This window comes from Abrus precatorius, unplaced genomic scaffold, assembly GCF_003935025.1.
Source record: "Abrus precatorius isolate BTA unplaced genomic scaffold, Abrus_2018 Scaffold2, whole genome shotgun sequence".
Lineage (NCBI taxonomy): Eukaryota > Viridiplantae > Streptophyta > Magnoliopsida > Fabales > Fabaceae > Abrus > Abrus precatorius.
In genome coordinates, this window is record NW_020874362.1 from 35,963,735 (window position 1) to 36,087,643 (window position 123,909).

General features: G+C 31.7%; 10 protein-coding genes and 1 pseudogene across 21 annotated transcripts; 6 read left to right on the forward strand and 5 right to left on the reverse strand.

The window, feature by feature from the left end:
* Window positions 1-4,897: 4,897 nt before the first annotated feature.
* On the forward strand, window positions 4,898-7,753 carry LOC113860179 (metacaspase-1-like). The gene is made up of 6 exons (XM_027492855.1): window positions 4,898-5,001; window positions 5,050-5,438; window positions 5,828-6,158; window positions 6,278-6,395; window positions 7,028-7,210; window positions 7,694-7,753. Exons 1-6 carry the CDS (start codon window positions 4,898-4,900, stop codon window positions 7,751-7,753), a joined length of 1,185 nt encoding a protein of 394 aa, XP_027348656.1.
* A 6,748-nt stretch (window positions 7,754-14,501) lies between these two features.
* Window positions 14,502-16,468, forward strand: LOC113859948 (metacaspase-3). Its single transcript, XM_027492599.1, has 5 exons — window positions 14,502-14,952; window positions 15,317-15,647; window positions 15,725-15,842; window positions 16,074-16,271; window positions 16,409-16,468. Exons 1-5 carry the CDS (start codon window positions 14,502-14,504, stop codon window positions 16,466-16,468), a joined length of 1,158 nt encoding a protein of 385 aa, XP_027348400.1.
* A 1,739-nt stretch (window positions 16,469-18,207) lies between these two features.
* Window positions 18,208-21,205, reverse strand: LOC113858379 (spermidine coumaroyl-CoA acyltransferase-like). The gene has a single exon (XM_027491011.1). The coding sequence runs from the start codon at window positions 21,101-21,103 to the stop codon at window positions 19,736-19,738; it is 1,368 nt and encodes a 455-aa protein (XP_027346812.1). The 5' UTR covers window positions 21,104-21,205; the 3' UTR covers window positions 18,208-19,735.
* Window positions 21,206-23,971: 2,766 nt separating this feature from the next.
* LOC113857493 (probable protein phosphatase 2C 9) lies at window positions 23,972-31,879 on the reverse strand. Of its 6 annotated transcripts, none has more exons than XM_027489449.1 (6): window positions 31,344-31,767; window positions 31,041-31,149; window positions 28,830-29,069; window positions 28,214-28,490; window positions 25,084-25,238; window positions 23,980-24,573 (listed from the first exon to the last, which is right to left on the reverse strand). In XM_027489449.1, exons 2-6 carry the CDS (start codon window positions 31,074-31,076, stop codon window positions 24,433-24,435), a joined length of 849 nt encoding a protein of 282 aa, XP_027345250.1. In that variant the 5' UTR covers window positions 31,077-31,149; window positions 31,344-31,767; the 3' UTR covers window positions 23,980-24,432. The 6 variants fall into 6 exon arrangements, with proteins under 6 accessions (XP_027345255.1, XP_027345250.1, XP_027345256.1 ...); XM_027489453.1 differs by lacking the exon at window positions 31,344-31,767 and adding an exon at window positions 31,807-31,879 and having other exon boundaries at window positions 24,034-24,573; XM_027489450.1 differs by having other exon boundaries at window positions 24,034-24,573; window positions 31,587-31,767.
* A 6,082-nt stretch (window positions 31,880-37,961) lies between these two features.
* LOC113859949 lies at window positions 37,962-39,142 on the reverse strand (annotated as a pseudogene).
* A 7,942-nt stretch (window positions 39,143-47,084) lies between these two features.
* On the forward strand, window positions 47,085-51,142 carry LOC113860231 (tobamovirus multiplication protein 1-like). Its single transcript, XM_027492932.1, has 11 exons — window positions 47,085-47,367; window positions 47,797-47,887; window positions 47,973-48,025; window positions 48,529-48,621; window positions 48,720-48,791; window positions 48,912-48,984; window positions 49,180-49,225; window positions 49,297-49,360; window positions 49,510-49,563; window positions 49,648-49,725; window positions 50,982-51,142. The coding sequence occupies exons 1-11, from the start codon at window positions 47,203-47,205 to the stop codon at window positions 51,072-51,074; spliced, it is 882 nt and encodes a 293-aa protein (XP_027348733.1). The 5' UTR covers window positions 47,085-47,202; the 3' UTR covers window positions 51,075-51,142.
* A 1,562-nt stretch (window positions 51,143-52,704) lies between these two features.
* On the reverse strand, window positions 52,705-67,488 carry LOC113860229 (calmodulin-binding transcription activator 2). Of its 7 annotated transcripts, none has more exons than XM_027492930.1 (14): window positions 67,226-67,428; window positions 63,389-63,508; window positions 62,483-62,598; window positions 62,223-62,311; window positions 61,879-61,921; window positions 61,105-61,282; window positions 60,600-60,725; window positions 59,904-60,199; window positions 58,077-58,592; window positions 57,418-57,564; window positions 56,876-57,234; window positions 54,727-55,327; window positions 53,219-53,542; window positions 52,708-53,129 (listed from the first exon to the last, which is right to left on the reverse strand). In XM_027492930.1, exons 1-14 carry the CDS (start codon window positions 67,263-67,265, stop codon window positions 53,016-53,018), a joined length of 3,069 nt encoding a protein of 1,022 aa, XP_027348731.1. In that variant the 5' UTR covers window positions 67,266-67,428; the 3' UTR covers window positions 52,708-53,015. The 7 variants fall into 7 exon arrangements, with proteins under 7 accessions (XP_027348728.1, XP_027348727.1, XP_027348731.1 ...); XM_027492925.1 differs by adding an exon at window positions 63,934-64,061 and having other exon boundaries at window positions 52,716-53,132; window positions 56,876-57,564; window positions 67,226-67,377; XM_027492929.1 differs by having other exon boundaries at window positions 52,728-53,132.
* Window positions 67,489-75,246: 7,758 nt separating this feature from the next.
* Window positions 75,247-76,770, forward strand: LOC113860171 (alternative oxidase 3, mitochondrial-like). The gene is made up of 3 exons (XM_027492837.1): window positions 75,247-75,614; window positions 75,707-75,835; window positions 76,032-76,770. Exons 1-3 carry the CDS (start codon window positions 75,315-75,317, stop codon window positions 76,746-76,748), a joined length of 1,146 nt encoding a protein of 381 aa, XP_027348638.1. The 5' UTR covers window positions 75,247-75,314; the 3' UTR covers window positions 76,749-76,770.
* Window positions 76,771-77,378: 608 nt separating this feature from the next.
* Window positions 77,379-80,871, forward strand: LOC113857796 (ubiquinol oxidase 2, mitochondrial). The gene is made up of 4 exons (XM_027490001.1): window positions 77,379-78,039; window positions 78,312-78,440; window positions 78,805-79,293; window positions 80,038-80,871. The coding sequence occupies exons 1-4, from the start codon at window positions 77,707-77,709 to the stop codon at window positions 80,095-80,097; spliced, it is 1,011 nt and encodes a 336-aa protein (XP_027345802.1). The 5' UTR covers window positions 77,379-77,706; the 3' UTR covers window positions 80,098-80,871.
* A 3,818-nt stretch (window positions 80,872-84,689) lies between these two features.
* LOC113858996 (copper-transporting ATPase PAA1, chloroplastic) lies at window positions 84,690-106,876 on the forward strand. The gene is made up of 17 exons (XM_027491813.1): window positions 84,690-85,222; window positions 85,329-85,382; window positions 85,942-86,095; window positions 89,814-89,888; window positions 90,034-90,311; window positions 91,469-91,702; window positions 92,130-92,228; window positions 92,526-92,675; window positions 95,288-95,434; window positions 95,700-95,750; window positions 95,839-96,011; window positions 97,596-97,728; window positions 100,890-100,987; window positions 101,450-101,690; window positions 102,397-102,600; window positions 104,550-104,630; window positions 105,913-106,876. The coding sequence occupies exons 1-17, from the start codon at window positions 84,803-84,805 to the stop codon at window positions 106,147-106,149; spliced, it is 2,829 nt and encodes a 942-aa protein (XP_027347614.1). The 5' UTR covers window positions 84,690-84,802; the 3' UTR covers window positions 106,150-106,876.
* On the reverse strand, window positions 106,818-115,329 carry LOC113858998 (potassium transporter 7-like). Its single transcript, XM_027491814.1, has 10 exons — window positions 114,723-115,329; window positions 114,409-114,637; window positions 114,063-114,311; window positions 113,821-113,871; window positions 113,131-113,391; window positions 110,259-110,311; window positions 110,034-110,148; window positions 109,670-109,924; window positions 108,282-108,804; window positions 106,818-107,858 (listed from the first exon to the last, which is right to left on the reverse strand). The coding sequence occupies exons 1-10, from the start codon at window positions 114,993-114,995 to the stop codon at window positions 107,324-107,326; spliced, it is 2,544 nt and encodes an 847-aa protein (XP_027347615.1). The 5' UTR covers window positions 114,996-115,329; the 3' UTR covers window positions 106,818-107,323.
* Window positions 115,330-123,909: the final 8,580 nt, after the last annotated feature.

Consider the following 123,909-nt stretch of genomic DNA (forward strand, 5'->3'; position numbering starts at 1 on the left):
ATTTCTATTCCCTAACTTGAGCCAGTTAAACCTATAATGATGAAACCAATAGGTTTCTTCATGATTCATAATTACTTGATATTCCCTCTATAGGAAATTCATAAGATTTGAAAGGAAAGGATTATCACTATTTGCTAATTTACAAGAGATACCCCTAATTCTATTTAATATTCTCTTTTTCTTGTTAAAAATATTACTAAACACTTTTAAGTTCCAATCAGAGATGTTTTCTTGAAAAGAAGATATATTCTCAGTCCAAGTTCTAGAGGCAATCTAAGAATTCTTAACTTGATTAGGAAAATCACTATGTGTCAACCAAGGAGCCAGAAATTTAAAAGATTTATTAGTAGGAACATATCTGGTTCCATCTTTAATTCTTAACCATAACCGATGATGGTCATATTTAAGCAGAGGTAAATGAATAAGAGAGCTGTTAGGAAAAAAAAACCCTCCAGGAATCACTAACCACTACTCTATCAATTCTCTCCTTCAACTGTCCTTTATGCCAAGTAAAAAGGTTCCTTTTAAAACTGAAATCTTGTAAACCACAGGTATCAAGACAGTTAGCAAATTGTTGGATTAATTTCATATTAGCTAGTCTTCCCCCAACTTTCTCATTTTCATAAAGGATTGAATTAAAATCCCCAGCTACACACCAAGGTTTATCAATATTTATACTAAATTTCAGACAAAAGATTCCAATAATTAGCTCTCAGCCCTTCATGAGGGCTAGCATACAGGACAGACAAAATCTAATCCCAATTTTCCATACAAGCATTAAGGTGGAAAATATATTTATTTGTCTCTAAAACCTTAACTTTCACTCTACTAGTATTCTAGCAGCACCAACTACCCCCAGAGAACCCCACAGCATCCACTCTCACTTCCCTATATAGATTGATTTTTTTAATAACCCTATCAACTTTATCAGAGCTTATTCTAGGTTCAAAAATAACAATAAAATCAAGATTGTGAAGTTTAATAAGACCATTCATCATTCTGTGGAAGGTTTTACTCCCAGTCCCTCTACAATTCCAAAAAAGACAATTCATATAACTAGTAATTATTATTATTATTATTATTATTAGCATCTTTAAGATGTTGGTCTATACATACCTTTTCATAAGATACCACACTAGAATCAGTAGACTCCTGATATTTATTTTTTGAATTATCAAGCTCCATCAACAAAGGCTTATCAGGTGGTTTATCAGTAGGCTTGTGTTCTAAAAGCCCTTGATTCCTACCCAAAAAATCATAATTAAAGCCCACCAGATCTTGGATAGAATGCCCTAAATTTGGGTCATTATTTATTATATTCTGAAAGTGTTTCATTAGTAAAAGAGTGTCCTGCACTTCATGATTATTAAGATTTTTTAAATTTATTTGATCAGACTGAGAGATAACTACAGTATCCTGAGAGCAAGAATTTTCATTCTCACTACTCCCTTTGCCAATATTAAGAGCAAAACTATTTTTATTAGTTTTCTTAACAAAATCACCAACCTTGGGTCCATTAGAAAGTTTAGAGCTTGGCCTGTGATTCACAGTGTTCTTAGAGTAACTTGTACTCCTATGCATAGAGTCAGACATTTTAGTCATGGGCATGCCTAAGTTTTCATTCTGATTTAAATTATCAAGAATTTCAAATCTAGAACCTAGGTGACTCTCTTTTTTCTTAGCTTGATTCATAGAAGACCCATTAGAAAGGGAAGGATTTAATTTCTTCCTGAAAGATTTCTTTGCCAACATCCAGGGACTAAACTATTCCTTTGCTTTCTCAGATATGTTATCATTATCTTGTATTATCATATCATTACCAGTTTTAGGACTACTAATTATTTGACTATCAATTTCCCCTGTGTCACTAAGTTTATGGCGCTCTGTCTCTAAAAATGTTTTAGTAGAATTAAGATTTTCACTACATTGCTCTTGTCTATGTCCATACTTACCACAGTGGAAATAGATAAGGTGTAACTCTTCATACTCTACATGAAATTCTTGACCAAGAACCTTAAATGCTGGTATCAACTTTTTCCTTAAGTCTATCTCTATATAGATCCTAGCAAATTTTCCTCTGGCTACTAAAGAGGTGTGGGGATCAATCTTCAGCATTGATCCCAAACAATTCCCTACCTGCCATAAGAATTTGTTATTGTAAAGTTCAAGGGGAAGGTCAGGAATTCTTACCCAAATCGCAATCTTCTTAAAGTCATAATTTTTAGTTTTAAACAAGGTCGCCATCTCTGTACAAGCAGATAGTGATCCAAAATTAACCAAGGCCCTTCAAAAAGAGCGTGTTTGTAATCTTCTATATTTTCAAACTTAATGAGAAAAAAATCATTATTTAAATCAAGAATTTTCAGAGATCCATGTTTACCCTAAATATTACTTAATTTTTGGTTTAAAAAATTGAAACTAATTGATTTTCCTAACAGCTTAACAATAAGGGTAAATTTTCAATAAGCACACCAATCCTCGTAATCCGCTAGGGGTATTTTTAATTCAGGGCACAGATCTTGAATTTTATCGTTAGTTTCAGTATCATTCACAACATCTGAAGCAATATTCAAATTATCTAACACTGTTTTAATAATTTTGTCATCATTTAAAACTAGATCCAGCTCGTTTGACTCTAAGACCTTATCTTTATAAGATGAAAGTGCAGAATAATAGGGTATAGAAAGCACCTGGAGCGATTTTGGAGCCATAGCAACTACCTCTTCTTGCATGCATAAACTCGACGCTTCCAATGACACCCCTTCGTTTGTTTTGACTTTTTTGGTGCCGCCTGAGCCCTCTTCTCTAGAAATGAAAAATGTGATTCTTGGAGTGTTTCGTGAATCTAAAAATGTATTTAGTGAAACATTATTTTAATATATATATATATGATTCATGTTATAAATTTAGTTGTGAAATTTATCAAAGTAAGATAAAAATATTTATTTTAATAAATTATATTTAAAATAAATTAAAAAGTTTATAAAATTATAAGTTTTTTTTTGGTAAACTTTTTTAGACATATATAGAAAAATTGAAAATATATTTTAATAATTTGTCCCACTGGTGTCAGAACATGGCAACATTGATGATTACTTTATTTAATATTCGTTTCACGTTGATATGTCTCCAATCTGTCAAAAATAGTAGATCGATGTTCCACCTAGAAACGGGTTCATTAAACAGAAACCGTTAGATATAATGATGATTAAATCAATGGTGTCGATGAGTTATTAATTACCTCTGTCAATCGGTTAACTATATCTATTTTAAATTTTACAAAATAGTCAAAATATAACACTATAATTTACTCTCATGATTCAGAAATGGACTCGTAAATGGTACATGAGTTGAGTTATCACGTAATATCACTTAATTAACTTTGTAAAATAAACGCTTACAAAAATAAATAAATATTTTAAATAAATAAAATATCAAATTTTTTTACTAAAATTTCAACAATTTCTTTTCTACAATTTTAATACATATACATATATATATATATATATATATATATATATATATATATATATAAATACAGAAGCTGTTATAGTAATAAAAGGATTCTAAAAGAGAATTTTATTAGAATGAACCACAATTATCGTTAGCCTACAATTTAAATATCAAATCATATTTTAAAAATAAATAAATAAAGTGAGTTTGATGTAAATTAAATAAAAAATTTAAATTGAATGTAAAAATTTTTAAATTTACACTAACATAAAAAAATTTTACATTATATTTCATTAAGTGTAAGTTAAATAAAAGATTTAAACAGAGTGTAAAAGTTTTTATATCTCTACTAATATAAAAAAATCATTATAAATATATATCTTGTAATATAATAACATAATTATATCAGTTGGATCATTTGAATTCATCTTTACTCACTTTTGTGTGACCTTAATCCTTGAAAAAGACTAACTATTGATCACAATAATTTCCCTGGCTTCTTACTTATTTAATAATGATAGTCCATTATCAAGTGACATCAGATACCCATGAAGAATTTCCCTGGCTTCTTTAAAAGTTTGCAGAATTGCACACACCAAATTCTGGTGGTACTGGGTAAACGCAAAACGTGTGTTAATAAAAGATAAAATAATTTAGCTAGACAGCATTTTTAATGTTTGTATTAATTTGTAATCCGAAAGATTTCTCTATTTATACCCCGATGTATATAACTGAGCTTTCATACTCAATGATAGTGAAAGTGAAACGACTTTGTTGAGCTTTTAGTGTTCTTGAATCAAGTGAATCAAGCCAAGTTGGAATAAGCCAGACTGTTATAGAATATTTCTGGTGTGAAAAAAAGAGGAAAATTCACCCACTTTGAGCAACTTAATTAAGAAATAAAAGTTAAGAGCATCTGGTTCTTGCTGCTATCATTGTGAGAATAAGGATCAGAACCAAATATTTTCTTGGACGCAAATGAGATACGCCAGTCACAGCACATTTTCTGATTTTTGACACATTTTTCAGTTTCTCTCATTCTCTTTTTAAAAATTCACTGGCGTGGGGTTCTCCTTCGTTGGAGAATTGATTAACCTTAACAAAGACTTGTTAAAAGTAAGCATCTGGAATGGCATCCCCCCAATTTTCCATCATGGATTGGATTCTATATTTGTCTCTCTCTTTTTTAGAAATAAAAAAATAAAAAAAAATAACACGCTTTTTTGGGCCCCTCACTTTCTCATTATCAATTATGTAACATTACACAATTTTCAACCATTGGAAAAGATTACTTAATGTCAAGGTAAGTGCATGAAAGCTGAGAGCCTAGTCTGAATTTCCCTTGATGTTCATTTCTGTGTTTGTGTGTGTCTACGAGTCTGCATTATATATATCTTGATGCTTCCTGCATATTGGCCTGTAGGGAAAATTAGACTGCAAAACAATGGAAGATACATCTAAAAGAGGAAGGTACAAAAAAAGTGTTTTATCTTCCACAACCTCTTCTATGCATGGTTGCTATACTTGCAAAAAGATATGTGGCTCTCAGTCAAATGGGGTAGCAAAAGTTACCTTCAGAGATTGCAAAGAAGAGAGTCACAGTCTATTGCCCTCCAAAACAAACTCATGCTGCTGTTGTGTGTGCCTTAATGTTAGTAATTCAACTTTGGGACATGGGAGATCAAAGGAAGCCTGTGGAATATGTCGTCCAGTGAGGAAAATTGGAGCCAAATTGTTCAAACTTGGTCATGTGGACAGTTCCAACATAAAAGATAATTTGCTGAGTTGGTCATTAGATCCTCCAATGCCCTCTTCCTCAGCCTTGCCTAGAACTCGAAGACATAATAAACGTGCGGTTCTATGTGGAGTTTCTTACAGAAGATGGAAATTCAGGCTCAAGGGAACCATTAATGATATTAGTAACATGAGAGAACTGCTGATTAAGAATTTCAAATTCCCAAACGAGTGCATACGAGTCCTCACAGGTATCTCTTGAAAAGGAAATTTATAGTATTATAATTGATTATCTGTTTCTCGATCATTTGGATTTTTGGCTTATTATTTATTACTCATATATCTTGTGTGTCTGAATGCTTAATGAAATACAATTGAAAGCTCAAAAATACAGTAATTTGGTGGACCACTTGGACTAAAATATTTCTTAGACCTTTTTTACGTATGAAAATTCAGATAACTATTATGTTGAAAGCTTTGTTGATATGTATGCAATTATTATTGTTATCTTCATCATCATGATTGTACTACTTCAACTAAGCTGTTAAAAGTATCTCATATCTGCTTTCAGTAACATATTCAACTTCTCCAGGGTGCTACAAATTAATTAATCTCATTTCAAAACTAAAATGAATTGCAGAACAAGAGCAGAATGCTAATTTAATACCAACGAAACACAACATATTGGAGTCCCTAAGGTGGCTTGTGAAGGACTGTCAAGCAGGAGACTCGTTGGTCTTTTACTTCACTGGACACGGTTTGCAACAACCAGATTTCAAAGAAGATGAAATTGATGGGTTTGATGAGACACTTTGTCCTGTTGATTTTATGAAAGAAGGAATGATCATTGACAATGACATAAATTCTACCATTGTTTGGCCACTCAAGAAAGGTGTCACACTTCATGCTATTGTTGATGCTTGTCATAGTGGAACCATTCTTGATCTTTTGTATGTTTATAGACATGAAAGGTAAGTGCACTTTTATGGTTTTCCATGCTATTTGATTTTATATTTGTTTGCATTCCCACCTTATACCACATCCCCTAAAGGTCACAAACAATTTAAATTTGTCTATTGTATGCTTGCAGTGGCATGTGGGAGGATAACAAGCCCCCCTCAAAAGAACCTATCAGAAAACATACAAGTGGTGGATTGGCGATTAGTCTTAGTGCTTGTGAAGATAGTCAGACAGCCGCTGATAGCGCAGTAAGAATTTGGGTGTTTGTACTTGACAATGCAAGAAAAATTTTATTCCTTCTGCATTATATACTCCACTTTGTAATTTGTTTCAACGAAAATAAAAACATTGAGAGAAAAGACAACGTAAATAACAATGTATTTCTTTATTTGATTAAAAAAATGATTTTTAGAAACAAGTTTTAGTACTACTTTTAATTTTAGAAAACATTTTAATGCTGCTTTTTATTTTCTTTAATTAGAAAATGTCGCTTTATTTTTTAGTTTATTTCTTATTTTTAAATATTTATATATAAAGTAAAAATATAATTTATTATTATTTTAACTAGTTTTTTTTATACAACTCTTTGAAAATAAAAGTAGGATGATATTTTTATAATTAAAAGTGAAAACAAAACAATTCTTAAAACTAAAGCGACCCCTAAATTTTTCTCTCCCCTCACTTTTTAATCCAAACATTAGTGAATATTTTTTTCTCCCAATTTTACCAGTTTTAAACTAAAAGTTGGAAAAATTAAAAATCTATTACATAAGGAAAGATAACTGTAATAGAATAGGTATCAAAATTTGATGAGACTGCTATATAGTTCAACATATAGATACTTGTTTACCTCATGGTGGGTTTTGACCAACCGACGTAGGTTTTTGGTGGAAAGGGAATGAATGGTGTTCTGACTTATCTTTTCACAAAAACAGTCAGAGAATACCCTGAAATAACTTATGGGCGTCTCCTAGAAAAGTTGCATGACGACATTAAAAAGCTTAACCGAAGCAGATGCAATAACCGCATATTGCAGCATATCTTCAATCGTAAAATTGCACAGGTTGGATTCCATCATCATTTATTGTTACTATTTTTGCAAGTAACAACATCTTTGATAGTCTTTGAAGGTCAAGCTTGTATAAGTTTGAGTGAATTTGATTCTTTCAATGAATGAGAATCTCCTAGAAAAGTTCTCGTGCATGAACATGAATCAGCTCGGAACTATGAGAGTGAATAATTGCTGTGAACTGTTTAGATTGTTTAAAATTAGTATTTTCTTTTTTTTTTAATTTCTGAGAAAAGCCTATGTTTACCATTTCTTACCGCATGTATTTAGTCCCCAAAATTCAACTATTTGTGACTTGCGAGGAGTTAAATGTTACCTACACGAGGCTGCATATCAAACACATATCACTTAATTTTTTTTCTCATTAATTGTCAATGTGATTTATTATATCCCCTAATCCAATTATTTTTATACAACATCCTATATTAGCAGTTCGTGATATATAGTTTTCATGATCAAACTGAATACACATTGCAGGAACCTCTTTTATCGTCATCAGAGAAATTTGATGTTTCTACGACAAAATTCATATTGTGAGGAAGTAAGTTGGAAAAGAATACCGCGATGAGTAAATTGGTTGCAAGGAATTGCGTATCTCTGCCTAATATTTTTTCTGATGACTGGAATTAGACAGAACGGCACTTGTAAAATGTTTTTCATTAATCTGAATCAATTGATGTATTTGTATTTAATTTCAAGCGCAGCACCAATGATTGTGGTATTGCAGAATTACAGGATTTTGCTTTCAGTAATTGTGGCCACTACTGGTGATAATGAATGAACCGACACGAGAGATGATAATACTCATGTTCTAGGATGTGCATTTATGGGTTGATTGTGCATCACCCTTTCGAAAGACCTTCTTGTGAAGTGAGGCTTTCTTGGGCAGCTACGAGTTCCCACCTATGAACATAAATACTCGATAATAGCGTTGAAAATATATATCCTCGGCAATATTACTATTGTCTAAAAAGCCATCTTATTTTCAAAACTTATCTAATTATAGTATACGTGCGAATTATGATTAAAAAAGTCGTCATTAGCCTATGGACATAAAATATTAGACGTCAGAATAATTTCTGTTAATATATAATCTTTGTTAACAAAACCTAAACAAATTTTATGATGAAATTTGATTAATCAAATCAAATAGTGACTTTATCGCACACATTAAAAAATAGACTGCTCTTTACTTCGGCTTGGTTATCGATTCTCGTGCAATTCCTTGGTTTGTCTACACTGTCATTAATTTGAAATGAATACGTTGTGACCTAGAAGTAGAAACTGAAATCAAGGTAGGGTTTTTGAATTGGAATAACGGAGAAGAGCATTGCTCTTGAAAAATCCCCCGGGAATATATATCTAATGAAAATAGTTCTCGTTATATTGTTATACTTTCAGATTTAATATTTCTATAAGGCTAGCTCCATTTGGGTATATTTTATTTCCTAGAAATTGAGCACCCTCGTGAGCAAAGGAGTTGCAGCTCCTCACATGTATATGTAGGTTCCAACAAGTTTTTTGTACAGTTGAAGTACCGTTGATAGTTTTTAGTGTGGGTGAGATGAGTAAGATAGTTGAAATGTGTTAGTAGGAATAGTTGAAAATAGTAGTTGAAGAAGTTTTAGTAAAAGACTGAAGATATGGAGAATTGATGTCTTGATTATTTCTTCTTCATTGCATTTACAATGAGGTAGCATGCCTATTTATAGGCATCATCCATCATTTGGTTCAATATACTAGAGTTATCTAGAAACTTGAAGATTTACAATATTCTAGAACTTTCTCTAGAAGCATCTACATACTAGAAGATACAATTAGTTTTTCCTAGATTGTTCTTAGTATTTTTTCTAGACTATTCTAGAAATTTGTATCAATTTCTAATACTCCTCCTTGATGCAAATTTCTGTAACTCCAAGCTTCGTGCGTAGCTGTTCAAATTTTGGTCTTGGTAGTGCTTTAGTAAAAATGTCTGCAATTTGATCTTCAATTGTGCAATACTCGAGCTTGATTTCTTTAGTTCCTTCTACTTCCCTGATAAAGTGATATTTGATTGCTATGTGTTTTGTTCTACTATGATGCACTGGATTCTTTGTCATTGCTATAGCTGATTTGTTGTCGCGGTAGATTGTAGTAGGCTCATTTTATTTTTCTCCCATTTCTTCAAGTATTCTTCGTAACCATATTGCTTGACTTGTAGTCTCAGCAGCTGCTACATATTCTGCTTCTGCTGTTGATTGTGCAACTGTTGCTTGCTTCCTTGAAGCCCATGAGATTGTTCCTGATCTTAGTGAAAAGGCATAACCAGATGTGCTTTTCATGTCGTCGATCGATCCTGCCCAATCACTGTCAGTGTAGCCAAGTAGCTTTGAGTTGCTCATAGTTTGGTACCATATACCATACTCTTTTGTGCCTTGTAGATATCTTAGAATTCTTTTTGCTGTTCCAAAATGAATTTGGCTTGGACTTTGCATGAATCTTGAAAGAAGACTTACAGCATACATTATGTCTGGTCGTGTGACTGTGAGATATAGTAAGCTTCCAATCAAACTTCTGTAACGTGATGCATCAGCTTCTGGTGCTCCATCATTTTTCTTCAATTTCTCATTTGTCACCAATGGAGTGCTAACCGTCTTACATCCATTCATCTTAAATTTCTTGAGTAATGCTTCAATATATTTCTTTTGTGAGATAAATATTTCTTCTTTCTTTTGTTTTACCTCTACTCCGAGAAAGTAGTTCATCAAGCCAAGGTCTGTCATTTCGAAGGTCTTCATCATATCTTCTTTAAACTTAGCTATCATCTCCATATTGTTCTCTGTGCAGATAAGATCATCTACATATAAGGAGACAATGAGTATGTCATACTGACCTTGGATCTTGGTGTATAAGGTTGTCTCACTTTTGCTCCTCCTGAATCCTTAATCTGTAAAGTATTGATCGATTTTACTGTACCATGCTTGTGGAGCTTGCTTCAATCCATAGAGAGCTTTTTTCAGTCTTAGTACTTTGCCTTCATTACCTTTGCTGACGAAGCCTTGCGGTTGCTCCACATAAATCTCTTCTTGAAGAATGCCATTGAGAAAGGCAGATTTTACATCTAGTGGGTAAATGTTCCATCCTTTTTGTGCAGTAAGAGCAATTAAAGTTCTTATAGTATCCAGGCGAGCAACTTGAGCAAATTTCTCGTTGTAATCAACTCCAGGTTGTTATGAGTATCCTTTAGCTACCAGCCTTGCCTTGTACTTTTGTATGGTGCCATCGGGATTAAGCTTGGTCTTATAGACCCATTTTACCCCAATGATATCTTTATCTATGGGGCAATCTACTAGCTCCTATGTGTTATTTTTCTCAATCATTTTTATCTCTTCTTCCATTGCCTTGACCCATACTTCTTGTTTTGACGCTGCTTCAAAGCTCTCAGGTTCAGTTATGGCCATGTTACAGGTCTCGTATATATCTACCAAAGATCTAACTCGTTTTGGAGTAGACTCTGGTGAGGAATGTTGTTGTTGTGAAGGTGAAAAATTCTCACCTGAGACTTCTTCAATTTCTAGAGGTTGCTGAATTGGTATGGAAACATTTTTCTGAACCTTTTCATCTTTCCAATTCTAAGCAGCATTTTCATTAACTTCAACATCTCGACTAATGGTGAGCTTCTTGGTTTGCAAGTTGTAGACTCGATATCCTTTTAACTGTGTGCTATATCCCAAGAAGATACCTCGTACGGTTTTGTCTTCTAGTTTGTGTCTCTTCTCTTCTGAAATGTGTATGTAGCAAATTGATCCGAAAACCCTTAGATGTTTTGCTGATGGTTTTTGCCTACTCCAAGCTTCAATTGGAGTTTTATCTTGGACAGCCTTAGTTGGGCATCTGTTAAGTATGTAGACAGCAGTATAAACTGCTTCAGCCCAGAAAGTATTTGACAATTCTTTCTCCTTCAGCATGGATCTAGCCATCTCCATTACCGTGCGGTTTTTTTTTCTCAGTTACTCCATTTTGTTGTGGAGTATATGCGACAGTAAGTTGTCATTGAATGTCTTCATCCTCACAAAATTTATCAAACTCTTGAGATGTATACTCTTTGCCATGATCACTTCTTAATACTTTTATTTGTTTACCACTTTGCTTCTCGACAAGGGCCTTATACTTCTTAAATATTCTAAAGACTTCTGACTTTGCTTTGATGAAGTAGACCCAAGTCATTCTAGAAAAATCATCGATGAAAATGATAAAATACCTATTGTTATGAAGTGATGGTGTTCGCATTGGGCCACAAATATCTGTATGAATAAGCTCCAATAAGTCTTTTGCTCTCCACGCTTTTCCAGTAGAAAATGGCAGTCGATGTTGCTTGCCAAGGAGACATCCTTCACAGGCTTCATTATTTTCTTCAAGACATGGAAGATCCTTCATCATATTCTTTTGATGTAGAAGTTTTAAGGCATGGGTATTGAAGTGGCCAAATCTTCGATGCCAAAGTCGTAAAGTATCAACTTCTGTTTTCATGACAATATTAGCGCCTTGTTGCAAGCTTATTGGAAAACTTCGATTTCTTTTCTCCATCTTTACTTGGCTAATCTCTTGCTTTTTGCTGTCATATATCTTACATGTGTCCCCTTTGAAGTGAAGAGAATAACCTTCATCATTTGGCCAATACTCAAGAGATTTTCCTTGAGGTTGGGGACTAGTAAGACATCAGTAATAAGTTTCATACCTTTCTTTGTCTCCACCATAACAGTGCCTTTGCCTTTTGACTCAGCGATAGTACCGTTCCCCATTCGAACTTTCACTTTGATGGATTCGTCGATATCCTTGAAGATGTTTATATCTTTGGCCATGTGATTGCTGCAACCGCTATCCAAGTACCAATTTTCACTCGTTTCAGTACTGGGATCTTGGGTAGCATAGAAAAAATATGGTTCTCGATCATCCTCTTCAGCGAAATTTGCTTGATACTTGTTTTTGTTGCGACAATACTTTTCCACATGTTCAAATTTCTTACAGTGTCGACATTGTGGTTTTTCATGATACCAACATTTTTCTTCAGCATGATTTGTCCTTTTACAAATACCACGTGGAGGGTATTTATCTTGATTGTTTCTAGAGAAATTTCTAGAATTCTCTTTGTTTCTAGAAGTTTCTCCATTATTCTTTCTTGCTTCATTCCCTTTATTCTGAGACCGTAATTTGAGCTTTGATTGAAAGACATTTTCTATTGAGTCCTCATCATGCCTTTTCAACCTTTGCTCATAAGCTTCAAGGGACCCTACCAACTCTGTCACTGATAGAGTAGATAGGTCTTTTGTTTGCTCAATAGTAGTGACAATTGGATCATACTTACGGGGAACTGTGATCAGTAATTTCTCAACAACCTTTTTGTCAAGAATATTTTCCCCATAAGCTCTCATTTGGTTAACCATTTCTTTTATTTTGGAATAGTAATCCTTGACGGGTCTCAGACTCTTTCATTTTTAATAATTCAAATTCTCGCCGTAGAGTTTGGAGTTTTATAGCGCGTACCTTTTCACTTCCTTCAAACTCCTCCTGCAGCGTACTCCATGCTTCTTTGACTGTTGTAGCACCCATTATTCTTGGAAAAATTGCATCAGTCACAGCTTGTTGTAGAGTAAACAAGGCCTTTGAATCCTTTTGTTTATTCTCTTTCAATTCTTTTCTTTGAGCTGCAGTAAGGGATGATATGTCTGAGGGAGTAGTAAATCCTTCTTTCACAATATCCTACAAATCTTGGAACGTGAAATATGTTTTCATTTTTGTGCTCCAAAAATCATAATTTTCGCCATTAAAAATGGGGACGGAAAGAGATGATGGTTGAGTAGTGCTAGCCATGTGTTAGGAAATTTTTGGAAGTGGTTTATTTTAATTTTAAAATAGTATGGTAATATTTCTACGCCCAGTAGATGACCGAACGTAGCTTTGATGCCACTGATAGTTTTTAGTGTGGGTGAGATGAGTAAGATAGTTGAAATGTGTTAGTAGGAATAGTTGAAAATAGTAGTTGATGAAGTTTTAGTAAGAGACTCAAGAGATGGAGAATTGATGTCTTGATTATTTCTTCTTCATTGCATTTACAATGAGGTAGCATGCCTATTTATAGGCATCATCCACCATTTGGTTCAATATACTAGAGCTATCTAGAAACTTGAAAATTTACAATATTCTAGAACTTTCTCTAGAAGCATCTACATACTAGAAGATACAATTAATTTTTCCTAGATTGTTCTTAGTATTTTTTCTAGACTATTCTAGAAAATTGTATCAATTTCTAATAACCGTTTATACAATTAATCGTATTTTCTTTTCCAGTGCCTATAGGCCCATAAACACCTTTACAGCCAAGAATGTTCTTGATAGAATTCTTTGGTCCTGATTGAAATTACTATATAAGGCCCCAAATTGTATCGAATGTTCCTGTTTACGAGGATTCAGTTGGAAATAGGTAACCTTGTCTATCATTTTGGTTTCATTATGTACGAGAAGTAGATATGATGGAAAGATAGATATTTCAATCATTATGGTTTAGAGATATTGACAATCAAACTACAAAATCACCAGCTTAAATGTGATTTATATGGAGTTTGATAATCAATTTTATATATCTCAATGCCATAGTAATTGGAATCTCTTTGATATTCGTTTCTTATATAATTATAAAACCTGTGCCAAGGTTATGTCAAACAATTAAGGGAATAAAAAACTTTTGTTCCTTCCGAAGGAGTCACGTCCAAATCAATCCTTTATTACATATATCTTAAAATTTCAGATGAGCAAATATATTCTATCAAGAAAATTCACTACTCTTGGCTGTAAAGGAGGACCTCCTTATTTAAATCATGGGCTTCCCAGCACTGAAAACAAACACAACCATTGAAATTTCTTCCACTGTACAAAACTAGCAGGAATATGTTCGTATATATTCTTTTCTATGTACTTTCAAATTTTGCAACAAATTATATACGGCAGTAACTTGTGCATGTTAGAAAGCTAGATTTCATTGGTTCCTTAATATTCTTCACCCTATCAAAAATAATGTCCAACCGACAGAAAAACAAGCAAGTCAATATATTCACTCTCCACTAGAAAAAGTAATTAAATGGAATCCAATTCTGCATCTTACTCCCCAGATAGATAGCTGAAGCTGAATTTCATAGACACTTCTTAAGACTTTACCCTATTGTTTTTTGTGTGTTCATAATTTATAAAAAACTTTCATCCTTTCACAGGCCTTACCATTCTTCAATAGCTTCAAACAGAAAGGGAAACAATGGCAAGAAGACAAGAAAAATGTAATCACTGTGGAATAGTATTAGGGGTTCCACCAGAGGTCCATGTGTTTGAGTGTGCAGTGTGCCATGGCATCACCCATATTCGCCCCACAGGTCCATTGAGTCAAGCCTACAACTCCATTTATCACATTGCAGATCGTTTTAGAGGCTTCATAAATACTATAATGACAAGTTCAGTTAACACTTCTAGCAATCCGGGTTATTATGGTGCAACTCATTTTGGGTATCATCCTCAGCCTCAGTCACTAAGGCCATCATACCCCTTGATGCCTCCTCCTGCATATGGTTCAAAGCGGGCAGTGCTATGTGGAATATGCTACCACGGGAAGAGTTACAGACTTAAGGGCACCGTGAATGATGTAAAATGCATGAAATACTTTTTGATTAAGCAGTTTGGGTTTCCTAGTGACTCCATCCTTATGCTCACAGGTATTCTCATTTTATTAACCATGATATTTTTTCTTATGAGAAAAAATCCTTCACTATGATATTAACATTTCGAAACAAATATCTATAAATTTATTTGTGATATAATAAGAGCTAACAAATAATATATACAGGGTGGAGACGCGTAAAATAAAAAAATAAAATTAATGATATATTAATTACCGTCGATTTAAAATAAATTAAATTATAATGTACTTTAATTCAAATTATTGTTTAATACATTCTTATTTTGTTACTTTATATATTCTTTCGGGCTTTTAAAGAGTAGTGAAATCCAATAAAGAAAACATATAAAGGCCCATGTAATGTAAGATCTCATGTCTGAACACTTGGAACCTACGCACAGATGATAGGGAGGAAAGAAACCCACTGAGAATCCCAACAAAACATAACATTCAAATGGCCTTGAGGTGGCTGATTGAGGGTAGCAGGTCAGGGGACTCATTGGTGTTCCACTTCTCAGGACATGGCACACGAGAAATGAAAGTGGACGAGGTTGATGGGTTTGATGAAGCAATATGTCCTGTTGATTATGAACACCAGGGGAAAATACTTGGTGATGAGATTAACGCTGAAATTGTTAGGCCACTACCCCATGGTGCTAAACTTCATGCCATTATTGATGCATGTCATAGTGGGACTGTTCTTGATTTACAATTTGTGTGCAACATGAACAGGTCAGTTTAGGAATAATGCATGCTTTCTGAACATCTCTTGCGCCTACTCTTTTGGTGAATTGAATATGTTGTTTCAGGGAAGGGTATTACAGATGGGAGGATCATAAACTCCCTCGAGCTTATAATAATGTTACAAGAGGTCTAGCAATTTGTATTTCAGCTTGTGATGTTGATCAAATCTCCGTAGATACCTCTGTATGTAAATTTTTTTTTCATGATTTTGTTAATACTAATTATATTTTACTGGCGATTTTAAGTATTTAAAATAAAATATTTATCATAGTTTTATATTTTTAATAAAAATTAACTAAATTTAGTAGCTTAAATTTAATATTAAGAATTATGGTAAACATTTTGTTTTTTCTTAATTATAACTGTTTTGTTTTGAGTAAAGATTGACGAGTTTATGTGGGTTGGTTTGATAAGGCTTTAAGTGGCAAAGCAGTTACTGGTGCCTTGACTTATAGTTTCATACAAAGTGTGCAAAATGAACCTGAAGTGAGTTATGGTCGTTTGCTCAGCGTGATGCGTTCCACCATCCGTGGGACAAAAACAGGCATAGTTGTTCTAAATGGTCCAGTTGTTTCGCTGTTAAATAGACTTCTTGGTCTGGACATAAAACAGGTCTGCATTACTCTTTCTCTTTCACACTCACACATTAATATAAAATATCCAAACTCATAAGCTTCATATTGGATTTAGAGTACTAAATTACCCTAGAGTATGAAGTTGGTACTAAATGGTTGGATTTGGATTTGCAGGAGCCACAACTCTCGTCTTCGGAGATCTTTGACATTTATAGAAAACGGTTTGTTCTATGATATGGTAAATTCTTAGAAAAAAAATTGATTTTTGAACATGGGAAATGGCTACTTAACATGCAAATGTAACTCAGCTTTGTTTTTATACTTCTTCAAATTTGATCATCGCTGTCTATTTTAACCATTGAAATTCGGGCTACACATAACCATAGTCAATTTTCATCAATATATACGTTACGTTTGCATGCTGCATGCTTACGTTCAATGACAGTTAAAAACATTAACATTTAACAACGTCCTGTTGTTGGTAACTTTAGAAATGTTCCTAAAGAGCGTCATATTTAATTTCATAGATATTTGCGTCTTTCTAATTGAGATACAAATTAAAACCCCGAGAAGGTGCTGTGAGTATGAACATTTGACGTCGTTTGTAAAAGATCAAGAAAAAGTTCAATGTGCAAGTATTATTCTACTAAGAGATTAAGATATAGTAAAGGAAATGTTTCATTAATTTTAGTAAAATCTTCATTTTATATTTAGCTTTACGCACCAAAGAATATTGAGCTGCTCTTGGTTAAACAATTAACTGCGCGACGAATATAAGTGAGAGTTTATCTTCTTCTATGGTAGTCCGCCATTGGTGAAAAATATTTAAAAAGTGATAAAAAAAAAGATAAATTGCTTCAGTAACACGTTTTTGCTGCACTATTCTAAAATACATTAACATAAGGCAATTGATATCAATTAAAAAAAATAATTTTTTATTTTATGTTTATGTTATAAAATAGTAAAATAATCATTACGAGAATGTGAGAAAAAAAAATAACAAAACTCTTAAAAAATATATATTTAAAAAAGTTGGGAAAGACATTAAAAGTAGTAAAAGAAACATTTAATACTTATAATTTTTAGACACTTGTTTTCTTTAAACTAGTGTTTTTTTTTTCTTTTTTTGTTCCGTTCAGTGCTTTTTCTCTCTAGACTTACAATGCGTACGAACTTATATATACAACTTGTGAATGAAAAAATAAGCTATGATTACAAAGATTTCTATGTGAAGTATCTTAACATCAGTATCTCATTCTCTAATTTTCCAAGTAAAGTGTACTAATTCAAATAAAAATGAAATGAGGTAATCCTCCTTCCCATGTTCACAATTTTGATTCTATTTGTTATCCTCGTTACACTACTATAAGTCTAAAAGATTTTGTTTATTTCTTTTGCAATTGCAATCGTGATGAGGTAAATGTTGTAGGTTTTATATGTGTATGTGTAGTAGGGAAAGCTAAAATAGGAAGCCCAAAATATTTGATGACTAAATGCCCAATCAATAACAAAACTATTTCCATCGCTCTTGGCCCCCACTTTAGGACAGTACCCCAACGCATCTACATTTATTGAATTGATTCCCAATGACAACATTTTGTAGTTTTATTAATTAATACATATATAAAGAAAAGAATCAAATTTTATCAGGTTAAATTATATTCACTCTTATATGGTTAATAATTTAATATAAAAAATATCTATCAATATAATCATTGAATTATAATTCTATATTACTTAAATTATTTGTGTTAAATTTTATTAAAATTGGATATTTATAAGATTATTGTTATTAAATGATCTTTATTTTTATAAAATTTTAAAAAATATATTAAATTAATTTTGATATATGTAATTAAACTATTTAATTTAATAATTAATTTTATTATTAAAAAACTATTAAATGATATAAAAATGAAGGTAAGTAGAATTGATTTTGTTCATTAAACTCGACTCGGGCATGTTCCATGGATTGAGGTACTATTGCCATCTCAATTTATTTAATGTTGAATTGCAGTTGTTGGCAATGTACAATTTCACTTAAAAGACTCCAGTCAAGTTGTCCTAAGTACTATGCTCATATCAAACTTCTCAAACAACCCAAAATGATCACAATGTTGAAAATTCTTTTGTTAGTCGAGAAGCAGAAAAAGTAGAGGACAACTATGAAAGAATCACCAGCACCAGCTGCCATGTGTAATGTTTTTCTTGTGGCTTCTTGGCACTTGGAACACAGGGCATCATCACTAGGGGCGCTATTTCAGTGAAGATGATGATTCTTGCTGCATTTAAATTGTAGTATAACAGAACCATACCCAGGATACTCTTGAGGGCTAGTTTTAGACCTGCCATATTTTATATGAAGAACTGAATACATACTCATTATAGTTGGCACTGAAAGCAAAATGGATATGTTATGAAGGGTGATGCCATATCTTACATAGTAGATTGAATGTGTTCCATGCTGAGTTAATTGAACGTAAATCTCATTTGTTGTAACAAAAAGAATGTAAAATTATTTTAAATTTATTTGAAGGTAAATCAATCTCTATATTTTTTTATGCTTTCCAGATATTAATCAATAGAGCATAACAGTTAAGACTTATCCTTATATATTGATCTTGGTTGGATGTTTGTTCAACAGTAAATTCTAGAAATAGTTACTACTACAATGCAACACATTCACAATGAGATTACGTGCACTTTTTTAAAGCTAAAAATAATCCTCACCCTTAATTTAATTTAACCGTTACTTTAATAGACCAGTATTCTTATATGATGCATTTCCTGCATGGGAGCGTCTTATAAGGTAGAGTCAGTAAATTAAAAAGTAGTGTTTTTTACAAATTTAACTTTTCATGCAGGACTATAGTCGTAATCTCAACATATTGGTTACTCAATGCATGATACCACAGATTCACAGATACTCAAAATTTTATTCATTCAATTTTTCACTATACAATACATAATTCATGCTATGCTTTTTATATAGCTAAACTAAATGATTAAAATAATACATAAAATTATATAGCTTAATTCCTTAGTATTCATGATAAAAATTTAAGTTTGACAAGAAACTTAGCTATTCAAAATTCAATTTGAAATTAAAACACTTACTAATTAGTGCCATAATATTTGACCATCTCTTATCTCCTAAGATTTTTATGAATCTTCACATGTCAAGTTTTAGTGTCCAACTTGAATTTCTTAACTTTATAATTATTTGATAGGTAATGTTGAATTTTCATAAACTTGGTTTATTTTCTAACAATGCAGGTACAGCTCACCGTCAATAGCGGTTCATCACATATTCTTCTTCGCACTTTAAAGAAGGAGCTTTATTAACACATTTCCAGAACTATTAAGACTCGCAGGGAATTGAAAACAAAAGACACAACCAACAGATAATGCAATAACTCAAACATAATAAAAATGGAAAAGAACAGAAACATATAAATAATACATGTGCACTTAACTTGTCCGAGGTGGAAAAATCCTAGCCTAGGCATTTTCGATATGCCTAAGGTTGTCCATCTCCTGCTTGAATTTGGGCATGGCAAGACGAGGCAAGGATGTGTAAACCCTCGCTCCTCCATTCATTGAAGGATCCAAATTAGTTGGAGACAAGATGGAACACAAACCCAAAGCTCCATACATGTCACAAGGAACTGGCATGTTATTCACTGGCTTCTCCTTCCACCCAAAATCAACCTTTTCGAAGAAACCCAAATGTCTCCAATCTGTCACCACCGTTACAGCCCCACTCTCATAATCATGTTTCATCGATTTCGTTTCCATAGTATTGATCGAGTGTCTGATATAATCGTTGGTAAAAGCATTCCTTATGCTCTCTCTCACCAGCTTCACAACCTCTAACAGCGGTTTCTCATTTAGCTCCCTCACTGTTTGCACAACATATGACTGCACAAGGCTATTCCCATAATACCCCTCAGGCAAAGGATCAAGTAAGTGCGGTTTCACACTAACTACGATAATTAGCATAGTTTTCCTATCGTAGCTTAGTTTCAAGGCTCTTGCTCTTGCCCTCCAAATGTACGCAGTGAGGGACTCAAAAGTGGTAAACCCTTTCGCTGTCATCTTAGTAATTACTTCGCTGTTTATCTTCAAACTCGTCTTAAGTCTATTTATGCTGTCACCGTCTATCTTGGAGCATTCGTGTGAAAAATCCATGGTTGGCATAAACGGTGAAACGGCAATAGAGCCCTCGTCGCTTACTGGGCTTTGCATCGGTTCACTGGTTATTGTGCCTACTAGTCTCTCTCTTTCCCACACAGGTTTCAGAGAAGGCTCGGTTTTTCCACTTGCAAGTTCAGCCACGGCTCGTAAGAACTGAGCCATCCCACTCCCATCAACAATGGCATGTGAAGAACCAATAACAATTGCAAAACCCCCACATAGAAATTTCGTCATCATTAAAACCAAAGGGTATTGATTACCAAATTCATCGTGAGAAGGAAAATCAAGCGATAAGTTTTTTCCAATTTCAACATCATTGTCGTCTAGGTAATTAAGAGATGAGAGGTCGCAGTGACAAATAGCTTCTATGAATGGAACTCCATCGGAGGTGCAATGGACTCTGAGCTTTCCATCAGCGTGTCTTACTAGCTTTCCTGCAAAAGGGTAATAGTAAAACAGAGCCTTTGAGAGGGCCTCTTTGATCACACGTGCAGGTTCAAGTTTGGAACTGTGATTTATGGATCTATATAAATGGATGCTTTGGGTGAAGAAATTGGGGGAGAGAAAATTGTCGATGGTAGAGAGTGAAAGAATGGTGGTAGGAGTGGGTTTTGAAGGTTTGATGAATTTAACATCCTTTTCAATGGTGAGGTTTGCATTCTCGTATCCCATGGAAGAAACAGGGGATACAAATGCGAGTTTCTCTTACCCGCACAGAAGCAATAGAGAGGAGAGGAAGTGTTCTTTATCTCTTGCAATTCTTTTCAATTGACACGTTATTCCTTCTTCCTTCTTCCCAGCAAACCTACTTATAGGCAAATATGTGCGATATATATACACTACTATATCTTTTTCATGTTAGGTTGAAATTAAATATACATTATTTATTTATTGTCACTATATATATTTTGTGATGGGTGTTTTTAATATGCGTGCATATGATATTACATTTATATATGATGTCAATTTTTACAATACTTAACTAAATTATAAATTAGTTTATTTTATCTCATACTTTCTTAATTTATTTCTTTTTTATTATTATTAAACTCTTTCTATATTTTTTATATTACTCGATTCTTGTGCAATGTTACATTTTTACGTCACTTTATTTTTATAAGAAAATATCTCAGTAAAAAACTATATAAAGAGATTAAAAAAAATTATAAAACTATAAAAGGTAAATTGCAATTACTCTGAGTTTAGGTTTTTAATAGCATTGAAAGTTGAGTGAATTAGGACTCCCTAACTTTTGGGCCACTCATTGAATAATCAATGGTATTCTGTTGAGTTTTCTTCCTGCATGAATCATGATCAACATTATACAATAAAATAAAATAACGAACTTATGATAAAACATGGAGAGAAATTAGGTCTAATAGCGTGTGAAGAACAAAAACTGTGTAGTCTTTTCATTTCTTCCCAAGGACGGATCCACGTTCAATAATTAATCAATATCCCGCAAGAACTTTGACTTTTATTCATACTACGTGACTTGTACACTAAGTTAATCTTCTTTGTTTTTGTCGAAAGCTAATCTACATGGCCTTGCTACCATGAATTTATGGGGGTTGATTTTTCACCTCCTTTTTCTTTTTAGAGTGTAATAATCATTTTCTAAAATTTCTTGAATAAAAATCGTCTTCATCAGTGTTTATCTACTTGTAAACCCTAAACTTTTTTGAGAATAAGTAAATTAGGATTCTACACTTTAAAAATTCATTTTTAAAATTAGGTTTTCATACTTTTAAAAGTTAATTTATAAAATTATTAATATTTTTCATAAATAAGTTTCTAGATTAGGATTTTACACTTCTGAAAATAAGTTTTTTAAATTAATCATTTTAAATTTTATATTTTTACACTTCTTATAAATTAATTTTCAGAATTATTAATTACTTCTGAAAATAAGTTTATGAAATTAGGATTCTACATTTTCAAAAATAAGTTTATGAAACTCAATTAATTTTTAAATTTAAGTTTTCACACTTTCAGAAACTAATTTATAAAATCATTCACAATTTCTAAAAATAAGTTTATGTAATTAAGATTTTACACTTCAATTTTTTTTATATTTCTATAAATTGATTTATAAATTTATTAATTATTTTAAAATAAGTTTCCAAAATTAACAATTTTTACTTTCATATACATATTTCTATACAAGCTTCCATAATTTAATTTTTGGAAGCAAAATTTAGATATATTTTAAAACTTTAAATTTCACACTAAAATTAAAATTAAAAAAAAAACAAAACAAGATTTTTTTTATCATAAAAGATACTTTGAAAAAAAAATTATAAAAAAAAAACTAATAGGATGTGAAAGGAAGAAGGGGGGGGGGGGGGGTTGAAAAAACAACTCCTGAATTTATTCTAAGAAAATATGGGTAAAAGAAGAAAAGAAAGAGAATATGGGTCCAAATCTTAATCTTCTAATTATTCACTAAGTAGAGAAATCCTTGAAAAAAAAAAGACACTAATAGAGAAAACAATTCAAAAGACAGATCCTGAGCCTTGTGTGGTGGAACTTCCATGTGCCAGCATCGGTGTGTATGTTGTTGTAGTGTGTCACCACTCACCACTACCATTTTGCTCAACTCAACTAACACTTTTTTGTGAAATTAAAATTTTCTATTACGAATTCTTGTTCCATTTTTTTTTATTTTATATTTCCTCTATTTTCTCCCTTTTTTTTTTTTTCTGATTGTATGAATGGTATTTCATGTCTTCTTTGCCATTGATTTTCTTTTACTATTTTTAAGTGCTTTGAAATAAAATAAAACAAAAAGATTATAGGCTTTTACAATTTTTATTTGTTGATAAAAAAAAAGTCATTTTTTATCGTACAGATTAGAAAAAATTGCTGAGCTTGAGCTATTCCTTATTATTTTTTAATATATATTTTGTAATGCATAGATAAGAAAAAAAAATTAGTGTTTATGGACCCATTATATATATCATTTTTAAAAAAAAAATATTTTCATCCTTTTAAGCAAATTTTTTCTATGGTAACAAAAGAGTAAATTTTTTCTACATTATGTATTTATTTTTAATTGGATATTTTAAAATTTTAAAATATTCATAGTTTATTTTGTTTAATATAATAAAATTTTTATTATTAATAATTATAGAATTTACTCTTTTTTAAATTTATTAAATTTAAAAATAGTTATATAATACATTATTAATTATATATAAAGGTTAATAACAAAAGATATGATTTAAAATTATTTAAAACATTAATATTTGCAAAAACAATATAAATTATCAAATCTATACATCGTTAGCTTATATGGAGTGCAATTTAAATTACAATTTTGTTAACCCAATTCTTATGACTAATTTCAAATGTTCAAAAATAATAATTTTTATAAAATTTATAAATATACATAATTTTTTAAAAACATTGTTAATATTATTGCTTAAATTTGATTTTAAAGACTAAAGTTAACGCTTTCCTTAAAGTGATGATACCCAGTCTTTCCATTTGTAAATCAAAGAAATGATGCTCAAAAGGGAACGCTCATCAACCAGGTAGATTTAATTCAACCAGATTTCTATATCTTTAAAATATACCTCTTAAAAAAAGAGAGAGGGTGGAAAATGGTATACTCACATGAGTTGTAGCCAGAGACTAAGCAACTCAAGCTAAGGTATTTCATACACTAAGTTTAAAACAAATGCATAAATCACTTGTTCAATGTATAAACTGTGGCCATCTTCACACTGCTCCGACATAAGGCATATTACAAAGAAAAATTATGGTGTGAATCTACACAACGAAGAAATCAAGAAATACTAAATGGCACGACCTAAATTCAACAACTTAAATTTTATATTTTTTACATATGAAAGGAAGGCAAAACCTATTTTGTAGAAAATTCCAAATTGATAATGGATTTCATGAGTATGGAATGGCATCCCTAAAGGGGAAGTCTTGACATGTAGAAATATATATACCCTGAGCCTGAATGTAGAGAGTATTGTATGTTCCCTTTTTTACCCCTTGAAACGAACTACAATGCAGGAAATATCATCTTTACTGTCCCTGTTCAATGCCTCCGCAGCTAGTTGTTTGGCTGCCTTTTGTGGATTCTTTAACCTTCTTGCAACATCAACAGCCTCTTGATTTGCCATTACCTAGAATACATAGTTATATCAAAATGTAAGTACATCAAATAGTTATGGACACTTTAAGATATCAATAAATATCATTTTTATTATTATTATTATTAAAAACACACTCGGGTGTTTTAATAAATGCTTGTCATTTTTTGTTGATTAACCAATATCTTTTGGGCAGTGGTAAGCATTTATGAAAAATGTTTTTTCTTCAATCATTTAATGTTATCATTTTTGTTCTTAAACTTTTCAACTACTAACCCCGTTGAAAATGCTAATGGAGCATATAGGTGTGGCAATATGGCATCCTACACAAGCATAAGTGCACAATTCACAGTGCACTTGCCCATACAGAGTGGCACTAGCATTTGGAATAAGCTAGTTGGGACTTGGAATAAATTTTTTGAAATTATGAAATAAATTTATTTGTGGGACAAAAATAAAATCTAGAGTGAAGCTAAGGTATTAAAAGAGCATTTTTTTTTTCCTTAATGAAAAAATAGACAAAGAAAAAGAATAATAGAAAACCTTCCATAAACCGTCACTAGCAAGTATCAAAAGCTCAATATCTGGGGTAATATCAATGCACTGAATGTCAGGATCAGATCGCAAGTGTGTTTTGAGGTTTTTGTCTCCAAAGGCTCGAGAAACTGCTAGCTGACCATTCACTCTAGCAACATCTCCTGATATAACCCAAAAATGAAGAAATTATTGCAAAATAGAGAACATTCAAACAAGAAGGAATCACCGTATTTCTTTACATATATTAGGTTATGTGACCAATTGACTTTGGTGTAAAATTTGACTCACTTATGCCACTCAATAATTTTTTGTAGGATGTAATTTTGGTCCATCTAACCTTTGAATTATAACTATTTATTTTCATAATTATGTGTCAAATCTTGAAAATTAAACATTAATATGAATGTAATCATATGATTCTTATTTTAATATATTTCAAAAGTATACTAAATAATATGTTGATGATGAGCATTATTAATAAAGTATTAAATAATTTCACACTAATGTTAGATATAATTTGTGATTAGAACTTCCACTCAGTAGTGAATTTGTAATAAATTTATCCAAGGACAAGTTATTCATGTAAGATTTAGTTAGATATGCTGTTGAAATCTTAAACTGATATACTTTTTCTTAATCTCTAAATAAAAAAATTAAAACAATAAAGCATAGTGACACCAACTTTATTGTAATAGCAAACCATGATTAACGAGAAAATAGCCATTCTACAAATTGAACAGATGAGAAACCAGGACAGAATTAAATTATAGCCAAAATGTGTAGCATGCCCCCAGTGGTACCGTTTTAACACATTGGATAATGGCCATTAGGTCCATCACAAGCATGTTTGGAATACACGAGGAATCGATTCCAGCTGAATCAAATAATATCACTGCCACTCAACTAGATTTACAACTTGTTTTTCACCACTGATTTTGCCTGAAGAATTAATTTTGATTGGGCGAACGGATTACCAATGAAGCTCTTAAGAGACAATTCTAGACCACTTTGACAAATTTTGAGCACACCCTCGGCTAGGTGGCACTTCAGATGGTTATTCTAGAAATAAATGATTCCACAATAGTAAACTGGAGAAATGCACACAGAAACTTGTTCTTGCGGTCTGAAGAAGAAAGAGATTTTTTCAGAGGCAGCATAAAAAATGCTACCAGCAATATGCTCATTTATGCTAATTTTTTTGTGAAATAAACCCCAAGTTGGAAGGGTTTCATGTATTTGCAAAACAATGTCACCTGTCAACAGGCATGACTAGACAAGTATGAAACTACACAGCAGATTATTGTAAGTTAATCATATATATCATCTGGGAAACACTAGGTGCAAGATAAAATTGCTGTCTAGTGAGATGTGACCTGATGATTATTAGTTCTAGTCAAGAAACAGCCTCTCCACTAAAGCAATAAGGTTGCATGGACATCTAGTTCTGAAGCATTTTTTCATTAGAACACTTGTCGTGTACGTGCATTTCAATATTGTGATTGTGAACCACTAATTTGAAAGGACCATCAACAATACAAAATTAAAGGTGGAGAACTAATAATAACCATTTGGAATGGTTAATTGGTCCTTCCTGCTAATTTTAGATTATTAGCATTCCTTCCCGTTAATTCTTCCAACTGCATAACTATCCACCTTTCCATTAACTGGGAACTAAAATAACTTGACACCTAAATATGCCCCCTTCATTTTCTCTGCTTGAATGAAAGCCTTCACACCTTAGCACTATCTAGCTCAATCTTTAGGTAATTTCAACAATCCTCAAATGATGGCTTTTTCCAATCCACAAGAAAAACACTGATCTAAATGAAACTAAATTACAGTAGGCAGGCACCACACATGTCTTCTCCTTTTCACTCATCCCACTTACAGGCTGAATTCACTAAGTTTAGCAACAAATCAGATCTGACTGAAGGGATATAACTCAGAATGGATCAAATCAATGGAATATGTTCTTCTGAAAAATATTAAAATCAGGAACAACATCATTAAATAGACTAAGGACTTGGGAAAGCTTAAATACTTGGTATTGCCGTTACCTAATCAAGAGATGGTCATTGTTATTGATTTCATAACGGAAGTATACCTAAAATATACTTAAAGAAACTGATAATTGAATGGACTAAGCATTTTTCCATGAAAGGATTAGGCATAAGCATATAGAAATAAATCGTCATTTAGTCCAAGAAAACTTCTCTCCAAAGAAATCACACTGATGTTGTTGGCTTGAATGATTAACTAGCAGAGATATTGAAATAGTCTCTCAGAGGTCCTCAGTTTTGCTATATTTGTAAGATATATTGAAATAAACTCTTAGGTCCTCGTATATTTGTAACAAGCTCGGTGTATATGATTTGCATGTCCTAATTTGAGGGGACTGTTGGAAATGATAACAATAGTTATTCTTGCTTTGAAACATGAAAATTTTAGAAACAATGGTAACAATAAGATCTTAGAAAAACAGTCCAATTCTTCATTATTCTTTTCAATGAGTTGTATTTATTATTCCATGTATATAAATACCAGTATGCTGAGTAAATTACAGAAATCTATGTAGATTTAATTCTAAAATGTAGAGTTAACAACATAGCTTGCATTACTCCTAACCATCTGATGAGCAGCCTATTTTTTTAGCTATTGAATACAATTCAAACATCTTTTTAATTGGAATGGTGACACTATATCAAACAAGATGGATAATTGCTTTCATCGAAATTCAGGTTTCTTAGGGTATGTTAGGATGAACATAGCCAACACATTTTGGACACAAGGGGGATGACAAGAAACATTCTTTTATATCATAACGACTGCAACTTACTTCACTACTATAACCATTAAAACTTAACAACACAAAGGATGACCATTTAACTTTCATTAACTCATCCTTCACTTTTCTAATGAATATAAATAATGAATATAGCAGCATCAAAATCTTTCACATAAGTGCATACCATCTGTCTCTTGCACATGTAGTAATTTGAAAATGCAAATGAGACACATAATAGCACCGTACTATTCCCCAGCACAAAGATATGAATGGAATCTCATAGTATGAAAAGATAAATCAGCGTTGAACATCAAAAGCAACAACTTATAGAACTCAGGGTAAATGAAGAACCTGGCATGTTTGAGACAAAGCCACCTCTGTTCTCAATGCTGCCCCGTTCAGTATTGGGTTCATGATCAGTTGTCATCTGTACAGCCACCCCTCCTCTTGACACAACTGCCCGTGAATCTCCCACATTGGCTACCCATAATTTCTCATAATTTATGAGAATTGCAGTCACAGCAGTTGATCCTCCTCGCCCCAAATCAGGACTGTGGGAAAGAATTGCCTGATCTGTTGTTTCATAAGCTTTAGTAATGGACATGAATGTATCATCCCAAAAGTCATCCTGGATAATCAATCCCAATCATAAATAAAATTACAGTAAAAGGCATTATAAAGATTCAACATGTGAATTAAGCTAAATTAACCATTACCCATTCTTACGCAGATCATTTGCAAGGTCAAAAATCTTACCAATTGCTTCAAGACCTTAAACTAAAATGGATTGGTTGATTGTACTATATTGATTGCAAAAGGTATGGGAGGTTTAGAACAGGAGGAGATTTTTCATTCTATGTGCAATATAAAATAGAAAGGAAGAAAACCCTTTTTCCAGAGATATCAAATAAAATTAAGGTAATAAATAGCCAATATATAATATCTTTAGTTTGAGTCAACAACTCACTTCCTTCAAGATATTTGGAAAGAGATGCTTTTGTAAATAGGCTGGTACACTGTCTCCCAGGTGTCCATCATATATAGCAAAAAGTCCTAGCTCTTGCCCTTGGAACTGCACAAATTTTGCTACATGATAGTCCTCCATTGGGTGGTTTGCTTTTCCTTTAACCAGGCTAAAGCCATACTTGGCTGAGGAATGACTGCTCTTGCCTTTGCCAGAGTTACACGAAGAACGGCCTCCAACCACCTAAACAGAGAGAATTTAAAATGCAGTTAGAGAAGAGCTTGTTGTTATAATTTAACATATTTCAATAGTGTATATTAAAAGAAGAAAAACTTTACATCTATGATTACAAGAAGGGAATATAAGTTGGAATTAAAAGAAGAAAAACTTTACATCTATGATTACAAGAAGGGAATATAAGTTGGAAAATATCACTAAGTCATAATTAGAAATAAGTGGAGAAACATATTCCCTACTCAATGATCTTATATTCTCATCTAGTCATCTAGTTATGAGTCTCCAATTTAATCAATGCCAAAGAAACTGCAATAAACCCATCATTGGCATTCTACCAAACTATAGCCTATCAGCACAAATAACAAAATAAATGGCACCATATAGAGATAAAAGAGACATTACAGGAAAGTTGACCAAAACAGATCAGCGTCCAGCGATCAGCAAAAACAGATCATTCATGCTGTTAATCATCATTAACATGGATTATAAGTTATTATTTATCATAATAATATATCAATATATTAATTGGAGTTTCTTCTCTCCATTTGTTCCTTACAATTTCAAGTTGGCAAAATGAAATTAGAGTTTCTATGACCAAGTGGTCAAGAGTTTATTCCCCGCCACCCCTATTATTTTATAATACAACAACAAAAGTCTTTTCCCACTGGAAAAAGTCAGCTACATAAATCAAAAGATATCAATGTGTTCTAGTAAACACCAAGTTATCAGAAAGACCGTTAGAATGTAGTTTTTTTTAATGATTTCTCTTGGGAGTTTTCCTCGGTATTCTTCTACAATTATTACTAGGCTATCCTCCATATAATCAATTCTTCTTGCAAGGGCTTCAATTAGTCTAATTCGCACATGACCAAACCATGTCAGGCAAGATTATGTCATATTTTCTGAAATAGGTGCTACTGCTACTTTTTCTCTATAATATCTATTGCACAAGTTCAACCATCCACCACAAAATTCTCATATCTGTAATACTTTACCTGTGCTCTGGTTTTCACTTTACCACCCAACACTCCATACCATAAAACATCAATGGTCTTATAGCTATTTAGTCAAAATTTCCTTCAAGCATGATACGCACCTTTGATCACAAACAAGATGGGCATTTATCCACTTCATCCACTCTACCTAAATTCCAGGATTTACATCTCCTCCAATTTCTCCATCACTTTGTATGTTAAATAGAAGATACTTAAACCACATAGACTAAAGTATGGTATGTTTACCAATTTTCACATCCAAGCCAATGTCCTGCTGAATTTGCATTCCATTATACTCTTTCTTTTGCTTAGTTGAAAATCATGAGATTCCAAAGCTTCTCTCCACAACTTTTATTTCCTCCCTTGACTCTCCCACTAGGAGTATATAACATTCAAAAAGCATGTATTAGAATCACTATTCTCATTGATATACTTATTAGTACATCCAAAACCAAGGTAACAAAATTCAAGGCTCAAGATTGACCCTGTGGTGCAATTCTATTGTAGGAAAATCCTTCCAAGACCCCACTGTTCTTAGTAATTAAATGTTAGTATGAGATAAAGCATGTATTAGCATTGTCCACAGTTCAGGTCCAAAGCATTATTGCATGAAGGAGCATGTTTGAGATATAAAACCACTGTTAGACCTCTACATAAAAGCTTAAACTTATAGAACAGTTGGTCCTTGACAGCCATAATACACAAAAAAAATTTCATCAAGATTCAGAAAACAAAAAATTTGAGAAAATCTTGACTCCGAGTCAATTAACTAATACACCACCAGAACTTAAATCCCAACTTTCAAGTGAAGATAGTCATATGACATCATTATCAAACCAGGTCATACCTCCAAGGCCCTTCTAAATTTCATGGGAAGTATCCAAAACGCAAGGTATAGTATCTGGAAATTGATTAATCCAAAAACAAAAGGAGGGAAAAAAAAAGAGAAACAAACAAACTACAAAGGGGCAGAATTCCTTACCTGACTAACAGAGCTGAAACAACAAAGACTATCCATATAATCCAACCCCACCTCAACCTTTCTGTCTATCACTCAACATCTAATTCTTCTGCCAATCTTCTAAACACAACTGCAACAAAAAACTCAAAGTCAGAGAAAAGTCCAAAACTTCCCAAAGAAAATCCAAGTGTGAATTAGAAGAAAAAACTGTCGATCACTGAAACAAGCAATTCAATCATCCCGAATAACAACCCAAAAAAACAAAATAGAAGAGGGGAAATTCACAACACCCTTGTAAAACTGGTAATCCAAAAACTCACTTACCGATCAAAAAATCCCAACTTTTCCCAAAAAAAACGAAAGGGAAGATCTGCAAAGGAACTGGGTCGTTCTAATTCTTGGAGGATGAAGAGAGAGGGAATTGACAGAGCATGGAGTTGAAAACAGAAAATATAGTATACCAAATGAAAAAGAAAAATAGAATTAATTTGTATTGATACAATAGGGAGGAATAAGGGATGGTTGAAAGAGTAGATAACCGTCTGGTTTTGTTGAGAAAGTCTTAAGTGAGGAATGGAATGGAGGCCAAAAGGCATAGGTTGCCCTTATTGACTTTTGCAGTTTGTGTTTTATTGCTGACACTGTTTGTTTGATTATTACAGCTGTTTTTGTTTTGAGGATTCACTTCACAATTCACATAGTTCCTTCATATAAACCCAACAACAACAACAACATCGCTATTTGTATATTTGTATTTGCATTGGTTGATTTGAGTTGAATTTCTCACCCAGGCCGTGGCGAGAGACCAACTGTGGGCTCCACTCAGGTCGGCCAAATTTTCCACCTTCAAAACACTCTCTTCCTCCGCAACTAATTATTTTATATCACCTCGTATTAGTAATAGATTCTTGATAATCTCAATTCTTAAATATATTTAAATAAATAATTTTTATAAAAAATATACAGTTAGTATATTAAAATAAAAAAATATAATAAATACTTTTTTTTAAAATTGAAGTTAAATAAATTTATTATTAATTAATATAATTTTTATATTAGTAAAAAAATTAAGCGCAAGATACTTCATGAGAGTTTCTGTACCATTTAAAAATTAAATTTTGTTAATTCTATGTTGAATTAAAAAATTAATTAATCAATAATATATGTGATAATTTATTTTTAATATTTATTTTTAAAATAAAAGAAAAGATTAATTATAAAATTATATATTAATCTATCTAAAATTTAATATATATATATATATACATATATTTATTTATATTAAACTTAAACATTAATTTTTTTAATATACAAAGTTATTAACCATAATAACTCTTTTTCGCTCAAAATTATTATTATGATTAATTATAAAATTTATTTACATTTGATCAACATTATGTTTTTAATATAATCATATCATATTATTTAATAATATGAAATAATTTTGATTGTGTAGTTTTAAAATTACTTTTTACTGTTATTTTTAATCATAAAATTTTCAATTCTTTTATTTTATTTTCAAATATTTAGACATAAAACATAATATATATATATATATATATATAAACTTACATTTAAAAACCGTATAATAAAAAAATTATGTGATAATTTTAAAATTTATAAATTTTAATATATCAATAATATTAAATATTATAATTTTTAATAAAAATATTACTTTTTTTCCCACACGTCCTAAAGCATATATTTAAAACACATACAGCAACCTTAGCGTTGATTTTCAATGTTTAAAAATAGTAAAGTTTTATTTAAAAATATTTATTATATTAAATATATATAAATATATGATAAATTTGCACTTTATTTAATAAAAACTATTATCTTTAAATGTCAGAAATTAATTTTAAAAATTAATATACACAAAATCAAAACAAATATACTGAAATATTAATTAAAAGAGATTTAATTTTACTTTCTATACTTCAATTTATGTGTAATTTTAATCATTTTAATTTAATTATTTACATATAATTTTTTTAGTTTTTTAATTTTTAAAATTAAGTCTTTCATATTAAAATTTTATCAAATAACTAATAAAAATATAATAATTGTATAATGTATTATTGATTTAATAAGTCTTGTGACTTTTTAAAACAAAAAAATTAAAAATTTGGTATAACTTTATTTATTATTTTAGATTTTTCCTCTAAACTTGTTTTTAATCAATTCAGTCTTCAAATTTTTATTTTTATCAAAAGTTTGCTTCTTCTTTTTTTCATGAACATTGAGGGGTTTCTCTACACTGTATCATGACTAGCATATAAAAATTTAGATGTTTTATAGGTTAAAATAAGAGATTAATTAGTCACTGTTTTTATCAAACTCTAATTTTGAACACTAATTTTCTTTTTTATTTTGTCTTGAATGATTATTGAAATTAATGTTAAGCTTTGAATAATATATCAATTTTTTTCGTTATTTCATTGGCTAAAATAAAAAATCTAATTGAGTTGTACTTCGAGACCTAGTTTAATTCAATCATGAAATTTCTATATTTTGTCAATAATTGATCAAATTTCTTGAAAAACTTTTACTCGCTATTTAATTTTTAACATTAATCCTAAAAATTTGTTGCATCCCGTGGACTGTAGGCAGAATTAGATGAGTCTAATGACTCAATTTAAAATTCTTTTTTTTTTTTGCCAGATTTTATAATGTTATAACAAAATGATTAACTTGAGATGAAAATAAAATTGAATGGCTTACTTTAGATAAAAATAAAAGTTAGATAATAAAATTAAATAAAAAATTTTAAAATGATTTTTTTAAAAAAATTAAAAGATCAAATCACTAATTTTATCTTAAAAATATCATATAACTTTTATATTTCTACCCTTCACTATTCATTGTAAGATTTAATGGTTAAAATTTATTTTGACATTCTTGTGTAAAAAGAGCATTCTCATTTAATATGTTCAAGGGGTGAGAAAGAACAAACTTCAACCATTAAATCTTATCATAAATAATTAAGATTAAAATATAAAAATAGATTTTAAATATTTCATGGTTTAAAGTCAATTTTTATTCTGGTACGAAAAGACACTGTCAAGTATTTATATCATTAAAAATTTGATTTCACTAATTTTTTTTTTACTTTTAGAAAATGAAATTTGCATAGGTCGTAAATATATTATTTAGAGTATGAAAAAAAATTATTTTTAAAAATTAGTAATTATTTGAATTTTATTTATTTAAATTTTTAAAATTAAAAATGATATGTTTTCAATATTTAATAATATAGTAAAAAATGATATTTAAATTATATATAAAGATAAAAATAAAAAATATAGGTAACATAATTAAAAATAATACATTTCTAAGAAGAGTAATGTTGAATTCTCCTGTTATAGCCTATAAATCTTCCTTCTTACATAAAATGACAAATATTTTCTAAAATAAAATAACAATTAAAAATAATTAATATATTTAAAGGATACGTGTCATTCTTTGAGTGAGAGAATTTTTTGAAGATAAAAATTAATCAAAATTTAGAAAAACACATGTCATTATTTTGTAGATAAGAGAACTTATAGGTGGAGAATTTAGAATATATTTCTTTTCCTTTTTAAATTTTTTTTTCTTTTTTTAAAATAAAAGATAATACAAATTTATATTATATTATATTTTTTTTTAAATTATTTTTAAAAAGAGAAAAAAAAACATTTTCTTCTAAGAATTGAAACATTTGAGCTTAGGTTGAATAAAATTATCAATAAATATTTATAAGAATACAAAATTAAGTAATAGAATGGATTTTTAAAAAAAATAACTTATATTTTTTATTTAATATTTTAAAAATTAATAAAATAATTAATTTTAAAATTTAAAAAATTATATATTTTTTATATTTTTCTCTTATTAAAATCCAAAGAGGACATATTAATACACTTGAAAATATGAGTTTTGTCTTGCCTGATAGAAAAGATTGGATCTGGTCAAGGCCAGCTGCAGGGTAGATGGCGCATCTTTGAAGTCTAAACATAGAAGCCGACAAGTCTGCATTTGACGAAACATAAATGTCAAGTCTCATGAATTTTTATTTTGGGATTTTTATCACCAATGATGTTATCTTTACATGAAATTTCTTATTATTTTTTATCTTAGTATCCAGTTATTATATTAGACTAAGAAAACTCATCTCATCTCAAGGATTATAATCAAATGATCAAAGTCTTATGGCTAAGGCAGAGTAAATTATAATCAAAACTGTGTATCACCTGCGTCTAAATCTAGTTAACATTAACATTAAGTATATAATCAATTTTTTATTGTCATTCTCCACTTCATATATACCAACACCGTTACAACTTATTTTGTTCCATATTTAATTTTAAATGCATTTCGATTGTAAAGGTAAATAGATTTCCTATAATAATAGACGCTTCGAGGTGAGTTATGCTCCTATTTTCGTTGCTGGTTTTACTTTGTTTTATTTTAAAAAAAATTATACATTAAGTATACAAGTGTCAACAATAAAAAAAAATGACATACATTATCTGAATAAATTTATTTAATAAAATGACCATTTAGTTCTTGATTTTTTTTAAAATGTTTTGTTAGTTTCTGATATAATTATTCATTAGGCAATTAAATCCCTAATATTTAGGGATGTGTGAAAATTGTTAACTTTTATTCAGTAATCTCACGGAGATGCCACTATGACCATCGTGACCTTAGTCTATTACTCAAATCAAAATCTTGTAAATCAAGCTTGCATCATCTTCCTCCTTACATCACATCGTTAAGAATTCAAGTTTGAATGTGTTGTAACTCTGTCTTCGTCTCCGTCTCAGAGTTGTTGCCGCAGCCACCATAACTCCAGTCCACTACTTAAATCATAATCTTGCAAAAACCAAGTTTGTGTCCCCTTCCTATCTTCATCATTAGGAACCTAAATTTAAAAGATACGGATTCAGTGCAGTTGACGCAGGAACTGCATGTACAGTTCTTCGTTCGCTTAAGCCAATTTAATAAGATTTAAGCGAATTTGAAATTTTTGCTTAAGCCCATATGAGCTAACTTAAGCGAATGAAGGCTTAAACCATTACTACAAGCATAGAGCGAGACATTGAATTAAAGCGAGTGTTTGGTGCGCTTGAGCTAAAATATACGCGTTTAAGTGAAAAATATTAGAAAACCTTCCTCCCAGGATTACAAACTGGCTTAAACGTGCTTGATTTAGCTTAAACTGATGAGTTGTGGGCTTAAGCGCATATTTATAAGGCTTAAGTGAGCAAATGATGGGCTTAAGCGAAACCTTAATGGCTTAAACCTAAAAAAATAGAGAGCACACCTCCCAGGATTACACATTCGCTTAAGCGTGCATGGCTTGGCTTAAGCGGATGAACCAATAGCTTAAGTAAAAATTGCATAAAAATAATGCAAAGAGAATGCTCTTTTGGACTGATAAACTAGCTTAAGCTATTACAAATTGGCTTAAGCGAACCAATACCAGATTAAGCGAGTACGATGTAGCTTAAGCGAACATTGTGAGCTTAAGCGATTATTGGGGGGCTTAAGCGAATATACAGGAAAATTGAAAAACAACAGCTTAAATTGACAGACATGGATATACTATTTTTGAAAACAAAATACATTTGTCCTTTACATAATTGTTTTTGGCAAAAAGAAATAAAATAATTAAGATACAACAACTTTTAATTATTAATCAAGGATTGAATAAGTTGTGTCATCCAAAAGGTCTTGAAAAAGAAACATAAATCCATCAAACAAAATTATACAACGATGAACAAAAGCACTAAATTTTCATTTTGAAATTTAATGAACTTACGGTCAATAATGTAGTGAAACTGAATTGGTTGTTCAAAGTTTGAGGAGGATGATAAGATGGAGGTGCTGAACAATGTATATCACAAGGTTCAGAAGGAGGACTGGGTTGATATTCCTAAAATATTTATCAAATAAACACCATATGGTTAATAAGGAATCAAAATTGAAATTAATGCATTGGCAAATTGATTGATATATGTACCTCAACATGTTGGTTTTGTGATTGACCTCTTATTATCCTATTTCTTTTCCTTTTTCCTTGTAGTTCAACCCAACTTTTGAATCATTTATATGTATTCCTCTTTAAGCTTGGTTGGTGCTTGAAACTTTTTGGGATTGTACCATCATTGATCATCAACGTAGATGCATGATTGTTAGTGTGACTGTCAACATGTTGTGTTTGTAACCGAAGGTGTGAGATTTGACGACACACAACATTTAAACATTCATCCACTAATGTCGAGTATTCTTCTGAACTAGATACCTCTGATGCAAGTCAATCATTTTAGAAGCAAGTTGTTTGTATCGTTGTGTGGTAGCAACTTTTGGATCCCCCCCAATCTCTCTTCGTATGAAATTGTTTATAATGTCGGAACGACCTTCCTTTGTCCATCTCTTAAGGATATATTTTTCAGGAATAGCCTTGACATCATTTGCTTCAAATACCTTCAATGCATGGGAACAAAGCATACCAAATATTTCAAATTTTTTACAGGTGAAAGAACTTGATTTTGAGATATTATCAAATGATACTCTACATGATTTCTCTTGACTGACTGTAGTGATGACATATTCAAATATAGAAGGAGATTCAATCCTCTTTGAAATGCAACATGCTAAGAATGAAGTAAATTCTTGTTGGAAAAGGGTGAATATAGGATGAGTGTAAATTTTTCCCATTTGTATCAAGATGGGAGACATCTCATATCTCAACATTGGTAGTTTATGTCGGGACTCATACTCACAAATTAATTCATTGTAACACTTCTCTTCAACTATACGTTCAAAACTTTGAAAGAATTGTTTAATGCTAACACCAGGTTTCATAAAAGCTTTGAAATCAGAATTTAAACTTTCAGAGAGTTAAGTACTCCGCATCCCTAGGGTGACAACTTCTTTCATATAACATGATGCCTATTTTTTCTTTATGGTATAAAGTGAGGGCATCCAATTATTGTCATAGACATTGTACTCTTGAACGATCTTGGTCCAAGCTTGCTCAAAGTCAGTGAAAGTATCAAAGTCATACATGCATTTTTTGAAGTCTCTTAAAAAATGACTTCCACCCTTCATCAAATTACCAAGGTGTTTGATCCCATTTTGCATTAAATGCCACGTGCACAAGGAATGATGTGTCTCTGGCATGACTTCTACAAGGGCCTTAGCCATGGCTTGATCTTGGTCAGTAAACATAGTTAATGGTTTTTTGTGATTATGTGCTTCTAAAAATGTTTCAAACAACCATTTAAAAGAATCAGTCGTTTCATCATATAAGTTGCACCATAAATGAGGGTGGTTCTATAATGGTTAAAACCTGTGAATAAGGCAAGAGGTCTATTTGCACGATTAGTACAATATGTAGTGTCCAAAGAAACTACATCACCAAAATGTGCATAATCTAAAATCATCTTCGCGTCAGTCCAAAATACATTTGTAATTTGTTCATCACAATCCATCTGATATGCATGAAAAAATGAAGGATTATCTAACAACTGTTGCTGAAAATATTCCATCACACAACCAACTTTTACATAAACCATACTTCTTTGTCTTCTTTCTTTCAAGTAATTCTTTGTATCAAATCGAGTATATCCGACATTGCATCTATTGCCTGCAAGTGTGCTTTGGAGTTGAAATGAGGACTTTTGTTACAAACCAGATTCTTGAGCCATTTCAATTTCATAAGCTTGAACTTCACTTATCTTACGATGAGAAGCAAGCATGTGAGTTGTCTCCTAAAGTTGTAAGGAATAATTATGATTTTCTACAAACTAATGAATTATAAACTTCCCATTCTTCCCCAAAGATACTGCAATTCTCGTAGAACAATCTGTTCTTGTCTCAGCTCTATGTTTAGCAACTTGACAATCTTGTTTCTTTCCTTTTTGAAGACCTTCTTTACAACAAACGTGTTTGCAAGAAGTAATAATACCATCTTCCTTTCTCTTATTAAAATAATGTTTTCTAACTCCAAATCCGATCCCCCTACCATATTTAGTCCAAAAATTCCATGCTTTTTCTACATTATCAAACTCTAATCCAACTTTTGACTTCTATTCCACAATGTTTTTAGTTGTGTCTTCTACCAAAAACATAAACGAAAAATTTCATGTTGAACATCTCACATATTCCTCCATTTAGGATATAGCAAATGCAGAAGACGTAAATGTTAAAATGAAAAAAGATACCTAACAATGGAGATGGTTTCATGGTTATCAATGTTAATGAAGCTCCAAGTTAGTATATGTTGAATGTAACTTGTTTTGTTTAAGTCTCTGATTTGTGCCAAGCATGTATATTTTTAAGAGAGAGCATTTTAGGGGTTAAATGAAGCTTTTCTTCAAGCTTACGCCACACATATGAAGGATTCGCGCCAAAATGATGCTGGTTCGCTTAAGCGTACATAGACCGCTTAAGCAAAAGTTGTAATTTTTAAGCGACAATTCTCGCTTAAGCTCATTAGGGCTTAAGCGATCCTTTATTGGCTTAAGCGCTTCAAGGCTTAAGCGAGGGACTAGAAAACCATTTACCTGTGAACTTATTAAAATTGGGATACAGGCTTAAGCTATCATGTAGTGGCTTAAGCTAGTGAAGACTTAAGCGAGGTTGTAGTGGCTTAAGAGAGTAAAGGCTTAAGCGAGGTTGTAGTGGCTTAAGCGAGGGACCAGAAAACCATTTACCTCCCTACATTTAAAATTGCACTTAAGAGAGATATACCCGCTTAAGCGAATTTGTCGACGCAGCCTAGATTTAAACCCATTCTCTCATTTCATCCTTATATCAAAAAATATTGAAAAACCCTAAACCCCATACCAAAGCGATGATTCTCCCCATTGCAGCATTCCTCTCTCATTATCAAAGCAACCGAAGGATTCCAGGTAATAACTCTTGCACCCACATTGTTGTTCTCCTTACTTTTAGGTTAGGGATGGTTAAGGGGATAAAGATACTATTATGGAAACACTGCTTGCTTTCAAGGGTTTAGGGTTAAACTTTTTAAGGTTTAGGATTATCACTCTGCTTGCTATTAGATTGAGATCAATCTTTATGTGAAGCGAGGTTATTTCTGTAAAGAAACGCTTAAGTGCGCATGACTCGCTTAAGCGTTTATTACTCGCTTAAGTGCCTCATTGTGGCTTAAGCGTCTCTCTATATGTGTATTTTTTATTTTTCTGAGTATTGAAATTTGTTACTTTGCAGATATGGCTCCTAAAAAATCAATTCCTCAAAGAAAGAAGCAACGTTCAGATGTTGGAGAGGCTTCAAAACATGTACACCATAGACCAACTCAGGATAATGAACCTCCAACACAACCGAGCCCCAGTCAGCAACTTACCTTTGATAGATACATGTTCTTCAGTCGAGCCCATTTTTAGAGATATTTGGAATTACACCCAAGGGAACTTCTAGTTGAAATGAAAATTATTTTGGAGGAGGGACAATTTGCTGAATTTACAGAAGAACTTCAGAGGAGAAAATGGAATATATTGGCTGACCCACCAAATAAAATTGATGAAGACATAGTGAAGGAGTTTAATGCCAATGCATGGCCCTTGCATCCACAAAAATCTAAGAAGAAGTCTTGTGTTAGAAAGACATTCATCTCCTATGATAGGGATGCTATCAATGCATTACTGGGGAACCCCCTCACCTTAGAAGAAGGGCAGTTGTGTGAATACTAGCAGCGGAGGCGCTTGACCACAGGATTTAATGATGATGATGTAGCAAGGTCCTTATGCATTCCCAACAAATCATATGAAACTAACTATCAAGGCAAGCCAATGAGGTTCAAGAGAGGGAATTTGAAGACATTGACTCAAATATGGATGTCATTTCTCTTTGCAAACATTGCTCCAACCACTCACACATCAGATCTTTGCATGCCTCGGGCCTACCTTGTTTTCAGCATTATGGAAAACTTCACAATTGACATTGCAACTGTGATCTCTGAGGAGATTCACCAGCTTGTTATGTCCACCAACTCCCCTAATGCATCTACAATAAAGCCCTCGGGCTTCACGACATTAATCACTGTTTTATGTGCTGCCCAAGGTGTTCAGATACCAAACAATCCAACACAAAGCATCAAGTTGAAAAAACTTATAAATACCCAGTTCATAAACAACTATTGCATTAACTCATTGGACCAGCCACAACCACACCCAGCTTCTTATCCTTCTTCATCAGCACAACCATCCATCCCCAAAATGACACCCATGGAATGGCGTATCACACAACATCTGAATCAAATACAACAACAAATGGAGGACAACAATCAGGCATATACACATATACACTACCAGATGGCGGCAAACCATCGAGCCTACACCAGCCTTAATGACTCTTTCTATCGCTTTACCCTATACCAGCATGCAAGAGAGACTTCAACATTTCCATGGCCAACCCTAGAGGATTTTGCAGCTGTAGTGTCATGACCTGGAGACACACGTTCCTTCTCAAATGAACCTAATGCAAATCATGAAGATGGTGGACCACAAGGAGAGGAACCAGGAGAAAGGGGAGAAGGAGAAGGGGAAGAAGAAGAAACGGAAGTACAACTTGATCATGAAGGTGGTGATGGGGTAGGAGACCACGTGGAGGACGACTAGCCTATTCATAATGATGTTGATTTAGAAGATGCATGAACACTTTATTTTTTCTTTATTTGCTTTTTAAAGTTTAGATTTTAGTTTATGTTTGAAGTTAGTTCATATTGTAAAGTTTCAAGAACCTATTTAGTTTGTTGCAGCTAAATTATGGAATTTCACTTTATTTATAAATATCTAAATTCCTTTCAATTTGATTCTCTTTTATAATTTGTATGACTTGTTTACTAAATAAACCTAACAAATTACCTTATAAATTAAAACTTGTCACATACATATAGTAATCATTTTATTTCCTTTTGCCAAAAATAATTATGTAAAGGACAAATGTGTTTTGTTTCCAGAAATATTATATCCATATCTGTCAATTTAAACTGCTAATTTTCAATTTTCCTGCATATTTGCTTAAGCTACCCAATAATCGCTTAAGCTGGTATTGGTTCGCTTAAACCAATCTGTAATAGCTTAAGCTAGTTTATCAGTCCAAAAGAGCATTCTCTCTGCATTATTTTTGTGCATATTTTGCTCAAGCTAAACCATATTCGCTTAAGCTATTGGTTCATCCGCTTAAGTCAAGTCATGCACGCTTAAGCGAATGTGTAATCTTGGGAGGTATGCTCTCTGTTTTTTTAGGCTTAAGCCATTAAGGTTTCACTTAAGCCCATCATTTACTCGCTTAAGCCTTATAAATATGTGCTTAAGCCCACAACTCATTAGCTTAAGATAAATCAAGCACGCTTAAGCCAGTTTGTTATTCTAGGAGGTAGGTTCTCTGATATTTTTCGCTTAAGCGCGTATATTTTAGCTCAAGCGCATCAGGCACTCGCTTTAGTTTAATGTCTCGCTCCATGCTTGTAGTAATGGCTTAAGCCTTCATTCGCTTAAGCTAGCTTATATGGGCTTAAGCAAAAATTGTCAAAGTCGCTTAAGCCTTGTCAAATTGGCTTAAGCGAACGAAGAACTGCATGTGCAGTTCCACGTCAACTGCACTGGATCCGTATCCAAATTTAAACCACTCAGCAGTGAGTCTCTTCATAGCCAGTGACACCTCTTTCTTCTTCTTCTTTTCTTTCTCTCTTTGTCTCCCTCTTCAAATCATGATGTCAGAGCCACTGTTATAACTTTTCTCTTATCGCAAAGTCACCACTGCAACTACCATGGCTCTAGTTTGCTACTTAGATCAAAATCTTGCAAATCAAACTTGCATCCCCTTCCTCCTCGCATCATACTATTCAACGATGATGACTTGTTCTTGAAATTTTTAACCTTGTTGTGTCCATTCTTATCATTGTCAAGTTTAATATCAATGATGTCTACAATGTCAAATTGCTCCTTGTTTCCATGTTCCTTTGAAAAATAATGTTGTTTTAGTGTCACATTAGCATTATACATGTCACTTAATATGACATATGGTAAAAGTTAATGTTTCTCGCCCGTGAGTTAACTTTTAAGACTTAATTACCCAACATATTGTGATATCAAGGATTAAAAGAATAGTTAAGTTCCAACGTCAATTAACATGTGAAAAATTTTAACTTCTGCTAATATTTCAAGTAAAGTAACATGTGAATTGTAACTTTGCATCGACCACATAGTCATTATTGCAATCACTATGATCAGTCCACTACTCATACAAGAATCTCTTTACCGATGTTGTAGAGTCACTACTTCGATCACCATGGTTAGTCCACTACTCAAATCTACATCCCTTTCCTTCTTTTAACGTTGTCTTTATTGTTGAAAACTCAAGTTTAAACTGCTATATCCCTTCCTTGCTAGTGACATCTCTCTCTCCCTCTCCAAATCACTTTTGTCGTAGAGTTGTTGTTGCTACCATCATGGCCATCGTCCATTACTCATATTGGAGTCTCTTCGCTTATGTCATAAAGTTGTTGCCGCAATCACTAAGACCAATCCACCACTAAGATTGAAAACTTTTTTGCCTACTTCAAATTCGCTGACCACCATGGACAATCTACTACTCATATTGAAATCTCTCAATCTTCGTCACAGAGTTGTTGTTGCAACCATTATGGTTAGTCCACTACTTAGACATGCATCCTCTTCCTTCTTGCATCATCATTTCATCATTGAGAACCCGAGCTTGAACCCCCTTAATCCCTTAATTGTCAATAACACCTCACCATGGCCCTCCTCACTACTCATATTAGAATCTTGCAAACTAAACTTGCATTCTCTTTCTCCTCAAATTGTCATCTTCAACAATGAAAACTTGTTCTTGAACCATTCTACCTTATCGCTTCCATTCTTCTTGTTGTAAGATTCAACGTCATATTTCTAATGTTCCAAGACTAAAAAATATGACACATTGGTCTATATTTATATCTTTCTCTAACATTGGTCTATATTTATATCTTTCAATGTAACATTGGCATCACACATGTCAATTAAAGATAGCTTTCTCATAGTTAATTAATGTGGGAACTTAATTATTCGATATTATGCATATAAATTCCTTTATTAAAAGTGTTACATGATATTTCTTTTATGTAGAGTGTGACATGTTATATTTTCTTATTTTTAGAAATTTATTACTGCATTTATTTTTTTTTATATTTATTTATATTTTGTATTCTAATTATATAAGGAAAACATATTTTTATAGTTAAATTTCAATTTTTTGAAATTTATAAAAATACAATAATTTTTAATGAATTAAAATGATTAAATAATAAAAAATAAAAATTCATTGAAATAATACCTGATGTATATTTTTCTTACTCTAACACAAATTTTTTTCTTATAAGTTTTAATAAAATTGTATCGAAATAAACCTTATTTAATTTAATTATAATTTATGAGTTAAATAATATTAGATATTTCAAGTGAACAAGAATTTTTTTTTTTATCTTGAAGTAGTAATTAGCGAATAGAAAAATATTGCAAATGAACATTTTATTTGATTAATTTTTTAAAATTTATGAATAGAAGCAAAAGCAACTGAAAAAAAAAAAACTGCTTACCCTTAAACTCTTTTATTTTTTTTATGTGACTGAAATTATAAAAAAAATATATTTAATTTTACAATTTTTAACTGGACACTCAGTACAGACTTAAAGCATATATTAATTATGAATCGATTCATTTGCGAGATTAGGGGAAAAACAGTTTATTTTATTCATATATTATTATATATATTTAGTAATTATCATAATACAAACAAAATATAAATACAAATAAATTTATAAATTAAATTTTAATACTTTAAATTTTTACCTTCAAATATTTGTTTCGTATACAAGTTTAGTGTTCTATATATTAAATATATTAATTCCTTCAAAATTAAAATAAAAAAATTATTTTAATGCATAGCTTATAGAATGACCATTTTATGGTCATTTGATAAATATATTTAATATCATGATTTTATGATACTTAAATTAATATTAAATAATATTTTTAAATAATAAATAAATATCTTAATATTTATACTTCCATATAATGTTTAATAATTTATCTATTAATATATAATAAAAATAAAAATTTATCTAATATAATTATTAACATATTATAAATGATTTATAATATACAAACAAAATATTATAATTTTATAAATACATACACTGTAATTCGTATGGATATAAAATCTAGTTTCATATTCAAGTTCAAACTAAATAAGGAATAAGGCGCAAAATTTAAAAAAAATAAAAAATCACAACACACAAATTAGGGGAAGAGATGACTGGTCAACCAGATTGGGTTTTTTATTTATCATTCCATCATTGACACAAATATATATATATATATATATATATATATATATATATATTATCTACCCTGCAAATTTATACTTATCAATCAATTCTTATCATAGCTAATTTTAAATATTAATTAGAAGTACGAGACTTTTATAATATTGCGCATAAATAACATATATAGATAAAATAAATTTCAGTATTTAAATGAAGACTAATTTTACATTAAAAAAAAGTGAGAAATCTTATGAGAAAATTACATATTAGTGAGAAATGATTTTATAAAAGATTACAAGAAATTTTCAAAATATATAAAAACAGATAATGCACATAATGACATAGTGAATAGTTTAAAAAATAAAAATATAAATATGAACAATAAGGTAACCTAGTTTAATTGGTTGAAGTCACGCAACATTCAACAATAAACAAAAGTGAGATAAGACAGAAAGACGAGAAAGAAATCAAAATGGGAAATTGGATATCTCACTTACGCACTTCAGCACTTGAACTTAAGAATATAATATTAACCAACAACTATGAAAGCGGAGAATGAATATAATATTCATCAATTGAAGAGTTCAATTGAAGTTCATTTTTAAATAATTTTTTATCATTAATTTGATGCTTTGACTATGTGCTATCTAACTTTTTTTAATAAGAAATCATTTTTATTAATAATTTTTAATTATATAAAATATAAATTTATTTTAAGGTGTATTAATTTTTATTTTTATTATAAAATTTGTATTGACAAGATAAAATTTAACTCGTTTAAAGTAAAAAACTGCACATATATCTAAATTGATTTGAATTTAAGTATTTATTAGATTTAATAAATAAAACTTTATTTTACACATCTCTTCGTTTTAGAGACGTTTTAAAGAAGTTAAGTTTAAATACAATTTAATAATTTATTACTGCAAACATTTTTAAAGTATAGTTTAAATTTATGATATATAATTATTTTTTTATTAATTATAATAAATTATTTATTTCTTATAAAAATCATAAAATAATTTTTATAGTTGATTTTTAAATATAATAATAATATATTTTTTAAAAATTAATAATTATATTATTAATATAATAAATATTTATTTTTGAATAAAATTTTATTAAGTTATAAAAGCAGAAGCTAATACAATTATATTTTAAACGGTGTAACAACATATTAACAAATACATGTAGACATTTTTTTTCCACTAACACTATATCGAAATAGTGTTTTTGTTTTTTTAAAAATACAAATGATAACTAGTGCTTTAAAAAATAAAAAATAAAAAATTGTTGTCTAAAAATATTATTAATATATTCCTCCTATGTTTTTAAGTACAATTCAATATAATTTGGAATAAAAAAATAATTTAAATTTTTAATGAATATCTAAAAGCAGTAAAGCACTTACTACCAAGGTTTAAATAGTGGAATAATGACATAAAGAAATGCGAATATTAATTAAAATTGATGAGAAGGAAAGGATCAACTGGGTAGCATGTATCTGTGCACTGATTGATCGGAGGAATACGATGAAGTCAAGTCAAAACATAAACCCTTTTGAGGACACAAACCAAAAGTTGTTGTTGGCAACTTGGCATCAATCATCATCGTAGTAATCCCTTCTAACAAAGCAAAGCATAGCATGTCCACTGCATAATAAACGAATATGCCACGATGTCACACGTGTATAACAAGACACCTACGTGTATGAGGTGGGACATAGTCACGTGTCCATTCACTAACTTCCCATGTCCAACACCGAGGAGCATACCCTTCTGCTTCTTCTTCTTCCTCCATATTCTTCCTTGTTATTCCTTTGTAATCCCATTTCCAATGGCTTTTGGACTCCGGACAAGGAGCTTTGGGTTTAGAGAAGGAGAGTCTGAGTTTGGGGCTGCACTTCAGTGGTGGAACCAGATTCATGACTCAGATCATTGGCAGAAAGATATTTACTATGCCCTTTGTGCCGCTTATGCCTTGGTTTCCTGTGTTGCCCTGGTTCGTGATTTTCCTTCATTCTCTTGGAAAATCATGCCTTTCTTGTCAACTTCTTTTAGAGCTTCTTCTGAAAGCTGAGCGTTCAGAAAAATGCTTTTTTTATATATGGCCTTGGGAGTGCAGGCATTGTTTTGCAATCACATTATCTTTTTTGGTTTTGGTTTGAACTTAACTATACAATAGGCACCCCATCACATCAAATCCCAATGAGATTTGATGATCTACAACTTAACTTGTAACCACTGACCAGTTTTTGATGATCTAACACTGATGTTTCTCCATAAGGATCGTTGTTTTGCCATTCCTATATATTTTGCAGCTTGAGATGTGAATTTTGTGAAGAACTTGGTAGAATGTGTTTTTATGGGTGTGTGTTTCCGAGCCATATTTTCTCTAAGGAATCAATAATCATAATTTGCTTATTCTCAGGTACAACTGGTGCGCATTCAAATGAGGGTACCTGAATATGGGTGGACAACGCAGAAGGTTTTCCACTTGTTGAATTTTGTTGTCAATGGGTGTAAGTAAGAATTGTGAATTATCTATAAATAACTCTGTTAGCATATATGTTTTACTTTTATGCTGAATCCATACTACACATGCAGTGAGGGCTGTCCTTTTCGGTTTATACAAAAGTGTTTTTGCAATTAGACCGAAGGTATTTTTCTATTCTTAAATCTCACCTACTGGAATTCAGGCATTAATCCTGCCTCTTCATTTCTTGCTTTGGTAGGTTAGGGAAGTATGATGAACATAGAGCATATCATGTCTCTTGCTAATCTTGAATTTTGGGTATGTCAATTTGGAATGGATATGTTATGAAAATAGTTTAGTTTCATCAAGATTTTCTTTTCTGTTGGTGCACGTCATGACTGTAGAGTTTTGGGTCAATAGCATGTTTATGATGTCCATTACACATCTACACTTTGCTCTATGATATATAAAATTAAGCACCCCCACCCCCAAACCAAAAAAACAAAAGCAGTTTAATAAGGAAACACGTAAATTTCAATACCTGAATTTAACAAATTGAGTGCCCTTTTGTTAGCCTTCATTTTTCTGTCATTCATTTTTCAACCTTTTCTTTTTCCCTTTGGCAATTCAGCTTACGTGTTACTCGTTTCTAAACATATTCTGACCCATTACCATGTCATGTTATAGGCACTCGAGCACGTGCTAATGGAAGTTCCTGGTCTTCTGTTTTTTTCTACTTATACATTGTTAGTCTTGTTCTGGGCCGAGATATATCACCAGGTATATTTACTTTCTTTTGGGAGAACTACAATAATAGTCATTTTTTTATTCATTTGAGATAAGTTATATTCTGTTTATGTGCCACAAATCTATTTCAGGCAAGAAGCGAACCGGCACACAAACTTAGGCCTGCTTATTTTATCATCAATGGAATTATTTACTTCGTACAGGCAAGTATACAAACTTAATTTCATAGTTCGCCATTCCAGTCCTTAAAATAAGAAGTCTTCTTACAAGTTAATTTAATGTGTTTTTTTTTTTTTTTAATCTTTTCACCCTGATTATGATAGGTCTGCCTCTGGATTAACATGAGTGTTAGCAAAACTGTCACTGGCATGGAAGCTGCTAAACTCTTCCTTGCAGGTTATTTCTATCAACATCATTTTAGTTGATGACCTTTTTGTATCAAAATTTAATTTTCATCTTGCCCGCATATACTGCGAGGACTTCATCCTTTTCAGAAGATTAAGACATATATAATGAAGTATACTTGTTAGTTGCTACTCCAAAACTTCTCCTGTATATTAGTATCTTGAATTTTTTAATGTTCTTTTGCAGTTTTATCATTCTGTGCTGCTCTTGGATTTTTGTTGTATGGTGGAAGGTAAGCTTTCATCCTTCAGATTACACAATACTTGTTATTAATTGAACCCTAACCTGCTCAATATGGTGTAGGTTGTTTTTCTTGTTGAGGCGCTTCCCCATTGAATCCAGAGGTCGTCAAAAGAAACTTTATGAGGTTCGTATATGAGTTGCAACCTTAGAGTGCAAGTACATAATTAAATATCAAATTCAGTCTATGTTTCAACTGTGAGGGAAAAAATCTGTCTTGAGGACTTGATAAAAACTCTGGTAAAATTTTGGTGCCTAACCTTTTTACCCTGGCAGGTTGGGTCGGTTACAACAATTTGCTGCACTTGCTTCATGATAAGATGTGCTTTGGTGAGTTTCTCCCAATTTAAAATTATTGTGTATAGTTGAAGAGGCTGTTTTCTGACAGGATCTATGTTTTCACCTTCAATGTAGCTTGCGCTTTCTGCTTTTGATGAGGATGCAGATCTTGATGTCATGAATCATCCCGTTCTTAACCTAGTGTACTATTTGGTAAGGCAAGATCTTACATTTCTTAGTCAGCCTGCATGGAACAGCGGATCATGTTTAGTTCTATCGTGTGACTATGCATTTAAATGCTCTCCTAAAATAATTACTACTTCGTTGTATGAAAATATCATTTGATTCGTTAACAAAAGATAGCACGGCCTTCCTGAACATGGGCCAATAAGCCTGTGCTTAGGGAAGTGTGAATGTGCTAGAGTTCTTATTCCTTAAAGACCCTACTTTTTCCAATATTGCGGGCAAGAATGTCTTGGGTAAGTTAAATTCCACCCTTGTTGAAGTTTGACAAGAAGTATAGGAAATTGCATTATTGAAATTAGTTTTTAAGGTTTATGTAATTTTGGAACATAGGTTGCCATGTTATCGTAAATTTCGTATCGGAAGAAAATATGGTTTAAAATAGCAACAAAAACATATTGTGGTCCTTCGTTATTTGTCATGTTATGAAACACTAGCCAGTCCTCCTAAAAGGGAAACATTTCGATGCTACCATGCCCATTATGTCCACAGGACAAAATCTGAGTTTTCAAAACAATAACATCTCTTACTAAATTAAACATTAAAAAATAAAAACAAAGCATTTGGTATTGCTGAAATGACGTTTGGTGTTTTTATTCGGGCTAGTAATAATGTTGTAAGCAGCCATTTTTCAGACTGCTCAAAACTATACTCCTTAGATGGATTTTGGAAAAGGACTCCGTAGAGTAAAGGCTTATAAATAACTCTTAATATTTAAACCAATCCTTCACATGAATCCGTTGGCATTTCTCTCGGGCTTGAAACTCTCTAGGCATGCATGCATGCAGGATCCTCTTAACACTTCCCAGGCATATTTATAATAGGGACTGACATTTGAAAGAACTCATGAAAAACTTATTTGAACTTACAAAATATCTTTTGACTTTCATAAGTTGAACTTCTTGATTTATTTCAATATATTTCTTCATGTAGTTTATTAAAGGAAACTCTTTTTAGCTTATTTATTATGTCGTGTGGTCAAATTTATGAAAAAAACTTATATAATAAGAATTTGTTGAATTAGTACTTAATTGAGCATTCTTTAATTAATACTGCATTTAAGTGAAACTTTAGGAAGATATATTTTGGCACTGTCATATGCTAGAGGGAGTTCATACGCTTAGTAGAAAGATCAAGTTTATGTCATATTGATGTTACTTGGAAGTCCCATTGTAGTATTTGTGAATGGTTCTCTCTTTGTTGATTATTCTGCTATTCCTATGCAGTTGGTAGAGATTGTTCCATCGGCGTTGGTGCTTTTCATTCTGCGAAAGTTGCCCCCAAGACGAGTTTCTGATCAGTATCACCCCATCAGATGAGTTGTGCATTCAAAATCCTCTCAGAAGCCCAACAATCGGTTCCTCTTTAATAGATCTTTTTCATCTGTCTCAGCTGCTCCATAATCGCTCAGTTACTGTTCTGTATATTCATAATTTCATTTTATTCAATTAATACCATTTGTTCTTTAGAATATGAGCATGTCGATTATTCTCTTTTATTTCAAGAAAAAAATAACTTTTTTTTCTTTTAAAGGAAAAAGTATTGTGAAAAAAAAATGTGGACTTTTGAAATTGAAAAATCATTTAGAACAAAATATATGAAAAGACCAAAATGGTTAAGAAATTAATAAGTAAAAAAAATTTATTAAAATTTTCTGGGAAATGTGTATGAAGTGTTATATTTTTTGAGAAAACATCTTTTAATTGTTTCGTTGCTTTTGGAGAAACGGTTACTAAAATTAATATTTTAAATGTGTTTATTTCAATTTTCACTGTTATGACAACTTGGTAAATGTTGACATGATTATAAAGGCCAAACCACATTTTTCATAATATTGTATTATTTATTTACATAATAAAAATTAAAGTGGAAAATGTAGTGTTGACATTTCAATCGTTCAATTAACTTGTGTTGTCGGCTCAATTTTAAACTTGAGTTAGATGAATTTTTCGTAGTTATCTCATCTAATTTTTAAGATAAATGAATATTAATACTTATTAGATCTATTTAAAATATATTTATGTACAGAGAAAATATAAAAATTTATGGAATAATTTAAGGTACTTGCACAAGCATTATTGTCATTTTCATTATATTTTTATTTTTCCTTTGGCTTCAATTTTTTCCTTTATTTTTATTCTTCCTTTCTCATCTCGTTTCCATTTTTTTCTTCTCTAAAAGAATTTTATTTGTATAGATGACTATTAGAGAAAAAAAGAAAAAAGATAATGATTTTGCCAGCAATCAGGAAAGCAGTGAGTATGCGAGTGAATTAAAAAATGGTTATTCAAAGAAAAAGTTATTTTAAAATAGAGAATTTTCACTTTAGTCTATTTAGAAGAATGATTTCCATATCAATCACATTTTGCTTAGAAAGAAACCCAATCACCTGGAAAATACTCTCCACGGTAGGAATCTATTCACATCGACAACCTATATCCATAAATTTCTATAATTCCCCTTACGCATCAACCACAAACAACGTAAGTGCAACTCTGTATATTTGTAAGAATACATTTTCTATGGCATCCTAATCGGACACAGTAATAGTGAGTGTGAGTTAGAACTGTATTAATCGCATCACCTCTTGATGATAGGAATTAAATGCATCGTAGAAAATATCATTTCATTTTAAATCGCGTCAACTTTTTTCATTTATAACCTTGATATTACTTTTCTCAAATGCAAATCAAGATAACATTAACTAATCTTTATTAGTATCCTCATCCATTAACATTTCACCCACTTATTTAATTAATTCTCAATTTCTTCCATTTTAAATAAGAATATTTCAATCAAAGAAAGTCATTTTATCATAATAATTAATATAATATTTTTTTGAGATATGCACATCACATTAGATGTTTAAACACTCGGAATTTAAAAAGAAAGAAACCAGATGAAAAAAAATGGAATTAAAACAAGACTAAATCTAAAAAACGACACATAGATAAAATCATCCTGTCATATAAAAATCACCATATATAAAATTAAACCATGTCTAGATTACATATTTGAAATGTCAAATCCGAAAGCATTCCATGTTTCATAATCTATTATAGTAGCCAGCCTTAGATCCAAAAGTTTTTGGGGTACAAAAACAGGAAGATCTAGGATCCAAGTAATTCTGAATTCTGATTATATATATATATAGATATATAGATATATACAGCAATACACGATGTTAGGGACCTTTCCAATGCCGAATAAAACCGACTGGCATTCTATTTACAGCGAGGTCGGGGGGTACCGCAGACAAATCAATCGAATGCTATGGGCAAGAAATTTTCATCATCTAAAAGCATGTCAATATCAATCAAATCCTCCACACCATCAACAGTCTCTTCCGAATTTACCAAATTCAAATTACCTCCCTGCTATAAATCAAAAGAACATATCATTAAGCCAAATATTCATCTTGAGTTTAGTGTAGACATAGGACACGGCATACGATAGAAAATACCTTGGTTTCACGGAAGTCTTCTACTACATTTAGCAGCCGCCGGTATTGAGCCCGTGCCTCTGGATACTGAACCATGGACTTCACCCGTGAAAGGGCCTTTTGGAACCTTGCTTCACTTTGTTTCCTTCCTTCCTTCAGAAAATCATAATCATCCTCTTTCAAAGAATCGCTTGGTTGGTCGGGGACCTTATTAAGGGCATCTCGTCGAAATCCACGTAAACCACTGCCCTTGCGCCTCCACCGTAATATGACCTTCTCCAGGATTCCCACGGACCAAATGATTGATTTAAACTGCTTTCTTACCTGGTGACCTCTTACGTGGGCCTTTAACACCATGGAATTCAAGTCAGTGGAAGGGTGTATAAAATATTCCAAGGGCACATTGAATAATATGATAGACAGAAAGAGAGAAAAGAGAAGGAAATACTTTAGAAAGATGACAGAAAATACATCGACAAGAAATGAACGGAAGGATAACATGAATTTTTAACCCCTGATGTCCTTACAACTGGAGAGTAGAAATTGTTACAAATATTGAAACCCAACGTGACCTCTACATACATGCCATGCAAGTAATATAAAGGGCAAAAAGAGATGGTAAAGTATTGAACAAAAAGGTATTTTAGCATTCCTTCCTCAGTTTTCATCAATTGAACCCTCCAATGAAGCAGCATCAAGTTTTTGGTGGTCTGGATAAAAAAAAAAAAAGGAAAACTTTTCTAATCTTATCTTCTTTTCAATATTTGTTTAATCAGCATGATATGATAAGTGCATTTCCTAGGTTTATCCTATTCATTCTTCGCTTTAGTGCAAATTTTATCATTGACAGTCTAGGTTAGAAATAAACAGAGTAAAATAATATAATGTATCTAATTTGATATTTTTTGTATTCATCAAATGTAAAATAAGACAAGAGCTTGTAGATCATGTTCTTATCTAATTCATATCCTATCCTTTTCTATTATATCTTGTCAACCAAACGGATGCCCTAAATAATAGAATAGTGGATAGGATGTTCAATGAGAAATCAATGTCAAAGAAATCAGCCAGGTGACTGAAAAGAACAACAAATAACATGAAAAATGGTTTTGTTAACTTCAGCCCTTAAGGTAGTGAGTTTAAGCATCCAAAAATAGTAAATATCTATTGGAAAATGAAATATTTATTAAACTTTTGCATTTTCAATATAATAAACATTTTTTTCAATAAAAGTTTATTACGTTTGAATGCTTAAACTTAATCTTAAAGGTTGAAGTTAATAAAAACCATATTAAGAATAAAAAGACTAAAAAAAAAAAAGTAGAGACCTGCTATTTGGTACAAATAATAACTCACAAAACAAGACAAATTTAAATCTATCCAATGAGGTTTTTGCATTACAATATATGCGGGGTAAAAATTGGAAGTTATTTACATTGAAAGTTAATAACCTCCTTTTGTCACTTTGTAAACTATAAATTCGTACCAAACAGGATTTTCCAAAAAAGAAAGAGAGCAGAACAATGAACCTGGATTTTAACAATTCTTTGACGAATGATCAAGAATTCTTTTCTCTTCTTCCAACCACGGAACTTTTTCTGTATTTGTACCGCAGCAGCATTGGCTAAACCACCTCCTTGTCCAGATTTGCAAGCCTTAGAAGCTAGAAGGGAAAGAGCTTGTTGATCCCACAATCCAAATTCATCATCTTCACATTGAGCTAACTGTTTCCTCTGGAATGACTGCATTCTGAATACTTGATGTATGCGATCAGCAGCTTGTGTAGCATTACGAACAGCATTTAGAGAATCCTTAAGGCAGATAGCATCTGGTATATCACCATAACGCACAGGTGTTGCAATTCGCTCAAAAACTGTATGCACAGCTTTCATTCCTGAAGCTTCTTTCCTACTATCTTTATTTTCATCCATTGTGAGTGATTCGAGGTGGCTAGTTAATAATGACTCGTGGCTAGTTAATAATGACTCTCCAAGAAAACCAGAAATTCCTTTGTGGCCGTTGCTAGAAGCAAGATCTGCAGGTGATCTACCTGAAGGAAATGCTGGGGATGGGTCTGTCAGAGCTCCAGTGGCTGCACCCATGGTGACAAGGATAGCAACTGTTCGCTCTCTAAACAGAGGACAAATAATAAATTAGTGCAGCACAACTTCTAATGTCCTAAAACATATATACTTTTAAAATTTACATAGATTAGTTTATTATAAAATATTTTTACGTAAATTGTTAACATTCAAAAAGAATTTTAACCCTCAAATTTAAAAAATACAAATAAGAGATAAATATATTGAAATATAATTTAAAACTTATTATAACAATATATTTTGAAAACAATTTTTCCAACATGTATGTAAAGAAACACAATATGAAAATAAAAAATAATATTTTTTGATTATAAAAATTTGTATCAGTAAATATTATCAATATATTGAATCTCATGATATCATATAATTTTCAAGAAAAACTTATTATATATATGTTCTTATTATATACCCTTACACACATTAGGAAAACTATTTATAAAATTAAGGGAAAAAGTCTCAAAAGTTTAATACTAATTAAATTTACTACAATTATATGTATCTAGTGAAGATAGCAATAAATTATATAGAATAAAATAAAAAATCATTTGAATTTAAATTTATCATCAGTGGGATTACAATTAAAGAAATATATACAAAAGTTGAGCAAAATTAAGAAGGTAGTCACAATAAATTAATAGAAATATACATGTAAACAATTTAAAAAAGTAATATATGAATGAGGCTTCTTTGGGAAGTCATTTGATAGGCTTCCACGCGAAACTTCGTAAAGTTAAATGTCATAAAAATATATAATGATAGAAAATTCAAGAAGGAAGTGTGTGGCACTCTTTTAGTTGGTGAAAACAAAAAGGAAGTTGACTGGGTACAGGGTAACACGAAGAGGAGTGAAAAAGACTAACATCCCAAAAAGAGAGATACGGTAGATAAAGAGAAAAAAGGATAGACTACTATTTGTTAACTGTGATACAATTATGATTTATTTTGCAAACATGAGATTTTATATATGACATGTTTTTTAGATGATTTTAGAAAAATGACTTCTTTAGAACATTGCAAGAGTAGTAGGTGTTAACCTTGGTGTACCATGACTTATTTTTAGGTGGCAGAGCCTGTTATTTATTTCAGGTGGGGAGCCTGGCATTATCAATATATTTCCAGGCAGAGTATAATCAGGTAGGGAGCTAAAGTTTGGCATGGGTTAGAGAACCTCCAAGAGATGAAATTTTTTAGTTGATTGTTTTGAAAATTTATAATTGTTCCATTATTTCCAGAAGCAGGATTTGATGTTAATAGATTTGCCTTTAACTGACCAAATCATTTGCTTCACAGTTCATTTTTGAACTAATTCGCGTGCATAAAAAACCAGTGAGCTTGGTACCAATATGGTATAAATATATACATTTGAAAGAAGAAAGAGAGAAAAGATTTCCTAACAGGCAAGGTGCTGGAATTTTTATATCATCCAATGGTTTCATACGTAATTAAATCCAAAATTTCAAAACTCTAGAAAAGTGGAAATAATCAGGGTAGCAAAAGAAGTTTCAAGTTGATAAGTAGTTGCAACATATGCAAAATCAATTAAAAAAATTAAAGAAAAGAAGAATTATGTCCTTACCTGCCACAGGATGCAGCCCAGTGTAGTGCTGTCCATCCATTCACATCACGGAAGTTGATATTCACTCCAGCAGTTATGATTGGTGTTATGGCCCAATCATAACCAAGAGCAGCAACTAAATGTAACACGCCTTGCCCATTCTCACCCAATACATTAGGCCCTTTACCAGTTTCAGTCACTTTGTGAAGAAGCCATGAGTACAACTTCTCTTTAACCTGCCTGTGAAACATCTCCTTCAACTTGTGTTTTGATATATCTGTCTCTGCAGTTGGCTCTTCTTTACTTGAATATTCTTCTTCCTCTTTCAGCGAAATAAGCTTGAAAATTAAGTTTCTTTTCTCCATATTATCCTCAAAAGCCTGATTCAAAGGGTGCACTGTGTTTAAAGAAAGTAACTCTTCCAGTCGCAAATGAAGCGTCATTTCAGCCAAACTGTTATAAAAATCTGCAAAATCTATGTTTTTATCAAAGCCCTCTCTGTACTCAAATTCCCGAACTTCACTACAAGCAAACCTATTGGAACATGTTACGTAGAAGGGAACCTGTCCAATGTTAAGAGATGGAGCTTGACAGCACAGAATTCCATTAGCTAAAACCTCAGCAGGAACCTCCACTTCCCCAAACATACAGGACCACTTACATGTTGCCACCTCAGGTTGACTCTTCAAAAATGTTCCAATAATCAACACCTGAATGGTTTTGAATAAGATATAAGATATCATTCAAATTACAGCTGGCTTCTCTTCATTTCATGTTGTGGTAGAAACCCGTATAGAAAAAGGAGCAAACTATTAATCGTGCGTAAAACTCTAAAACAGATAATGAATATCATCAGGAGAGATCTAGATACAAGAAATACTAAGTAACAAAAAAATAGACAACAACCACCAAGCCTTATCTCACTAGGTGAGGTCAGCTACATGGATCACAAGTTGCCATTAGTTTAGTCAAAAACCAAAATTTTGAAATTAGACAATATTAAAATAAATAAATAAAAGAACAAAACTTTATGCATCTGATCTTAACAAGAGTAGACAATATCCCAGGCAAAAGATGAAAAGATATTAATCTAAAGTGAACTCCAAGTACCATACATATTTAATTGCTTATTTCCAACACGTGTGAAAAGAAAAACAAACTGCAGAACCATAAATAGTTGCTTAATATATTGTATAATTGTGTAAATCTCATATCAAAGTACCTCAATTTCAGATTCAGCATAAGTCCATTTAGGTGAAAAATCATTTATACTGAAGAGCTGGTCTTGAGACAGGGACAGTTTCAGTGAGGTGTCATCTATCACATGCCCACATTCATCAGTGCTCCATGAAATACCAGGGGAAGACTGCATATGCAGATCATCCACTCCTGCAAGTTCTTTAGTAATCCACCTGGAGAAGCTATCAACCTTCTGTAGGCTCTCCTCTCCGCCCAAGAATGCACGTTTCATGGTCAAGGTGGAGTTGACACTCTCATCACCAGGAACTTCACCCTCAGAATTGGATTTCTGTGCAGGATTAGATTGTGTATGTGCATACTGCTTCGAGAAGTTTTGCTGCACAGACTGCTCCTTCGGCTCATCATTAAAAGTGAAGAGCTCAGGAACAATTTCTGGACATGCATCATTAGTTTCTTCCCCCAGTAAACCAGTATACTCAGATCCAAATGCAGCGAAGCCCCATTTAGGCAATTCTCCTGTATTGTCTTCAAAAGAAATCTGAATCAAATGAAAATAGTTATGATTGTTAAATTTCACAAACTGGTGCAGTAGATTGAAGCTTTTGAATGAGAGAAACCACTACATGTTAGATCATCAGGGTTGCAGATCAAATATAAAATTGACACCAACACAATGCACACTTCCTCGCACCAAGATATTTAGCAATATTTCAGGCCACTTAATTCTCATCTAAGCAGATCATATAAAGATACCCTTAGAATCCAATTGCAAGGTATGGGAGTTGAGTTCCACACTTCCACATTGGAAATAAGGAATTCCAATGTGAGATTTATAAAGAATTGGATTCTCTAGCTACAATGGCTAACTTTTGTAGAATGGTTCTCTCAAGGTTCTTATCAAATGTTATCAAAACCTTTACCATGTCTCTCAGCTGCAAACGAGTTGCATGAGTAGTGATGCCAACATTGCAGTGTTCATTTGAGAATAGTCAAGAGGCTAGTGCACAACCAACCCACAGAGCACCAAGACTGCAGAGTGTGGTGGGATGTTAGGATCTGATTGCAAGGTATGACACTTGAGTCCTAAGTTGAAAGCATGAGACTCTAATGTGGGGTTTATAAAGCTTTATGCTCCTCAACTGTAATGGCTTATAGCTTTTGTAGTATGGTTCTTCTAAGTTTTTTATCAGATAAATTGGGGGAAACATCAAGTAAAAAGGGAAGTTTGCAATAAAAATAAAAGATAAACCCTACTTCGTGCTATAGCACTTCTACAAGTTCAGAAACAATTCAAAACATACACGTGTAAAATAGTAACAAAAAGTCATGAATATGCTCCATCCCAATTCATCGTTCTATTTTATTGCAAATTATTAAAACACATTGACAAATGACTAACTCCCTGGAAAGAATGTAAACTATATTCCCAGGCCACTTTCCAAAAATTCAACTTTGTGAATCTCTTAATATTGTTTTGATATCAAGCAACAACTTCCACAAATTTTCACCTTCCCCAATTTCCCCATACTCCAGCAACTCTTCCTTGTTGCCAAGATAAATGAATGGGTGAACCATACACCTCATCAAGCATCAACCCTATTAAAAATATATGTTGATCTTCAAGGATAGAACATTACATAAAAATCGCACAGTATGCACTTAGAACTTTGACCAGTAATGCAATGTTTCTGAGATGGTGAATTCCAGATGTTGTCCCATTCTACAAATAGCACAACTACTCCTAATAGAACCTCACAAATAATACTTGTATTTGTCTTAAGAAGTAGGGTGTATGCATGCAAGTAAGAGTACACTACTGGAAGATATAAAAAGCAATAACATTAAGTACCTGCCAATTTGATTGGAGAGGATGAGAGCCACTTTCGTCTTCAGTGAGGACATTTTTATGCCCTAAAAGGCTGCACAGAACAGTATGATCTCCTTCAAGAATGTTTCCCAGTGAGCTTGATGGAATGGATCTAGATGAAACAAGAGAAGGATCAGTATGCACTCCTGAAGATTGCTCCATGGCATTGTCCCAGGATTTTTTGCCCTCAATGTACGTAGTATCACTGGCTCTAGATTTGTCCCCCTGAACAAGTGGCATATAATCTGTTCCAGAAATTGGTACCTGTCCATGATCACCTGAAAACAGTTTCAAAGCATACAAAAAAAGTTCAAATGTCAATTCTCAGAAAAAAAAAATTACGAATTGAGACATCATTTATATTAGAGATTAAAACTTGTAGAATATATGAAAAATAAATATCCAATTTTCTTAGAATAATTTAGAGCATCTTAAGATTAGTTTTTACATTTCCTTATTATCTCATGATTTGTTTCCTTATTTCAATAGGTATTTGTATTGTATGTTTCATATCACTGCAGAACACAAGTAAAACATATAAAAAAATAAAAGAGTAAATATCAGTAAGTGTATTCGGTCTCCTTTTATCTCCTTTCCTCCTGTTACATAAAACTATAATTTCAACAAAATAGACATTACAAAATAATCATCTTAGATGAATCAAAAAGACATGGTAACCTGAAAATGGAAGCACAAGATATGAACTATTTGAACAAGCGTCAATCTTATCCATCGGACGACCATTCCCCAAATATTGTGATTCATGATGAGAGTGTAATCCAGAACTTGCTTGGTGAATATCCTCTAAGAAGAAATTTGATTAAACCATTTAGCAAATGGACCAAACACTCATGTAAGCATATGTTGTAACAGTAAACCTAAGCATGTGAATTCAGATTCCAAGAATTAAGGCCTTCTTTAGGTAAACTTCTAAAGAAGTCCTTATAGGAGAAAAAATCAGTATAAAAAATCAATAAAACTTCTCCCATAAATTACAAACAACTTATACTTCTCTATTGTTTGAGAAGTTCTGAAATTTGAAGAAATAAGTTGCTTTTAACTTATGGAAGAAGTTTTATTCATTATTTACACTAATTTTCTTCTATAAGGAAGTCTCTAAAAGTTCTCTCAAAAAAGGTCTAAGTAAAGTGTACCATTCATTAATTAAATATGTCAGAATTACCTGAATCAGCATCTTCACATAAAGATGTCAAAGTGCTAGTTGGGCTCATGGAATCGGTACTTCTTGAAGGCATACCTCCATAATTTCTGGGAAAGCCAGATGACAAAGAACTGCTCTTCTGGGAATCTGATGTAGCCTCGCTAGTATCTGTACTTCCACCAATATTGGTTTTGTTGACCTGAAAGATGAAGAACCCACAAAACACCTATTAATAAGTCATCAAACGGATGAGTCAATATTAGATTAAAAAGTTCTCTGCCTGATTTCAGGAATATAGAAATGGACTTCAGGATCTTTTCAAAAGGATTATGCAACTTACTCTATATCATCAGTTAGGATTTATATCGATTAAAAATCAAGGGTAAAGTTTAGGAGCAAAAGAGAAAATATTGCATGTTACCATTGCTAGGTGGTGGATGTTAAAATCCTTAAGCATAACTATCCAGCCTTACTATTAAGAAAGAAAGCACATTCCTCAATCCATGATGACAAGAAATTGAAGAAGAAATCAGATGGGAGATAGATTTTCATTCACATTGAAGTCAATGGCTTAAGGGAAGGGAAAGCAGTACTTGTACTCTATTTCCTTGGTCAAGTTTAGAGGGAAGGATGAAAAAAACTCACAACAGCCTAGACTTGAGCTACTAGATGTCATACATTCTCTAGAAAAAAGTACACCAGCAACAAAACCAAACATCGATGCTCTCCATGATATAGTAAGGAAACAAAATACCTTAATAAGAAAGTGTGAAACAAAGAAATCAAGCAAAATACCTTAACATCCAAGTAGTGGACAAATACAATATGCATCATATCCCTGCGGTAAAACAAGTTAATAAAAGAATCATATTCTAAGTATTTTTAATTAAAATAAATTATTATCAGTAGAATATTGGAAACATAAAAATTTGCTGAAAAATAGAAAAACAGTCAAAACCCCAATAATATGCAATTGTTGTAATTAATTATAAATTGATTCCAAAAGTGATTACAAATGCACTAATGCAATACTTGACAAGAAGTTTTGACAGCAGCTGCCATGGGAAAATAGTATTTCAATTTTAAAGACATTAATTACTAATCAAAATAATAAAAAGTAATTAGTTAACCACACTTACTGTTCAAGCATCCAATAGCTTCGCCTCTGAAAATTTTCATTTTCTTCTCCATGGGCATAGTAGCAATGTAACACATCAACACTTCCCACCTAAATTTGCTTAAAGGATGTTACAACTCATAAAGTAATTATTTGTGGGTATAAAGACTTGTTTTCCAAATTAGAGAGAACTAACTGAAATAATTGGAGTTATCTTATAAATGCTTGTCTTACAAAGAATTTATTAACCACAAACTCAACAAAAGTAAATTTCCTGCTTACCTTTAACTTCTCATGAGCCTCCTTCACAGTCTTTCCATCTTTTTTCTTTCTCCAATTATGTCCATCCTTTCTAAAGTACCTTAAAACCTTCCGATCAAAAAGAAAAAGGGAACCACCTACAATCATCAAATACATGTCAAGAAGCAAAGTCTTTATGAACATGAAGCAATAACTAGAGCTAAAAAATGAATTGATGTTTACAATGAAGCAAGATTTATCATGAAAAACAAAAACTACAAAGAGTACCCTACAAACTTTGCACAACTGGACAAGATTATGCAAGAAAAATATATCAGGTGCCCTTTTGCTATGGAACAAAGATCTTATGGGATCTATCAGCTTGGCATGTATAAGGTTGCCAAATAAATCAAAAAGACATTTTAGGATATATAAGCAAGAGTTTTTCTGCAAGAGAAAGACAGCTATGTCTGACCTTCACAATTAGCATTTATAACGTTGTTAATCAACCTCAAAAATACTCAGTTGCAACAAACAATTCGTAGAGGATTAGTATTTCTTTTAGCTTTTTGAGCAATTCAGTCTATCCATATATGGACAAGACTCACAAAGGTGATGGTAATAAATTAATGGTTTAAACTTTAAATACATTTTTGGTCCTTATAGTTTACTCTAGTTCTGGTTTTGGTCCCTATACTTTAAAAGTTTAATTTTTAGTCCCTATAGTTTTAAAACTTTAGTTTTGGTTGCTATTGCAAGCAATATGTTAAAACATGTGCCTTGCAAGGTAGAACCATTTGAACCAATGTAGGGACCAAAACCAAAATGAAATGCAACTAAGGACCAAAAACTAAACTTATAAAATATAGAGACCAAAACTAAAATCAAAGTACAGGAATTAAAAATGTACTTAAATCAATTGATCAGTAACATATGCAGAAACCATACTTGGTGGCCTGTTAGGCGGTTCTGATGTGATCTGAAACATTCGATAATTGCGAAGAATTTCACATATTTCTGCAGGACGCAGCCACCGATGCTGGGCTTCAAATTGTAATTGCTGAATATCTGCACATAACATGGTATTCACTTAAATATTTATTACCATATTATCACATGTAAAAATGCAATAATTGAAGCAAACCTTAAGAATCAAACCATAGACACACTAATAATATCAATAAGAATAACTTTAATTCATACAATCTTACATGCATAAGAAATTTGATTTAGGTTGCGTTTTAAAGTACTTATGGAAAACTAATGCAAGTAGTTTATAACTCTCATAAAGCTCTCTTCATTTTATTTCAATAAGCTTCTTAGTATAACTTATCAAAATAAAGAAGAAAAATAAAGCAAGTTCACCAGAGCAGGAGAATCAAAACAAAGAAGGAAATCAAAAAATAGAGAAGGAAAATAGAAAAAAGAGAATGTTCAGTCATCGAAAAATATGCACGTTCACTGGAAATTTTGCTTGAGATGTAGAAGATGACCTGAAAATGTCTGAGTGACATCAGAAGCTTCGTTGGACTTGAAGAAGATGACTGAAAAACAGTCTAGGTCACGTGACAGGAGATGAAGAAAATAACCGGAGAACATCTCTATTGCGTCAGATGCCTCGCTGAAGAGGAAGAAGGACACCAAAAGCAATGGAATCATAGAGAACAGAGATGAAAAAACAGAATAAAGGAGAAAGAGCTGAGAGATGAGAATGAGAGGGTTTAGGGCTCGCAAGGAAGGAGGAAGAAGATATTAGAAACTAAGAGGGGGGAGAAATCTCAATATAGTCACCCTTAAAGTCACCAACGTTCAGAAACAAAGGGGCAAATCCAGAATTTCAACATGAATGGAATAGCAACAGCGATTTCTCTTGCTTTTTGCCACGATTTGCAACGCATCGACTGCTCCTATGAAACGCGACGCTGCCACTCCACTTTGCTTCGTTGCTATAGCAACCACTGTTGATTACTATGATCAAAATAAACCCTTTTCAACTTATTCTAAAAAGTTTTATACTCAAATTTATAGCATATGATATTCACCCTCGTATAATAAAAGCTTATTGAATAATTGCTTTATTAAGATATGTACACACCCTTATTCATGAGTAACTGTGGCTTATTTGATTTAGGAGATGTCATGTAGATTAGCGCTGCACTGCTCATTTAAAATCTTGATAATTGCAATATTATCCTTTTAATTTATACTTTAGGCAGGATCTAGCATGCACATGATCAATGAGCTAAAATAGCAATTACCAAAAGAAATTGCAATTAAGAATTTGGCCGCTGCTAAGATAATCCTGGCATGAGAACATCAAAATCACAATCTTGATTGTAAGATCACACAATCTTACAATTTTTTATTGCCTCTATACTCCTGATTATGCACTAGAACATTTTTATTGGATCAGGTAGTATCACTGAGCTTACTCCTAAAATTGGTAAGATCATGTGATCTTAGTGAGTTGGGTTTGACCAGTTTTTCCCAAAAAAAATAAAATATAATCAATCAATCTGTCTTATATCTAAAGCCCTAATCTATTTGTTTGTATGTTTGAAACCTTCTTTCCCATTGTGTGTGATCCCTATTCTCTTCCAAACACAGCTGTGCTCTTTGAAACCACTTACTGGTGACTGATCAATGCTGCTTCTCTCAGTTCTCTGAGCTTCTGCCTGTTCGAGCTTCACCTTCTGCAGCTGCAACTTCTTGTTCAAAACCCTGCTAGGTGCTTGTTCTCCCTCTTGTTTCAAGAGGGTTTCAGGGTGTTTCTTTTTCTTGTGATTGCACATGAAGCACGTGGTCTGTTTTTTGACAAGGTTTTGGGTTTTTGTGCTGTTTTGGTTTTGTTTGGTTCTGTTTTGGTGCTGAAAATGTCTTCAAATTCGATGCTTAAATTCTGATAGAGCCCAATTCCAGATTGGTCCTATTGAGCCATTGGCTCACGAGACAAAGTCAAGAAATTGTTAGTGTACTAACGGAAAAAAAAGAGGAGGAGCTGACATGGCATGAGAGAAGGGGGGGTGCGGGCAGTTAGAGGAGAGAGAGTGGGATATCTTTCTGTTATTTAGGAAATGATGTGAGGTTGTGGAAGGGGGCTGTTTTTTTTATATCTTGAGTAGAGGAAACTTAGTGATTTCTCTATTAGGAGCATTGCTCTGGGCAGTAAGGAGTCATCCTCCTTGCTGTATTTCTTCTTTTGCCATTAATACAGAATCAAAGTCTATTTTTTTCTTCAATTCTCTGTTTCACTTTGATATTTGTTGCTTGGGATCGTATTAAATTCTTTGTCTTGTCACATCTCAGATATTTGGTAGCTTATGTTGTAAATTTGTGAAGCGGATCACTTGTGTATGACCTGCTTATGGCTTTTCAATTCAAATTAAACTAAGAGTTTGCCGTGTTTAAAGGCTATTTTTTTATTTATGCTATTATATTATTATTATTAATATTATTATATATGCAGTTGCTAATATCTCATGATTTACAATCATCACTCCCCTTCCCAATCTTAAGTAGAATCTTGATTTTGACTACCTTGATTTGAAGCTTTTACCAGCTGGAAATATTGAAAAAGTGTAGAGAAAATTAACCATATAAGATTCAAAACTTGTTAGCTCCTTTGGCAAGCCACTTCAAGCTAACGATCAATTACCCAAGACAGAAAAGAAATGATTATGTCTCAAGTTCCTGATACATCAGCAGTAGGTAGTCTAAAGCATGCAATTGATTCTATGAGATCTAACATAGCATATGGAATTGTGAGCAGTTTCATAGCTAATTAGGGAAGTGGCATCAAGATATTCACAAATGGATCCTTTGGTAATTGAGAGGTAACAACTACCACAACATAGTCAGTCACCATGTTTCAAAAAGGGGCACTCAGCATGGTTTATTGAAGCATACTTATGTGGAGATTTGATGACAAAAAAGGCACTATTGTTGTACCTTGGGTGGAAGGGGTATAAGTTTAGGATCTCAACTACAAATACTGCAGGCTCACCCAACCAAAGAAGCAGAGACTGTTGCTGTCAGTAAAGCAAGCATAAAGACGAGCAAGCTGCAAAACTCTTCCTTGAGAAATGGGCAAAAAGCAATTTAAGTGGTGTGTTCTATTCTGAAATAGTCAAAGGGAAATTAATCTGGAAAGTTAACTAATCTCTTGCTGGCATATCTCTCATCTTGCAGCGAAATCCAGTGAGACCATGGCCACAGGCAAATTTCTTCGAAGCCCACAAAAATTTGTTACTATTGGGAAAGCAGGTCAGTATATAGTTTGTTTTACCATTTGGAACACCGTCTCGCCGATGCAAACTGCTACAAGCCCCATTTTGCAGCTGACACTTACTAGCTTTTACGCCAACTAGCATCGAGTACCGCATTTTTACAATAACAACTTTATTCAGCAGAGGAATATATATTGAATTCAATGCGAATCAATACCAATACTAATCCAAGCCATTCACACCTAGCATACATAATCACGTAAATGCCAAAAAACTCGCTTCTTCATTTTCACAGTAACCCTAATTGAGCTGACAAGGTCATTTTCAATAACAAAACTAAACGAAGTTTTCACTAAAAAAGAGCTTAAATCCATTATCTCATTTCCAGAATCCTACAACCAATAATCGAAATTTCACGAAGTTCCGTTACGCGAAATTGTTCCGAGGAAAATCAAACAGCATGATCCAAGCATTACATAAGTCTGAATTAAAAATTAAGTAAATTCAAAGAATAAGAAGAAGAAAATGAACGAATGAATTAAAAAAAGTAAAGTCTGACCTAATCGAGGTCCCAATCCGTAAGAAGCACGCTCCGCCATGGCGAAGACTGGAAAATCAGAGAGAGATCCACAACGCGGAAACGTAAGAGCAGTGTATCGGTATCTCAATCAATCACAGTCCTTTCTCCTTCCGTTCGTTCTTTCTTACTTCGCTTTTCTCTCTTTCCAGTCAGCTTCTTCTTTTCACACAGACACAGTGACGTGACGAGATGAATAACCCAGACAGCTACTCCCTATATTCATTTTCTTTTTTGTTTTAATTATTCTGATATCCGCTCTTGTACTTTTTATGTCAAATAATTAATTAATTAAATTTATTATATGTCATTAATCTGTATAAAAATATTAAAATTTTGGAAAAAAATATATATATTTATATATAAATTAAAATAATATTAATTATTTTTAAATAATTATTAATATTTTTTATAATTAAAAATATATATATATTAAATTATGTCTTTAAAATTAAATTTAAACATTTATAAATATTTTTCATTAAAATATATATTAATTATATTAAAGATATAAAAATATTATAAATATTTATTATTAATAATTATTTAAGATTAACTGTTAATATATAGGTTAATATTTTTTATAAAAATAAAAAAATTATATCATTATTTATTAAAAAATTATTTCATTATTTATTATGTTATTTTTATTAAAATACATTATAAACACTTATTCAATTAATTTTTTAAAATAATAAATTATATCATAATTAATTATAAATTTTTATTTAAATAAAAAATTATTTTGATAAGTATACAAATGAATTTATTAAAAAATTATAAACATATTTTAATAAGTACAAAATATTTAATAATTAAATATTTTACTAATACAAATCTAATTGAAAACAATTATATATAAAATTTAAAATATTTATATACTATCGTAAAAAAGTCACTTATCAGTATGTTTAGATTTAATTTATTAAAATTTATAAGAAAATATTATATAGTATATTTTAATAAAATTTTATTGTTAATTAAACTTTCTTATTAATTCTTATTGAAAAATAAAAAAATGAATATATTTAAAATAAAATGAACAGAGAAGATAGGATATAATAAGATTTACATGGGAAAGTGAATTATTGTGATTCCAAAAATGCTTTTGAAGCCAATGAGTTTAGGACGCGTGGTGGGTAGGTGGATACCCTGATTGCTTGGGGATGGACTGCACGTGCATCTCTCGGATAAAAGGTGCCCAACTTGTACCGCCTCATCCGACATCCTGTACTCACTCCTCAGTCTGCAAAACTTTCTAAGGAGAGAAAGGAATATTAACAACATATTTTTAATTAATAATTACAAATATATTTAAAAAATACTGATAATACTTTTAAAAAATATCAGTCTCTATTTTAAGATAAAAATTAAATTCAATTTCTCAGAATATGATATATATATATATATATATAATGTTTTGTAATTAATAATCATGATACTTTATTTAAAAATTCCTTAAAATAACTACATTATGTTAGTTAATAATAACACAAATGGATCTAAATTCAATAAAATTATAATAATAAAAATAAAAAAAAATTATCAAGAGAAAGTTATCTACTTGTTCCTTAAAAACTATATGTATTTTTAGATTGGTCTTTTAAAATTTTAAGTTATCAAATTAATTTATTACGAATTTATATTAATTTTTTAAAAAATATTATTACATCTGCTTTTTAAAACAATTATAATTAAAATAGACTATTAAAAATTAAAAATTTATTATCAAAATATTTTATAAATATTTAATTTGTCACTAAGTTAACTTCTTAAATAATAATTTGTTAAAAGGGAAATTTTATCTTTGTATTAAAACGTGACGGTTAAAAACTTTTACATTGTAGGCATTTGCATATATAATTTAGTATATATTTACTTTATTTTTATGTAAAGAAAATTACTATTTTTTTGGAAGATATAATGCATCATTTTACTTATAAATTAGTGACATGTTAACATGTAGTATCTCTTTTTTTTTATTTTCAGATCAAAGTATTTTTTATTAATAATAATTATATTTTATACGAGTAAAACTACTATAAATAGTTAATCTCTTCATTTAAGTATGAAAATATTCGATTTTATAAATTAAACTGTTACAACTCCTATCAAACATTATCTCTTTGATTAACTTAATTTAAATTTTAAACTTAATTTTGGTTAGATTCGTTGTCTAGATTTTGTTCTGGTCTATATTTAGTTTAATAAATTAGTTTACAATTACATTACAATTATCCTAAGTTGCCTTTGATAAAAGTGCAAAACGTATTTAACAACTCTTATGCTAATTTTCACTCCAATTTAGCTCCAACTCTTCCTTTCTTTAACCATTATTCATGGTATAGGTACCTTTAGAATACCACACACATAAATTACAACCCTTTAATCTACGTTACAATTGCTACCTTTTCAATCACAACTCCCACCTTTTTTTCCTATTGTGTAGACATGCCATGCAATGTGTTTTCTTACATTGGTATTTATGAAAATTTCGTTTGATACACAAAATAAATAAACTCTTAAAATTTATTTGATTTATCATGGAGAGTTTTAATAAAAAAGAATGTTCATTCTAACAGAAATATGTAATTTAAATTAATTTATATTTATAGTTTAATTACACTTAATTTATAATTAATTCTATACAATTTTAAATTAAATTAGTATTTTTTGTCTACTATACAAATATCTTTCATTGAAAATAATGCTGTTAGAATTGAATAAGACCACGACAATATTTAACGACTATTACATGTAGCAATGGGATGCAGAGTACATGGCATTACTTACTAGCTCCTTCTTTATTCTAAATGTGCAAATTTAAAAATAACGTGAGCCCAGCGGATCAAGTTTTGTCAAAAACTTGAACAAAGTCGAAAATCACGTGAAAGACACACTAAATAACAATCTAAATCCTTATGAATTTTTGGGTGTGATTTGTATATATCCAAAAAGAATGTCAATATTGGTCATTAAGCATCTTGCATGTGAACTAATTTGTGTATAAAATGAAATAAAATAAACAAGAAATACAACATGCTCATTGGACCCAACGTTGTCAGAACTCTTTTCTTATGGCCTAAACATTAATATATAAGGCATAATATTCGTTTTTGTTGTTCTTCAATATTCCTATAATTTACTATATTATATTATACGATAATAATAACAATCTAGTATTTGATAAATCAAGAGAAATGGACAAAGTGGTTAAAAAATTACCAATTAACCTATGTTAAAAAAGTTAAAATAAAATAAATTTGCATAGAAATTAAATTGAGCTTTTATAAAGAAATTAAATTTGAAAGATTAAAGGTTTTGGTCAGAATGAATGACGAAGATTAAATCACAAGTTTCTGACAGAATTTTCTTTTAAGTCTGTCTTCTAAAATTGTAAATGCATAAGTTTAAGTGAGTTTGTACACAAATTTTTGTAAAAAAAATAATATAAAAATGATAAAATTTCTTTTATCAGTTAAAAATAATATATCTTTTTAAATTTTTAAAAAGTTAAGTAAGAGTAATTTCTAAAAAAAACATAAAAATATAAGTTAATTTTAATTTATAAAAAAAATTATTCATCTTTTATATTTTTTTTCTTTTACAAAAATTTATCCGCAAGCTCACTCAAACTGACTCATTACATTTTAGGTTTTTTGTTTTTCCTTTTTTTTATAGGGGTTTGTCTCTTACATTTTTTTTGTTTTTGTTTTATTGAATAAATTCCTAAGCTGAATCAAGTTATGGAGCAAGGGAGAAAGCTCGGGCCCAAAAGGAGGAAGCTGGGACAAAAACAGATGTCGACTGAGGTATTCTAAGGTTATTTTTTGGAGTTATTTGTGCTATAATTTGGACTTTTGTGTTCTATTGTACTTGTTCTATCGATTTGTTTGTGTTTGATCTGACTCCATATTGTTCTATATGTTTGATTTGTATTATCTAATCTATTTTATTCCTTTTGGGTGGTTTTTGCACAAAATTCTTGACTTGTGCTGTTTGTATTTTGGAATACCAACTCAAGTCTCTATTTGTGGGTTCAAGACTAACTTTTTAAATTTTAGTTTAGTTGTAGTAGATTTGATTAAGTTGCATTATTTTTATCTCATTTACTTGGAGCATGTTTGATTTGATTATTTTTGTTGTAATTTTTTGTTTTCTTTTTCTTTTTCAGTTTAAATGGCATTTTAGTTGTACTATGATTTGATTCTCAATTCTCTTGGTTAAGCTTCTGCATTCTTATATGATTTTATTTTTTCAATTTCTTGTTGCATTTTATAAGTTGTACTCAGTAATTTTCTCCTTAACTAAGATAGCTTTCTATTTTATAGATGTTCTCAACATTTTGTAGTGATCATTGTATTTATATATATACATCTATTCTATCTCAGTAGCATTCTAACTCTACAATGATATCAACTTCTGTAAATTTTTGTTGTGTTAGTTCAATATCAATACAACGGATATTACTTCCAGAAATTTTGTGTTTAGAAGTTAATTACAAAATTTGTACTTGGATTAAGTTATCTTATAGTTTATAAGGCTATATTTGAGAGTTGAATTTAGGAGGGGAGGGAAGGGAAAAAGAAGGGTTAGGAGGAGTTAATCTTTGTTTATAAGTTGCTTAATTAAGAAAGAAAGATTTCAGATATTTTTCTAAATCCTCCAAAGTCCTCTTAACACTAATTTTTTGAATTCTCTCAATTTGAAAGTTTTTTAAAAGTTTTTTTCTCTCACTCTCTTATACTCTTTCACAGCTATGATTCTAACTTTTTTTTTAAATATTAGTTTTTTTAAAAAATTTATAAAAAATAAAAAAATTAATTTTAAAATTATTAATTGTTGGAGAAGAAAAAATATTTATTTTTTATATTTTTTATAAAAATAAAAAATAAAAAATATAATAATATTATTTATATAATTAAACCTCTATCATCTTCCCCTATTAATATTAAATATCTAACTAAGGGAAGGATTTAACCTCCTTCCCTTCCATTCCCCTTCCCTCCTTCCTTTTTTAAATTCTTTTCTTCTTTTCCCATACAAACTTTCAAACAAAAACTAAGAAAATAACTACTTTTTAATCTATGATCATTTGTTTTAATTTGAGTAAGTTAAAATTGTTAATAGACTAATACAAGTATGATGAGAAGTTCATGGCTTACTTTCATCTAGAGGATTGTTAGGAGTAGAATACAAGAAAATTACCGTACCATATAAATGATCATTAAGAGCATGAAAGTCAAAGAATATTTGTTGGGTAATATATTTGAAAGTGATTAGTTGTACTTTAAGGATTTGTGATTAAATGTAACAAAGAATATTAATAAAGAGGGTCTCAAAAAAAATTTATATTTAATTTTCTTTAAAAAAATTATTTTAATTTATTGAAAAACTTATAATATGTATTTAATATTTAGCATTCACTACTTTAAAATTTGGATGTTTCAGTTGTGGACAATAATCTAGCCTTTGTGTAGACTAAAAAGTGAGGTTGAGAAAGTTATGTTTAGGCATAAGTTGGTTGGGGTTAGATTAGGACCAAAATGTCTCTATCTCGAGACAATTGTTAGGTGAATATCTTAATTTGCTTTCATCCAATTATAATCTTGAATTCTTCAAGTAGCGTGTTGATTAAATATGAAGATCTTCATATGGATTATCCTCTTTCCACCATTATTACCATCAAGATTGTCACAAAAACTACTTTTTACTATCATCAATGGAGAAATCAAAAGAAGGAAAGAGAAAGAGTAGCGGTAGTGAATAACAACAATATTATATCTATACTAAAAAGGGCTCAAGTATGGTATAATACTCATCGCAAAAAAATATTTTGCCACCGTCTAGTTTCTTCAACTTTTGATATTGGAGTCTAGAGAAAGATCGAGTTACCGTGCAGTGAATGGTTCAAAGAAAAACAAAGATAATAGTAATAAGAAGTTATATTATAAACAAAATTAAAGACATATTGAGTGTAGTAGTAATGTGTTTTAAGCAAAAAGCAAATAGAAAGTAAAAATTAAAGTGCAATGTAGTGAAAAACATATGGTAGAAAGAGTGTGTAAGTAAAGCTAGAGAAGTAAAGAAAGATAGAGGCATGATAAGACACGATAACAAAGACATGTAATAAGAGAAAGAGAAGGAATGCATTTTTCAATCATACTAGTTATAATCAGGTAGAAAAACTACCACCCGTACCTGACCAATTTAACCCATTTTAAAGTGTAATTTGTAAATTAGAATTGATTTTACCTGCACTCATGTAAAGTTGCTTGACATGCGTTATTGGGTCCTTGGTTTTTCTAGTTTTGGTCGGTGGACAAAAATCTACCCACCCCTAAAAGCAAGTAAGAAGTGGAATAGGTCTTTAGCATGTATATAATAGGGGATTAAATATTGTCTTTTGTTAATTTAAATTTAAATTGTTCAGTACAGAAGTTAGAACAAGAAGCTTCTCTAATATGACGATAATTTATGGTTACAAAAAGTGCTTTATAATTTATAGAAGATACCTACTCTAGAAATATTACCCCTTTAATATAGTTTGCATAACTTTGTTAATTTTTTTTATTCATAACTTTGTTATTTAGTACATATATCATAGGTTGATAGACATGAATTCGTGTTAGTGTCATTAAATGGCAATACGCAACGCATAAAATAAAGCTATTTTGTGTCAAAAGTGTTAAAATGTATTTATATAATTATACTATATAACAGTTTAGTCACATTGATACTGATACGGAAAAAAGTAATACAAAGGGTTGTCACGTGATAACGTTCATGATAAATTTGGACCATTAAAATGAATTCATAATGGATGCTCTTATGACAGAATTCATATCATTAACAAAGCCTATGAGAAGTAGAGTAAAAATTATGTCAACCTACCACAAACTTATGTCGCTTCAATTCTAAAATGCACCTGTAAGAATTGATGTACGAAGAATCAAAGCCAATAGATAACAAAGAACGGAGAAAAAGAAGCAACATAAATTTTTATAGCAATTAGTGTCTTTAAACTTTCATAGACATAGTATCTTCACATGTTTATTAACAATTTCTTGATAGACTTTTATAGACAAATTTTTTAGTATATATATAACCATTTTTATATAAAAATTATTTTTTAAAATGAAAAAGATATAAAACAATAAAATAAATATATTTCAATTAGAAAGTAAGTTTTATAATTTAAATATTTGTAATCATACATATTATTACTTTAAATAGAATTGCGTGATTGAATCAATAAAGCTCAAAACAGTCGATAGATATTGGTAAATAATTGTGACCTTGTTTAAGTTTAAACTTTAACTGTGTATGAAAGAAATTTTATTAAAAGAAACAAAATTTATTTCGATGATCTCTCTATCTTTTAAAATTGAAGGAGACGTTAATCCATGAATAATAAGGACTCTAAGATTATATTATATTGTTTATATTTTTAAGAACCAAAACATAATTTACTGCTTTTCTTTTCACAGACAATTCCTTGTTTAATGTAAACAAATAAGATTAGAATATAGTCTTATTTGGCTGCTGTTACAAAGTTTTTGGAGCCGGGGAAGGTTAATTTGGCTGCTCCTAACGTAGAGCCTTTGACCCTCTCCGAGGAAGATATTTACTGGAACAGCTACCATTGTTCACGATCGACAAAGAAAATTCAACAAATAATTGTCGACAGTAGCGAAAACTCCATCGTGCTCGAGTGATTGCCACGTCAACCACAGTACCATTTCATAAACACAATCAGGAGGTTGTCAACTCTGGTCGACCTTTCCAACTTCATGAGATGAATCAAACGGTTCAGAAACATCCCGGCCTTGTCAAACAAATTATCGAAACACAAAAAGCATTTTGGTCGTGACTTTCCCTTCTCTTTCTTTGACTGTTCTGCTTTTTTTCACGTCATGTCATAACGAGGCAAACTCTAAATTGAACACCAAAATAAAATATAAATCTCCAATTTCAAGCCACTAGACTTTTATAAAATATTCAACTATATATAGATTTCCAATTCCGAGTCACTTTCTTTAATCTTCTCTATAAATCAAGATTCAACAACATGAAGCCTATTTTAGTAAGGTCAGCGGCGCGTGCTCTGCTCGGTGGTGGCCGGAACTACCCCCGCCACTTCTCAACGGCTGCGATCTGGGAACCGAGACACCAACATGGCGGCGGCGCGTTTGGAAGTTTTTACTTGCGGAGGATGTCCACGCTTCCGGAGATTAAGGATCAGCAATCAGAGGAGAAAAAGAACGAAGTCAACAAGAAGAACGACGGCGTCGTTTCGAGTTACTGGGGGATCACGAGGCCCAAGGTTCACAAAGAGGACGGAACTGACTGGCCGTGGAACTGTTTCATGGTAAGGTTCTTTGAAAGAAAAAAACCGTGTGAACTGATAAGCATGTTGTGTGTATATATTTTGATGACATGTTTCATTGATGACTCTCGCAGCCATGGGACACTTATCGCGCAGATGTATCCATAGACGTGACCAAGCATCACTTACCGAAGTCCATTGCCGATAAGGTTGCTTTCAGGACTGTCAAGTTTCTAAGGGTTCTCTCTGATCTGTACTTCAAGGTGCGTGCTAGTGCTATAGTAAGAATCAATTCTATATAAAAAATCATTTGTACGTACTTGATTAAGGTAAGTTTGATGTGTAAGTGTAATTAGGATCCCAAATTTTAGATTATTGTTGGGTGGTAACCGAATTTGACTAACAAAAGGAATTGTAGAAGAAATTTGATTCATGGGTTTGATTTGAATTATTCTTTAGGAGCGGTATGGGTGTCATGCGATGATGCTGGAAACAATTGCAGCTGTTCCGGGAATGGTGGGAGGGATGTTACTGCACTTTAAGTCTCTGAGGAAGTTTCAGCATAGTGGGGGTTGGATCAAGGCATTGCTTGAGGAAGCAGAGAATGAGAGGATGCACTTGATGACCATGGTGGAGCTTGTGAAACCCAAATGGCATGAGAGGTTGCTGGTTATTACTGCGCAGGGAGTTTTCTTCAATGCCTTCTTTGTGTTTTACCTCCTCTCGCCAAAAGCTGCTCATAGATTCGTTGGATATTTGGAGGAAGAGGCTGTGATTTCATATACGCAGCATTTGGATGCAATTCAGAGTGGTAAAGTTGAAAACGTCGCTGCTCCTGCCATTGCTATTGACTACTGGAGACTTCCCAAGGATGCCACTCTCAAGGATGTTATCACTGTGATACGCGCTGATGAGTGTCATCATAGGGATGTTAATCACTTTGCTTCTGTGAGTGTTAATTTTGTCAACATGTTTACCAAACATTGTCTTAATTGTTTTATTTCACCTTACTCTGAACGCTTTGTTCTTCTTCGTGCAGGATATTCACCATCAAGGAAAGGAATTAAAAGAGGCTCCAGCTCCTCTTGGTTATCATTGAGTCGTTATTTTTGTTTTTTGACAACAAAAATTTCTAGCTTTTGTTGTCTAAACACTCAACCTTTTATTTGTGCCTGAAGGTTCAATAAAATGTATTTTCAGTATGCATTTTGAAACCATGAATCTAATCGACGTTAAATAATAATGTTAAGTATCAATAAATAAAAGAAATGTAATTATGTGAAGGAGCTGTGAATCTTGTTATGGATTCCGAGATCAATATCATTGTCTCCTGATAATAAATATAATGATTTATTAAAATCGTGGCTGGACAAGCTAAATTGTTTGCTTGTAATTTTCTTGCCTAATCAAGATCTCGATATGCCTTTCCAGAAACACAAAAATATTGTATCACCATTGTTATTCGATGCCCTTCCCTCAGAGCAAACCGATTCAGTGCCATTTTTACAACTGCACGAGGTACTTATAAATTATTACTGTTATATAAAAAATGTGTAACATAAATTTTATTATAAAATGTTACTGTTGAAATTTCTTAATCAGTATGTTTAAAATAACCGCCAACTAAAATGATATATTCGTAGGATTTTTTCTGTTTTTCTACACCCAAGCAGCCTGAAAGCCACTAGCCATATAGTTCTGCGTCGATGTGCCCAGATCTAACGGTCAAAGTCAAACATCACGCAAGCTATATTGGTCAAGTCCGAGAAACTACGTTATTTGCGATGCACTGAATATAATCCCACTCCTGCCGCCTTACTCACTCCAAGTAGATGCTCATTTAATAACTAACATTTTCTTATCCAAAACTACGCGCGTTGTTGCACATTAAACTTCCTCCACTCCTTGCTCTTCGTCATCACAACCATTGATTACGTCATAAGACACTTAATCAACGGTCGCTAACGTTTCTAACCCGTCCTCACGAGACCAGCATAGGACCGTAACTTCCTCTGCCGCTTCTTTTCCCTCCATATACAAGCGCTACGCTTCTTCTTCAGCAACCGCAATTACAGAATTCGAGGATAGTCGGTTACAGACGAGTTTCTGGATAACGCGATTCTTCTAACGAGAGATGAGGCTTTTTGCATTGAGTTCTGCGGTTCGGCGAGCTATTTTCAATGGCCGGAATTGTAACCGCCACGGTTCGGCGGTGGTGAGGCCATTTGTGGCGGCGGAAATGCGGCACCTCTGTGCCGCCGGCGGCAACGCAACTTTCTTCTACTGGAAGAGGATGATGGCTTCCCCGGCGGAGGCGAAGTGGACGGAGAAAGAGAAGGAGAAGGAGAAGGAGGAGAGTTCGCCAACGGAGGCCGGGAAGAGCGTGGTGGAGTCGAGTTATTGGGGGATTTCGAGGCCCAAGATTATGAGAGCGGACGGAACAGAGTGGCCTTGGAACTGCTTCATGGTGAGGATTCTGATACTTATTCCGATTATGAAGGTTTAACTGAATATCTTATCGTTAATTAGTTGGTGACCTATTCATAATCATCAGAAAATTCCGTCAGCGGATTTTGATGTTGTTTATGAGAGGTGATGTTTGTTGATATGTTGTTGAGTTCTGCTTATGATTCTTGGAGTGTTTTTTATTTTTTACTTTTTGAGAAATCTACTGGGGGTTATTGAATGGCTATGGTTTTCCTTGAATGCTCACGGGCTTGATTTCTTTTATCTATGTAGCCGTGGGAGACTTATCGTTCGAACTTGTCCATAGATCTTACTAAGCATCATGTGCCAAAGAATTTTCTGGATAGAGTTGCTTACAGAACAGTGAAGCTCCTCAGAATTCCAACGGATATGTTTTTTAAGGTGTGCAGCATCTCACTGGATTTTGAATCTCCTATAGCATGATCCGAAACAAAAGAAAACAAAAAGGAAATATTAATTGTTTCTGATTCTGAACAATAAAATTTGTGTCATTTACACACCCAAGTAAGATGTTTACTTTTTGTGCCAAAATAGATGTCACCTTTTAAATGGCTATTAGTGATGCGTTTACTAATATATTCGTTTTCCACCTATTAATGGAAATATGAACCATGATTATTGTATGTAACGTATTTTGTTTATTTTAATATAGACTCGTCAGCTTCAATAGAAAATTTTGTTAAGATATTCTTCACGGAAATTGTGTCTATTGCCATCATCGTAATCCATCCATACATATTTTCAGAGAAGGTATGGTTGCCGCGCAATGATGCTTGAAACAGTTGCAGCTGTCCCTGGAATGGTAGGAGGGATGTTGTTGCACCTGAGGTCGCTCCGTAAGTTTCAGCATAGTGGTGGTTGGATCAAAGCATTGCTCGAGGAAGCAGAGAATGAGAGAATGCACCTAATGACTATGGTGGAACTAGTGAAACCTAAATGGTATGAAAGACTGTTGGTTCTTGCTGTACAGGGAGTTTTCTTCAATGCATTCTTTGTACTTTACATACTCTCCCCAAAGCTGGCTCATAGAATTGTTGGGTATCTTGAGGAGGAGGCTATACATTCTTACACTGAGTATTTGAAGGATCTAGATAGTGGTGCAACTGAAAATGTCCCTGCTCCTGCCATTGCAATAGACTATTGGAGGCTTCCCAAGGATGCCAAATTGAAAGATGTTATAACTGTCATTCGTGCTGATGAGGCGCACCATCGAGATGTGAACCATTTTGCTTCTGTAAGTGTCATTTCTCACCTGTGTAATCATCTTTTTGTTTGCCTTAGAAAAACATGCTTCTTCGGGTTCAGCAAAATCCACTAAATATCGTTTTCATGACATCTGTTTTATAATTCTTTTTCTTGGAACATAAATCGTGAAAAGTGTACATTACAGAAAAAATGAGAATGATGTGAGGTACAATACACAAAGATAATAATAATATGAGAGACAACTACATGGGCATTCTTCCTCCAATTTGATGCAGCCCATGAGAGTGCAAGTAGCTTTGACTGCAGAAATTTATTACTATCAGAGGACATATATTTGTTGTCAGATATAGTTGAGTAGGTTGAACAGAGACCGACAAAAAGAATACGTTTCATGTTTCACTTCAGCCACAGATTGAAGTTTTCTTTTCAGTGGGACCTACTGAATGGATATTTACTTGTATTCTAAGGGGTTATTTGTTCTTTCCTGTAAGTATAGACATAGAAATTGTAACCACCTAGGTAGGCAACATAATATATGTAAGATTACTTGGTAGTTCTGATATGTTCTTTTGGCTGATCTAGTAGTGCTGCTATGTTTTCTGCTCTGAACTTAGTTTGGACAATGTGGCGTGGTAGATAGTTTGTTTTTAAACAAAGATTGATTAATTTACTGTATTTATCATATCAAATATGTGTTGACATGCGGACATTGTTTTTACAATGGTGTACCCTGTGTTTTTTTTTTTTAATAAAATCTTGTTATTTTATGCAGGATATCCATTTTCAAGGTAAAGAACTGCGGGAAGCACCTGCACCTCTTGGTTATCACTAGGTCTTTACTATCACGAATATAAAATTACTGTGTGCATTTAAAAACTAGCAATACGAATGTATTGATACATAATTCCTATACTTCAATTCAATCATACTGTTGGATATAGCAGTTATGCCAACATCATCTTAGAACCATGTTTGATATGATACTATTACAATTTAGTCAAGTACTTCTTCCAAAACTGGAATGTTAAAGAGGACATTGACAGAAATGATGGATGGCTATGCATTATTATATTTGATAATCTGACAAGTATGCAATGGAAACAGTGATGCAGGGAAATTAATGAATGATAAGATGTAGTTTGAAGTTGAGAAGTAAAACTCTGAAGCTAGCATTAACATGCAACTTGAAGACTCATTTCACTATTACTTCCTTCTTGTGTGTAGACCTATCTCTTATCTTTCCCACGGGCTTTATCTTTTCGCAAGTTAAAGTAGGATTTACATGCTTTTAATATTAGGTTTGGTTCATCATCAGAGGTAATGAGGGGAGTATACTTCTAAAGCAGATGAAGTGTTGTATGTGGGGCTTCAGGTATAGTATAATCAAGTTGCAAAATATATTAGATATGAAAGTGTGGCCTACAATTTTCACCGCTACATTCGTCCAATTTTTTATTTCTTCATTGACATTGAGGGTAGGGACGAAACTTGTATCATTAAGAAATTTCTTTGGGGGTTTTTACGTGTGTAAAAAAGGATTTGGATCTTCCTTTCTCTTTTTTAAAAATGATAGTATCATGCATGACAAGACAAAGAAACTTCTAGGTAAGAGTGTTGAAATCACAGATAATGGTAAGTATTTGCATAATCTAGTTAGAACTAGGAGCGAAAATAAAAGTCAGAAGCACGGGATTTGAGAAGAAACAAGTGCTCATACAAGCTAACATCTCTTGACACACAGCAAACACTATTTGAACTCAACAGCTATAACCCTTGTGATTTGGACAATACTCTAGGAGGTAGGAACATATCTCTCTGACCTGAAAGTGACATTGTACTGATTATCAGGCCTTGGATAGGGACAAGAAGCACATCCAAAGGTCTTTAGTAATCAGGCTCTTGGCTGAAAAGAAGTTCTAAAGATGAGATGAGGAATTGCTGAGCTTCGGAGTATATATATATATATATATATATATATATATATATATTCATTTGAGACAAAATAGCTAATTTAGCTACTAACTAAGGATGGTAAATGATGGAAGGAAATAGGCTAAGGTGATATAGGAGTGTCACTAACACTTAACTGTTAGCTTATGTGATATTTTAGAATTTTAAGTATTATTTTAAACATGATAATTGTCCATTTAAAAAATAAAAATATTGTTGCTAATTATCCCTTTAGAGAATTGCAAATAGAATGATAATTGCTCCTTATTTTTTCAGAGATAAGCAGTTTTAAAGCTTTATATAAACTTGAACTTGTTTTGAGGCTGTACAATACGTTTTTTACCTATCTTAAGGCCTGTTAGAAATATGAGGATTTAACATGAATTTATCTTAGAATTTTTTTTGTTGGATTTGCAAACCATTCAGCAATCAGCTAAAGAGTAAGTTTATAATTATGTTTTACTAAAATAACATACAAGATAACACGATAAACATGTGCATTGCAAGTTTAGCTAACATATTTAAAACAATTTTAGTCATTGGAAATTGGCTAAGCAAACCAACACTTTATGTCCATAAGGTGTGGGTTAGGAATATGAGGAGTGAATTTTTTTAAGATAAATAATTGCTTTATATATATTATATAAGTTGCATTTGTACATATTGTAAAATGACCTGAAAAATTAATCAATCAAATAAATTATAATTTATTTTTATCTTTACTCTTAATTTACTTTCTTACATTTTACTTTTATTTATAGATATTTTCTTTTACAATTTCAGATTTTATATTTATTTATAATATTTTTTTACATTTATTTACAATATTTTATTTTTACATTTTTAACTAATTACAATCTTTACTTTCAGTTACATTTAATCAAAAGCTTTCTTGAATATCTTGAAAACCAATAAATGCATGACAAATTTTCTTTATTTAGGATAATCGTCTAATATCTTTTAAAAAATTATTTAAGTTCAGTCATCTTTATCAAATGATACAATTAAATTTATAAATTATAATTTAACATATTTTTTTAATTGAATGTAATATTTATTAGTTTAAAGTTATAAAATTAATTTTTTTATAATTTTTAATAAATTTTAATTAATATCTAAGAGTGCATTAAAAAAAAAGTTAGAGTAAAGAGTGTTTCTAACACTCTTTTAGCAAATATTAACATGAAATTTAAAAAAAATATATTATTATTATTATTATTATCTTGAACAAGTTGAGACATAATTTTTTTTTTTTAAATATGTGGTACATATAACAAATTATGGACAACTCAAATCTAAAATAAGTATAAGAAAAGTGAAAATACCAAAATACGGGTTGAATATTTGGTCCTGTATTGTTATACATTTTTATTCTATTTTCATTGGTGTATGCAAAGTCAGCCATCAAAATTTCAGCTTTAGGAGTTAAGTAGTTAATGAATATTCTTACTTTGTGTGTGATAAGGGTATTGGCATATAATAACAATATCAAGCCAAATTGCCTAGTTTGCCACGGAGATCCTACTGAAGTTAGTTCTCCCTTCCACCTCCTCCTCATTTGGTCCTCCCATTTTTTGGTGCTTTTTATTCTTCTACTCTTAATTTTTATCCAATTAAAATATACTATCTCTTTTTGTGAAAATCAAAACTGAAAATTAACTAATAATATGCTAAAATAAAATATTTATAAAAAGTATTATAAAATTTTTAAATCTTAAAGAATCGTACTAAAAATTATTTTAAGCCATTTGAACTTAATAAATAATCACAAGTGTTACAAAATTAAATTACATAATGATAACAACTATTATTACTGAAAATAAAAAAATAAATATTATTATAATTGTGTAAAATAAAAATTAGTTAAATAATTGCTGATAAATGGAAAAACATCGTAATAAAAATTAACATTATGAAATGTTAAAATTAAAATAATAACATAATAAAAAATATAAAGTAAATAATTATAATATAATTTACTATAAATCAAAAAATTTATATATAATATTTTAGTTTTTATTTAAAATAGTGGATTATAAATAAATAAATGTATATGTACGAAATTTTAAATTTTACTCAATTTTAATAATTCAAATCTTACGTGCACATAGATTTTTTATAATCTTTTATATATTTATTATTTATTTTATTCAAATAAATGAAGATATTTCTATATTTATGAAAAAAAATTATTTAAATGTTACATAAAGCTTGTTTTAAGTTCTGAAATGTCTGTGCTCTGCTGCTTCTTTCGTCCAGTCAAACATCATGTCTTTTTGTAGTAAAGTAGTAAATGCAAAAGCTATTTTGCCATGAGATAAACCCAGAAATCTTCTCAATTCCTTTAATAACAATAAGCGTCCTCGTTGCTCATCCAGCGTCCTTCCAACTTGAAGAACTGCTCCGCTGCTACTCACGAAAATTGCTTCTATCGATAGATGAAAATTGTATTTGGGCAAGTTTAATCACCAATTCAAAGGATTCTTCATGTTCGCTCTTCTTGTCATTCTCCGACGTTGATTTCTTTTTCAGACTTTGTAATGTCATGGATGCCACCAATCCTTCAATCATCGCTTGCATTTCTGTTAACGTTTTCTGCATCAAATTCTGAGAATCAGACATTGTTTTATCAAGAGTGTCCATGGTGTTTCCAATTCTTTGTTGGTCACCATCGTCCCCAAGCCACGTTATACCAATTTTCAAAAGAAATCTATAACATCCTTTAGAGTTTAGACACTACCTACTCTCATCAGAAAGAAGGTTGAAGAGGAACTCGATGTATTAAAATTGATCATAATAAATAAAAGATACAATAGAGAGTGTTATATATAACCCTCTATACACCAACTAATTTTTCTTCTAATTAACCCTTTTTTTTTCGTCACTTATAACGGCCACTTGAGGCTAACTTTCTAATTTTAACTAATTTGCTACTTTAATCCTATTTTCCAACTGTGCTTATTACCCAGAGGCAATGATTTTGGTGAAAATCTTGACACTGGTTCCTCGTTCATATATATGCTGAGAGGTGCGTGTGTAAACTTGACCTGTATAAGAATATTTGGTATAGCAAAGTGATAGAAAGAAGATTGAAAAATGAATAGAACAAGTAAAATAAAGAATTTGAAAAGAGACGAGAAAGCTTATTTAATATTATTTCTAAACGTGCATTAGACTGGAGCAAAATGTCTACAAACTAAACTTTTAGCTGACCATTTTGTATTGGGTGAAATAAAAGTACCGTAAGTCATGATTCAATGATTTTAAGATAGATTCTCAAAAAGGTTAATATTAAATTATTTTTTATATTAATTAAAATATGTACAATATTATTTTTATCCATTCAACTTAACCGGTTTAATCAATCACTAGTTCGATCAGTAACTCGGTAACCCGTTGTCTTGACCGGGTCAATCCGAGTTTTATAAGATTGAATGAAAGTCAAGACCAAACATATTTATTTGGAAATTTCGGAAACACACCGCAGCTAAGTAATGGGATTACGTAGCCATGTGACCGACTAGATTATAAGATAGACAAGTACAAAGTGAGCGACTCTTCTCTTCTTCAATCTCCTCCTCAATCTAATGGATTCTGCATTCTCCGTCACCACGACGGCGCACATGGCGCTTTTCAGAGCCCTCCACCGCCATTTCACTGGAGCTCCTCAACGCGCTTTTCTCCGCCGCAATTTCAAATGCGTCGCTGCTTCCTACCACAACTGCTGCCGCATTCCGTCCTCCTTCGCTTCCGCGCCATCGCCGCCCTTGTTCGGCACCTTCCGCGGATTGCTTCCGCGAACACCGTGCCGTCTGCGCTGCGTTTCGAGCTCCGCTGCTCCCTTTGTTTCCTCTGCTGGCGGTGGAAATGACGGCTCTGGAGCCCGCAACGGCGGCGGACGTGGCGGTTCTGGCGGTGAGTCTGGAGATGCTAATCTCAAATTGGTTGGAGACACGTCTCAGGAGCTTTCGGCGCTTTCGCCCGATGTTATCATTCTCGATGTTTCAGTGTGAACTCTTCTCTCTGCGAAGATCCTTTATTCCTGTTGTTCTTTTATTATTATTATTATTATTATTATTCAATAACTCAGTTTTGTTACTGTATATGTGATAGGGAATGGTGTGCGGGGGATGTGCGGCGACTGTGAAAAGGATCCTGGAAAGTCGAGTAAGTTGTTGAAATTTAGATTAGATTTGATTTGGTTTGGATGCTTTCGTTATTTTATTTGTAAGATGTTTGGTATAATGTTGAGTGTTCTGCTACTATTACACGGTAAGTTGATAGATTGGACACTCATGAGCATGTCGTATTTTGAATTTCACTATGGATTTTCTTGGAGATGATTAGCATTGAGGTGGAAAAATCACCCCCTGCGGTTTCAAAGCAAGGCAGTAGTTCAGTCATTAGTGTATGATAATTCTTAATTTGAGTGTGCTTTTTGTTATACTTGTTTCTAAGTCTGCAAGTTACTTTGTGGGAAAGAGTTAAATTGGCACTCTATGCTGGTCGCATACCCTTTACAATTTCTCTTTTCCGAACAAGAATATAAACAAAAATTAAAGGAAAGATATGTAAGGTGGTTAACAATTCTATATATTCTTTTATTGGGAATGCGTATAATATATATATATATATATATATATATGTGTGTGTGTGTGTGTGTGTGTTACCTTTCAGTAATCTAAATCCTGTTTCCTTACTTCTTATGCAAATGGATATTGGGCAGCCAGAAGTGTCATCTGCTAGTGTAAATTTAACAACAGAGACCGCAATAGTTTGGCCTGTATCCGAAGCAAAAAATACACCAAATTGGCAAAAGCAATTAGGGGAGGCACTTGCAGAGCATTTAACTAGCTGTGGTTATAATTCTAGCCTTCGAGGTAAATTTTTAAGATCACAACATGGCTCTTTTATTTTTTGTTGAAAAAATTTTACGGGAGGGGAGGTTGTCCCATTCCTAGGTCAAGTCATGCCAGAATCTTTAATGAGGGCTTAACTTGCTACTTACTCATGACCTACCTATGAAGGATCAACATCAGGAGCAGAACCCAAGACCTTTGAGTTGCATTATTCATTCCTACTAATTGAACCAATCATTATTGGCTCAACAAATTGGCTCTTACCTTTATTACATTGCTACCTGCATAATTTTCTTACCGATTACTTGCTTGGTTGGTCATTCTTCTTTTAGTTCCTTTATTATGTTATTTTTTTACACCTATGCCCATCCTATTTTATTAATGTCCATGGCATGTCTGTCAACTCCTAATTGAAGAAAAATTTAAATATTTTATGTAGATTTATCTCTGTTAAAACTCAATTTTATATTGCCATTTGAATTGTTAAAGTAAACTGCTTGATTCTTGGTCATAGGGCAAGCATACTGTTGTAACTTATTTGAAATTCTTGGTCATAGGACATGTATTGTAATACTATGGGCAATACTATCTTTGGTCTATATGCATCACTAAGACTCAAATAAATAGTAATTCAAGTATTAAGTAAATCTGTAAATAATTGCAATACCTGGTTTAGGTGGGCCTCTCATTGTTGGACCTGAATTGGTTCCTTCTTTCTGCCATACTTTAAAATATTTATCTTGTACTTGGTAATAACAACTTTGGATTGGGGATGAGGTCTTGATTCATGTACTTTAAAATACATACCTAATTATTTTCCATTTCTACATTTCCAGATTCTCATCATCTATAAAAATTATTGGCTGTAATTATTCTGAGTTCTTGTTGAAATTAGTGTTAATTTGTAAAGATACAATAAGTGCATTTTATAGACAAGAGTTGAATATAGGATTTTGGTTTGAAATTCTTAAAATTGTGAGTATAAATGACTGGCAACTAATTTCCCAAAACTTCAATTTGGGAAAAATATATGCTAGGCTTTTTTGAAGTAAGATTCATAAGCAAAGTTTGAAAAAATAAGGACTTGAGGGAACTCACTGAACTCTTTAATGAGATTTTAAAATCTAAGAATATGTCAGATGAATGGAGGAAAAACTCTTTGATCCTTGTATACAAGAAAAATGGTGATATCCAAAATTGTGCAAATTGTAGAGGGATAAACTTATGAGACACAATATGAAGATGATAGAAATTGTGCAAATTGGGATTGCAAAAGATCAATTTGGTTTTATGTCATAAAGATCTACATCAAAAACTATGTATCTTTTAACAAAGATGATAGAAAAGTATAATTACAAAGAAAATGACTTACACATGTTTTTTATTAACTCAAAGAAAATATACGACCCTGTATCAAGAAAAGTGTTATGGATGACTTTAAAAAAGAAAAAAAGGTTTGTGTAACATATATTCGGACTTTATAAGACAAGTGAAAGAGTAACTACGTGTATGTGAACTTTTAAATGTGTATCTAAGAACTTCCAATTGGGATAAGTTTACGTCAAATTTCTAATTTGACCTTTACTTGTTTAATCTAATCTTAGATATGCTTACTAGTGACATACAAAAGATTATTCCTAAGTGTATGCTCTTTGCAGATGACATTGTATTGGTTGAGGATTCAAAAAACGAGATTAATGCTTAACTTAAATTATGGAGAAAAACTTTAAAATCTAAGAGTTTCTGTTTAAGTAGAAGTAAGTTAAAGTATATACATTATAAGTTTAGCAAAAAATAAAATAAAGATTATGCATTGGAGGTTAAAGTTAGAAATATTATACAAGTATCCAAGTTCTGATACTTGTGATCAATTTCACAAAATGATAGAGAAATTAATGAAGATGTTACTTATTGAATACAAGTTAGATAGTTAAAATAGAGAAAGACATCAGAAGTTATTTATGATCATAAAATACCTATCAAACTGAAAGGGGAGTTTTATTGTACTGTAATACAACCAACTATTTTATGTAATAATAAATGTTAGACCTTAAAGGAACAACACTAGAATAAAGCAGGAGTGACAAAAATGAAAATGTTAAGGTGGATAAATGATTACATGAGAAAAAACAAAATAAGAAATGATAATATATGTAAGAATATTAAAGTAATACTTATAGTGGAAAAAATTATTGAAAACCGTATAAGGTGATTTGGTTATGTGCAAAAAAGACCTTTGGAGAAACCAGTAAAAAGAGTAAATTGTATGACTTTTAGTCTGGTAAAAAGGAATAGAGGGACAAAGAAAAAAAAATTTAGAAGAAATTATTAGAAGAGACCTTTTGATTGATCATATTAATGAAAATTTAGTAAGATAAAGTTTGGTTATTGTTATTCATGTGAATGTAGGTTTGATTTTGTTTTATTTTGTTTGTACAATATATGGGAATTCTTAGTTGTGTAACCAAATAATGTTTACTGCTGCTGTAATTTATTTTTACCTGCTGCAATATAATAAACATCTAATACCTTCATTATTGTTCTCCTTTTATAATGCATCTTTCCTTCCTGTCATTGAGTTCTCTTTATCATGTATGACAATATCAATGATTCAAGCTTTTCTGCCTTTTGTTTTGAAGCATTCAAGAGTATATATATTTTTTTACTTGTAGACTATATCCCCTTGTGCATATTCATCACTCTTTCTAGTGAGCAAATAATGGGGAAGATGGATTATATTGCAAAACGTCTGTGATGAAAAGCTGGTGTAAATCCTTGTCTATTGCTATGAGTTATGTTTGAATTAATTCTATTTTGCTTTGGTTTTTAGGTCCATAAGAGGCTACATAACTATGGGGCAGGGGCAACCTGGGGGGTGGGGTGAGTACTGTAAACAGTTAATTATACCTTAGATGACATGAATCACTTTAACCTCATTCTTGTTTGCCTGCTAGCTAATTGTTCCTCAATAGTTGGTGTATTCATGGAAGATTAACACTTTTTGTTGAAATTAGGGGTTTTACATATGAAGCCAAGAAAAAGAGTAAATATAGATGTGATATGATGTGAAGTATTACAATTATGGTGTTTTGTTCATAAAACCTGAAGTACTAACCATTATTTATACTAATCATAATCCTAACTAAATAGGGAAACAAATCATGAGATGGGGTAATATGGTAACCAATCCTAAGAGATAATGAGGAAATAGGGAAACTAATCCTAAAGGATAATTTAATATATTAAGATATGATGAGGATAATATTGGCTTTTTGCATATGTTCTAACATTTTCCACAGAACTTGTTCCAGTGTAGACCTGATTGGAATCATAACTTATTCTGCCACTTGAATGAATCAAATACTGAGTAAATTATACAATAAAGTAATTTCTTGGTAAAAAAATATTTCCTGTCTAGGAATAAATAACCACTCAAAAAGTTGTTAATTAGGTATGTAAGTTGTTACTTATTAACCAACTAGATGAGTGTATAATTTTTCCTAAACTTGAAATATTTTTATCAATAATTATTTAATGGTAATTTTCCTAATATTCTTTAGTAAATCTAGTTGTATCAATCTGATGCTAGTCATTTATAAATTTTATCATAGTTCTAGTTATAATTTTCAGAGTGATTAAATTCTTTTACTAAATTGAAGCTTAGGGCTTGTATTTAAATTGCTCCAGCTTTCTGCATTGAAGTGTTTGATTGCTGACTATTCTGTTTCTGGAAGTGCAGATTCAGCAAGAGACAGTTTCCTCCAAATTTTTGAAAAAAAGATGGAGGAAAGGCATAGACAATTAAGAGAAAGTGGTACGTATGTCATTACTTTTTCTATATTAAATTTTGCAACAAGAGTCTATAAATGATATTTCTGAGTGGTTCTCTGATGATTTGTTTGTTGTGGCTTCTGAGACTAATTGATGTGCTTCCTTTCTTTTTGGTATGCTGTTTTAAGGTCGTGAGCTAGCTGTTTCTTGGGCTCTTTGCGCTGTCTGTCTTGTTGGCCATCTCTCTCATTTCTTTGCTGCAAAGGCACCATGGATCCATGCATTTCATTCCGTTGGGTTTCATCTATCATTGTCTTTGTTTACGTTGCTTGGTCCTGGCCGCCAACTTATCATTGATGGCTTGAAAAGCCTTCTTAAAAGAGCACCAAACATGAACACCTTAGTTGGTCTTGGTGCTTTATCATCATTTACAGTCAGCTCATTTGCTACCTTGCTGCCAAATTTGGTAAAATGTCTTTATGCAATTTTTTATCTCCAACTTGTAATTTTGGACACAATTAGTTGTTGGCTACATTTAGTAATGTAAATTACCTTGAAATAATTGAAGAAACGAAGTCACTTTTCATATGTTGCTGACTGTCTTATTGTAATTTATTTAGTTATAACTGAGACAGTTATGTTGATTTTTTTTATTGCTATGTTGCTCTAGTTTGCAAGATTACTAACAGTCTATAGGTTTGTTTTGCTGGATTGGGCTAAAATAAATAGTCTCTTAGATTTTTTGTCAATTCAAAGAATCATGCGCATACATGTTTCAGCCCCAACACTTGCAAGCATGCATTTTACATGCACAAGAAGGTTGATAAAGTCGATTAAATTGATCTAACGGATTGTATTTTTGTCCTTTGCTATAAATAAACAAATAATAGCAGACTTGTTCCTCCATCATCCATATTCATGGTCATAGTTCAGTTTGATTTGGTTTGGCTTTAGCCCATACCTACATCTCAATTACATTACAATGCTATAACTTTTATTTTTCTTTTTCATTTTGGTTAAAGACAAAAGAATGGTGTGCGTGACTATGGCTGATGCTTATTTATCTACTTTAGTTGAATAATGCTCTTTTCTTGTTGTTCTCATTCAAATAAAATAATAACTGTTGAACTATCTCATAAAATCAATACTATATCATAAAATTATTTAGTGTCGAATAATATCTTGATTGTATTCTAAAAATATTTTAGGATATCTTAGAGATTATCTTCTAGGACTAGATTTCCCATTTTCCTAGTTTCTATATTTCCTACTATCACATGATTTGTTTCCTTATTTATTTGAGAATCAATAGTATTAATAAGGGTGAGTTCTTTAGGTTTTATGATCACATATACATCTCAGTTAACATTTCAGATAGTATCAGTTTTGAGATTCATTCTCTTTTATATCTCTTCCTCCATCTATACCTAAAACCCCATGATTCCATATTACATCCTCTCTAATTTGACAAACAAGAATGGGAAGAAACTGTTGGTTAGTCTTAGCTGTTCAACATGTTCTTGCATGTACATATTAACCTGACGCTAGAAAGTATGTTTGGTGAAATTATGCAATAAATATAAATTTCATTGTGTTAAATGATATTTCTTAATATTGATGCAGGGTTGGAAGGCTTTCTTTGAGGAACCAATTATGCTAATTGCATTTGTGTTGTTAGGAAGGAATCTTGAACAGAGAGCTAAAATTAAAGCAACCAGTGATATGACAGGACTTCTTAGTTTATTGCCATCAAAAGCTCGCCTTCTAGTTAACCATGGGGAAACAGAGCTTGGCTCAGTTGTTGAAGTTCCTTCTGACAGTCTCTCTGTTGGAGACCAAATTATTGTATTACCTGGAGTGAGTAATTTCAGAATCTACATAATATTACAACCCTGTAGCTCCTGCACCCTTTCTTGGTATCACAAGAAGCTTCAGCTGTGTATTCTTTCAGAAAGGCTGAGTTTTCTTAGTGTAACTTTGGGTGATAAAAGTATCCAGTCAAATATTAAAAAAGATAAATGATAATAGTGATATGCATTTTTTTCACCCCTGGGGAAAAGGGAAAGAGGGATTATCCATCTAACAAGTTTGTTTCCAAATTCCTAATAATGATGTTGGTGCTGCAAAACCATTGCCAATAGTGATTTGAACTTTTAACACATTCTTAAATTTTGACAAGTGATATGCATAAATAGTTGCCAAAGTTACTCTGCTATTCCTTTTAACATATATATATATATATATATATATATATATATATATATATATATATTCTATTTTCCAGGACCGCATCCCAGCTGATGGAGTTGTGAGAGCTGGTAGAAGCACTGTAGATGAATCAAGTTTCACTGGGGAGCCACTGCCAGTAACAAAAGTACCTGGGGTACATTCTATCTTATATTTTAGTATAATCTGAAATTTATTTAACTTTTGACATAACTTGTAGGTTTTATTGGTTCCTTTCGAACTTCAAATGCTGTGATCATTGGTTATAAGTTCATCAGTGCCTTGTGTGCAATTTATTGACAAAAATGGAAAATCATTTGATTGCATCTTAACTGATGATGGGCTCACTTCCTATATGATTGATTGACCCCTTCAGATTTGTGTATTTGTGGCAGTACTACTGGACACTGGACAATTGATTTTAGTAACTGCTTGATGGGTTTTATTTCTGCAGAGTGAGGTTGCAGCTGGAAGTATAAATCTTAATGGAACTCTTACAATGGAAGTGCAGAGACCAGGTGGTGAAACAGCTATGGCAGACATTGTTCGTCTAGTTGAAGAGGCACAGAGTAGGGAAGCTCCTGTACAGAGATTGGCTGACAAGGTTCTTTTACTGAATCTCATTAATTTTACAGCTAGTTTTGTTCTGTTTCTACGTCAGGAGATTCTGCTGCAAAATAGGACTGTGAACTGGGTGTAATGTCATTCATTATAGGGTTTAGGAATTGTTTTCCTTGACTTTTCTTCTAATACTCTCTTGTTTAAATATTATTTTGATGATGGCTATGTATTTGGTTCTGGACTGGGAGGACTACTGAAGAGGTGACAGACCTTTTAAATTGCCTTATTTGGCTTTAACTTGCATGATGTATCCATTTTTTTGATTGGGAGATTGCTAATCTCAATCTTTTGAATATGATCATTTGAAAGTTTAAGATGCTAAGAATTGGCTCCACCAATATTCTGTGCCAAGCCAAGTTATAACGACCAGATCTAAAAAGTTGAGCTTGTGAAGCTATATCACTAGAATGGATTTTCAAACTGTGACATTCTTCTTTGTCAAACTCTTGATCACTGCACCCCTGAAACTCTAGTAATGGTACATAGTTTGGCTTCTGGTCATCTCTGGCTCCTTTACTAGGGGATTTTTTTTTTAATGTTGTCATCTATATTTTAGGAGTTACAAATTTTCTTGGGAATCTAGATAAGGTCCTATAAATTTCAAGACTCCTTCAAGGTCAAGGCTTTTGGTACTACAAAAATGATACTAAAGTAATGATTTTTCTTCTAATGGGTGAAATACCCATTCAGTGGTTAAAGTAATGCACGCTACCCCTAGAAATTCATTTCTCAAGGTTATGCTTATTTTAGATCTCTTGTTTCCTTGGGTTTGGGTGATGGTTTCCATATTAAATTTTGGGAAACCCTTGTGTAAACGTTCCTCTTTCTGATGTATTTCCTAGACTTCTTCATCTTTCTAATTTGCACAATGTTCCTATATTTCAGTTTGGCTCCTCATTTAACTCTACAGTTTCTTGGAATTTTCATTTCTTCAAAAATTTGCATGATAGGGAGCTCTTTGAATTACAATCTCTTTTGATCTTGTTGAGTTTAGGGTTTAGGGTTTAGACAAGAGGATTAGACATCTTACTCATTTTTATTTTCTTGTAAATCTCACTTCCAATTTTTCACTTCTTTTCCTAGCAATGATTTTGTCCTATTAGATAAGCCAATTTGGAAATCAATCAATTGGTCCCTCAAAGGTTAAGTCTTTAAATTGGACTTTCGTTTTCAACTGTATTGAATCTATTGATGCCAATGTTTGATTGTAGATTGGAAGACCTTTGGCTGCTTTATCTCCTAATTATCGTGTTATGTGAAGATTAAGTTCTGAAAATGTTTCTCATTTGTTTTTACACTGCTCAACAGTTTCGTTGGAATAATTTGTTTCGTGTTGTTGAAGATTGGGTTTCCACCTAATGACATAAGACTTTAGTGTTGTTGTTGAAGATTGAGTCTGCCTCAAGGATCTCCAGAAATTCTTGTAGGTTAATTTTAGGGGTTTTGGCACCAAATAAGGCTAAAAGGCTTTGGTGTTCTCAATTTGAAATTGTTTGGTGTATATAGTTGGAGAAAAATGCTAGAATTTTCTCTGGTTGTGTGATCCCTTTGGAGTTCATCTGGGATAGAGCTGTTCACCTAGCTTCTCTGTGGTGATCTGCTAAAGGTTTTTTCAAAGGGTGTCTTTGGTTGATCTTTAAAGAGACTAGCGTGTAGTGCTACAAGTTTCATGCTCTTAGTCTATTTGTTTTTCTCCTTTTCATGGTTTAGTTTTTTAGGATACCTTATCCTCTTGCTTTGTTTCTCTCTTTTCTTTCTGAATAAATTCTTTGTTAATTCAAGGGAGGATTACTTAAGTCTTATGAGGAATATTTTAACTATGTTCTTAACCAATAAAAACATTAAAATTTTCCTACACCAAAATTAGACATTTGAAGCATAAAGCTTGCAAGATTAGATATATGGTGGTAACCCAATACCAGGACTAGATAGGCTCTAATATCATATTATGAACCATTTATTCCAAAAGCTTAAGCAATTAAGTGAAGGTACATGAATATTACATCTTTGATACACCCCATGAAATAGGGGGTCTATTGGGCTTGAAGAATGGATAATGCATTGGCTCACCTACCTTATGCTGAAATTCATCTTTTTATTAGAAAAATGGGAACAGCAAGGATTGAACTCTAGTATACTTGATCAAACTGACTCTAATACCACATTAGAACTAGACTTAGCTTGACTCATTTTCAAAAACTAGTTCAAACTTCAAAGGCGGAAGATTGCCTAGTCTTATAAGGAATACTTTGGTCATATTCCTATTTGATGTAGGACATATGAACACAGCATACTAATATAGTATAGGTAGGAAGATAACATTAAGTTTTCTCCATGGATCTCTATATATCTGCAACCAAATCTATTTGTTGATTGTTTCATCTGACCTTTTTTGGCTAAAGCACATGGTTCCTTAGGCATTAAAGAACCATGTGCCTTCTATTGGAGCAATGGCAAGCATTGTTGTCCTGATATCCTTCATTGTGGTTAAATTATTCTTATTCCTTTTATTTCTTTTTTCCACTGCATTACTGCACTGAGTTACTCTAACGTACATCTTTTACTAAACTGAATAACATCATTTTATGTACCTAGGTTGCTGGACACTTTACTTATGGAGTGATGGTAGTTTCTGCTGCCACATTCACTTTCTGGACTCTCTATGGCACACATGTTTTACCTGCTGCTTTATATCAGGGAAGTGCAGTTTCACTAGCTTTGCAGCTTGCTTGCAGTGTTCTGGTATGTTTTCAAATGCCTTCCATGGACCATATGTATCCCATCGCTGGGTCAAACACTGTTAGTCCAAGTAACTAACGCTTCTTATATTGGACTTTGGAAGGCAAAGTTAATTTTGATTTTTGATACACAGCCCTGCTTCTCTTTCTTATTTTCCTTAATAAAATGGAGAAAATAATAAGCCTATTTTGAGCCTTCAATTTTCAGATATTGCTTAAATGAAAGTTCTTATAACCATTCTAGTGGTAATCCTTGTTTTACGATGCAGGTTGTTGCTTGTCCATGTGCACTTGGGTTAGCCACACCTACTGCTGTGCTGGTAACATCTTCATAGAGACCACATCTATCGCTACTGTAAATATCATTGTGTTTGAACTAAGCTTTGTACAATTTTTTGTGATAAAAAGGTTGGAACTTCTTTGGGGGCTAAAAAAGGATTACTTTTGCGTGGTGGAAACATACTAGAGAAGTTTGCCATGGTTAACACTGTTGTCTTTGACAAAACAGGGACCCTCACAGTTGGTAGACCTGTTGTGACAAACATTATCACTCCTACATGCATAGGACATGCAATTTCAAGGTAGTGTAGGAAAAGGAATTTCTGTTTGTTTATCACAATCACTTCATTTGGAAAGATTCCTTTCTAAGCATGTAAAGTTTGTCTAATTTTTCATCTGTTTAAGACTATATCCATTTTGCTGTCAATATAAAATCAACTTTACATGTTTAATTTGATTATGAATAATGATGAGAGAAGCCATTTGTATGTTGTTAATACATGATAATAAGTTAAAAGAAGAAAACCTTCCGTTCTATTACCTTGGTATACCGAATTGTAGAAATATGGTAGCTAAATGTGGTATCTAAAAATGCATCTGACTGGGACACTCATCATATTAAAGCATTGCTTGTCTTGTAGTTATCTAGCACAATTTTTAATGTTTGATAAGCACTTTACAGTCACAAACTATGCCTAAATATTTTGGAGCAGAATTCTTATTTTTATTATCAGAGAAAAGGTGTTGTTATGAAGTACTTCAAATTTCTATCTTTTGTGTGTATATTCATGGAAGCAAATGAATTTTTTTATTTTTCAATGTCCTGTGCATGCTTTTTATGAATGATATAGTCCTAGTTGGAGTGTTGAGAGAGGAAATAAATGGGAAGTTAGAGATTGGAAACAAGTTTTGGAAACCCATTGTTTTCATTTATGTAGAAGTAAGACAGTCTATCAAATATAAGTTTAGCAAGAGACACATCAATCCCAGCTTAAAGGTGAAAATTGGAGACCATACCTTGCCCACAAGTCACGTGGTTTAAGTATCTTGAATCCGGCATACAAAATGAAAGAGAATTAGAAAGGAATGCAAACCATAGGATTCAAACAAGGTGGATGAAACAGAGGAGTGTTTGGAGTGCTTTTTGTCAGAAAAAGGTATTACTCAGTCTTATGGGTAAATTTTACCACACATCTACAAGACCTGCAATGTTGTGTGGAACTAAGTGTTGAGTGGTAAAAGTCCAACAAGAGAATAAAATCAATATAGTAGAGATGAGAATGTTACAATGGATGAGTAGGCATACTGAACAAGATAGGATTAGGAATGAAGGCATAAGAAAGAAAGTTGGGATAGCCCATATTGTTAAGAGACGGTAGAATCTCACCTTAGGTTGTTTGGGTATGAGTTAAGAAGATTACTACTTTTACTAGAAGCCCTAGTTAGTAGAGTAAATCAGATGGAGAGTTGTCCTATTGCTAGAGGTAGAGGGAAATCAAGATAGGCAGAGCCATTAGGAAGAATTTAGAGTTAATGGTTTGTCCATAGACATTATTCACAAAAGAACATTAGAGTGTCATTTAATTCATGTAGTAAACTCTACCTAGTGAGAGAAGACTTTGTTATTGTTGTTTAGTATTTTTAAGAGTATAAGCATTATGAAAGTCTAAATAAAATTGTCCTATCTTTGTACTTTTCTTTCCCATTGATTTTTTGTTTTATTAAAAAAATCTTTAAGAAAAGAAATGTGAAGGTCTTTTGTGAAACATAAATATAGTTGTGAGAAATCCTATCACTAGGTTAAGGTTTGTGCTCTGAATTTATACAATTTCTTTTGTTTCAGTTATGCAACTAAAAGGTGATATAACATTGCCTTCTTAATGCAGCCAAACAAAAGAAAATGCTTTGTCTGATGTTGAAGTTCTAAGGTTAGCAGCTGGGGTAGAATCAAACTCAGTACATCCAGTTGGGAAAGCAATTGTGGATGCGGCTCAGGCTGCTAATTGTCATAATGCTAAGGTTCTCATTTTATTTCTTGTTAATGTTTGTCTTGGAGTCTCAGCAAGACAGATGCCATGGAACAAATACATGTCATGTAGCGCATGCATTGATGGCACTAATAACAAATACTATTCATTGCACATGTATTGTACAAGACAACTAGAATATAAGACTAAACTATCATTCTGGTGTTTAAGATAGTAAGCGTCAAACTTTTTAATTTTAAAAATTTTAAAAATGTCATGTTAATTTTTCATTTTCATCTTTGTTGGATATTTTAGTCCTTAGATCCAGACACTATTAATAGACAGTAACAAATATTCAATCTATAGAAGATATGTCCTAAATATTCAACCTGTCCTCTTTTGAAACAACATTTTCCTTTGTTGGCCACAAATTGATGCCCTTCTAGTACTTGTAGAACATAGTTCAAATGGCAGATATGTGAGGACCAATCTTAGCTGTATACCAGAATGTCATCAAAGAACATTGTTAGGAAATTTTCTATTATTAAGGTATAAAGGAGAAGAGATAAAAGGCTAAAGGGGATAAGATAAAAGCCTTGAGTCAGCCTGTTAGGGATATTCATAATAATAATTGTAACAAAATCAGTTATTTTGTATCTGAATCTAGGCAACAGGGGAGGGGAATAGTATTATAAATAAGAAGGTAAAAAGTAGAAGAGGGGGAAAAAAAGAAATCCTTAGACATGTCAGGGAGAGAGTAGCCTCTCGAAGTGCCATCATTATATTCTGGCGCATTTGTACGTTTTTTACATTAAGACTAAACAGAGATTCCTAAATAATACGAGTGTCTATTCAATCTTTAGCCTATTTGATACCAGTATCTAACAAACATTAACACAAATTTTCACAAATATGAACAAAAAATCATGTTCTTTTTTTTTCTTTCACCCACTGATCCGATATGGACCACTACATACCAAATATTTGTTGCACTACTCACCAGGCTATAGAGAGGAACCTGAACTCCTTCCAATTTCCTCAGTTTTCCACTCTTCATGGACTTGACTCTCTTAAGTTCAATCATATTTTCCTTCCACATAAACTGCATAGTCATATCTCTCCAATCCATTATCGTTGTCCCATGGTCTTACCCCAAGATAACATCTAACCCACCAAAGTCCAACACATGCGTATCTAAAGTCATCTCATTGCTAGCTAGCTGTAAAGGAATCTGAGAATAGAACCCTCTAATACATATTACATGACCATCTCCTAGCCTAACCTTGAATTTGGGCTCTTCACTCACTTTCAAGCCTAAAAAAAGGACCACTCGGGGAGCCACAAAATTTTCACTTGCTCCACTATCCACAAGGAGAACCACATGCACCCCCATTAACAGCGCATGTAACTTCATGGCTTTGGTCCAATTTGGACTTCCACCTGTGAGACCCAACAAGCCCATACCCCCTGCATTCAAACTCTCTCCCTTCTTCCTTAGACTCATCTTCTACTGTGGTGGGTGCCAAGGCTTCATCTTCCTCGCTCTTCTCATCCTTTGCCATAACTATCAAACACAAAGAACTACCGCTACACTAATGCCTAGGGCCGAACCTTTCTCCACACTTAAAACATAAACTCAACTGTTGACGTTCCATCATCTCATCATGGGCAAGATGCTTCACGCCTCTGCTACGACTTCCCCCATCGTTCCTCGTGATGCCTGACTGCACCGTTGTCACCGCACTAGAATACGGACCTAGGGTTGGAGCATTAAACCCTTGATTAACTGAGTTTTCCCCTACGCGCCTAAATTCTTGTTGAACAGAGATGGAAAAACTCCTTCTTAGACATCCTGAACCCAATGTTTGCCCAACATAACTCCTATCCCATAATAGGGATGTCTCACCCCTTTTAGCAATCTCGGCCTCAATACCCTTTGCCAAACGCATTGCATGTCGTCTAGTTACAGGGTCTAGAGTTTGTACCCTCAATCTGATTTCTTCTTTCAACCCTCCAACAAATTACCCAAGGTACTGAGTTTCAGGCAACCTTGGAACCTGAGAGGCTAGAGCTTCAAACGATCACTCCCAAACCTAATGATCTAGGCCTGTTTCATATTATACTAAGTAGGTTCCTCCTCCTCATGCCACAAATTGAACCAACCTATAGTGGTTCCCTCCATACAAATCTTGGCCAACTTCACTATGGCCTGACTTGTTCCATGCACTTCAAAACAAGTCTCTGCTCTACAAATCCATCTTGCAGAATAAACACCATTGAAGGCGGGAAGTTCCACCTTCTTGGTGGAATAATGAAACTCAACATCAATGTTTCCTCCCCCTGCATTCTCGTCATTCACATTTACAATTCTTTGTCCACCCGACTCCATATATGACTGGTCTTCCATCACCTTAGCAACACTCATCTTCTATATCTCCTTCAACAATTCTTGCTGCGTAACATTCATCACCCTTATTAAATTAGACAACATTTTTTGCGGAACTTCGATGTTCTGAATCCTAGATTCAAGAATCTCTTTCCTCTCGTTTATCCTTGTTGACAGGGGGAATTGATCTGTGTTAGGGTTTTGAGAAGTAAAATCAAGAAAAAGACTAAAGAGTATTGACAACTTTATTGATCACTTTAGAGAGAATTAGGATTACAAGAACTCCCCAAAGCTGTCAGCTCCTGAACAGAGAATGAATTCTCCCTAACACCATTTACAGAAAAGAAAAGCTTGCCTTAATCCAGAATCTAACTCTATTTATAGGATCTATTAACTAGATTAACAACTAACTAGCAGTTTACTTTTTCCTACCCTTCCTCCTGATATAAACCTTCCACACTTTAAGTCTCTTATTAGTATTAATCATATGTTCTTCTGCCATGGTTCTAACATAGGCTAACAAAACTTACTTATCATATAATCTAATAAATAACAAAATGACCTTATCACAACTAACTTATAAATCTAATTTTGTTCCATATTACTCCCTGTTGATATGAATATTATATGATCTGTTTAGCAATTGAGTTGCTATCCTTTTCTAGAAGACACGTCAATCGGTACTACACCATTTTTCTGACTAACGAGCTTGGTATTATAGAACCTATTGGTTGTTACATGTGCATTTTATAATTTAAGTGTTTTTGCTTGACTTGAAATTGGTGAAGATACAGCTATCAGCTTATGCCTTACAGTAAAATTTGCAGGTAACAGATGGAACATTCCTTGAAGAACCCGGATCTGGTGCAGTGGCAACCATTGATAATAAAAAGGTTTCTGTTGGGACATTGGAATGGATTACTAGGTACTTGGTAATTTGGTTCTTTTATCGATGTCCAAAGATACACAAAGTAGTATGTTCCTTAAATTTTTTAATATTTCTTATTAATTTATTGTAAAGAAGATATTTCTTTCAAATGATTGCAGCATACAGCTGTTTACTTGCTTTAGACCTTGTCCATTTCACTAAGCAGAGTGGTATCTTTCATTGTATTCTGTTGAGAGAGAAGAGATTGAGAGACAAAGTGAAATCTGTCTTTGATACACAGCAGAGAGCTTTATTTATAATGGTAAAGTAATTATTACAAAATAATTATAAAATATACGGTTACCTAATTACCATATCTACAAAGACACTGATTTCCCTAATTAACATATTTACATATTACCATATTCTAACAAACATATTTATTGCTTTCTTGTAGAAATTTTACTTCTTGTTTTGTTATAAATTTCAAAACTTTAGCAGATAATTCCTTTTGTGCAGGCATGGAGTTGTTGACAGTATACATCAAAAAGTGGAGAAGTGTAATAACCAATCCTTTGTCTATGTTGGAGTTAATGATACTTTAGCTGGCCTAATTTATTTTGAAGATGAAATAAGGGAAGATGCAAGAGATGTTGTTAGCACACTGTCTAAGCAAAATATCAGTGTATACATGCTATCTGGAGATAAGAGGAACGCGGCAGAGCATGTTGCTTCTCTAGTTGGAATTCCAAAAGAGAAGGTAAAATGTTTTCAACATTAGATTAAATCTTTCTAAATATAAGTCACTTGTATGGCTGGGAATTTGGTGCCGTACTAAATGTTTAGATGACTGTTATAAACAACAATCTACATATGGGTCCAGTTTGGGCAAACTTCTCAATAATTACTTATAGAAGACAAATATAAGGAAGTAAAATAAATCAAAATTTTCTTACAAGTTAATATCAACTAATGTTCTTTTACGTTTTCAGAAGTCTTTTTATTTAACTTCTCCAAAACAAAAGATATACAAGTTAATTTCAACTTATGACAGAATTTTTATTCATATTATTTCTTTATCTTATAAGTATTTATCTAGAAGTTTTCAATCATCAATTGTGTGATTAGTCAGAATTTTTACGTGTTCACTTTTGATGATAAGACGGAAGGGGGGAGCTAGAAAGTACAAACTCTGTTCATAACTCACCCATGCTTAAAAATTCATTAAGTTTCATATTTTGTTCACCAGAAGCTTGCAAATATTTATAGTAGCACCATTTGAGTTAAATTTACTATATGACACCCTGTTTGTGTGTGTGACTGATGTTTTAGTAATTTATGCACACCTGGTGGCATATCAGTCTTTTGCTGGCTATTTGGGTTTTAGGTTATGCTTGTTAATTATGTTTTAATACATAGAAAATAAATTTGGTTACTCAATGACTTACATATGTTGCCAAAAGTAGGTGCTATCTGGAGTGAAACCAGATGAGAAAAAGAAGTTCATAAATGAACTAAAGAAAGATAAGAACATTGTAGCTATGGTTGGTGATGGAATTAATGATGCAGCTGCCCTGGCTTCTTCACATATTGGTATTGCATTAGGTGGAGGTGTTGGGGCTGCTGGTGAGGTGTCTTCTATTGTATTGATGCGCAACCAGCTCTCACAGGTCATTGTTATTTGCCTTAATTCTTTTTTCTTCTAATGTACTTAAAACATTTTTATATTTCTCAAAAACTTCCTTGCTTCTATTTAATTCAATTTGTTGTGGCATTATGTTATTTGACTTCATGCATTAATCATAAAATTATGGTTATAAGAAATCTAGTGTGTGAGAAAAATGTAAGATACTGCTATGAGAATAAAATCATGGAAATTTGGAACCCTGACTCTTCCTACAATCCTCAACCAAAACTGAAAAACTCTAACATAGTCCTCCCTATTTATTTCCTTCTAACCTTTGTAACTCGTACTTGTCGATGAATTCCCCTTCCCCTGTCAATAACATAATTGGGCCTTCTCTAATTTGGCCCCCTTACTCCTACTAAAGAGTTCATTAGTTGGGGACCTAAGAGGAAAATCCTTTCCTCAACATTCAAAGGTTGGGATGGATTGTCATGTTTCTTTTTGCAATTTGTTCCTTCATATTCTCAATCTCAATTTCGAAATCTTAATTTTTTATAACATAAAATTTTATTCAGAATATGAAAGATATGATGTTGTTAATGACACATCTCGCTTGTATTATGTCTCGGTCAAATTATGAATCAACTCAAATGCAATGTAAGCAAATAATGAAGCATGTTAAAAAATCATTAACAGAGGGACCCAATGGAAATGGAAAATAATTTTTGAGAGAATAGATTGAGAAAAATTAAAAAGGAAGGACCAAATAAGAAATTGTGAACGTTGGAGGACTAAAGCTTTGTTTAAACCCTTCTCAATTCTCATAGACCAGACAATCAGAACCTCAATCCATGTGTAGGTTATCCACTTTCATTACGCCCACTTTTGCTTATTTGAAAAAGAGTTTGTAAATTTTAATAATTTAAACTCAAAAATTATAAATACATGATATGAAAATATGAATTTGTTGTAATGCATATGCTGTTGTGTTTGATTGGGAAGGAACCATCATAATTTTTAAGGAGGTTTCTTTGGCACGCAATTTTATTTGGGATATGATTGAGTATTTGGCATCTTTTTGGTCCAAAGTGCCTTTTTTTATTGGGTTTTGGTAATATGTGTCAAGGGAAATGGAAGCTTTGTGTTCCATTGATTTTCTCAATTTTCTTAGTAGTTTTCTGTTTTGTTCTTTTGGTCAAGAGGATTCCTTAATTACTGTCTTTACAAACAATAACAACAACCAAGCCTTATTTGCTGCCCTTCCCTTTGTAGTTTTCCTTCTTGTCTTAATAAATTTCTTTTATTTAAAATAAAATTAAACACCATTTAAAATTAATTTCAATATTGTGCAATCACATTGCCCCATTCTCAATATTTTTGGTCAAGCTCCTCTAGGAATACAACATGCATGAAATACATCTAAGTCGTTTCTGATCACCTTATCTCTTTAACTTATTTTTGGGTCTCTCCTATTTCTGTTTAAGAAAACGGCTGTATGTTTATCTATAATCCACAAATGCACAAAATAATATAGCAACCTCTATATTTCATAGTTGATGTTCTGTAGAAGTCTATCTTTCTATTTTTCCAATCACTGGTATACTAACCAGTAACAATTCATTTTTTAGACTTGGAAGCAGCCCTTCTGATTGGTTGTGTAGAGAACCCCTTAACTAAGCTTTTAGTGACTTTTGCAAGTTTAGATGACAACTTCCTTGGAACATTAATCCAGTTTTATTTTTCATATATGTATCTTCTCAGTAAATCTCTTACTGGTGATGTGGGTCATCGAACTACTATTCTTTTTTTTTCTTGATTTTGTTTTTCAAACAATGGAAAATGCCATGGAGAAAGGGTCAGGAAGAGCAGCATAAGAAAAGAGATGCTTTAGTGTTTGAAAATTATTGTATTATGTGAACCCAGAGTACTTTTTGGATGTTGATTAAATAAGGAAATGTATATTAGATAATTACTCTGCTTATTTCATTGCAGCTACTTGATGGCTTGGAGCTTAGCAGGCTGACCATGAATACTGTAAAACAAAATCTCTGGTGGGCTTTCATATATAACATTGTAAGTTCTGTTGTTCAACTATAGAAATTGATCAGTGTGGTTTCTGGGATCTAGATCCACTCTAGTTTTCGCATGAATTGGACAGTCCCGTTCCATTTGTGCTTAAGTAAAAAAGAAAATTTTTTAAAAAATTTGTGAGAGAAGGAGAACAAGAGAGGAGGAGAGGGGTTGGGGGAGGGGACTTGGGAGAGGAGAGGGGCAGGGCTGTGGGAGGGGGAGGGGGAGGTGAGACGGTGGGAGGAGGGGGGACAGGAAGGGGAGCTGCGGGAGGAGGTGGAGGAGTGGGAGTGAAAGGGGAAGGGGAATTTGTTTGAAAATTTTCCATTTTTCATTTTCCGAGGTTTCAGGGGTTTATATAGCCAAGAATTTTCCATGTGCTTGATTCATTGCCATTTTGATTCAATAACATTTTGATAAAAGTTGATTTTGTTTCTCCCAGCAAAATTACTTTTGAAATCGGTAAAATGTTCTCAGCATTTTCTATTATGATGATCAGTAAAAGAACCTTCCAGATGAAGGAATACAGTACTCCATCTCAGAACGCGGAATACAATCAACATCAAAGTTAATTTCATTTGAGTACAACAATAGCAACTAACATCCAATACAATCATATTACTGCTAAAAAAATGTTATCCTGCAAATTCCACTATTAGTCATAGTCACTCTTCCCTTTGCCTGCTTGGGTTCATTGCACATTTTCTTGTGAGCATGCACCTAAATAACCGTATAAACATGCTATTTTTGAAGTTGACATTTCAAGCAGAATAGAATTCTCATCTTGTTATTTTCTTTCTCTAGTCTGATGAATAACAAGGTTTTTGTGTAAGTGAGAGGGAGGAATAAAATAAACAACTACCAAGTATAAGTAGCAATTTGGGGAAATGCAAATTCAGTTTTCTTCTTTATGTATCTATTGTTGGGCTTCTGTGTATTTATTTTGTCAATTCTAATATTAACATTTTTTCTTCTGTTCTTTTTTATGGATCTTGAACCTTCTTTTACATTGGATGCTAGAAGTTAATATTACTGAAAAATATCCACGGCAGTTAGGCATAACTTAGGTTGGCTTTCCACTGCCAACAGGGGGCTGATTTTGTAGGGAACTTGAGTTTCATCTTACGGGCTAGTTCATTTTTCTCGTTTCAAATCCAGCTTAATTTAGGACAGTTTTTCTCTGTGTTTCAATGTTTCTATTCTTATTTATGATTTTGTAATTATCTGAAAAAAATACTTTTTTATTGACTGTTATGGTGTAATTATACTTCTTATCTTTATACAGGTAGGAATTCCAATTGCAGCTGGAGTGTTATTTCCCATAAATGGGACCATGCTGACTCCATCAATTGCAGGGGCTCTCATGGGGCTGAGTTCCATTGGCGTAATGACTAACTCATTACTTTTGAGATTCAAATTTTCCTCAAAGCAGAAACAAATACATGGCATGTTGCCAAAAACCAAAGTCCATGCGCATTCTGATCTGGCACAACAAAATCAGAATATAAAACACCCTTATTAGATGTTAGATGCTGGTACACAATAACACAACGCAAATGAGGTTCCCGTCCTGAAGTCAAGTCAGGTCTCTAGCATGATAGAAGTATACACTTCTTAGTTTGACCTTGTGGTGATTATCCATGGATGAAAAGAAATCGGTACTGACAGAGAAAACGGATGTATATAATTGGAAGAATCACACCATCAATGAAAGAAGCTAATCAAGTAATTGATGTGATGGGAAAGAATAAATTATATTGATGGAGGATACTTCTCTTCGATTCTCAAAAGTTTCTCAGGGAGCTCTCTAGTTGTCTTCTTTCTTTAATCACAAGCTTTTTTCTATGGCAACTTTCCGCTCGTGACAGGTCCATTTTTCCTTTGGTCTTCTCTTGTCTATAAATTTGAGTTAAAGTCTTCATTCATGTCTTATTTGGTCTACGTAGTTCATGAATCTTGGAATTTGAATAACTTTAAGTTGCGCTAAAATCTGTTTATATTCTGTATTAAAATGTCTAGGCAAAATGCATCTTGAATACCCCTATAATTTCAAATAAAACTGTGTATAGAGAGGGAAGAGGGGGATAATCTATTCCCCAGGAATATATAAATTTTAAACTTTTTAATACTTTCAAACTCACTAAGTTTTGGTTCCCTTGTATCTTTCAAATCGCCAACTAGGAAATAGATGTCAAGGAAAGTTTGCATATCGATTATAATGTTTCAAAACCCACGGGACAGGCACAGCAATGAAATCTTGATCTCATTCAAGGTTTAATAACTAAAATGCCTCGCATTAGGAGATTGGGCAACAATTAATGCGAACTAAAGAAATTTATCCTAAGAAAGGTAGTTGTACAAAACTCGATGTTCATCACATTGAAGTGGAATTTGGCACATCCACAAAGTGTACATAACGATCTACAGTGTTTTCTTTTCCCTCTTAATGAAAATTCTACATATATCTGTTTCTTTCTGCTCAAAGCCATTCCAATTTCGTATATCCACATAATGAACGTCGGAACAATGTCCAGATCATGAGCTGGAAGATATTTAACAATTTGAGGACCCAAAAGAAGTGATGATCAAGCAAAGAGCATTTGTAGGTTGAGATATTTCCAAGACCCTCGCACAGCTACTAAACTATGATTCCAAATTTTCTGACAATTGTTTTATTTGGGTTGGAAAATTGATGATCAAACCATGTACGTCATGCCAACTTGCATCAGTTGGGAATGAGGTACACTTAAATTTGTGATTCCCCTTCTGCAGTTCTTTCTCAGACAGGCATAAAAATAGTTTATAATTAGCTTCTTGATAAACCAAGAGTCTTTTCTTGCCCTTATATCCCCATGACCAAGAAGATAAACAACTCCAGATTCTTTAGCCTTGCGTATAAAAGATAACTCTCTTTCAAGACTCTGCTCTGCATCAACCACTGGGGGTTTTGGAGACGCTGGACTCGCCTCCTCAGATGTGCTTGCTTCAAAATCGGGCTTGCTAGTATCATTAATTTCAGCCAGAAGAGGAACACAAAGTGAATAAACACTCCCATTGGGAGCTATGAGAACCCTAGAACCAGAGTACTCATCCTCTGAGTCGGTATCATCATCCCCCTCACTCTCAAGTGACCTCTCCTGAGCCTCACGACGTATAAACTTCTCTAGGCTCTCCATCAGCAGTTGCTCAAAAGTTTGGTGATTTTCTTTGCGAACATCTTTGTAACCATACCTGTAGAGAAATAAATAAACGTTTAGATCAGATTTACAAGATTGAAAATAAAAATTAATTACGAAGACAATATATATTATTATTGTCAAAATTACAAAAAGGATTAGTAAAAAAATATCCATTTTATGGCCATGTCAAAAGAGTGGCCAAGGAGCAACAATTTATCGACTCAACTAACCACTTATTAATTGTTCCTGAACTACAATATTTTTACCAAAAACCCCATCTTTGTAAATTTTACTTCAATTATTTCACCAAATTATTCCATCGAAAGATGTTCGTGTAAAGTTATAGCACGTTTCCAAAAGTAATACGCCTTATTTTTCATAACTCGTTCAGCTTTTCCAAAGTTCACACACCACTGATCTAATAAAGGTACACAATACACTAATATTCCAAGATGCAAGGAATTTAGCTTGTTACCTGGCAATACAACGAAATATATGATAGCTTCTAGCGCAAACTCGCCCAAAAAGGAACCTTTCACTTTGAGGCACCATGGAAACTGGAACATACTTAATACTCACAAATATGATCATGGAGTGAATTGCTGGAAGTGTGGTTAGAAAATGGCCAAAAATGCCAGGAATTCCTTTAACCAACTCATTATAGAGCAAACCAATCCCAGGAGCTCGTATTGTCCCAAGATTGCAGCCTAATTCTCGCATTAAATCCATTGACAGCTTTTGCTTTACTTCAGTTTCATACTTGAGCTTGCTTCCATAATTCCATACAAACATTATAAAAAACATTATTACGGCAAAGACTAATATAATCCAGCTTCCATCTGTTACACTCCACAAAACTGATGAAAAGAAAGTCAACTCCAATCCCAAAAAGACTACCACGAAACTTAGCACTATGATGATGTGTATCTGCCATATAAGCAGCATTACAAGAGTTACTAAAATAGTGGTCATCATCATCACCCCCAGCTCAGCAATGCCTGAAAGATGACAAAGGAACAATCTGAAAACAAAAACGTTTTGTATATTATTTTATATAATAGAATACGATAATAATGAAGGGAAGTTCAGTGCATGACCAAAGAAAGCTTGACTCCCTTCTCCTATATAAGCTTGCAGAATCATATTATTATTGATCTTTTCATTTTACAAATTTAAAGTTCAAGGTGAAAGTTTTTCCCTGAATTAGACAGCAATGTTTTTGGCCAATGAGGATTGTTTCAATTCAACCACTAAGATCAAGTAGCATCCACAAAAGGTCTTGGGTTTTGCTTCCTATATTAGGTAAGCCCTTACTGAAGCTCATGACATGTCCTAACCATGGAACAGGGTAACCTCATCTCCCTAACTATTAAATACCAAAAGAAAGGGAGCGATGTGTGATCACATCCATTTGGAACAAAATGATAGCCACCACCTCTTAGAAGTGTTGTGGATGTAATGTAAGCATAAACATCTACAGTTATACAGAATGTCATTTTTCTGAAAATAGAGGCAGTGTTTGAAAATCTGCATAATGATGGTACTCCTATGCACTTAAGATTTCTTAAAGTAAATTATCTCCTCTTAAATAAGGCCTCACCTCCATTCTTACTAATCTTCTACAGGATATCCAAGAGAGATTATATGAGAGAAGCTCATTGTCTTTCCAAGTAATTACAGTATTTATAAGCTTGTCATGCAACATATTATATATATATAGTTTGATCCCATTGAAAATGTGACATTCTTTACAATTTGACACGTGATAGGTGATAGGTGATAGGTGATAGGTGCATGTAGCTAATAAATTTTGACAAAAATATCGTGGAGTTAAGACCAAAGAGATTGAAACAAAATCATTACCATATGCATTTCCTATCTCATCAATGCTGGATATAGAGCAGACAAACACCAAAGAAACAGCCAAGAGAAACCAGTTTATAACCGGGATATAGATCTGGCCCATAAATTTCCGAGAGGTATGAAATATTTTAAGACGAGGGAAACAACCAAGTGCTGTTGACTGTTTTATACACGAAAATGTGGCTGTTGTCATAGCCCGACTTGCAATTAATGCAGCAACGTTAGCAATGAGGAAAGTTGGCCAGAACGCCCCACCTGCAGACACAAATAGTATTATAATGCCAAGGTTCTGTAAAGTGCAAAGATATGTCACTGAAAACAATGATCATTGCTAATGCAGAATTAAATATATGCTAACACTTACTTGGAACAGAAGAATAAAAGGCTTGACCAGCATCAGCATGGTTTTCCATGAGGTATGCAGCTTGACCCAAATAACCCAACAGTAGGCACGGTAAAACAAGAAATACAAATGTAAGCTACAAACAAACCACCGTCAGTTTCATCAATATACTAGCTTATAAGATAAGGCAGTAAAAGAAACCAAGACAGAAGCAGTGATGGTTATAACATAGACAAGATTCATTACCTGAACTGATCGTACAGAGAAATAGCAAAGATCTGCAAACATGGCCTCAGAGCCTGTAACATGATCCAGTAACAATGTTAATTAACAGTTGAAGAAATCTTGTGCATGCCAGCAATACCTTAATGCAAATTCCATATTCACCACATTACAATATCAAGTGATTGTGGGGTTGGGATTTAGCAGGATATCTAATGATGGATGGTATGAAATGGAATAAAAGTATCATACCATTATTTTGAGTATTTTATGATGAAATGGAATAGTTTCCAATCCATCCAATTGTTTGGGTAGAAAATGGTACGATAAAAGATATTTGCAAATGATAATTCGGTTCCATCCTTTATCCCCAAAATACAATACTTGAAGTGGGAGAAAGACTGAGAAATTTGGAGGAAAGGTTACTGAATCCACTCAAGTAGCACTCAGCACATATGATATTTACATACATCAAGTGAGTAGATGCATCTCCCATTTACAAGACAAAGTCTCCTAATAATAATGAATGTAAGATATTTACTGCGACATTATCTTTCCAAAGATGCATGAACCTAATAAATTAACTCTTATTGTTTATTTCCAAAATTCAAATAGTTACAATGAGATTCTTACAAAAAGCAAATAGACAACATACTCAACCATCAACAAGAGCCTCAAATCACTCTCTCCAATGTATTTTTTGAATTTGTGCATGCAGCGATTTTCTAGTGTGGACCAAATCAAAATCTCATAAAATCCAAACATTATGTTGTAATTACTATATTCAGTCTTTCAGGCCTTGAACATTGAAAGCAAAGGAGTGGGGGTGTTGTTTGGTATTAACTAGTAACTTTTAAGCAGCTTCCAATATTAAGAGAATTTGTCCTTGTTGGTAGGATTGACAGTCAGAGAATACTTTCATGTTGTAAATTTTTTTTAGAGTAGATTTGTGGCTTCATAACATCCTCTTAATTTTCCCCTTCTTGCTTTCTCTCAATCCTAAACCATGATAACCCTCTTCCTTATTTAGAACAGTCAAATTTCCCTTGCTTTAATTCCCCAACATCCTAAGTCAATTATATAAATTCGTGAATGATGCTGCTATATTTCTAGGCTTCTAGCATGCATGTACTGAAGCCAAGCCAAAAAATCCCAAATTCCTGAATCCAGTCTAGTAGCTTCACTTTGCCACCTAAAGTTACTAAAGTCTTATCACAAATCTCTGGTAAGCAGGTATCTTAAGTCTGTCCTAATATTCATTTGGTCAAGGTGGGCAGAGGAGGAATATAACTACTAAAAAGAAGCAAGCAGTAAATCATAGGCCACAAACCATATAGGCGCTAGTTATAATGAGAGATTAGGAATATGCTTTGTCCTTCAAATTCAAACCAACAGACCATTTTAATTCTTATTTGGAATATCAATATGTTATTTAGAGTAACTTTCTCTATCAAAGAAAGTAACGCATCCATCACTGATTTGCCGTCTACGCTAGAAACAGGTCTAACAAAGTTCCTTATCCAGTTAGCAGTGTCACTCCCTAACAAGAAAAAAGGTTTAGGGGAAAATGTCTTAGTCCTTTCTCCAAAATAGTAAGACTACTTCTTATCTCTATTTATAGAGAACTATTACTTCAAAAGCAGATCTTCAATCCATCAGAGATAAAGAACAAATGTCAATTTCAAGGATATAAGAAACAGGGATCCAGTTGGAAGTAAGATAACCCCCCCCCCCTGTTACTCATATAAACACTAAATATGTTGTCATTGAACGATCCAATTACTTTTTGTTAAGATGTCAGTTATCAGGTAGAAATATGGCTGGAATACTCTTTATAAGGCTTAGATAATCCTCCTCCTATGAGTTAGTTTTTAGGAGTGAGTTAGACTCAGTTTTCTAATATAGTATTAGAGTTTATCCAATCTGAATGTTGGGTCATCCATAGATTTTAAGTCTTGTAAGCTTCACATATCAAATGTCTAGTCTTGGGTGTGACAAGAATTTTAAGATGTCCCACATCTTCTAGAAATATGGTGATAACATTTGAGAGTAAGTTGAACCTAATTTTCTAATATTTCTTCTCTATTTCCTTATCATACAATAGCTCAACTGATGACTATTTGTAAAAGAACACTTGCAAATCAGACTTCACTAAGCTGTGCAAAAATCAAAAATAAATACGAGAAGTGCTAGTAAAACATTTTCTAACATACTCTTTTTAATACACTCTCATTCATTGACTAAAACTATTGAAAAATATAAAAGTATGAATGAGAATAATTATATTAGGAGAAAAAATCATTAAATTAATAATAAGACACATACTGTTTGTGATTTTTAATAAATTTTGGTCAATAAATAAGTGTTAGAAAGTGTGTATTAGAGAGTATGTTACTAACATTTCTTTATAAATATTTCACATTGTTAAATTTAGTCTTTCTATACATATACCCTTACAAAGAACTAAAGCAACCAAATTCAACCAGTGCCTGGGTCATATCAAAGCCATTCCCAACTCTTGGGATACGAACAAAGCTAGTCTGAATTTGTCCAATACCAATCCACCCATCCTATCAGAATAAATTCATCACCTCTAAGTTGTCTAGGCAGTAGTCCTTCCAATCACCCAAGCATTTAAAACTAATCATTTTTTTCTTGCACCACAGAAAGGAAGTTCCAACAAATCTCAAATTCTGATGAAAGTCTTTAGGCATTTTATTCCACCTCAGATAGTGACCAGAGACTAAGACATTAGCCATTGTAACTGGTAGCAAAGCATTGGTTTATAAATACAGAAAAACAGACAATAATTGAATCAAATCTACAAATATCCATGACAAGTAGAACATACATTACAGCATCCACCATATACATGATCCTGCATATAGGTGTTTACCAGTTGCACACAGAAGACAGCCCCCGAGAGAATACCATGCTTTAGTTGGATTCCTTGCAAAGAAATAATATATGTAAATAGGATTAAATGCCCTGAAGACACTGCTGTCATACTTGACAAGGTTGTATATACCAATCCCCGCAAGAGAACAAAACCATATAAACAAAGCAGGTCCTACGGCGAGCCCCACTTTACTTGTTCCATACTTCTGTACACTGAACAAAATGACAAGGCAAGCAACAGAAATCATCACCACTTCATCTGCATAATAAAGGAAAAAGAAGAAAGGATTAATCCAACAACAAACAAGACACTAAATTACAATACTGAGCCAATTTCAGCTATGGTCTCGACAACCTAAACTATATGAACCACATCTCATATTTATTATCAGTCGTTGTTTGGATTGAAATATACAGCATAAGCATTCTACTAACACAAGACTGAATTTGCTGAATAGTTTGACAGTTTGACCAAAGCACAGTTCAGACTTCAGACAATGTTGCATACGGAAAAAAAAAAGGCTTCAAAAGGTATTACTACTTACTAAAGGAAAAGCTACAACTTAATTTATTCCAAATAAGATAGAAGTCAAGTTCTCTGGTTGTGTCAGTGAATAACAACAAATACAGGCATTAATAACTATTAGCCTACTGCATGTGTGAGGTTATTAATAGTTTAGCACAATACCTTGCTTAATTGCATCTACCCCAACTTTCAAACCATTAACAGAGGATAGTACTGCAGGAAGAAAAAGATATAAAGTAAGGATCAATATGAAGGACTAAAAAGAAATGATTATTGGAAATAAAAATTGCCAGGTACACAAGCAACAATATGTCATTACAAGTATGATATCAGTATCAGTATCAGTCCAAACACTGTGTGACAAAAGTAATTCTGTAATACACGACACAACAGCAGTAAGTAACCTGACATTGCTGGTGTAACAACCCCATTAGCTATCACCATGGAAGTACCAGCAAGAACTAATAACAGCAGAATCTTCTTCAGAGTCACAGAAGTCTCTAGCCTTTCCTTGATTTTTAAAGACCTTTCAAGCTCGGGAGATGGAACCTTTAGCCTAAAGCCTGATATTCGGGCATCTGATGGCAACTGATTAGGAAGAAGACTCACCTTAGCATTACGACAAATCAAGGAATACAAGGCAAACGTACCACCTGCAGCAATTTTAAAACAACCATAAACTTGAGAGCAGAACATTAAAGGGGAAATGAGAACCGAAATTTTATCTTTAAAATACTCAATTCAATATACCTTCACCGTCATCATTGGCCCAAAGAACAACAAGGACATACTTCACTAATGGAATCAAGATTAAAGTGTACAAAACAAGTGACAATGCTCCAAGAATGTCTTCATTTCCATTAATAGGAGCCTTCCTAAACATAACACTGAAGGTATACAAAGGACTTGTTCCAACATCACCAAAGACAACACCAAGAGTTTGAAAAGCCAACACAATTTGTTTTCCCATGCTAATATCCTGCAACATAGATAAACATAACCAACCACACAATAAGAGAAACACACATCATCACTAATTCCAGAGAATCTATGCGATCACCAACCTCATAGTCATTTCTCTGAGCACCAGGCACTTCAAGAGCTTCGACATCGAAGGAATCGATTCGTGGGCCAGTGCGAACGAGTTTCTGCTCAGCATTATCCTCGTCCTCAGAATCGAACATAGGCTGCTGCCGCAAATCAGCAGCGTCGAAGTCTTCAATCTCGGAGGGATCCTCATCCTCCTGGAAAACCCACCTCGATTCGCTGGACATTGCGCTCCCAGGATCGCCATCTTCACCCATCGAATGCGGTGTTTTAATTTTAGGGTTTCGCATCGAAAAATTGATGAGAAGAAGAAGAAGGTGTAGATTATGATGGATGATTGGTGTCAGAAAAAATAAAATGCAGTGTTAAAGGACTTAATCGTAACTGCAAAACGTTCTTGTGGGTAGTGAATTCAACAACTGCATGGTAAGCTAAGCTAGTCCTCACCTACACCAGTTTCAGTTTTTGTGGTAATTGACCACCATGATTTTTTTCGTGCTCATGAATCAAATCTACTCTTACCAGTCTTTTTCAAATGCTCAAATGGGAAAAAGAGAAGAAAAGAAAAGAAAATAAAGGTACCACTATTTTTACTTTTCGTGAATATACAAAGTGGCCTTTCCCGTTCTTCTCTTTTATGGTAAACTGATTAACTAATAAAATATAATAAGATAATTAGGATTTCCTACTAAATTCTGTACTCTGCTAAATTATAATTAAATATTATTACATTCAATTTAAAATTAATAAATGATTTACATGTTTGAGTATAAGATGATAATTACTTGTTATATTATATTGGCACGTAATAATTTATTTACAATATAGTCTTCAATAATAAAATAAGTCATAAACCACCAATAATTAAAAGATAAATTTATTATTAAACAATACAAACCTATATTATATAAAATTAAGTAAAATATTCAATATAAAAATTTACAGAAAAAATTAATAATATTTTATATTATTTTGTTATATTATTTTATGTATAAATAATAGATTGATAAAAATAATATTAATAAATATTGTATTGTTTATATAAATATTTTAATTTACTTTAAAAAAATTATAACACTATTTGATAATTATATAATAATTAAATACTATATATAAAATAAGTTGATATCATTATATTACAATATATTTAAAAAAATATATAATTTTAACTTTTTAATAAATTTTAAAATTATTTATTTAATCAAAACAAAATTTATGTCACGCCAAAAAAATTACAAACTTTTAATATAAAACAATAGATGATAAATTTAGCTTAACACTTTAAGAATAATCTAAAACAATTAAATAAGTGCATTAAGGTTTTTTCCTTTTTCCTTTTGCCTTTTTCCTTTTTCTTTTTTAAGATTTATAGGATAGATGAAAATGTACAAATGTGATTGTAGAAGATGCACATATCATTTTGTTGTTTTGAACGTGGAAAAAAAATCATCTAAATCAAAAGACTACTAGCTTCAAAAGAATGAACAAATAACAGCTTTTTTCCAATATTAAACTTGCATGTCTTTAATTAAAATTTTAATTCAATACTAAATTGAGGAGAGTTTGATAAATATATGAAATAAATTGTAATTAATTTTTCTCTATTACCTTGCAAATAATTTAAACATCATGGCACATTCTTTCAAACTCGTAAGCCACATATACTTTGTATTCTTTCATGTAAGGTTTAACTTTATATTCTTTTAAACGACTTTATTCAGTGATTACAAAAATAAATAAACATATTTTTATTACACAGTTTGAGTAAAAAAAATTACATTATTAAAATTATTCACACGACTTTACTAAAAGTTATCAAAATAAGTTGAGTTGAACTTGCTTATATGATATAAAAGTTTAAAATACTTAACGAATTTTTGAATATTTAAAAAATAATGTTTAAAGATGAGGATCATGGTTTACACCCAAAGGGTATATAAACTTGTGTGTAAACCATGAAATGTTACTTATATTTTATTTTTGAAGTTTTGTATAAAAATAGAAAAATAAAATATAATCGCTTTTTTATTATTTAATGTTTAAATATTTAAAAATATATAAAAAAGATTAATATAACATCAAATAGGATAAAGTCCCATTTATGATTAGACCTAATTTTAAAATATTATTTTTTTAATTAATTAAAATAACGTACTAAATCATAATTATTTTACTTGAAAGTTATTTTTAGATTTTTTTAATTATAAAATATCCTTTTTAAGTATAATATAATTAAATTTATTAGATATTTTTAATTGATAATAAAGTCAGTTTAATTAATATTCATTGACACTATTGATGTTAAGCAATATTTGTTAATTTTAAGTTAAAAATTTATTCACGCTAAAATAACATACAACTATTAACATTATTTCGTAAGCATGGTATGTGTAATAGATAGTTAATATTCACGCCAAGTCGCCAACATACATGTTGATAAATTTATAGTATTGAATAATAAAAATGTGTATTTTAATTAAAAATAATAAAAAATAAAATAAGAAAATAGACAAAATAATTATTAATTAAAAATATATCATAATAAATTTATTTTAATAAAAATTATTCTTATATTATTTACATATTAATTAATAATATTTAATTTTAAATAACAAATATGAATAATTAAACTTTTTATATATAAAAAATAGAGACCTCAAAAATATGCTATAGTGTTTTTATATTTGGGCTAGCTCATATGATATTTTTGTAATAATATGTAAAAATAAAAAAAGAAAATCCTCACAAAAAGCACAAATAAATGATCATATCTATCTATTCGTATCTTCTATATATTTATATATAAAATTGACTACACCTACTTATTACTCTATATATTAAATTTTGTAACGTGTAAAATTATTTTATATATGTGACTATATCTACTTATTACTTTGTGTATTAAAATTAGAAACTTATAAAGTTTTATAACGTGTAAAGTCATTTTTATATATGTGACTATATCTACTTATTACTTTGTGCATTAAAATTCGAAACTTATAAAGTCATTCCTATTGACTATACTTAATTATTACTCTATGAATTAAAATTTAAAATATATAATTTATGAATTAAAAATATATTTTATTTGTACTTATTATTTTTGAATTGTATTTAAAGAATATATATGATTATATTATGTTATAAACGGTAACATAAATATTCATACTATAAATTGTCTTAAATTACTGTTTATTAAAATTAATTATAATATTTTTTATAGTTGACGAATTAAAATTATATTTGATTCATATTCAATATATCCTTAAATTGTACTTAAGAAAAATTTATTAGAATTCATGATTATATTATATTAAATACAACAATAACAATATTGTTATGAATGACATTTAATAAACAATTATTAAATTTTTAAAATATAAAAAATTTTAAAAATTTTATTGTCAAATAAAATTGTATCTAATGAACAAAAATAACAAAATAGTAAAAAAATATCTACAAATTTCTTAAGTTACATTTTCAATGAAAATAAAATTATATCTTTACTTTAAGTTATATTTAAATTTGAGTGATATTAATTTAAATTATTATATTAATTATATTAATATAATCTATATTTTAATATATACTTCAAACACTAAAATGTACTTTGAATTAAAAAAATTATACTTACAAAATTATTAGTTTATATTATATATTATTAAACTAAAATTTTAATAAAAAAATAAGCTTACATATTTAAATTATTTTATTAATTAGTTTAATATAATCTATATTTCAATGTGTACTTCAAATACTAAAATATATTTTGAATTAAAAAAATTATATTTATAAAAATATTAGTTTATATTATATATTGTTAAGTTAAATTTTTAATGAAAAGATAAGTTTATATATTTAAAATATTTTACTAATTAGTTTAGTATAATTGATAGTTTAATATGTATTTCAAACTCTAAAATTTACTTTAAATTAAAAAATTATACTTACAAAATTATTAGTTTATTTTATGTATTATTAAATTAAATTTTAAATAAAAGACAACTTTACAAATAAAAATACTATATATAAAATAAAATTAAGATTATATTAAATTAAAAATTATTAAAATAGATTATAATATTTTGCATGAAGAAAAAAATTAAATAGAAAAAAATATATCTATAATTGATTCATACTTATTATCTTTAAATTGTATTTAAAGAAAATTTATTAGAATTGATAGATATAATGTTAAAAAATGACAGTAACAAAATTATTGCAAATGATATTTAATAAAAAATTATTAAAATTTATTATAAATAAAATTATTTTAAAAAATTTTCTGTCAAATGTTAAAAATAGAAAAAAGAATATTAATTAAATTGTACAAAAATATTTTTAAAAAATTTAATGAAGTTCTCGAGTTACCTTTTAATTAAAAATAAAAATGTATCTTTGTTTTAAATTCTATTCAACATTTGAACATTAATTATTGTTTTATATTATATATTATTAAATTAAATTTTTAATAAAAATACAAGTAAACTATAATATAGATAAAAAGATAATTTTTATTATATTAATTTTTTATTTGTTGACTTTTTATATATCTCTAAATATGATTTTATCTCTACTCATATAAGTCATATTTACACAATTTTTAAAAATTTGCTCATCATTCTTTCTATTGTCTTTATTTTTCTTTGTATTTTGTAATTATGTCAACTGCCAAGAATTACTTATCCACGTAAGTATATGTGTTTTTTAAGTTGATATTTTTTATTTTATTTCACTGAATTGTGTTATATATTACAATATATGAGGTATAAACAACTATTTTAAAGTTACTATTAATTGAAAAATATTATAACTTTAGTTAAATCATTTATAGGAGAAATAGAGTAAAATTATCAATAATTATATTACATTATTTGAAGAAATAATAAAAGATAATGTGTCTAAGGATTCAAAAATTAATGTTGCAATATTCACATCCACTGTTGTGAATGAATTTCAAGATAATTATATTATTATATTTTCAAAATATTTTATTTAAATAAATTATATATATAAATATGCTTCATATTTAATTATAAAATATATGTGTGTATGTATTATAGGTAATATTTCTATTTCCACATTAAAATCAACAAATATTTATGTTAATATTGACATATCAGAATTTACTCATTTTATAAATTCATTCAGGTATTAAAATTATTTAAAATCTGTTTGTTATGTTAATTATTGTTAATTCTTCACATTCTATCTTAACCATATTTTCAATTATTCATTATCACTTTATTGTAGGAATTTCAATGATATGCATATTGCTCACAATATTGATAATACAAGACCTACTATTCTTCCTAAGTTAGAAAATTTCAAAAACATATCTAAAATTTTGACAATGGCAAAATCAAAGAATGATATAGTAAATTTAATTTTTTTATGGTCTATTCTTCTTATTTAATTTTTAAAATTTTTAAATAATTTTCAGAATGATATAATTAGTTGTATTGCAATTGTCAATGATATATTGCTTTAAAATGGTTAGTATTATATTTTTTGCCCCATTGCAAGAAGGAAGTTTCTTTTACAACTATAAATTTTAATTGTGAATCATGTTATAAAGATGTTGAATACCCAACGACAAAGTAATTAATTTATTGATATAGTTATAACACTATGTATTCTAATTTTTAAATTTTAATATTAAAGTAAATTAAATTATATATTATTATCTTACTTTATATACATTACAAGTTTCGTCTTTAGCTTAAAATTAAAGATTCTACCGATTCAACTATATTTGTCTTATTTAATAAAATTATTTAACAATTAGCATAAATAAAGTTAAAATACCTTATTGCAACATGTGAAATTGTACGCAAATGTGTTAAATTCTAACTTATTGAAAAATCTAATAAAATGATTGATTATATAAATAAAATATGTTACAACAAATAACTATTTTTATGTGATAATTTTTTTAAGGGTGATGGTGAAAGGTTGAAGTTGCCTCTACAACTTTTAAAGATTATGGACATTTCACATATTTTTTAAATAAAAATGAGTATTTACTTTAAAAGTCGTTAAAGACAAAGTTTCACTGCAAATAACAATGGATACAGAATGTTTATTTTCATTGTTTAATATTTACATATCAAGAATAAAGAAAGTTTAGACAATATAAATATGAAAATAAACAAAAATGATTTGGCAATAAGTTCTTCACTTATATCTCTTAGCAATTGTATTTGATGTTTTCTTTTAGGTTGCAACTTGAGGAAGACAAAGCAAAAAATAGTGAAATAAAGATAATAATGAAGGGTTTAGAAGATTGAACCATTTTTATTTTAATATTGTAAAAATACTTTTAATATTGTGTAGAATTTAAAAAGTTAAATATCACCAAACATTTTCGTCTTTTATAAAATAATTTTGTTATCTTATTACACATGTCTCTCTTACTTTATTATTATATATCTTATGTATTGACTTTGTTCTTAACATTAAATTTGTCTAAATTTTATATGTGACTCAAAAATTTTACATTATATTAACATCTATAATTTTAATTGATATAAAAATTATTTTTTGTATTAAATAAATTCATTCTTCTCTTTTAGTTTCTACCTAAATTTTAATTGAAAATTTTTTAACTACTTTTTTTTTCTCTTCTTCTATCATTTTATTATTTTTTTAATTTAACAGGAATTGATATATTATAATTATGTATAACCTATTAATGTAGACAATAATTTATTTATATTTTATATTATAATAATTATGATAATAAATTTAAATTTTTTTAAATTAAAAAATTAACAATATTTATGCTTAATGATTCAATTGCAATATTTTTTTAATAAAATATTATAATAATGATGATAAATTCAAAAATTTTAAATTAAAACTAATTAATTATAATAATCAAAATAAATTAAATATTATTAAATATCATAATAATGAAAATGAATATGATAATATTTAAATCTTTAGGTAACCGTCTGATTTGTATATTTAATAATTTTATATCATAATGAATGAATAAGTAAAGAAAATATAACGTTTTAATTCTGAATTAAGTTCAAATGTTATATTTAATTTCTATATATATCATTTGTTTCAAAAGTTAACAAATATTTTCTTTTAAGTACTTTTAAAATGTTTCTGCAAAGGATACACTAGTTCACTGTAACTTCTGTCCTCACATACTGCTGTGACGTCCTTGTAGAATATTCCAAGTTCTCCTTGTCCGTAGGAGGAAGGTATCTGCAATGGCACTTCGATGGTTAAGTAAGTATTCGATATAAAGCAATAAATGCTATTAAATATTCTCCAGTCTCGCTTTACCTGTTCTTCTTACTTTCCTTTTATAGGCTTAATATTAGGCTAATGGGTTTGATGAGTCAGCCCTAAACTACCTTCTGAATTGGATAACTAATCCTTCTTTATTTAATTAATTATCTTAATTAGCCTGTTAATCTATTTTGATGTGACCGAAGAGAGTGTGAGTACTGTTCGGCCTAAGATGATGTCGAAAGGGTATTCGATTTCCTATTAAAGTGAAAATGATTGAGTCGTGTCTTATCTAGTATATAAAGTTTTATGAGTATGAAGTCTAAATTTTCACAATTATCGAAAGATTTAGAAGTTAGTATTTAACATTAGAAGTTAGTATTTAACATTTTATAAAAATACTTTATATTAACATATCAAATTATGTTTATTTATTAGAATTCCATATTCAAAATTATCATATTGGAATGCAAGTTCTAATGCTTTTGAAATTTTTCTTAAGAGTATTCAATTACAAATGCAGACAATAGTACTTTCTAATGGAAAAATTTAGTTATTTTGTGGACTTACAATTCGTTTCAAAGATATAAATCAAAATACAGGTATTTAAGTTAATTAAATGGTTGTGTTGTCTAGAGGTTCACAGGGAACCATCTTCCTTTAAGAACATATCCCTTTCCTTCACCACAGTTATGTATCATAATTGATTAGTGTACAAGTTTCATCATAAGGATGCATTAATTTTTCAATATTCTTTTTGTTGCTTTCACGAGGATCTACTCCATAATTAATGGATTATTAATCAAAAGAGGGGTTCCATCGAAGGAGATACAGGGGACAAGAGCCGGTGCATCAATTAGTTTAGCAGGTACTCATTACACTTTGAACATGGATTCAATCAAAGACAACAACGTAGATTTAGATAGAAGAGTTGGAGAATCTAATGTTGGAACAGAGGTCTAAGGGAGAAGGTAAATTTGGTGGGCATCTTGGGACGAATTTCCCACTTGTCACTGGTGTCTTGGCCTTGTGGTGGGTGTTTCAACGGTGTGAGAAAGTAGTTTATGTTTTCATACCACAAAAGAGTGATAAACTAAGACATCGCTCTGGTTTTGTGTGTTTTATGGATGTGGCAGATGCCAGGAGTTTGGAAGCTAAGCTTAGATCTATTATCATTGGCAGGATGCACTTGTCTATCAACTTAACAAGGCATGCAATGGAGAAAGCTGTGGGTCCAATGGTGTCTGCAGAGGGCGATGGAACGAGACACTCCTTTGTCACTGAGACTATAAAGACGTCGAGAAATACGTATACGGACAAGTTTAAAGCACCCCGTTTAGATGAGACATACACGGGATAGAAGTGGGTGGAAAAGAAGAAACCTTAGGCTCACCTTGAGTTTGAGGTGAATGAAGGGCTGATTGAGGAATGTAAAGGTGTTATGGTCGAATGTCTTCATAAAAAGCATGATTTGAAAAGTATGCGAAGGGCTCTGATGCAGGAAGGTATGTTGGATATTAATCTCACTGTCATGGGTGATGATATGATGTTGGTAGAATTTGATGTGGGGGTAGATTTAGAGGATACAGTATCGCTCAACAAATTGTGGTGGAAGAAATGGTTCTATTATCTACAGGAGTGGCACCCAAGTATGGTACCTACATGGACGGGGACTTGGGTACGTTGTTATGGGATCCCTCTACATGCTTGGGTGAATTATTCTTCCGTAAGTTGGTTTCTTCACTTGGTGATTTTATCTAGATATACCAAGTCATGATAGAAAGGCGACGATTGGATTATAGGAAGATACAATTAGGTATTACCATTGTTAAGCTTATCAAGCAAAATATTACAGTGAAAGTTAATGATCATTTTTACTCAATAGTCATGCTTGAAGAGCATGCTTGTGACATTGTAGCTGCAATAGAGGAAGGTGTGACTAACTCTTCTGAGGAC

What these genes read in the sequence shown, in the direction of transcription:
- LOC113860179 (XM_027492855.1), top strand. Translation starts at nt 4,898, where the DNA reads ATGGAAGATACATCTAAAAGAGGAAGGTACAAAAAAAGTGTTTTATCT. An exon ending in GTGCATACGAGTCCTCACAG is followed by an intron (nt 5,439 to 5,827) that starts GTATCTCTTGAA and finishes AATGAATTGCAG; the next exon opens with AACAAGAGCAGAATGCTAAT. An exon ending in TCAATCGTAAAATTGCACAG is followed by an intron (nt 7,211 to 7,693) that starts GTTGGATTCCAT and finishes TACACATTGCAG; the next exon opens with GAACCTCTTTTATCGTCATC.
- LOC113859948 (XM_027492599.1), top strand. Translation starts at nt 14,502, where the DNA reads ATGGCAAGAAGACAAGAAAAATGTAATCACTGTGGAATAGTATTAGGG. An exon ending in CTCCATCCTTATGCTCACAG is followed by an intron (nt 14,953 to 15,316) that starts GTATTCTCATTT and finishes ACCTACGCACAG; the next exon opens with ATGATAGGGAGGAAAGAAAC. An exon ending in AAATCTCCGTAGATACCTCT is followed by an intron (nt 15,843 to 16,073) that starts GTATGTAAATTT and finishes TGGTTTGATAAG; the next exon opens with GCTTTAAGTGGCAAAGCAGT.
- LOC113858379 (XM_027491011.1), bottom strand. Translation starts at nt 21,103, where the DNA reads ATGGGATACGAGAATGCAAACCTCACCATTGAAAAGGATGTTAAATTC.
- LOC113857493 (XM_027489449.1), bottom strand. Translation starts at nt 31,076, where the DNA reads ATGGATAGTCTTTGTTGTTTCAGCTCTGTTAGTCAG. An exon ending in TTCCAAATATCTTGAAGGAA is followed by an intron (nt 28,491 to 28,829) that starts GTGAGTTGTTGA and finishes TTGATTATCCAG; the next exon opens with GATGACTTTTGGGATGATAC. An exon ending in CTTTGTCTCAAACATGCCAG is followed by an intron (nt 25,239 to 28,213) that starts GTTCTTCATTTA and finishes GGGTTATATCAG; the next exon opens with GAGATGTTGCTAGAGTGAAT.
- LOC113860231 (XM_027492932.1), top strand. Translation starts at nt 47,203, where the DNA reads ATGGCTTTTGGACTCCGGACAAGGAGCTTTGGGTTTAGAGAAGGAGAG. An exon ending in GAATTTTGTTGTCAATGGGT is followed by an intron (nt 47,888 to 47,972) that starts GTAAGTAAGAAT and finishes CTACACATGCAG; the next exon opens with TGAGGGCTGTCCTTTTCGGT. An exon ending in GAATTATTTACTTCGTACAG is followed by an intron (nt 48,792 to 48,911) that starts GCAAGTATACAA and finishes TGATTATGATAG; the next exon opens with GTCTGCCTCTGGATTAACAT.
- LOC113860229 (XM_027492925.1), bottom strand. Translation starts at nt 64,039, where the DNA reads ATGTTCTCCGGTTATTTTCTTCATCTCCTGTCACGTGACCTAGACTGT. An exon ending in ACCGCCTAACAGGCCACCAA is followed by an intron (nt 62,599 to 63,388) that starts GTATGGTTTCTG and finishes TGATGATTGTAG; the next exon opens with GTGGTTCCCTTTTTCTTTTT. An exon ending in TCCACTACTTGGATGTTAAG is followed by an intron (nt 61,283 to 61,878) that starts GTATTTTGCTTG and finishes TTCATCTTTCAG; the next exon opens with GTCAACAAAACCAATATTGG.
- LOC113860171 (XM_027492837.1), top strand. Translation starts at nt 75,315, where the DNA reads ATGAAGCCTATTTTAGTAAGGTCAGCGGCGCGTGCTCTGCTCGGTGGT. An exon ending in GGCCGTGGAACTGTTTCATG is followed by an intron (nt 75,615 to 75,706) that starts GTAAGGTTCTTT and finishes TGACTCTCGCAG; the next exon opens with CCATGGGACACTTATCGCGC. An exon ending in TCTCTGATCTGTACTTCAAG is followed by an intron (nt 75,836 to 76,031) that starts GTGCGTGCTAGT and finishes ATTATTCTTTAG; the next exon opens with GAGCGGTATGGGTGTCATGC.
- LOC113857796 (XM_027490001.1), top strand. Translation starts at nt 77,707, where the DNA reads ATGAGGCTTTTTGCATTGAGTTCTGCGGTTCGGCGAGCTATTTTCAAT. An exon ending in GGCCTTGGAACTGCTTCATG is followed by an intron (nt 78,040 to 78,311) that starts GTGAGGATTCTG and finishes TTATCTATGTAG; the next exon opens with CCGTGGGAGACTTATCGTTC. An exon ending in CAACGGATATGTTTTTTAAG is followed by an intron (nt 78,441 to 78,804) that starts GTGTGCAGCATC and finishes ACATATTTTCAG; the next exon opens with AGAAGGTATGGTTGCCGCGC.
- LOC113858996 (XM_027491813.1), top strand. Translation starts at nt 84,803, where the DNA reads ATGGATTCTGCATTCTCCGTCACCACGACGGCGCACATGGCGCTTTTC. An exon ending in ACATTGGAATGGATTACTAG is followed by an intron (nt 100,988 to 101,449) that starts GTACTTGGTAAT and finishes CCTTTTGTGCAG; the next exon opens with GCATGGAGTTGTTGACAGTA. An exon ending in TGCGCAACCAGCTCTCACAG is followed by an intron (nt 102,601 to 104,549) that starts GTCATTGTTATT and finishes ATTTCATTGCAG; the next exon opens with CTACTTGATGGCTTGGAGCT.
- LOC113858998 (XM_027491814.1), bottom strand. Translation starts at nt 114,995, where the DNA reads ATGCGAAACCCTAAAATTAAAACACCGCATTCGATGGGTGAAGATGGC. An exon ending in CTGTCTTCTGTGTGCAACTG is followed by an intron (nt 110,312 to 113,130) that starts GTAAACACCTAT and finishes ATCATGTTACAG; the next exon opens with GCTCTGAGGCCATGTTTGCA. An exon ending in TCTCTGTACGATCAGTTCAG is followed by an intron (nt 110,149 to 110,258) that starts GTAATGAATCTT and finishes GTTTGTTTGTAG; the next exon opens with CTTACATTTGTATTTCTTGT.